The sequence below is a fragment of the Coptis chinensis genome, chromosome 4 (assembly GCF_015680905.1).
Source record: "Coptis chinensis isolate HL-2020 chromosome 4, ASM1568090v1, whole genome shotgun sequence".
Taxonomy (NCBI): Eukaryota; Viridiplantae; Streptophyta; class Magnoliopsida; order Ranunculales; family Ranunculaceae; genus Coptis; species Coptis chinensis.
In genome coordinates this window covers 8,907,053-9,020,547 of record NC_141459.1, presented here as the reverse complement: position 1 = coordinate 9,020,547, position 113,495 = coordinate 8,907,053, and the positions used below count along the sequence as shown (strand labels likewise).

The window sequence follows — 113,495 nt, the reverse complement described above, 5'->3', positions numbered from 1 at the left end:
TGTTCGAGGCGATGCTGGCGTGAAGATGATTGTCTAGGTTTATACAAGCGGTAAAGGACATTAATCTAGTCTACTCGATCGTCCAATTAAATCCGATCGTCTTTCACTAAAGCAAGTTCAAGGCCTCCCATGCTACTTGACGTCGCGGTATCTTTTCATTTGTAAAAGAACGAGAAAACCGATGTTTATGATAGAAGAAGCCAAATTTTTCATTCATGTGAGGATTGTTAGAAAAATGATTTGCTCAAATCCATTTAAATATGAATGAGTAGTTTGTCTCCCAAGTTACCCCAATTAAGATGAAATGAGTTTTTCTTGAAGCGATGCGTAATGTGAGAAAAACCTTTTCAAAATGATGCATTTGTTTGAAACGATTGCATTATGCGAAAAGGTCGCGACCTTTCGAAATGAAAAGCGTGTATCATGCTGCGAAAAGGTGCAACCTTTTCGAAATAGGCACCGGTTCAAACAAATATATATGCTTAAATGGTGTGTCCTTTTTCAAACATGTGACTTTTCAAAGAGTTGCTTACTTTTTCCCAAGAGCCATGTGTTGTTTCGAAAGGCACCACTCACCTATAAATAGTGGATGAATTTGGAGAGAAAGATACACCGGATCACCGAGTTCCGATCTTTCTCTTCTCCCTCCCTTAGTCAAATACTATGTTGTGTTCGGCATCTATAGAATTGAAGTGCTAGCTTTCTATAGAAGGAAATCCGTTCTATCTTGGGAGATAGTTTCCCATCAACCTTCAAAGCACGTGTTAAAATCAAAGGACATAGTGTATCTACACTAGGCTCGGATTTAATTAAAATTATACAAGACACTTACAAAACAAAAGGTTTGTATAGTTTGGTAATTGGTAAAGAGTAAAGTACAATTAAGTTGTATATTCCTAACAAACCTTAGTGGAACTATTTACTCTTATGCTTCAGATGTATGTCTATGACATTTCATCACAGCTTTTTTGCAGGAATTGCAGCTTTCATTTGTGTTTTCAGCTTATGATTAGCTTCGGTGGTGTTGTTCTTTGGTTCTGTTTAGAGCTTTTTAGTCTTACATGGCTTCCTTAGTGCGCTATTTTCTGTATTCAAACTTAACTTAGCATGCCAGTGCATGTAATCTTGATGATGATTGAGAGAAATTATCTGAAATGTATAGAAATGTTAGGTTGCAACTAACATCAAGTCTTGAAGAAATATTTCCGACAAACAAATCTCATGCTAGTCAATATGAGCAGGGCTGCGACTCCATATTTTCCATCACAAATTTGTACTTGTGATAAACAATAGACGCCCAAGGCTGTTTGGCAAGAAAATGCCAATAAAAATCATCAGAAGATGATTCCCCTTGCTTATAAGCTACAGATGTACGTGTTCTTGTACAAAGAGGAACGTTATTCTGTGGGAAACAAACGACTAGGACTTGAGATAATTAACAAATCCTCTCATGTAGTGGTCATAGTTGACCCTGGTCACTGAAAATGGATTTCATGTCTCTAGCTCTAAGCCTCAAATCTTCACCTTCATTGCTCACCATGGCCATTCTCAAAGCCTTCGCAATGTCTTCACCATTAAATTTCCCATCATCAGTTCTCTCTACTTCCACAGCTAATCCCTTTTCCACCAGTAGCCTAGCATTCAGTCCCTGGTCAATCACCAAAGGCAACACCACTAGGGTATGACCATGTTGGAGTGTTTCTATGATGGATCCCCATCCAGAGTGAAACAAAGATCCACCAATTGATGGGTGGGATAATATATCCAGTTGCGGTACCCAACCGAAAGCCACCACTCCAAACCTAGCGGTCCGGCTTCGAAAACCAGATGGCAAGGCATCATCGTCGTCAATAGCCCACATGGGCTTCCGTAACGCCCATAGAAATGGCAAGTCAGCAAGCTCAAGACCATGTGCTATCTGAAAAACCTGATCTCTATCTAATTTTGCTTCACTTCCAAAGGCAACATACACAACAGATCTGTTCTTCTGTAGATCAAGCCAGTTGAATATCTCGCCAGATGAGTGGCCCTCGACGTTATCTCTGTCCTTCTCCACTAGAACTGGAGGAATTAATCCCACAGGAATTACCGCTTGGCGGTAAACTTTCGTAGCCACATCAAAGTATTCCCCTTCATACTCTTTACAAGTCCGCATGGCTACTGCTTGGCATGCGTTGAGCATTTCTGACATCCTCTCTGCATCAGTTTTAGCCGAAGCGTTTGTCTCGAATACTCCGAGAAATATGACTTTAGCCTCGAATGGTCGGAAGGCAACTGTCGACGGAAAAGTGATCCACTTTGGTGGCGATGTGAGGCTCTCCCACGTACGGTCCTTTTGTTCTTCTGCTGTGAGGAAATCTGGGTGCCCAAAAAAAGCATTAATTACCGAAGAAAGAACTGAGAACATGATCAGTGGAATACTCTTTTCTCTTGCTATATCAACTGCCCAATATGGAGCAAAGTCTAGAATGATCCAATCTACTGTTTCCTTAGAGATGAATGCTTTGAATTGTGTATCCATCAAGTCATAGGATACCTTTAGGAACTGCGTTTGGTCCATTGTAAGATCAACAGTCGCTTCAGCGCCAATGGGTAAACCGTCCACAGAAGGCAAATGAAACTGAACAAAATTAAAGAGAGGTTCTAATTCTGCAGGAATTTCGGGAAGTCTTTGAATGTTTCTTGGAGTGGAAATGAATGAAACTCGGATTCCAGCTTTGGCTAAAGAACTGGAGAGATGGAAAAATGGAATCATATGACCAAATGCTAACCATGGAAGTATGACTACATGAAGAGGTTCTCTGGCCATGAAGAGCTGAGGTTTATTTTTATTTTTTTCCCGCTAAATCAATCAAGAGAAGATAATATTGAGATAAGTACGTGTTAAATCAAAGCTGAAAAGTTCGGACTTAGTAACTGTGTGGACTAGAAATATGAATGGTATTATCTGTTGGGTTAGTTAGTGTTCCCTAGATGAGCCAATTAGTGTGTGTGTTGGGTTAGTTAGTGTTCCCTAGATGAGCCAATGGCTAATTAGGTTCTCCTCCAAAATACACACAAAAAAAAACACCATGAACTCCCAAATACACACAAAAAGTATTGCGTATTTTATTTGTGTGTACTTGAGGTGGGGAGAAATCCTAATTGACTCATCTAGTTGGGGTAATACTAGTAAACCCTTAGAGCATTCCCAATGCAGATAGATATATGGTGAGAATGTGACAATATTCACCTCTTTAGAGCATTCCCAATGCAAGTCAATATTTTCCCTCTCTTATCACCTCCACGTAGGCAGTTTTTCCCCCTTTTATCACTGTTTTGGTGAAAAGAAAGGTAAAGCTGCCCAATGCAAAGGTGAATATTAATCTCGGACGAGATGTTAGATTCCGTTTGAACGTAAAAATCGAAAAAACGCTCCGGACGGAATGAAACAACCCGTCTGAAATTTTTTAAAAAAAACAGTAAAAAAATTAAAAAATCATTTTTTAACCTATTTTTAACCCATTTTTGAAACATTCCATCCGGAAAAAAAAAAAACCCCATTTTTAAAAAAAAATTTCGTTCCCAAGGGAAAAATCCAGTGCCCAATCCAACATCCCGTCCAAAGTTCACAAGTCAGCCACTATCTCGGTTGAAAGTTTCACCTTGGTAATAACTTGGGAAAATAGTTACCCTCCTTTTCACCTCTGCATTGGGCACTGGATTTGAACAAAAAGGAGATGAAAATTTTCACATTCCTCTCTTTTTCACCTGCATTGGGAATGTTCTTATGGTTCAAAATATTTGCCCAATGCAAAGGTGAATATCAATGTGACTATTTTCCAAGTCAAAACGAGAGTGAAACCTTCAACCGAGATAGTGGCTGAGTTGTGAACTTCGAACGAGATATTGGATTCCGTCTCGTGTGTTTTTTTTTTTTAAAATCGGTTTTTTTTTCGGACGGAATGTTTCATTTCCATCTCGCGTGTTTTTTCGATTATTTTTCGGTTTTTTTTTTTTAACTTCAGACCAGATGTTTCATTCCGTCCGACGCGTTTTTTCGAATTTTTACATTCAGACGAAATCCAACATCCCGAGATTAATATTCACCTTTGCATTGGGCAGCCTCACCTTATTTTTTACCAAAACGGTGGAAAAGAGGAGAAATTAAGCCTACGTAGAGGTGAAAACGTTGACATGCATTGGAAATGCTCTTATGTTGTTTAAATGACTGTTGGGGACTTGGTACGTAGACTAGAAAATTGCTACATCCAGTAACTGTCAGTTCAGCCCTGCAATTCTGTAATTAGATAAACAAGATGCAAGGATATTTATCTACTTTGGAACCTACAGACGGTAAAATAGAATAAAGATAGATGTATATAGTCAAGAATTATTCAAAGTTTCGCAAAGTCAAATACCTTAAGATTGTACTGAAAGTATGAAATTAATTCTACGTGAGAGTTCTTGAAGAGTTCAAGGTAGTAGTAGTTACCCTTTTGTTCCAGGAAAATTTACCTTCGTGTAATCAAACAGAGGGCAATTATACTAAAAGGGTGTAGCTTGATAGCTCCAACTAGCTGGGATGAATGCTCTGGGAATTTTCTGTTGTCCAACACTCCGACCCCACGTTATGTTAACTGTTAAGTGAATAAAAAGTGCTACGCTCTTTTGAATGCTCAATTCCGGAGCTGCACTATACGTCTATAATGATGAGAGTACTCCCGTTTGGTCTCTTTTGTTCAGACTTGCCAAAAGCTGAGCAAAGCGAAAATTCACCTCTATGCTCTGTTAATTAGGCCCTGCATTCATAGACAAGCTAGTGAAGTTGAGGCCAAAGGAAGATCAGAGACCATACCGTGGCCATTGGGATTTCTATACATTATGGCATTAAAGCAGTCTATTTATTGTTTATTGCGAGTATATGACGTTTTAATACAGCTTTTGCTGTTTTTGTTAACTAATGTAATGTTAGAGCATCTCTAGGTGGTGGTAACATACTCTTCAAATTTGAAAAATGCGACCACAGAATCTGGTAGCAAATTTCGACCAACTCTAGGTGGTTATGAATTAAATGTTAAACCACCTTGTCGCGACATTAATCTTGGCCCCGATATCAACATCAGCGACATTAGGAATGGCGCCCATGTATAATTTGAAAACAACCCACGTGACATTAGGAGTGGCGCGCAAGTGAAAAAAAAACCCCTACGCGACATTAGGAGTGGCGCGCGACAGTGCAACTGGCGCGTGTGGTGCTGGTCAAAGTCAAAAAAGTTGTGGGGCGACATTTGCAATGGCGCATCTGCATCCAAATTGCCAAATTTGCGAACAAGAATGCGAACAAGCAGGTGATGCAACCACGAATGAGTCCACCTAGAGTTGGAATTTCGGGAAATTCCGACGCATTTCTTCAAATTTGAAGAATGCGACCACGAATACGTCCACCTAGAGATGCTCTTAGTGCTAGAGATATGTAAACTTAAGTTGTCATATACATAAATGGTATTGTTTAGCTCTATGACACTGAACAGAAGGTTTTGAGTAGTCTGCAGATGTAAGTTGTAAAAAGTGACATAATATTTAAGTATAACAGTTATAGTGTCATATCTACTGTAAATTGTACCTAATATATAAGGGATTATTGAGAGAGAGAGAGAGAGAGAGAGAGAGAGAGAGAGAGAGAGAGTACTATTAACCCAATATAATTGGTATCAGAGCTAAGATCAAATAAAAGTGAGATAGTGAAGAAAAGAAAGAAGAAAACTGAAATTTCTGAAAATCAGTAAGGAGAAAGTAGATCTGGAAATTTTTAAGGAGAAAGGTGAAAGCTTTGTGAGAAATTCTTAATGGCAAGCTCAAGTAACTCAAGTGTGAACATCCTATAACCTTTTATTCCATTATTTGAAAGTGATAACTATGATTTTTGGTGTATAAATATGAGAACTTTATTTATTTCTCAAGATATTTGAGATTTGGTAGAAAATGGGTATGTAGAACCGGCAACAATGGAAGGGTTAACCAATACTCAAAAAGAGCAATTGAAATATGCAAAGAAAAAGGATGTTAAAGCTCTTCTCTTTATTCAACAAGGTGTATGAGACACCATCTTTCCAAGGATCATGGGAGCAACAAAATCCAAAGATGCATGGAGTATTCTTCAACAAGAGTTTCAAGGAAACACCAAGGTGAAAGCCATCAAACTTCAAATTTTAAGAAGAGAGTTTGAAAATATAAAGATGAAAGAAAATGAATCCTTGCTCTTTTTGAGATGGAGCAAAGTCTAGAATAATCTTATCTACTGTTTCGTTTGAGATGAATTCTTTGAACTGGGTATCCATTAAATCATAAGATTTCTTTAGGAATTGGGGTTGATCCATGTTCATATCAACAGTAGCTTCAGCGCCACTAGGTAAACCTTCCACTGGAGGCAGATAAAACTGAACAAAGTTAAATAGAGGTTCTGAGTTTGCTGGAATTTTGGGAAGTCTGTCGATGTTTTTAAGAGTAGAGATGAATGAAACTCGAATTCTAGCTTTGGCTAAAGAAATGGAAAGATGGAAGAATGGGATCATATGAACAAATGCTAACCATGGAAGCGTGACTACATGAAGAGGTTCTCGCTCTTGCCATGTTATAGAAAAGTTCAAATTATAGACCAAGAGATGCAAAAGTGCTAAATGAAGTAAAGAGTTCAGACTTCACAATATAATCTGGACTAGGAATATGGATAATAGGTTTTGAGGATGTCAATGGCAATGTCAATGAGAGAGGTACAAGGGAAAAGAAGAGTGAGCATTGGCGGTGTTGGAGACGTGTGGACAGAATAATGAAACTTTATAGAAACTTATTAGTGAAGTTTTTTTTTGCTGAGTAGATTGTATTGATATGTTGAAATATACATAAGTACATTACACATCAGGTTGGTTGAAGGGAAGGACTGCATCATTGTAAATAACATATCTTCCGTACTAGGTAGATCTTATGCACAACACCCCTAGTATAGGTTAGTTTACAAATCTATAGATCCATAAAGGGCATTTCCCATTTGGTGACCCAGTTGAATTGGGTCTCCCTTCAAACAAGAAAGCCATATTGCTAGTCATTGTAAATGTGTAATTTGCTACCGTGTCAGCTAATGCATTAGCTTCTCCTCAAGTGTTTGAGATCCTTAGCTCATGTATTGTCTTTTTGCAATACTTCCACCTCTATTGCATCTGCCATGGTAACATATCTGAGTTAAATGCTTATACCGCTGCACCAGAATCATATTCTACCCAGAGTTTCCTCCATCCCCTTACCACTGTCGTTTCTGCACTCTCCAATATATCCATACATTCTACAAAATAATTGGTATTTACACCAATTTTCCTCTATAAAACCAAATGAAAATCTCCATTAGAGTTTATAAAGGTTGCTCCAATAGTTGTCGGACTTGGGTTTCCCCTTGCAGCACTATCACAGTTAATTTTGATGGTGTAATGATTAGGGGATTTCCATAAGCAAGTTTTGATTTGAGGTGATTTGGGAAGCTTGATCGTAACTCCTCAACCCCTCAATATTGCCTGATCAATTGCATTCTTTACCGTGTCTTTGGAGAGATGCACACTCTGTCAAATGCTTTTCCAGATTTCGTTCTTATAGAAATCCAAATTTTATTTCCTTCTTGTCTTCAAAGATCATTTTATTTATGTGCTTCCACAAACCAACTAAGCCTCCAATGATGGATGCATTCCAAATGTGAGAAAGAAGCGTGCTTCTATTTTTCATTTTGGCTTTAGCTTGTGGTAAAGAGTTGAAGTTATGTTGAACATGAAACCTATTAGCTAGAGACCCAGTCCCATAGTTTCTTGGCATGTGAGCATTCCCATAAGAGATGAGTGATTTCTTCAACATTGTTAGTGAAGTTGGTCTATTTGACAAGAAAAATTCTTAGTGAAGTTTATTTTCAGCAAGTATTCGTTCAGTCATGCCATTTGGTGCATTATTGTGGTTTTAAGTTTGTCGTCACTCATCAGTGTTGGAATAAAACTTGCATTGGAATAGAGAAATCTACTGATAAAATTAGAGAACAATGCTTTCGGCTTCAAGGCACGATGTCGCTATCTTTTAGACAATATTTCTCCCCTTTTGATCAATGATCATAATTGCACTAAGGATGTGAGAGATTGCCTTCATGATACAATGAAGCCTCAATTGTGTTGTTATGATGCAAGTGTGCATCACCTAACCGTAACCAAAGAACACTCCAGAACAATACTGGTGATGACAAAGTAAAACTCACTGAATTCTCTTATACAAAGATGTTGAACACACCCATGTATATATAGGCATTCACGCACCTTTTCAGAATACTTCAAAACATCACTGAGTTGTTTCACTTATGTCTTCAAATGTCACTGTTTCAACAGACACATCTCTTAGTGCCTCGCGTCTGTTCAAGGCACCTCTCTGATTGTTTGCACCGTTCGAAACAAGTTGTGAATAGGGGTGGATCCAAGGGGATGCAGGAACTCCCAAAAAAAAGATAGTATTGTAAATTAATGTGAGCAGCCCACCTTGAGGGACAATCCTGGATCCGCCCTTGGTCGTGAAAACATTGTTTGTAATAGTTACAAGGTTTCATTAATTAACATATGTGTGTTTCCACCAATAGATGACACTAAACCAAGCATTCACATTTTTCATTATGTTATATTATGAAAACACTTGTATGAAATTAATTGGAGGCAACACACGTTGATGCAAAATGGTCTCAAGTGTCTCTTCAACATCCTTTATACAAGACCAACAGACATGTTCTTCTATGTTGGGCCTGGCCAAGAAAATCCAGGGACATACATGCTAATGCTATTTTGATATCATATAAACAAACTCATAGTGTCAATTAAGGAGCACAACAGACATGTTCTTCTATGTTGGGCCTGGCTAAGAAAATCCACCAGGGACATATATGCTAAAGCTATTTTGATATATCATATAAACAAACTCATAGTCAAGGAGCAGTGGAAAGAAATGCTTGGAAGCTTAGCAGAAAAAGAAGAGGATAACCCTCAAATTCCTAATTCTAGCCTTGCTTATTTGTCTTTGAATTTGAACAAGCATGACGACTGACTCTTTATGCCTAATGTTGCCTGGGTGAAGATTATATTACTACTAAATTTGATATGATGCATGTTTTGACCTAAAAGGTGGAATAGGAGCAGGAGCAGCTAGAGTGATAGCTTGGGACTTGGATGTAAAGTCATTTAGCAGCTGTGTTCAGAACTTTCAAAGGTAGAAATGCAGAGGAAGCTGAATTTGACTGAAAGTGTTGTCCACCAAGGTGGTTCCCATATTGAAAGAAAGGTTTACTATGATTGGAGTCTGAACAAGATGTCCCAAGTGGCGAGTTACTCGCCAAGGTGGAGATTGTTGATATATGACTCGTAAGTCATAGTTCTGTATGGAATAGGAAAGCTCACGGATTCCTATTTTGGTTTTAGAAATAGAGTCGGTTTTGTATTAGAAGTGTCTTACGTTTCTATGTCTATAAATATAAACCCAAGTCATAGGCATAGAAAGAGATAGAGAGTAGTTTAGAGAGATTGTAATAACTTCTTCTTCACCATATATTGCTAATCAAGATCTATCACTAATGGACTAGGCATATTGCTTAACCACTTAAAATCTTTGTGTTACGTGTGATTATTTTCTTATTGCTTTAGTTTTCTTTGTTATCTTGCGGTCGCGTCGATCTTTGGGAATTCGGTTTCAAGCCAAGATTAAACAACAGTGGTATCGGAGCAAAGGTATTCGTAATGGCTGCAAAGGTGTTTGGAATTAAAGTTGAAATTGAAATATTCGATGGTCGGAACAATTTCTCTTTATGGCAACAAAGGGTTATGGATCTACTCACACAGCAAGGGACAAGGAAGGCTTTGTACGAGGTATCCAAAAGGCCAGCAGGCATGACAGATGAAGTTTGGCAAGATTTGGATGAGAAAGTTTTAAGCACAATTCGTTTGCACATTGCCGATGACGTTATGTACAACGTGATGGATTCAAAAACTGCAGTAGAAATTTGGGAAAGACTTGAAAAGCTCTATATGACGATATATCTTACCAACAAGATATCCATGAAAAAGAGGCTCTATAGCCTCAAACAAGTAGAAGGAACAAACATGCTGGACCATCTCAATACATTTAACATGATGGTAAACGAATTATTGAGATTGGAAGTAAAGTTGGAAGAAGAAGACAAGGCTATTGTGTTCCTCAATTCTTTGCCAGACTCCTATGAACATCTTGTTACATCTTTTATGTGCAACATGGAAACTCTAGAACTTGATGATGTGACTGCATTAGTATTAGCTCAAGAAACAAGAAAAAAAGTCGGCCCGAGGTTTGAGGAGGTTAAAGGGAAGGTCTTACTGACTAGTAAATGTTATAAAAGTAATCGTGGAAGGCCAAAGAAAGGGAATTGGAGCGAAGCAACTCTAGGTCAATTTCAAAAGAGAGAAGAAGGTTGCTACTATTGTGGCAACCCAAGGCACTACAAGAGGGATTGCAGAAAAGCGGCTAAAGATTTAGAAGAAAAACATAAAAGAAAATGGCAACTACAAGGTTCAAAGTGGTGTTGCGTGAGAAACTTCGATACTAGTGATGCGGATCTTCTCTCCGTATCTACAAGTAATAATAATTATCTTTCAGATTATTGGATTATGGACTCTAGTTGTTCGTATCATATGTGTCCAAATAAACAATGGTTCGATTCATATGCACCTTACAATGAAGGTACTGTTCTAATGGGTAATGATGCGGCTTGCAAGTCCATAGGGATTGGAACTATCAGGGTCAAGATGTTTGACGGAGTTATGAGGACTTTGGGAGATGTGAGACACGTCCCAGACTTGAAGAAGAACCTAATTTCGTTGGGGACACTAGATAGCAATGAGTGCATGTTTGCTGCTACAGGAGGTGTTTTGAAGGTTACAAAGGAAGAAATGACTTTGATAAAGGGGCAGAAGGTTGGAAATCTCTACAAACTGATGGGTACTACAGTTGTAGGTGGAGCTGCCACATCCACACTTTTAGAACCACTTGCAGATAACTCTCAACTATGGCATATGAGGCTCGGGCATACGAGTGAAAAGGGCACTGATGGAGCTTCATAAGAGAAAATTATTAAAGGGTATTAAATCATGCAAGTTGGAGTTTTGCAAGTATTGTGTAATGGGTAAACAATGCAGAGTACGGTTCAAGGCCGCGACACACAGTACTAAAGGAATGCTTGATTATGTTCACTCCGACATCTGGGGCCAGCAAAGGTGAGGTCAAAGGGCAGAGCTATCTACTTTGTTAGTTTCATAGATGACTTCTCTAGAAAAGTTTAGGTCTATTTCATGAGGTCTAAGGATGAAACTTTTGAAAAATTTAAGGAATGGAAAGCCGGAATAGAAAACCAAACAGGCAGAAAAATTAAGTATTTGAGGACGGACAATGGAGGTGAATACAAGGACCATGCATTCTTACAATTTTGCAAGGTCGCGGGTATCACTCACCATTTTACAGTTTCGATGACACTATAACAAAATGGTGTCGCAGAACGGATGAATAGAACACTTTTGGAACGAGCTAGAAGCATGAGACTACATACAGAGTTACCATTGGCGTTCTAGGCTGAGGCAGTCGACATGGCTGCGTATGTGGTGAATAGGTCTCCTTCAATGGTTTTGGAGGGGAAAGTTGCAGAAGAGGTGTGGATAGGGAAGGAAGTCGACTATTCAAATCTAAAAAAAATCGGGTGTCCAGGTTATGTGCATGTTCCTACAGAACAAAGGTCCAAGCTAGATTCAAAATCACTGAAGTGCATTTTTCTCGGGTATGAAAAAGGCGTCAAAGGCTTCAAGTTATGGGATCCAGTTGGAAAGAAAAAGATTATCAGCAAGGATGTTATCTTTGATGAACAATCTGTGTTGAAGGAAGACCACGAGTCATATAGCACATCTCCAAACAATGGAAGCAGCGAAAAATAGGAGGTTGAGGTGCATTCAAATGATCAGGAAGTTGAGATGGATTTAGATGATCAAATTGAAGAGAAAGACCATGTACAATATGATACATCTAACACTCAGGAGCAGCAACAACAACCATTACATACTGACAATATTGCACTTTCCAAACTGTTCAGAATGAAAAAGAAAGTTCAAAGATATGGATTTGAAGACAATTTATCTTTTGCCCTCACTATCATGTCCGAAGATCCTACTTCTTTTCAAGGTCCTATTACCGAAAACAATGGGCACAAATGGATGGAGGTAATGGAGGAAGAGATGGAGTCTCTAAACAAAAATGGTACTTGGGATCTGGTTCCATGACCAAATAAAGAAAAGAAAGCAATCAAATGTAAATGGGTTTATAGGAAAAAGGATGCACAATACAAGGAAGGAGAAAGATTCAAGGCAAGGTTGGTAGCAAAAGGGTACTCACAAAAGGAAGGTATTGATTACAATGAGATTTTCTCACCAGTTGTTAGACATGCATCCATTTGGGTCGTGCTAGCTATGGTGGCTGAGTTTGATCTTGAACTACAACAAATAGATGTAAAAACAACATTCCTTCATGGCGATTTAGATGAAATTAACAATTTACATGGAGCAACCGGAGGGGTTTAAGGAGCTTGGGAAAGAAGATTATATGTGCAAATTGAAAAAGTCTTTGTACGGGTTAAAGCAGTCTCCACGAAAATGGTACAAACGATTTGACTCCTTCATGATTGGAATAGGTTACACAAGGTGTGAGTATGATTGTTGTGTATATGTTAGGTTTCTTGATGATGGCTCTTTTGTGCTCTTGATGTTATACGTTGATGATATGCTGATCACTGCTAAGAAGACATCAGATGTCGATGGTTTGAAACTCCTCTTAAGCAAGGAGTTTAACATGAAGGATCTTGGTGCTGCAAAGAAGATCCTATGTATGGAAATTCACAGGGACAGACGGGCAGGAAAATTAATGTTATCGCAGAAAGAATACATGGAGAAGGTGCTACAGAGGTTTAACATGAGTGAGGCAAAACCGGTGTCGACGCCTCTAGCAAATCACTTCAAGTTGTCTGCAAGGCAAAGCCCCACTACCGAGCTCGAGGTGGAGGAGATGTCACATGTTCCGTATGCTAATGCGGTTGGTTGCTTGATGTATGCCATGGTATGCACTAGGCTAGATTTAGCTCATGCAGTAAGCATTGTTAGTAAATACATGGCAAACCCAAGAAAAGAGCATTGGAATGCAGTTAAATGGCTATTGTGGTATCTTAAAAGGACAACTGATATTGGCATCCAGTTTCAAAAGACTGAGCATGCAGGTGGAGTTGTTGGTCGTTATGTAGATTTAGATTATGAAAGAGATCTTGACAACAAGAGGTCTACCACAAGCTTTGTTTACACACTAGCAGGAGGACCGATTTGTTGGAGGTCGATGTTTCAATCATTAGTAGCATTGTCTACTACTGAAGTAGAGTACATGGCTGCGTCAGAAGCTTCAAAGGAGGCATTATGGCTGAAGGGATTAGTGGCGTAACTTGGGTTTATCCGCGGTGTTATTCAATTACATTGTGACAAATCAGTGCAATTTACTTGGCAAAGAATCAGATTTATCATGCGAGGACAAAACACATTGATGTGCGATATCACAAGATATGGCAGTTGATTGCTTCGGGTGAAATTCTTTTTCAAAAAATTCACACAAAAGATAATGCAACTGATATGTTGACAAAGGCGGTTCTCGTGGAGAAGTTCAGGCTTTGCTTGAACTTGTTACATGTTTTGCACATGTAGGCACCTTAGGGTGCAGGGTGGTGATAGATACACTTGATTTGCAAGGAAGGGTGAAGGTTTACTATGATTGGAGTCAGAAAACAAGATGTCCAAGGTGGTGAGTTACTCGCCAAGGTGGCCGGAGATTGTTGATGTATTGCTCGTAAGTCATAGTTTTGTTCAGAATAGGAGTTCTATATAGAATAGGAAAGCTCACGGATTCCTATTTTGGTTTTAGAAACAGAGTCGGTTTTGTATTAGAAGTGTCTTACGTTTCTGTGTCTATATATAAATATGAACCCAAGCCATATGCATAGAAAGAGACAGAGAGTAGTTTAGAGAGATTGTAATAACTTCTTCTTCACCATATATTGCTAATCAAGTTCTATCACCAGTGGACTAGGCATATTGCTTAACCACTTAAAATCTTTGTGTTATGTGTGATTGTTTTCTTATTGCTTTAGTTTTCTTTGTTATCTTGCACGGTGTGATACGGGTCTTTGGGAATTCGGTTTCAAGCCAAGATTAAACAACAATTTTGATATCATATAAACAAACTCATAGTCAATTAAGGAGCACAAAAGACATGTTCTTCTATGTTGGGCCTGGCTAAGAAAATCCACTAGGGACATATATGCTAAAGCTGTTTTGATATATCATATAACCAAACTCATAATCAAGGAGCAGTGGAAAGAAATGCTTGGAAGCTTAGCAGAAAAAGAAGAGGATAACCCTCAAATTCCTAATACTAGCCCGGCCTGCTTATTTGTCTTTGAATTTGAACAAGCAGACTCTTTATGCCTAATGTTGCCTGGGTGAAGATTACATTACTACTAAGTTTGATATGATGCATGTTTTGACCTAAAAGGTGGAAGAAGAGCAGGAGCAGGAGCAGCTAGAGTGATTGCTTGGGACATGGATGTAAAGTCATTTAGCAGCTGTGTTCAGAACTTTCAAAGGCAGAAATGCAGAGGAAGTTGAATTTGACTGAAAGTGTTGTCCACCAAGGTGGTTCCCATATTGCTTTCTTATCGAAGGAGACAATCGCTCAAGTGATTCAACTGACTTACTGGTAGAGGTTTTCAATTAGTAAGCGTAAATCTAGTTTTTTTTTTTTTTTTTTGATAATTCCATTAACTTTCCATTAACTTTCAAAATATAGTGGGTTACAACTCAAAAAACTTGGTTGAGGCTCAATTCCATTAAAACTGGATGCCCATTTGGCTAGTAAGTGAGCCTCTCCATTTACAGTTCTATTTATCCACCTGTAACTTACAGAGAAAGATAAACTATTACATAATTTCCTCTCTAAAATAGAGGAGCTAATCCATTCAGTGGAGTCTGTTCCTTTCTATGGACTGTTTGGTTATCACCTAGCAGGACTGCATCTCCTGGAGATAGTTGCTTGAGCAGCTTACTGGCCATTTCGTAGTACTTTTATTCTTATGTAGTGTATTAGTAAAGTTATCTAGTGGGAACGCCCCATAAGCTAGTTATCTAATGAAGATCTTCCGAAGTGTATTGCTTCTCTCGACTATGAACTTGTTCAAATATGAATTTTAGTACGAACTACGAAGGTATAGTATTTAGACGGGAAGAAGTGCACTGAGACATTATAGACGTTTGTACAATCTGATCTCCTCCCTATACTAATTAAACGTTTAATAAATATATTCGATTCCAAGATTATACATATATACTACTTCAAATTTAGTGAAAAAAACTGATTTATTGTGGACCCGACCAATTTCACAGTTAAACAAAGACTGTATTCTCATATCTTCCATCCATTCTCCAATAGCTAGCTATTTGGCTTGGTTAAAAAATTCGGAATACTCGACATTTTCACCAAAAGAATTTGCAAAATCCAAGATATGATGTGTAAACAAACACAACCACACTATGTTAGCCTGTTTAACAGACCTCAGGATTAATTCAAGCATGGGCGTCGCATTAGATAGCCTAGGTTATTCACTTGAATCATATTTCTAAAATTCTAATACAAATTACAAACCAAAGTAAAATAAATAAAAAAATAAAAAAATGTGATGTGAGTAGTTCCAATGATTTAGAAGGATTGGATTTGGCGCACAACTTGTAGCGGGGCTTGTGCCACCTCTAGATAATTTATTTGCATGTTAAAAATAAAATAAAAAATAGAGGTATATCCGTATATGTATGTAGGTAAAGAAAAATGAGTATGTTGAGAGTAATTATAAATAAGCTGAGAGCCTGAAAGTTCGTTGAGTGATTAACGCTGGGAGCAAAAAATCACTAGAGTTTGTTGACTTTCTCAGAATTTTTACACTGTGTAGTGTGTACACGTACGGTGTAGACCGTAACTAAATAATCAGATGACTACGTACTATGCTATAGCCTATATAGGACACCCTACAAACCTTACGAGAAAAATGTCTAAAAATTCAAACAAAACTTTCAATTTTCTTCATAAATAAGTAGTACACTTATTACTTCCATTAAAATTTACAGATCTTCTGATATATTTGAAAGGCCAGTTTTTCCTCTTTGATGTTAACATCCCATTACTCACATGACTCACATGCGAGCCCTTCCTTACAAGTCCACGTACCTCTGGTGGTTTGTACGTCCGTATTAAAGGCCATTTAATACCCTTGAAAAACGGGTGTACTTTAATATCTGTGGCACCCCTAACACATCCCAGTCTCATCCTCGAATCCTTCACTAATAACTTCGATATCAAGTCTGTAACTTCTGCCATTCCCTCTTCTTCAACCATGTCACATTCTTGAAACTTAAATTTCTTACTGCTTGATACTATATTGCGCAGAGTACACTCTTTACTCTCACCTTTAAATGGTGTACGACCATATAATAACTCATAGATAAAAACACCGAATGCCCACCAATCTACTCCGTTACCGTGACCGTTACCGTTAACTAGTTCTGGTGCTAAATACTCGTGCGTACCTACGCACGACTTCGAACTTGCTGTTACCGGTTCAGCTACAAATTCTGTTATCAAACTTTCCTCTTCTTCTTCTGTTAAACCGGATTTGAAACATGTAAAAAACCGGGGTTTCTTACGACGACGAACCGGTTTTGTTTCAAGTGTAGGGACCACATCAGCTTTCAAACACAAGTCAAAATCAGATAACATGATGTGTCCATTTTCTCGAATCAGAACGTTTTCAGGTTTCAAATCTCGGTAAACAACACCCATGGCATGTAAATATTCCAACGCGACTAAAACTTCAGACGCGAAAAATCTAACGGCGTTAAGTTTGAAACGGTTACCCGGTTGTTTACGAAGCAACGCGTGTAAATCACCATTCGAGCAGTAATCTATTAGCATACATGTGTAATGAGACACCTCGAGATGCGCATAGAGCGTTGGAAGAAAAGGGTGGTCTACCATGGACAAAATTTCTGTTTCCATTTGTACATGAGAGAGTTTCTTGTACGTTAATGCATCACGGTCGACGACCTTAAGCGCGAAGTTTGAGCCCTCAAAGTCTTTGAGACGGCAAAGAAAGACGCGACCCAAGTTTCCACTACCAAGGTGGCGGACAAGTTTGAGGTGAGGTAATTGTAAGGTACCATCTTGTGAAAGATTTGTTGCTGCATGTATGTAAGACCAATGTGGGTCAGATTTACGATGAGGACGGTGTATTAGTGGAGAAGAATGTAATAAGCGAGATTCATTGAAACTAAGAGTTAAAGAACTACGCGCACTTGAAGAAGCAAAAGTGCGTTCAGTTGAGGTATTAGAAGTGCAACTAGTGAAACTAAGATCAAGATCTGAAGAATCAGATGGGAAAAGTGTATCAAGTTCCATGGCTTTCTTTGGAGTTTGGAAGGAAAAAGAGGTGGGTGCAAAAGTGCAAATGAAATGAAATGGTTGTGAGAAAGTGTTGGTTATATAAAAGAAAGAGAAGGTGTGACTAATGAGGTGGATTGGCTCGTGGATAAGCGAAAACTGCTGACATAAGAGTGAAGCCGCGTTATTGGGAGAAGTGAAAAAAATCTGAAAACTTGGAAGAAAAAGCAAGTAAAAGTTGCTTAGAGAAAGAAACAAATGGTAACGCCTACAAGTACTAGTTGGCGGTGATTTTTATAGCTTATTACTTGTGGCAGTGGATTTGGTAATAATTTTAACAGCTACTCCATTGTTTTTTGTTCCTAATAAATATCTACCGTTGACTAAGTTGACTATGACAATTGTTATTATTATTAGATTAAGAGGGTATGTTGCTTAGTTTAGATGCTTTGTCGACTATGTATAGGTGTTGTTTTGACGTGTTAAAATAGCTTAGGCACAACGTTGTCGGTAGTGATGACAAGGTTTATGCATTTGTTGGGGAGGATGAAAGTCAACTCCGCAACTTTGCACAGTGGACTGTCTTCTTGCCTTCTTGGTCGTGCTTAACCTTTTGAGATTATCGCCTTGATTAACCATTATTAAATTAGTACAATATATTGAGACGTTTTATACCACTGGATATTTGGCAGTGACAGCACGATCTTAGAATTATTTGCAGCATTGCGTTGACAACGTACCATGCATTATGGCTTAAAAGTCCTATATATGTGCGTCCCAAAGACTTCGAAGTGGCCGATGTTTGAACATAACAAATGTAAAATATTGTCAATTCACACAAAGATGTAGTTCTTATTAGTAGTCGTACTGGTGATTCCAATCAAATTTCAGTTGAACCTCAAGTAGAATGACCAGAAGAACCAAAAATCACCAAATACAGAAACGGGAAGAGAAAATTTTGAATAAGTTGAAAACTTGAAAGTTGAAACTACCACTTGAATTGTAAAGGTATCACGTGGATGGTGGATCAGTGGATGTTAGAGCTTTCTTTTCATAATCTCCAACAGTCCAACATAACACATGAGTCTCAGAATTGGGCTTCATTCACAACGACGTGCCCATCCAATGACATGTGTACGTGTGAAAAAAAAGTAACATCTAGCTAAAATATAATGGGGTTTCACATCAAGTCTAGTGCATATATTGATTGAAAGGGTAATTATCGATCAATCATTCCATAACTATGAGGACGATCATAGTCATCAAATGATTCAAATCAAGAGTAGACAATTCATTCCAAAAAGTTACATTTGCAAAAGTTGCAACATATCCTACTTTACTAGTTACTACATCGCTAGTAGTCTAGCACAGAAAATTAGCATCATCATAAACCACTAATTATCTGCACGTGTAGTTCACGTGTGCCGATGGACAAGCGACACTTTCTCTTCTGAAGAGACTGGTTAGACAGCCTTTGCACTTTTGCAGTCCACTCACGCTTACACGAGATGATGCAACACGTGTATGCATGTTACAACACACGTGATTTAGCTTTGATGAAATTACAAAATCGTCATGACAATCACTTACTTTGCATTTTGCCCTCAGTACATATAGCTGATAAGGGGATCTCTAATGTGCGGTGTAAAACGTATAGAGTGGAAATTTTACGCTCTAAATATCAACAAATTCTTTCAAATAGAAATATTATACCGTAGATAATAGAGTATTAGTTGATAGAGAGGGTGGAAAATTCCCTTTTTTGCTATCAGCTAATAAAAAGTACGAGCGACACTCGAACAGACGTCGGAATAAAAAACAAATTTGGACGTCACTCCTATCTATTTCTAAAGTCACAATTTTAAAATTTTAAATTTTGATATCACTTGACGTTCCACTTTAATTTAAAGAGGGACGTCACTCGAAATGACGTCTGAGTTTAAAATTGAATTTTTTTACATTTTTCCATTAGAAACAATAGAGAGTAGATATTTATAGACTCTACAATAATTTACAATTTGAGTAGTAAAATCCTAATAGCGCCTATGTGAAAGTGTAATTTTACACCCTCCTATTGAAAATGCCCTTAGATCTTATAATTAGAGATTAGTTGACATAATGTAGTTGTTCGATTGCAGAGCATGGAAAACTGATAAAAGGGTGTTACATAAGATTTTTAGACTTTTTAGCTTGTCAGTTAAATTTGGCATGCCAAAATATGAAAAACCGTCCAATGAGTTTTTTTTAGTATTTTGTAGAATTGGTGGACGGATGGCAGATTTTCTACCGTCACTGGGTAAACAACAACATAATGTTTGTTTTCCATTTGAATAGTAAAAAGTGAACTGTACATACGATAGAAACTCTACCGCCGCTATAATTTAACGCACATATAATAGATCCCGGCCAAAACTTATTTTCAGCAACTGTTAGCTAAGGCTACAAATTTAACTGGATATCACACCAGCCAAATTTAAGACCTTTCTAGCAGTCTCATTGTAAAGGTTATTTGGTTTTTGAAATGGCTATATGGCCTTCCTATATAACACACTATTGTACTTGCTCTTAAGCTGGAACAACTAATAACAACTATCTGTCTGTGTAACAGTCAATTTTTTCAATGACTAAAATGTCTTAGCCGACTGGCGACGCGAACATGTAGCCGACTAGGGCAACTAGTTCTTTTTTGCCAATCTTAAAATTCTTAAAGGACTTATCCTTAATAAAATGGATATAATTATGTAATATTGAATGTGTTGATCTTTGGTAAGGGAGCAAGAACCATGAAGGGGAAATGGAAGGAGGTCCCATGTGATGGGCCAATATGACCACCATAGCGGCTCCATCTTGATTGTTTAACGAAGTTGTCTGCCACGTGGGAAGCAATGGAGCTACGTTGTCCCTCGTCGATTAGGTATTGTATTTTGACAATTTTCAAATAAATCATGTAATAATTACTCAAAGTACTTTCGTCCCGTAGCTCCATCGTGTCATTATACCTTCCACATATTTAAAATGGCGCACTTTTAGGCCCACACCAATCTTATTGTAGGCCCGCAAAAAATGACGCCCATTTTAATTACAAAAGTGACTCATTGCAATCTTAAGTAATTAAGGATAAGAGCATCATCAACCCAATTACCCAACCCACTGGCTAAAAACTGTTTCTAATGTGATAGGTATTAATTTTTTTTAGTAATTTGGAATTTTGGATCACTAACGCGTTGTTAAAAGTCTAAAACCACATTTTTATTTCAGTAATTATTAAATTTACAATTATTTTCTTCACAACTATAGCAGCGGGTTGGATGGTCAAGTTGTCCGTTTCAATGATGTTTTTTTTTTAATAAAAAAATTAAAACGGAAGGGACAACTATTCCCTTTTCAATGTATTTTTTTTTAATGAAATGGACGAGACAACTATTTCCATGGGAAGTCGAAAATAGCCATTTTTGCAATTCGTGTTGAAATATAACCAAATTTTAGCAATTGAAACTGAAAATTTGTACTGATGTGTTACAATTTTTTTAAGCAGCACGTGGATGAAACTCTAAAGAATACAAAGTTTGTAAAATTGATCAATCTTCTCAAAGCGAGACGTATAGAAAAAAGTATAAAGATATATTTATAAATCCATTACCATTTTAGTTGTTGCATATACTCAATTTTATAAAGAGATGATAATTGCTATACACTCCCTATGAATTGCTGCATTATGTTAATTGCTATATCATATGTTAGAGCATAATTCTGTTTCTTTTACACAGGATTATAGTGTTTTTTTGTGGGTAAGTTAAATATATTAAAAATATCAAAAAAGAAAAAAAAAAATACAAAAGAATTGATGAATAATTGGACAACCCAATACTCAAATACAAACTTTCTCTCAATTGTAGACATCCAAACAGGTGATTTCCCTATTAGAAATTTAGAACAACGCTAGGATTATAGGAAGACATTGGGCCAGCTATAATTATGCTCTCTGGCCAGCAACTTGAGTCACATGCCCCTTACACATGCCCTTTATAGCGAGGTCTGTTTCTCGTCCACAAAGTGCTCTTGTCAAGCTTAGTGTGCAATGTCGACTAATCGTACCAGCAATCACAATGTTTGTTGACGCATTTGAAAAGGTGCATCCCACTAGCTTTGTTTCATAAACAAACAATCATAGAATTGCTTTCTTTAGTAGACCAACGTCAATTATATATGGATCCACCAACCTGATTGATCTTAATAAGCAACAAAAGTCCATGCATTTTACAAAATGAGTGCATAAGAGAAAACAGAGATGACTACTGATGTAAAGTGCTTAGAAGTATGGTTACTGAGTCAACCAAGACCAGTTGAGTGTTTTCTCTGCTTTTTTTTTTGGTAACTTTAGTTATTCTGATTTTCATACATTTAATTTTGTTATTGTGTTTGTTTATTTAATTATTTTGTTATGTCACTCATTGTCTGTACGTTTGGTCACTTCAGAATATATAAATTTGGTCACTAAATCTTAAAAAGGGACCAAACTCAAATTAAATGAGGTACGAAACTCAAATTCAAAGAAAAACTTAACGACCAAACACCAATTTTCGAAAAAGATGGTTACAAAGGTAGAAATGTAGAATGAGTATGCATACAAACCTAAGCAGCATATTCCGTGAGGCTCTCACTCACACTTCCCCACTTACATGGAGAGCACCTGTTTTGTAACACACCCATATATATATATATATATATATATATTTTTTAATATTAAAGCTCCTACAAAGAGTATTTTTCGAGCTCTATTAAAATTTCACGCCATCTCCTATTAAAACGGAAATTTCTCTTTTATTTGAAAAACGAGATTTTTTTTTACAACGGAAATTCATCTCCTATTATAACGGGAATTCAACTTATATTAAAACAAATTCTAACACTTCTAATTAAAACGGAAATCATTCTCCTATTCAAATGGAAATTCCTCCCCTATTGAAAAGAGAAAATCTAACATATCTAATTAAAACGGGAATTATTCTCCTATTAAAACAGGATCTCTCTCCCAATTGAAAAAACGGATTTTTAAAATTCAATTAAAACTTCATTTAAAACAATTTATTATAAAATTAAAATGGGTTAGCGACTAAGAGCATCTTTAGGAGAGCTACCAAAAAAACACCAAAATTTTGAACAAAAAAAACATCAAACCAAGAAAACACCAAACAACTTTAGGAGCAACATCAAATTTTCATCAAGCAACTACGCGGTTTTGGCAAAACCGCGCCATATAGCCCACGCGGTTTTCCCAAAACCGCGCTACTAAAGCCCAACTGACAGGCCCAAGCCCACGCGGTTTTTCAGAAACCGCGTGCTATATCTATTTAACCCTCTTGGTCATGTGATGTTCTCTTCATTTTTCATGTTCACTCCCATCTAAACTCATCTCCTTGAACCAAAAAAAAAAAAAACACTACCAAAACTCTTGACGATTTTTCAATGTATCATTCATCTTTTTCTGATTCTTCATCGAGCTCGAGTTCGAACTCTTTAAATGATAACACTACAGTTAAAACTCGTAAATTAGTTGTTATTGCTCTACCTTTGGTTTGACATCGTCTGAGTTTATTGCGTCAGTAAGAAGTGGATTTCGTATGGATCAGTCATTATTTACTCGTATTTTCAATTATCTTAATCATAATGTACCATATTTTCAACAAAAAGTTAATTGTGCGGGTAAGTTTGGGATTAACCCAAAAATAAAAGTAATTTCTGCTATACGAATGCTTGCTTATGGACCGCAGTGATCTAGTAGATGATATGTTACATGTTCTTTGAGCCAACTGTTCATAAATGCATCGCTATTTACGTGATTGAATTATTAGAATTTTGGAGGTGAATACTTGCGCAAAACAAAATGCCGCGGATATTCAACGTTTGCTTAAAGAGTGTGAGGAATGCGGATGACCTGGAATGCTAGGAAGCATTGATTGCATGCACTGGCAATGGAAGAATTGCCCATCCGCGTGGCAAGGGTCTCACACTGGCCATAAGCTAAACTAACAGTGATTTTGAAGGCAGTTGGCGATCGTGACACATGGATTTGGCATGTTTTTTTTGGAATGGCGGGTTCTCACAATGATCTTAATGTGCTTGACCGCTCACCAATATTTGATGATATAATCAATGATGAAGCTATTCCTTGTAACTACACTGTGAATGGTCATCATTATGATATGGGCTATTACTTGGCTGACGGTATTTATCCTAATTATGTCACCTTGATTCAAACGATTGCTAACCCGACTATTGCACAAGATAAACATTTTGCAAAGAAGCAAGAAGCTGCTAGAAAAGACATAGAGCGAGCGTTTGGTATATTACAATCGCGTTGGGCTATTTTAGCAAATCCGTGCAGGTTATGGTATTTGGAGAACATGACTACTATTATGAGGGCTTGCATCATTTTACATAATATGATTGTGGAAGATGAACATGAAATGGATATCCCGCAGTATATTCCTGATTTGGAAATACCAAGTAGAGAAAGTGCTTCTGAAGATCAACGCCACTTTGTTCTATCTCGTTGGGCATCTGGCGTCGAGAGGGTTCGTTCAAAACTTGTTCATGATAGATTGAAGAATGACTTGGTTGAGCATTTGTGGAGTAGGCGTAGGCGGCGTAGTCAGAGTTGATTTCTATTTCTATTTGCACTTCATTTGGACTTTGTGTTTATTTATTGTTTCAATTTCTATGTATTTGTGTTCCAAGTTTATTTCTATGTATTTGTGGTTTTATGAAAGGATTTGTGTATATGAGAATTTTGAAAATACAAAGTAGACTCTGCCGAATTTTTTTTAGAATGATAAAAAGTATCAACTTTAAATTAAAAGAAAATATTCAATTAAAGTACATTCTAATTAAAATCAAAATACAAACTCCAATTAAAGTACGTCATTAATTAAAAGACATAAATTAAAAGACAAATTAAAATACTCAAATTAGAAGACATACAAACTCAAATTAAAAGACATACAAACTCAAATTTAGATTATGCACTACTTTGACTACTACCAGTGATATTGCCAAGTCGATTCTTCATTTTTTGTAAAATTTCTGCCCTTTTGAGTTGCCAAATTTCGCGCTCGTCTTCGGGTAATCCTTCTAATTTCATTCCTAGTATTTTCGCATCATTTTCATCTTCTCGAACTCGGAGCGCATCTTTATTCAATTAAAGTTTTTCCTTTTGGATTTGGAGCTTCCAATCCATCGAACTTTTCTTCAATTGAAGTTTTTCGAATTCCATTTCATCTTTCTTCAACTGTCTTTGAGCTTCCAATTCATAGCCTTCTTTGGTGGTTTTAGAAAGTTCCACCAGAAAATCATCAAGTTTCTTAGCGGATTCCTCCACTTTAGAATCACCTTATTCTTTCTCTTTTTGCCTTCTTTTCTTGTCTTCTTTCTTTCCAAGAGGCCTATCCTCAAACCCATGAACTTGGTGTGAATCATAATCCATTGGTTGAGTTATTGCAGTTGATATTGGAATTGATGAACCTCCTTCCCCACTGTTTGATTTCGACTTTTTGGTGGGATGCAAATCATTTCTCAACTGTAGCCTCTTCCATTTGGGTGAGTCTTTCACCATATTATAGCATTGTATCCACTTCCAAACCCCATTATGCATCACATATGCACTTATTGCTTCCTCAACCTACCAATTAAGTAAAAACTAAATTAGAATTGAAAAATGTATTTGTGAATCAAAATAACAAATAAAAAGTAAATACTTACAATCATATTGTCATTATAGCCACTTGGAGGAGATGCTTGAATCTTAAAAAGAATAGTATGAAACTTGTTGATATTAGCTTGAATGAGAGTCCAACGGTGTTTCATACCCGTCAAGTTGCGTTCGGTCATTCTTCCAAAATTTGCATGAAATGCATTTAGAATTCTAGCCCAAAAATCGTTCGACTTTTGCTCATTTCCTACTACATCATCTTGACTAACTTGTAGCCAACTATTGGTGAGAGCAATATCTTCTTCTTGTATCCATGAAACCCCTCTAGATTTTGATTTTGGTTCTTGACTCATTGTTGTTTTAAGAGTATAGAGTAGAAAAAAAAAATGAGTGTAAAACTATGGGGTGAGTGTTTCAATTTATAGGGTTAGAAAGATATAGCCGTTTTTTACCCGTTGTTGTAATTGGCCTTGCGACGGTTTTAGAAAAACCGCATGCGGTTTTGTCAACACCGCCCCATAAAGCCAAGCCCATGCGGTTTTGCCAAAACGCGCCATAGAAGCCCATTTAGTAGCCCAAGTCCACGCGGTGTTGGGAAAACCGCGTGAGTGATTTGATACAACATCAAACCTGGAACCAAATATTGGCCGATTTGGTGTTTGGTTTGGTGTTTTTTTTGTGTTTTCATCAACATGTAGCTCTCCTGAAGTTGAAAAAACACCAAATTGTTGGTGCTAGGTTGATATCACTCCTAAAGATGCTCTAAAACGATAGTCCCAATTTTCTAAAAAAAATTTAAATATTTTCAAAAGAGCCAGTGCGTATGCACGGGCCTACATGCTAGTCATATATAATATAACTAACTCTTTTTAATGATCGAAAAAAAAAAAAAAAAAAAAAACAACGAGTTAAGGCTCACTATTATAGTACACACACACACACCAAATTTGCCAATTAGACTTCCACCCCCAATTTCACAGCATGACCTAGGGGTGGGAATTTGGCCCTAACGACCCTAACCCGGCCCTGACCGACCCGACCCTAAGCCCTAAAGCCCCCGAGTTTAGGGGCGGGCCGGCCCTACCTAATGCCTTCTAGGTAGGGCTAGGGCTAAGATTCTAAAACATAGGCCCGACCTCTAACTAAGTTCTAACCAAGCCCTAACCGCCCCTTGTTTCATACTTTTACTATAAATACACATATCATAATTGTCCAACTCTTTTGTTAAATATTTTCAATTAAAATAACATTGTCGGCTTGTAATTTATCACTTACACCCAAGTGGTACTTCCAATAACTTGTTTTATATAACAAAAACTTGTCAACTTAGCACCTACGAAGAACAATGAGCACTAAATTTAATAAAAATAAAGACTTTATTCCTTTGATTATCGAGTCAAAGTCCATAACTTATTATTCTCAATTTCTTTTTTTCTCACTTATTTCTTATAAATTATATTTTTATTCACATCCAAGCCAGTCTAAAACTAAAGGTTTCCTTCCACACCATTAAAGCAAAATCTACGAGCGGACATTTGTAACATAGAAACCAAAAACACCCTTTGTCGAGGAAAAATGACATTTGTAATCTCAAACCTTTCTCCATCACTGTTTAAAAGCCAATATTTTCATTTCCATATACAAAGCTTGAATCACTTTTAAATTAGAAGAAAGGTAATATTATATTTGTTTGAATCTATTATAGAAATAATTTATGATATTACAAAATAGTTTAACAACTTCCATGACCTTTTAACCAAAACTATTATGTTTCTTCTTTATATCTATTACTTCTTCCTTTAAAATGATAATATAATTATTTTCGTCTATGTATTTCAACGTTAAATGTAATTTCAAAATGAGGTTTGAAGATGAGGAAGAACAAATTCTCAACTCTCGATGTCTTGATTCATTAGATTGTGGATGTGCATTTTAAATTTTGGACTTATACTGATTATTACTTAGATTGGTTGAACTTTGAGTTTGTAGATTATTATGCATTTTTTAAATATAAATGAGTTTTTAAACCGATGTAGTAAAAAAAAAAAAATATATAGCCAAAGCCCAAAGCCCGACCCTAAAGCCCTTTAAAGAGGCTGGGGTCGTGGTCGAAGCTTGAGGTTTAGACTTGTGACCCCCCTATATGTCGATTTTTAGGGCGGGCCGGCCCGCCCTAATATCCTCGGAGGGCTTTAAATGTTTAGGGCGGGGCTAGCCCGACCCGGCCCATTGCCCACCCCTAGCATGACCAAGTCATCTCTCTTTGACTGGATTTTCTATATTTGGTGCATGTGCAATATCAAATCTACCCCTCACTATATAAAATGACCAAAATACTCATTGACTCTCCTAAGACCAAAATCATGCCAATTGCCATGTGTTACCATCCCTATGCATTTAATCCAACACACACAAATATTTTTCTTAAATGACATCTACTACTCATGCTCAAGTAAAATTACCAAACTGCCCTCACTCTTGGTTACATCTTGTGGCACGTGTCATCATCCTAACAAAACCAAATCAACAGTCAAGAACACTCTTTTAGAGAAATCAGCATGGCAGAGAAAAATGATCCATATCAACAGTTTGTAGAAATGTCCAAGAGAGTACATAGCTTGAAAAGAATGAAACATTGGTTTGGGAAGAGACCCATTTGGCCAATTCAGTTGTAAATGATGTGAGTCCAATTTTTCCACACGATAACTGAGATTGTAAGAGTTGACAACGCTGACATTCGATGGAGGACCGATTAGAGAAAGCAGGTTTTGAGTTTGATGCTGAGATTGTTGAGAAAAGGTGTTTTAAAGTGGGGGATTCAGCATTAAGGTTCTTCAATTGGTTGAAATATGAAAAGGGGTTTCGGCATACTAGTACAACTTTTCAATATTCTTGACCATATTCTAGAGGATTATTTTTGGTGGGAAGAAACCAGTAGTAAGTTATTTAAATATTCGTCTCTGAGTTGGGTGTAAGTGTTTAGTTACTTTGGAATGAAGTTTTTCATAAGATATTTGTACAATTTACAGGCCAAGGTTGTCGCTAAGGAAACAAAGAAGGCTATGGCTGCAGAAACAAGTGATGACCAATCAAGGCACCAGTGGAGAGAATGAAGAAGGGAACGAGAAAGAAGATGTTGCAGCTCCACGTAGGAGATCTAGAAGAAATGTTTGTAGTACTGTATTTGAATTTCAATCCTGGAATTTTTTTAGTTGAGAGATGGATAATGTAGCTTATTCCTTTCCTTTAGAATAGTTAGATTTCCGAGTGTAAATGAGATACTCTAATTGTGTTCAGTCATGTTCCAATTCCAGAGATAAGAATCAATGTGTTCTTCGATTGGTTGAAATATTCAGCACAAAGGTTTCTTCGATTGGTTTCGTCATGCTGAGATTTCACTCCCAATAAGCTCGATTTAATTGTTTAAAACAAAGAAAATACCATCCTCTTCCCCTTGAAAAATAATGTAAGACTCCAATTAAATGACTTTTTCAATGGCCAGGCAACGGTTGTAGCCAATAGGCCATGAGCAAGACACAAATTCATTATGGATCTGTTCGTTCTCCACACCTCATATGAAGAAGATGAAAATGATGCATGATGATATCATCATTAATTAGTTGGGCTTAAACTCTTATATTTTGTTTTTTTTCTAGCTAGCCCATATAATTTCTACAAAATCTTGGCATTTCATCATCTTCAGTACCAACAACTGCAAAATTAGGATGATGACAAGTGGCAAAAAGAGGTAAACATGAGTGAGGATAGTTTGGTAATTGTAGGTGAGCAGGTTAACTTAAGTTATATAAGAAAAAAAATTGTGTGTTGGATTAAATAGATAGAATGATGACACGTGGCAATTGGTATGATATTATATTGGGAGAGTCAATAGGTATTTTGGACATTTTACATGATAAGGAGTAGATTTGACATTGCACAAGCACAAAACAGACGGAATCTACTCAAAGAGAGCTGACTTGGTCCTGTAAAATAGGGGGTAGAAGTCTAATTGGCAAACTTGATGGGGGTGGAAGTCCAAAAAACTGTCACTATTATCAGCAGCAGTGGTGTGTTAATTAGATACAACAAATTCTTTGGTCTTTTTTTCTTGATAATAAGAGCATCTCTAAGTTGTACTGTTGTAGTATCATTTCTCAAATTATTCAAATTTGTTTCCAAAACTCGAAATTTTTCGGAATTCCAACTTTAGGTGGAAGCAAATTCAGTTGCATCACCTATCTGGCCGCATTCTTATTCGCAAATTTGACTTTTCGGATACAGAACGATAATGGTAATCTCGCAAATTTGAAAAAAATGCTACCACCAACTAGAAATACTCTAACCCAACCATTAGCAAATTCTTCAATCACAATCAAGAAAACGTAAGGGAGATGCATCATCCATGTAGCTAGCTAGCCCTTGGGCCAGGAGTACTAGAGGCATTTAATCCTCAACAACTGGCCTATACTCTATATATATATATTATTAAGGCACGTTGAAAACCCTCCGACCTATAAGCTTGCCTGTTTGTTTGAATGAAAACCACATATTTGGTATTGGGAGTTCGGGACCAAGTTAATTAACCATAGTCCTTTTGAGTTTTGAGTTTTGACAATAAAGGGATGAACCTCACACCCAATCGATGGTGATAATGATTTATCAATGGACTTCAATGAACAGTGCAAGACCTATAAAACTATAGCTGGCCTTGGCCCAACCTAATCGCAGCCAGAAATGGTAAGAGAAAAGGCAGCTTCAAACCTCCCAAAAAAACTACCACAACAATGATTCTTCTATGATCAGATACGGAATTAGTGAAGTAAGTTCTTCTAGAAATACTTAAATTAAGAAGGTTTGTTCTTTTGCAAGGAAGTTTAATGATTTAATATAAAGACCATGAAATCATCACCAAGCAAATACATGCACTAAGACAATAGAAGCTTGTTAATAGAGCACATTTCTAACTTCCCTCTTCTCTGTCTAAGTGCATTGCATCAATTCTTTCTAATTGAATTCAAGAATAACTCACTAACAATCATAGAACTCAGAATGTATCATTCTGTTGTTAGTCTTTTCATGCACATATTGTCACATGTACCAAACTTCAATTATTTATCAAACTTAGAAACTCGCAATCACGAACATAGATCCCCCACATATTTAATCTAAAGGTATAGTTCATTAGAATAAGTTTTAATTTGTATTGCATAGCTAACAATTTATATATCATTCTTCGCCAAGAAATAAGATGCCCATTTTATTTCTCAACAACCTTGAGCCAAAAACAATTTTCTACAAAGCAAAAAACAATAAACAAAAACAAAACAAAACAAAACGCAGATTTATATCCAGAGTGTTTCTATTATTGAGCGCTGGCTATGACTTCTGTTTGTCTGGTACCCACCACGGAAAAATTTGATAAGTTTCAGACAAAAAAAAAAGGTCTGATGGTAGGAGAAGATGCTGCGACATGATATGTTGAGCAGATTATAAGTGATAATATATAAGTCCAAAAAATTGTTATAATCTGATTCCATGATTTGATTGTAGTTGTTCTAGTTATACAAAGATTAATAGAAACTTATCTGGGTGTAAGCAATTTTCAATACAATTAAGACTTTGGACTTGTGGGGGTCTAGCTGGTGAACAACTCATGATCTACCTTCTATTTCTATTTTATAAAATAGAGAAGGGAAGCAAACATCGTGTGACAGTCACGTGAAGCATTGCCCTGAAATAAGGGTTGTTTGCCCTACTGAGATTCCTCTGTTAAGACATTTCTTATCATTTAACATGAGCTTTCTGCAACTTGTTAGTTTATTTATGAATGTATAGAAAGTATGAGGAAATAGAGCAAGGGAATATAATAGATTATGTTGTTTTCTAAATATATGTAAAGGTGAAAGAGAGGTAGCTTAGTGAATAGAATATGTTGCTCTCTAACGATTAATTAATGTATAAGCTACTAGGTGACAGGTTGTATCAGAAGAAGATTAACAATGTGATACATGAAATTTGCTTGTTGGTGAAACACCCTACCGATGTAAGACGAATCAAACTTGTCCTAAACCGAATATTACCTGCTGATTATATTCTTAATCTGTCCCTTTATTAACCCACAAATAACTGAAGAAACTGATACTATGCTTTGAACTAGTGTGCCAAACTCTAATTTTTAAGGGTTATTTAGCTTTTAGCCCCACTTTATATATGGATATTAGCATTTGGCTCTCCTAAGTTGGTTTATTCGTTTTTTGCCCCAGTTCCGTTAGTTGATTGGGTCAGCTTTAAGTGTTCCGTAGTATATTTTCAAAATGGCAATTTTACCCTTTACGTGAGTTGCACGCGAATCTTGTAAATACTAGTTTCGTAAAATTTCGATTTTGAAATTCAATACAAATTTTGAAACATAAAGTTAGTCAAGTGGGGCGGCATGATTTTAATCGGAACATCCAACGCCAACCCCCTCAAAGTTTCCCAGAGCAAATTCTTTGGAATTGGATTGGTGAGATCGCGCGCTTACAATGATGCATTTCTCATTCTCTCATTTTACCTCGGTCTAAAGTCTTCTCTCTTCTACATTTTCCCAAAATCTGAAACCCTAGTTACATTCTTACACCCAATCTAGCATCTTTGCTCTTCCAAGAGCTATACCCAATCTAATGTCGGTCGTCCACTACTCCCTAGTTTACAAAATCCCCCAACTATACCTTCGTTATCTTTTGCTACATCAAATTACCCATCTTTCAGATGAAATTCTAGAATTGTGCTTAGTAAGGCTTCTTATGATTACTCTCATGACTGCAAGAAATGGAGATGCTTGACATCCACAGGTAGGTTCGTACGTTTGAGGCGAGAATATCAGACGCCATGGCTGTTCTTCTTTGTTGCTATAAAAGATGGTTACTGTTCTGGACAAATTCATGCATTTGACACATCTCTTGATCAATGGCATAAGATCAACTGTGATATTTTAAAAGGGGTTCAGTTCTCTATTGCTACCATTGGGGAAGATGTTTATGTTGTTGGAGATTGTTCTAGCTTGAAAGCAGTTAAGATGGCAATACAATGGATTTTGCACTATAGCTGAAGTGAACCTTGGTTAACTAGCAGCATGCCGATTCGCGAATAGGATTTGTTCCGTTTGGGAAGCCGCTTTTGAAGGTGAAGGGGACTACTGATGAACTTTGGGAGGGTTGACAAGACCTCTTTTAAAACACACAGATGGGTATTAGTGTTTAATTTAACCCCGTAGCTAGATTATGGCTTAAAGTTGCACCAATGAAGTCAACAAGAACTTCATCTATTCTTGGAGTGCTTGAGATCACTTATTGGGGGTCTCTTTGGCAAGATTTTGAAAAAGATTTGGTGAGATTTGAGAGATAAACAAGATTTGGTTCAAGAGTAGCGAGAGCTGTTGGATGGAATTTAAGTGAGCGAACAAGATTACACCACTCCTATTTCTTTTAGCCTTTAGTAATTTACTTAATCAGTTCAATAAAAAAAAATAAAAGATAAATTAATGAAAAACAAAGTCACGTGTGAGGGGTATTTAGGCCATTTTAAAATTATGATGAGCAAAACACGCTGAGCAGTTAAAGTTGACCCAGTCAACTAACAGAACTGGGGCCAAAAACGAATAAACCAACTTAGGAGAGCCAAACGCTAATATCCATATATAAAGTGGGGCCAAAAACTAAATAACCCAATTTTTAATCGTGAACTACTATATATGTTAGATTTGCATTCTGTATTACTAGCAAAACTGCACGCGCGCTGCGCCTGCAATGGCCGAATTATTTTGTGGTATTGAATACAAAATAATTATTGAAAATTCACGAAAGTAAAAAATTTGTTTGTATAATATAATGGATCTGGCATATAAGATTATAAGCAAAGTATAATTGAAATGTTGTCCATAATAATATGTCTAATGCAAAAAATAAACTTCACAAGTCATTATGTCTTCTACAAAAGTACAAGAAAAAATCATTCTCCAACACAAAAGCAAACATTCCAACATTCCAAGCACTCTGCTATTGTGAATACATCTTCACCCATTTTTTTTCTGCACATAAATAAGCGATGATGTTGTTATTTATGGAACAAACACAATGTGGGATACAAAATAATTGTCCTATTTATGGAGCAAACACAATGTGGGATACAAAATAATTAGGACAATATTAAGTTTGTTACCTTATATGAAGGTTTTTTGTGGCGGTTCGATTTCCGTCCAGATTTGGGGTAACTCTTTGGAGTTGGTGTCGAAGCCTCGAGAGTGGTATCTTCAACAATAAGCTATATCAATGAAAGAGTACTCAGTTAATGTGTTTCTAGTACAATAAAAAATATTGTATAAAAACTGCATATGATTGGCATATAGATATGTATATACAGAACCACAACCTTATGTTTCTTTATTGATGATTCACAAACTTTATCAGCATCATGTGTTTGAAAAATTCTATTAGCTGTCAACGCTGCATTTGGATTATTCAAATTGAATTGACTTATTTTGAGCTCAAATGAAAGTGATAACCCAATCAGTTTTTCATTCAAAATTTCCTTAATCATTTGCGGACCTCCATCCTGGGAAAAAAAAAAAAAAAATGAAATTGTAACATGGTCAAGTGTGAAGTCCGTATGAATGGTATCTTTCACTTGAAAAATATCAGACAAACCTGGTCATTCATAGCAACCAAATCTTCAATTGGGCTGAAATGAGTTTTTCAGCTTCGGACCCAAAAATAACAAGTTCTTTGTGACTTCGATTGTTGGATCCTGAACATCGATCTTGACGTAATACCTTTTGAAATAGACAAGTCAAAATTTAAAGCGTTGAACATGTCCTGAAAAACAATAATCTAGATGCTATGTCAGATGTGTAGACTGCAGACTATGGAGGCAGAGAGAATTTATTCGCAAAATATAGTTCGCATAACTAATATTGAATATCGATCTGTATTTGGCAGCAACAATATGAACATTTTACTATATATATGAAGTTCCTGCTCCAAAATTTTAATCACGAATACACACTGCCTAAAATTTTGATTAAGCTACACAAAACTAATACAAGCCTGAGTAATCTACAACTCGACCAGAATCACCCAAAAATCCATTCTAGCTCTTTTCCATTTGTACTCATGTTTGTTCGACTTTCTAGAGGCCATACTATACATATAAGTAAAAGGCCTATCTCATGACAGAGAATGAAAGCATAGTCTGGATGATTTCACCACGCGACACAAAATCATGTTGAAGTCCTTGATAGATTTCAGCTCGAAGGGTGTCTTGGTTTTTTCTAATCCAACGCAATCTACTACTATCAATTTTTATGTAGTTGTCAACTATGTATTGCTGAAGCAAACGACCACCTCTAAGAAAAAGAGAGGTATCATGCTGCCTAATCTACAAATTATATAGATAAACAATTATAACCATATCAGATACAAAATGATACTTTAAAGGCATCAACAAATTAAGGGAATGCATAAGCGGAGTAAAGCATGGAAAAAATAGCAACTCTACTATCATATAACAAAGCATATTCTATGCAACCGTATACATTAAGATCAAGTATGCTTAACCAATCTAAAAAATAATAATAATAACATAATGGGTTAAAAGTAAACAAATTGTGATTATGAAAAATAAAATTAAGTATGGCAAAGTCAGCAAGAGTTAGTCCCTTAAAATACACTAAAGTGCATGTGATTTCGTATGGACAACGTAAAAAAATTTAGGAGAGGAGTTCCACAGAAGGTTTGTAAAATGTGTACACTTTTTGAGAAGCTGTAAAAAAAGAGTTTCTGACCTGAAGCACATAAGAATAAAATGCACGGCATGTCACACTATTTCCATTATTGCTCCTGCTATTAAGATCCCACCCATAGCTCCCATAAGGTAAAAGTAAAGGGTATTGCAAAGGATCATAGTAGCCAGCTGTTTCTGGCACTGGGATCAACTGTCCATGCATGCCTTGAACAATGATCTCCCTCCCACTATTAGTTTCTTCATCAGCTGCGCCAACTACCACCGCAGCAACTTGGGATGCACTTGGAAGAGAGTACTGCCGTTGATGAGGGGATTGTTCCTTGATAATCAATCTACACTGTGCTATGTCATCGCTATTGTCCAATCTGTCTCAGCACTCCAACGAAACAGTTAGCATCCAATGCAGTCTTGATTTTCTGAACAATTTCCAAATTTAGTCCATCGTTCTCGGACATACGATGCTGTAATTCATGATCAGTATCGTATATATACATCTGCAAGAATCTAGGCTTGGTTCCTTCAGCAGGAGTAAGGCTTCCAATTCTATGGTACACACCACCTTGAGCACGAAATGTATAAACTCCTTGTTCTTCATTAGCCAAATCCCTATCGAATTGTACACCCATCGACGTGAACGAAAAGACATGATTGTAAGAGCGGATTTGACGTCGAAAATCACGACTGATAGGTGTTTGGTCCTCAAAAAGTGCTAAGATTTCTGGTGGGGATGCGATCTGAGTAAGCACAATCTTTCCAGATTTACAACAAAAATCAGATGTCTCTCGACTGAACAAAGCGGCCATGCAAAATCTGCATGTCCTTGTATTTGCCAGATGAAATGCAACAAACGCGAGTATCTGAAATTCCTCGCACAGTTTCGATGTCTACGCATAAAAGTGGTGACTGGAGTCTGTTGAACCCCACTATAAGTATCCCTCGCAACTGCACCGACTGCATTTGTCTGTCTTTGTTCGTCTCTCAGAAGTCTTCTTCTTGCACGCCTTCTAACATTTTGTGTATTTATTCTTTCAGCATCCATAAGTAGCCTCCGAACTCTGTATCTTTCACGGGCTTGTTCTCTCATTTGTTCAATAGAGCAATCCATTCTGTCACATTCAATTTTAATCTAATTAATGCGTAAGTCCAAATAGAAAAAAATGTAATAATGAATTAAAGGAAGATGTAGAAAATGAATCGATGAATTAATCCTAACCATAACAATTTATCTATTGTTTGGAAGATACCTTTTTTAAAGGCTGACAGACGCACCAAATTTCTCTATGAGAAGCACTGATGAAGCGACTTAATAGCATGAGACGAAGCAGTTTCTCTATGAGAAGCACTGATGAAGCGACTTAATAGTATGAGACAAAGCAGTTTTTTTTTTGGTAAGCGATTAATTTCGGGGAAACCGTTTTGTTTTAAGAGGTATTTTTTTTTAAAGCAGATTATCGAAGTGAAAGGGTGCGACGTCGTTTCAGAGAAGAAGTGCGGTTTACCCTTTATTTTTTTTTTGGGTCATATAGATGAGATAAGCGAATTTGGGAGTAAATTTGGAAAATATAACGCGTTTTTTTTTTAGCCAAACTTGTTGAACCAAAAAAACCGTTTTTTTGTGGGGAGTTCGCTTTCTCTATTAGAATAGATAGATGACACCCCCTTGCAAAGGCCTGTGTGCTGGTTCTGGTCTAGTTTGGAGTCAGTAAAACATTGGCAAGAATCTAGTGATTTGCATGCATAGGTTCAGACCTTGCTTGCATTAGGCAACTCGACTTTTTAGCTCGCAACACCAGGGGGAGGCATAAACACCACTACACCAACCGGCCACAGTGATTGCTAGGTACCAATGCCAGTCTGGCCACGACAGCATTCCCCAAGGAGATTCGAACCTTGGTCCTCGCTCCCTAGAGTACTGTGTGATGTAATCCAGACCAGGTGCTCTGTGTGTTTGTTACATATATGAGTTCAAATAGTTGAGGCCCAGAATACACTAACGGTGAATTTGAGAATTCTAAACCATCTGAAATAAAGCCCCAGTACAACACAAGGAAGAACAGGGGATGACAAAACTAATTACAACTAATATAATCAAATGGAGAGTAAAGGAAAGTCAAGAAGAAACAACCAATCAAATCAGAAGCATCCATACAAGTATACAACTAGAAAAATTAACTAAATGGACTTTTCATTGTTGGAATTCAGTTTACCGTATTTTTGTAAGGCGTCCAAACCAATAACATTTAGAATTGTAGTAGTCCTCAAACAATTCAGTATTACCAAAACCTCGTTCTGAACCAGCCTCAAGCATGAATGCGTGATGCACCAATTATCACCATGTTTTCACCTTCAAACTGAACTTAGCCTACTTATCAATCTTTTAATCCTCTAGAAATGGGGCCTTTTGGCTGAACTACTCGCCTCCATCACCATAAGAGTCAGAATACACTTCACAAACCTTATAGGTTTCAGGTCAATGCCAATAAATCTGGAAGCCAACACTGAGATATGATTTTCAATAATGGTTCTTGTGAGTTTTGGTCAAAACATAAATGCACTTCTTCAGCTTGGGAATGAAATGTACTATTTTCTGAACAAAAAACCACTCTATCAGACTTTCAGTACAACTATTTGAGTGTCCATACTTCATTTCCACCCACAGCCCGCTTCCCTGAATTCCCTACTTGGATTCTATATGCATGTTTCTTGCAATTAATAAGTTCACGCCCAAGTGACCCAACCTCTCGTGCCTCTACTCCCCTAGACCATCTTTAGACTGACTTTTTCGGCTTAAAAGGTAATTGATTAAAAGAATAAAGTTACAAGGAAAAAGAATAAGAAGTGTTAAGAACTGTATAGAATGAGCCTTGATATGTACTTCTTCTACCTCCTTGTTCGTCTAAGAAAGATGTTACTTCGTTAATTAAATGAATAGGTAGGTTTCTTCTTGACTTCACCTTACAATGAGCCTTCTGTGGTTTGAGAGATGCTGTGGTTTTGTTATGTATACTGTCCAAAGTAGTCTTCTTTTTGCATGGCAGAACCATATACCTGGAATTATCAATGCATTTCTCAATGGAGCCCTTCGGGTTTGATTGGATTCCCAAAAGAGCAACCCTTGCAACATTTATCTCTGCTGCTCTTTTTGTTCTTGCAGCAGCTCCAGTATATTGGATTCCTCCGATCTCAACAATACAAGTGAAAGGCATTTTTCCTGGTGTAGCACTGTTTTGACAAATGTAAACTGGCAGTGCATATTTCATCTTCTGTGCATATTGCTGTAGTAAATTTTTGCATAAACTCGTTTCCTCCTGAAATGTATCAAACTTCTGTCTAAGGACTCAAAAAGAAGATAGCCAATTTTAATACATGAAAGAAACATGTTTATGGAATTCCTGCACTTATGAGGTACTACAGCAGATGATAATGGCTTTCAACAAATCACGGACATTTTCTCAACTTTATATTTACACCATGATATAACCAATAGGTATATACTAGCTATTGAGCCTGGGTTGAACATCCAGCTTCGTACAGAATAGTGACCGATCATCTTGTAACACCAAGTAAATTTAGTGACGATGACAACAGGGAATGGAAGCTTTTAGAAACAATCATACATGAAACGTTGGATAAATTTATTCAAATTAATCGGTGGACCAATTAGCCAAGTACTTAGGTATACTAACTTTCTTGTCGAGAGGAAACAGCATTTCTCTTTTCATCAGTCCATGAGGAAATTACATGGTAAAGATAAAAGAGAATAACAGAGGGTTGAACTTTGTTCTCCTTTTCTCATTTTAGATGTTCTCCCTTACCATAATGATCTTTATTCTAATAAACGAAATGTCGTCTGGCATATTAACTAAATCATTGATTTTGAGCGGAAGAATACACTCTTTCAGGACATCTAGCCTAATAAGCATTTGCTTTAAAACAAGAGCTATGTGTTTGTTTAAAGATAATTTTGTCCCAAAACATCAAATACAGCATATATCAATCGTGTAAAAATGAACTTACCAGGGGAATAGTAATCCATTCAGTCTTGGAACCCAATTTAGCTAATTCTATGAGAGCAATTTCCACGGCTGACTGTTCTGCATCCTTACAGTTGGAAAATCCAGGTAAAGAATCATATCTTATGTTATCGACAATCACCATTGACTTGAAGCAAGGGTTCACGCAGAGTACCTTCCTTGTAAGTTTCATATTTTGGAATTAGAATGCCTACCTTTTGAGTATATTCCTGTAACCAGCTCCTGAATATATATGTAGCATTTTGAGACCCCTGGTTATCAAAGGTGAGACAAATAAGCACAAACGGGTATCAAGAATCATAATTTGGATGGAAACCTAAAACAACCCGTACAAATACAGACTATTGTCATTAATATAGGTGATTCCATTGGGCACTCATCAAATTGGATTGGGCAACCCCTCAAAAAAAAGAAATTTTACAAATTTGCCATATTACAAATTTGCCATAAAGCCCAAGCCCGAAGAACCAATTCAACCGGTATTGCCAAAACGAACCCTCCCGTTGGTTTTACGTTTCTATTTCAACGACGACCGTTAAAACGATTATGGAAAGGTACACTCAAAACGACTTGGCGAAGTGGTTTTACGTTTAAACGGCAAGCGACATGGTCATGTCGTTTGAGTGTAAACAAAACGACATGACAATGTCGTTTAAGTGAAAACGAACGACTTCGCCAAGTTGTTTGAGTGTACACTTTCGGGCGACATGACCAAGTGTCGTTTGAGTGTTACTCACACTAACACCGAAACTACGCCGGCCATGTAGTTTGAGTGTACACACTAACACTAAACTCGCGGCCATGTCGTTTGAGTGTACACTCAAAACTTCATGTGGCCATGTCGTTTGAGTGTGCACTCAAACTACATGACCAAGTCGTTTGAGTGTACACTCAAACTACATGACCAGCGTAGTTTCAGTTACTCTCACACTAACACTCAAACGCTCAAGCGACGGTCATGTCGTTACTACTAAACGTCATATCGTTTGAGTGTACACTCAAACTACATGACCGTAGTTTCAAACGGTGACACACTCAAACTACCAAATGCGTCAGTTTCAGAAAATGTTAAAAAATGTTAGAAACACTCAAACGACTTGTCCATATCGTTTGAGTATACATATAGTTTCAGTGTAGTTTGAGTATACATATCGTTTGTCTATACGTATTTTTTCAATTGTGAATCATAAACTAGTTTGGGGTTTAGAGTTCAGAGTTCAAGGTTTAGAAATTTCGTACCAACATATTTCACTTAATTATTTGAAATAATAATTTGTTTTATATCTAAACTTGTTATTTTTTATTTTATTTTTAAAATTGTGAATCATAAAACTAGGTTGAGATTTAGGGTTTAGGGTTTAGAGTTATTTACAAATTTCGTGCTAACAAATTTTACTTAATTATTCAAAATAATAATTTGTTTTATTTATAAACTTATTATTTTTATTTTTTTTCAAATTTTGAATCATAATCTAGTTTGGGGGTTTGGGGTTTTGGGTTTAGGGTTTAGGGTTTACAAATTTAAAATGCCACAAAAAAAATTTTAATTTCAAACATATTTCACTAAATTATCCAAATCTAAAATAATAATGCTTTTATATCTAAACTTGTTATTTTCCATTTTTTTTTTTATTCAATTGTAAATAATAAACTAGTTTGGGGTGTTTACAAATATATTTCACTCAATTATTCAAATATATCAAAATTTCAAATATATATAGAATACTCATTCACTTTCGGTTTAGAGTTTAGGGTTTACATATAATACTCAAGTTTTCTCTCTACATACTCAAGTTTCTCTACATACTCAAGTTTCTCTAAATGGAACATGAAGATGAAGAAGAAGTATTTGAGGTAATGTTTGATGTACAACAACAAATTAGAGAAGAACAACAAATTAGAGAAGGAGAAAATAGAAGATATGTTGAAAGTGAAGAAGTGGAACAAAATGTTGAAGGTCAAGGTGAAGAATTTGAAGATCGACAAGTCGAAAGCAAATGAAATTCGAGAAATCGTCGGCGACAAAATGCAAACCTAAATAATGAGGTAACACTTGATTAAAATGAATACAAAACACTTGATTGATTGAATGAATGAATGAATGGATGCAAAATGAATGAATGCAAAACCGAGCCCAAACGACATGGTCGGGTGGTTTGGTAACACTATCAAACCATTACATGGGCCTGTAGTTTGAGAACACTACTCTGAACGACATGGCGGTGTAGTTTGAGAACACTACGGAACGACATGGGTGGGGTCGTTTCATTACACTACTGAACTACATGGCCAGTCGTTTCATTACACTATAGAACTACATGTCCGGGTCGTTTGGACTCTTGATGAAACTACATGGCTGGGTCGTTTGAAACTAAATGCATTGTTTGAGACTCTTGTTTTATTTTCTATATGTAGAATTCTTTCTATCCGGGAACCGATCTTCTGCAAACTCGAATGATGTGGATTGTCAACCGATTTTAAGTGATACAACAGAAATTTTTACTACAGAAGAGGTATGATTGAGTAGGCATTGATTTCATTTTTTTTTAATTTTCTAAATATAATTTTATTAGTGTATTAATAATAGTTGTTGTTTTTTTTGTGTTTTTAGGTCTTTCATACACGTGAGCGAGGCAATCGATTGGGCAACCGCTAGAGGAAGACAAGTTAATGTTGTTGTGGTCATTGAAAAGTCGGAGTGTGCCAAAGGAAACCGAAAGTAGCAAGATTGAATTTGGCTTGTGAGTGCTTTCGGGGTGTGTATCGGTCACACAAGAAGGAAGGCTAAGAGAAGGCTAATAAGAGAAGGTCGGAACCAAGAAATCGGGATGTCCATTTAAGTTAAAAGGTATTTTCCAACGCAATCGCCGATAGTTGGAAAATTGTCGCTCTTAATGGTGTTCACAACCATCCATTGGCGAAGACCTTTGAAGGACATGCATTTGCTACTTTCGACTAACCGCTCCAGAGTTCGAGTATTTGTCGAGATGAGTAAGTGTGGAATAAAACCTAAACAAATATTGATTCCATCAAGAATAGGTATCATGATAACATCTCTAGTATATCCCAAGTCTACACCGCAAAGGCGTAGGTGAGGAAATCGATATGAACGGTCTCTCACAATTCTGAGAGCGCGTGAGTTGTTAGCAAAAGAACATTATTTTGAGGAGTTGAGACAGGATGAGAATACCGAGGAGATAACGGATTGTTATGGGCCCATCCGTATGTGTTAAAGTTGGCTCGGACTTTTCCAACAGCTTTCATGTTAGACCTACAAAACTAATGTGCATCGGTGGCCTTTCGCATGATGCTTTGTTGGGGTGACTTCAACATGGAAATCTTTCACCGTGTGTCAGTCGTGCCGCTCACCAAACAACAAATGACTATGAGTGGGCCCCGCATCATTTTAGTGGCTTGCTTGGTGACATAAGTCCATCCGCGGATCGTGGTCCGACAGGGGACTTAGCCCCGATGAGTGCCGACGACAGAGTTTTTCCTAACGCACAAGCATCTATGTAGATGGCATATCGCCACGCGTCGCCCTTTCAAAATGTTACGATATTTTTCCAACTACGTAACTTGTAGAGAAGGCCCAGCCTCGTGGAACACTCAGAGTCAAATCGAAGACAGAGGTTATTTTCCAACATGTAGATGGGATGCTTTGGAAAAATATTACGGGGTTGAAAGTACTCCAATTTTGTTTGTTATTTCGCGGTAGACTTGGTTTCCTCAGGGATCGATTCGTATGTTGTTGGACCGACCAACACATTCACTTTGGGAGTACAACGACCAATAGAGTTGAAGGGTCTCATGCCTTTCGTGAAGCGTGTACTAGGAAATGCAAACCGCCATGATTTTTTGAGTATGTTTAGCTTAATCCACCCGATTCTAGAGATCCGGATGTCCGAAATTAGAGCTACCTTCGAGAGAAGTATGATTGTAACTCAAAGACCACCACCGATTCCTTTGTTTCGCGGAACTCGAGGCCTTGTCTCACGCAAGTGTTTAGACTTGTTATTTGAAGAAATAGATACCCGCGTAAAAGCGTGTTAAAAGATGGAGAGATAAGGTGTTGGTGCTATTTGGCGCGACGAGCCATGGACTGCCATGTGCTCATGAATTAATTGAGTTTGAAGAGCAAGAGCGGTCCATCCCTTTGACCGCGCTATCGACCCCTTTTGGAAAACATTGTCCGCTTCTCCCAATGTGTCGTGGGTGGGTGTTGGTCCCGATGTTGCACCTTCGATGGACTTGTTCATGAATAGGTTTGCAATGGTTTCTCGAAGAAGAGAGCAGGGTTATGATTAGGAAGCTTATGGAGATTGCCGTATCGAAAGTACATGGCTAGTACCGCCTTGTGAGGAAGCAAAACCAAAGGTCGGGCCGAAGGTAGCTGCAGCAGCGTAAAAGCTTCAAACCGAGATGATAACTCTTCAAAGCGAGATCCATCTCATTTTGAACATTCTCAACGTGACCATGAAGAGTGGGTCTCGTCACAACCAAACATTACGCCCACCCAAAACATCCACACTACACCAAGAAAGAAGTCTTCTCCAAAACTACCAACCCAAAACATCCACACCACACCAACAAATAAGCCTTCTCCAAAAACACCAAAAACAACCACACCAAGAAATAAACCTTCTCCCAAAACACCAAAAACAACCACACCACGAAATAAGCCTTCTCCAAAAACAGTCACACCACGAAATGTGAGAGATGGCTTAGACTTTGGAAAGACGAAGGGTCCTAAGGATTACGGGTTGGATATTCCTGAAGAAATGCATAAATACATTGTTAGAGTCCATGACCCTGTTGGCGATGGCAACTGCGGTTATAGAGCTTTCTGCATTGCATTAGGAAGAAGTCAAGAAGAATGGCCACAGATGAGAAGGGAGTTGTACGAAGAGCTTACTGACAACCTCCCCCTTTATTGTACTTTGTACAATCAAAGTGAGGTTTTATATTCGATGAAGGAAATCCTACATGAAGAAGGTTACGCACCCTTAAATAAGTGGATGAGCATGCCTTTTCTGGATACTTATTTGCTTCAAGATTTAATGTTGTCCTTATGCATTTAGGAGCTCGCCGCTGCTTCCTTCCTTCATGCCACCGAACCCAAGCAAATCCTGAGAGAGTGACCCAAGTGTTGGGTAGCCATTATGTTGGTGGAAATCATTTTGTCAATGTTGAACTTGTTGAAGATTGTCCTGTTCCTCCAAAGAATGCTTGAATGGCTTAGAGCTCGATATGATATTGCTGAAAGTTGGAATTTGGCCTTGACAAGAAGGCAATTGCAATTTATGGCATTGAACATTCCCAATTTAATATGGGAAAATGAGCTCGTTGAAGACCCAACAGCAGACATGTTATCGACTAAGTTGTTTGTATGTTGTCGATATGATATTTTGATGTAATTTGTATTTTGATGTAATTTGGAACAAGTGTAATTTGATTTGATTTTTATGTTATCAATGTTAGGGCTTTTATTTGATTTGATTTGGAAATCGAAAGTCGACTAAAGTTGATTCGACGGCAAATTTTGAAATCGAAATCGACTAAAGTGATATATTGATATAATTTGATATTTTGATGTAATTTGGAACAAATGTAATTTTATTTTATTTTATTGTTATTTGGAAATAATGTTAGGGCTTTTATTTGATTTGATTTGGAAATCAAGTGATCGATTAAGTTGATTCGACGGCAATCGAAAGTGATTTGGAAATAGAGCGATCGACTAAGTTGATTCGGACGTCAATCGAAAGTGATTTTGAAATCGAATGATCGACTAAGTTGATTCGGATGGCAATTGAGTGATCGACTAGTTGATTCGACCGCAATCGAATGATTTGAAATATCGTCAGATGTTGTCAATAATGACCTAAACTACACGGTGAAGTCGTTTGGCTTTAATACAAAACGACCCGGCCGGATCGTTTGGTCTAAAGACCAAACGATGTGGTCATGTCGTTTGGTCTTTAGACCAAACGATGTGGTCATGTCGTTTGGTCTTTAGACCAAACGATGTGCCTGGTCGTTTGAGATTTAAAGTGACCGATCTGCCGCGGGTCGCTTTTGGTATAAAGGGAAAACGATCTGCCGAGGTCGTTTGGCCTTTATGCCAAACGATGTGGTGGGTCGCTTTGGAAGAAAAAATTTCAAAATTCGTTTTGTTTTTACAACACTTTCATATTCATCAAATTCCACTTTTCATCAGATATCAAACATTCAAACATTAAACCATACATCAATACATCAAATTCCATACATCAAATTCCATATTCATCAGATATCAAACATTCATCCATACATAAAATTCCATTCATACATTAAACCCTAAACTGAAACAAATTACATTCAAACATTAAACCCTAAACCCTAAACATTAAATTCCATTCAAACATTCATGCAAACATCATATCCATCAATGTATGAATTACATCCATCAAACTAAACTACAAAGTTACAAACACATTCTACAAACCCTAAACTGAAACAAATCAACTATAGCGCCCACCAATGTACTTGCACCTAGTCAAGTTGTACGCCTGTTCGAAGGAGGACCTTGCTTCCTCTGGCATATCATTCCCAGCCAATTGCAGACCTCTCTCTAGCAAACGATCGTTTCATCGATGACGCCGCTCGAAAAAAGAAAAATCAAGATAAGTTACCAATCGAATGCAAAAATCACGCTTAGAGAAAACTCAATTAAAAATCACAATACTTACAATCGGTGAAACGGTTAGGCGTTGTCTCGGGGAGGGATGAATCGAAGAAGCTTCGGGGTTCACCAAAACTACATGAGAATTCCTCGCATACCAAGTCATGTAGTTTTGATGACACTCCCATGGATAAGGCGAAATAGGTCCTCGGTTGCAGAGTTGAATCACGTGATTCTGCCACGACTCGATAAAGTGGCCCAATATTGGTCCAAATTTCACCTCATACCCGCGTCCCCGCCATTATTCTTGTTCTCCAATTTGGCATTGGAGGATCTTTAGGTACAAGTTGCACGTGACCCAACCGACGCACACCCCTTTGCGACAGCAAAAAAGCTCGACAATGTTGAAAAACATAGCAATCCCTCAAAAATGCAATGTCATCGATCGGGTTTGTATCTCTCGATATTTTTGTAGGGATGCCAAACAACCCAAACAAAATCAAATGTGTCATTAACAACTCTAATGATCAATTACTAAAAAATAAATATAAACAAACTTAAATACCAAATTGTCATTGAATTTAATACTTACATTGAACTCATTCAAATCATCAATTATCGCCGATAAAACTGCAATGCATACGTTTGTATTCGTAATAGTGTGGAGCGGCGATGTGTCTATGAGCACGCCGGCTGAGACGAGATATAGTTGAAATTTGGGACTGTCATGAATACCGAAAATACTCATAGATCCATGCCTAGATATACACAAATAGTTAACATATTGATAGAGTAATAAAATTAACATTAAAAAATAAACTCTAAAATACTCAAATTTTACCCAGTAGAAAGAGTCATATAGCCCCCAGAACCCCTTTCACCTTTCGCATGTGTGTGGCGGCCCCCGACCTCCTCTATATAAAAACGCCAAAATTGCCGCACCCCATGCATACTCTTCTATCTCAATCAATTTCAACAACGGCCTCGGATAACATATAGGCACTCCAAATCCCGGACTTGTCGATAAAAGCGCACATCCAAAGAAAAACGTAATAAAAGCTCTAATCGGTCCGTTGAACATCCCGAAAACTTCGAGGCCTTCTACCACATTCCCGCCAATGACGTCACATATAGGGCTATCATGAATCTTGTTCGCAAAATGCTTCCGGATGAATTCTAGCCTTACTTTTGAAGTGAACCCCGCTACCTTCCATCTCGCCCTAATTCAATCAATTAGGGAGCCCAGACCAAGATGTAAGAGATTTATCGATTGTTGTAAGTTCACTCATCGTCCCCTCTTGCACCGCTTCTTCCTCTAATCGTGACTCCACAGATTTGGACAACATCGTCCAAAGTCACAGTCATCTCCCCAACTGGCATATGGAAGGTGTTGGTCTCCGGATGCCATCTCTCCACAAACGCCGAGATCAATGGTGGATCCATATGCTCGTGATAACCTTCCACGAGATCAAACAACCCGATCCTTCTCAACCGCACGGCAAATCTCTCGACCTTTCACATTCATTTTGAAATTCCATTGGGATAACTTCGCTAAGTGTGAAACACACTTCAACGCCTCACGATCCTCCTCGAAACAACCGAAAGCACGATTAGATATATATGAACGAAACAAAATATTTTGTAAAAGAAAATCAAAGTACACAAGAAAAACAAAATATTACCCTTCTCTCTCCCAAACATCGCGGCGACATGCACCGCATAGTCATACAACAACTCGACTCATACACGGCCTCCCCATACACACCTCTTTGAAACTCCAAATCATCATTGGATTTTCTTACGAAATCCAATACCGGGAGGTGCTTCTTCCACCGGTGGTGACGCCGTCTACCACATATTCTTCAACATCATCATCCTCCTGCTCATCCTCCTCCTCACTCTCCTCCTCACTCTCACTCTCCTCTTCTACTATACTCTTCCCTTTGTCTAAACCTACATCTAAACCTACATCTAAACCTACATTAATATCACTATCTACACTATCTACACTATCTTCACTAAACGAATCAACCTTTCGGGAACCTCAAGAACCTCTTTTTTTCAAATGGTCCCCTCTACTACCGATGCCGTTAAGCCGTTGCCTCACCTCTATGTCTTTTTCTTCCAACTGCATCACCGCTAGAGGAACCGCCACCAAACAATTTCTTAACACCCTTTAATGTAGTTTTAAGCTACATTCTTCACATTCTTTTGATCGAGGACCCATCGCTACAAAGAAAAAAATAAAACAAGTATTAGTAAACCATATTTAAATAAACAATGTACAAAGAAAACCACTAGAAAAAAGAGATCATCTCAGTCATAAAACTAATAGACTTATAAGCTTGCTATGATAACTCCAAGTATATATGAAGAAATAGAATGAGGTGTTACGCTATCCAAATTCTATCGAATTTTGGGCAGAGTTTCCTTTGTTTGGTCAACATTTCGTATACTTAAACCTGTCATAACCTGGAAATCAATAATAACATCCTTCCAACAACCATATGTACATATAACCTAACTTTTACACGACAGTGCAAAATGTATATATATACAAGACTGTTTCTGTATGAACCGTCATTTATGTACATCAAGTATTACAACAAAATAACCGGACTCTCTCTACAACAAAATGAACTTGACTCGTCCCTCCTCGTCAAGCATAGGGAAAACCACCCAAAAAACCACCTTGATAACATACATTCAAGAAGTTTGAAAACCAAAGAAAGCTTCTCACCTATAATGCTTTACCGCCGTTTGTTCCCCAGATCCGGACATCTTAAGCAAGTACTCGTAAAAGCTGCATGTGATCAAGGTCATTACTCATTAGCCAAGACTCAGGAACATAAGCAGTATGAATTTAAACCAAAGTAGACCTACCATCATGTTTAGATCGACCAAATAAGAATTTTATATATTACAATATAAGATACTCATTAAACCGAAGTAGGATACACGTACAATTACTTGTCTAACACGTTGCACAAAGAAAATGTAAAGTGAAGATGCACAACAAACAAGATAAGAAGTTTGCTTATGTAAAAACTGCATTGCTCATGTAAAATACAGCTTTTTCGAGAGGGTCTTCTTTGTAACTTCGGGATAAGCTCCACCACAAATCACATTGCATGAATGAAATCCTTCATCATTCATTGCATGCACTAACTCGTGAAATTCAAGAGGTTTGGCACCACATTCTACTATCTCCCTTCCTACACCTTCTATTTCATTTATAAACTCTTGTCCATCATAGCAGATATACATAGCATTATGATATTATTTTCCATCCGCAATGATTGATTTCTTCCCTATGTGCGGCCAAAGTATTTCAAAAACATTCCACAGTCTTCCAATCAAATAAGAGAGAGAGAGAGACAACAACATCAACTAGGGAGGAGTATAGTTACATAGAAGTAGCTGCATAATTAAACCCAGTTCTTCTAGAAAGAGTTTGAGAAAAATCTGTTAAATTAGTGATGGTTGTAAGTTGCCATGATTCATTGGGACTGAATTCCTTAGGGGATTAAAGGGTAACATTTAATAACAGCGAAAACACATGGGAATGGATTAGAATTCAAATGCCTCCTTCACAAGAGAAATTTTTCACGAGGCATTGGTGAATTAGAGAAATGAAGAGGTACCCCCTTCTCCGGGAATCTTGTTTGGAAAGGATCCTTCCCTCCAAAAAAAATTCGGTGTCTCATACGTGCTCTGTATGACCAATATGATAAATCAATCGATTATTTCTTCAACCAACCATTTTCGTGTTACAAATATATAGTCTTATTCGATGGGTGCTACTTTCTCGATTCTCTCCTCTTTTCTTCCCCTGTCATTTCTTGTCAAGAAAGCGTAGATTCTTTGAAAGCAAATAAGAACAATACTAAGCATAAAACCAACATATATGTAGATTAACAGTCCAACTAAAACCACATACAAGTACAAGCGGGGGCTCCTAATCTAGTTGAATCAAAGGCTCGGCCCGACTTCTTATTACATACACTGGGTTATATATTCATCTAGTCAACTCATAACGTAGGCATTGATAATTTGGTATGCTAACAGGCGATCTTTGAAACAACATGAACATGGACAGGAAATGGCAAAGTTCATAAAGATTAGATGAGATAATATTAGATCTTGTTGGATAAGCATCGATACCACCTTAAAAAGACTTGATTGCTAAAACCATGTGGTACATTGTTCTTCTCGGATAGATCACATATTTGATCGTTTTCATCCGATTTCCTATTGTTTTTATCTTTTTCATCCCGATCTCTTTCTTCCCTTTCCTTTTCGTTTCAACCTAAGTGAGTTTGACACGCGGTACCAGTATCTTTATAACCTTTAATCGAGTCCATGTGTCATATCGACCGCGGAACTTTTCTTTCTTTTACTTCTTAAACCTACCCATGAAGTGTCGATGTTAAATAGGTTTAAGCTTCAAGCACCTACATCTATGAAACAAGCAACAAAAAGAAGAGCACACTAGAGCACTCTGGTTTTCCGAACTGTAATCCAAATAAATAAAGGTTTATCAGATTGCCTTGAGGCTTTTAAAATTCGATCTTTCCGCATATTTTCAGCACGGAATAAGTGTATCCTTCCATCGTGGGGCAGCAACTTAGAGATATCTCAACTCAACACACCACCCACCCTTGCAGGAAAGTGCATTTCTTTGCTGACATGTTAACCTGTACCGATTCCCCTGATGTCAGCTACAAATCTCTGTTCGTTTCCCCTTTGATCCAATGCCTACTACTACACCTATCATAAAGGAATCTAACAGTACATGGCTGGCTGACATATCAAGGTTTAATTGTCAGCGGGAAGAAGAAAAGGAAGGAAACGAGATTAGCGAGTTTCTCCAATTTTAATTTGAGTTTTTCGCCAAGTAGCAACTTGAAGATGTAAAAAATGAAAAAGAAGAAAAAAGAGATATTAGAACACTGGGTGTCTCATAATTGTGGAAGATGACTGTGAATATGGTGGAGCTTGCAGGTGCCAACTAGCAAAGTTGGTAAAACTAAACCAACTTATTGTAACACGTTGAACGTGTTTAACTAAAGTCTAAAAACTGGAGTAAGAGATTAGCTCATACGAGAGATCATGAATCAAACTATCAAAGTACCCAAAAAGAATTGAATTTTAGATGCCACTGTGGAACACTAGGAACAAAATATCAATAATTGTAAAAGTTAGAAAAGGATTCAGACAACACACAGGAAAGGGAAAATATATTTTTTTGGGTAGCTAAAATAGGAAAGTGTTTGTTGCTTCGTCTATGGTGAAGGTCGTCCTTCATTTTAGCAAAGAGACTCCTCGATGTTGCATCATAATACCCTTTAAGGTCTTCCACTATTAATTCCCAAAAAATATTGAGTGATATTCTGATGCCTCTAGTGTCCAACTTCACCATAATGTTAAACCAATCCATACGATAATAGGCAGGGGAAACCGAAGAGTAGTAATGTAGTGCTCTGTTGGGCAGAAACCCAATATCACCCAAGAACTCTAGACCAAAAATTTGAGTTACAAATAAGTTGTAACTTCTTGGGCAGGACTGGACTGCTAACCCAACAGGAATAGGAAGCAAGATACGTCATCTAGTGTTAGACGAGTCTACATGGCCCTGGAACTTGAAGCACCATTGCATCTGATTTATGATTTCATTTAGAAATGTTGCATGACATCCTTGGTCAAATTAAATAAGGTGGAACGACAACTTTTGGTCAGCTCAATCCTACATTTCAATAACCTCAACCTAAATTACCCGTCAGGAGCAGAGACAGTAAAAACCCATCAAGGAGGCGGGTTTGCTAAAACAGAGGAAAACCTTCGTCACCAATGGAGTGCCAACACTATTTCATTCTGTGGGTTATCCATTACACAAACCAAATGATAATATCACATGCAGGTGTTTTCAATAATTTCTTTGAAACAACTCAAACAAGAAAATTTTTCTTCAATGATACAGACATGACTTATAATTGGAGGGGAAATAATAAAAAAAAAAAAGAGAAACTTACAGCTTTCTCACGAGGTCAGGTTCGACATGAAGAACTCGCAGAAATTGTACACATATGCTTCACATATTGTGGCAAATGATTGAAGAACTCGCAGAGATTGAAACAAACCCAGTCGAGTCGCAAATGATCAGCAGCAATCCTCACAAACAAACCCAGTCGAGTTGCAAACTCGAGTTGTTGGAGATTTGTTGTTGTTTTGGCCAAAACAACAACCGTTCTTAATTCGAATTGTTGGAGATTTGTTGGAGAAACTCGAATCGGGATTGTTGGAGATTTGTTTGAGATTTGAAATTCGAATTTGGGGTTAGGGTTCGAAGGGTTTGGGCGAAAGAGACGACCGGTAATGGTAGGTTGTTGCCGGTTTCGATTTGGTGGGGGGGTGTATTGGGCTTTATTGCTTGGGCTTTGTTGTTTGGGCTTGGGCGGAGGCTGCCCGATCTAATATAAGTGGCGCCCAATACAGCACCCCAATTAAAATCCTGTTAACCAATTCTATTTGATTTTTACCGTTGATTCTAGGTATTTTCCAGTCCCCATCGTGGCTTACTCACAGATCTGGTGCTATATAACAACTCTAATTTTTAAAACAATATAAATTATATTATTTAGATTGAAATTAATTATTTTGAAGTCTAGTCTATTACAAATTTGTTCTTCTTTAATGAAACATTAGTATTATTGTTGTTGTTGATTTTATGAAGTAGATTATTTGAATTGGTTGTTAGAACTTTTAAGTGAGCATTTGAGAATTATTTTGCATTTGAGCATTTGAGAATTATTTTGGATACAACAAAAAGAGTTTGAATATAAGTTAGGTGAAATATTTTTGGTGAATTTAAGTTGATGAAATACCTTTGGTACAATGAAAGTTCGAACAGAGCTCCACCCATGTTTTTGCTTCAGTGTTCGGTTGTTGAGTGAAGAGTGTGAGTGTTGTAGCCTTCTTTTATAGTACAACAAAGAGACAACTTCCAACGACTCTCTAATTTTGGCCATTGGATCAATGCTTCATATTTTTTACACGTGTCCATTGTTTGGCCATTTTCAACGACTCTCTAAAGTCACATGCAAAGCACGCTGAAGGGTAGTTTGGCCATTTTGATAAAAAAAAATGAAAAATATATTATTATAAAATGGTTTGACCACGGTCAACTAAGACAACTCAAGGTCAATAGATAAAAATAGGACTAAAACCTAATAATCGATAATTTTATGACTAAAACCTAAATACCCCTAAATAAGTAGGACCAAACCCTAAATAACCCTTAATATATATTCACACCTACGATTTATTATCGTGATTATTAATGTCTTGTGGTTTGACTCCACATTGGTTTCCTGTTGGATAATTTCGTATGTATTAATACACTTACATTGTGCGTGTTGGATTTCTTCTCTTGATTTTTGTTAAGGTTTGGTTACTTATATTAAGTAGGAATGTGTGGACTTGATTTATTACATGAAAAGAAATCATGATATTTGGTGCGACGCATGGACATTTTAGTGAAAATCAAAATCATTAATGAGTTTTGATTACCCAGGCATAGTCTTGAATTGTTGCTCATTTAATAATGACCCTTTAATAATAATTATTATTCAAAGTTAAAGGTTAAGGCCAAATCAGACATTATTAGTGTGTATGAGCCTAACCTGTTAATCAATTTTTAGTCAATTAATATAAGTAGGAACATGTGAATTTGATTACTTATATATATAAGATAAGAAGCCGTGAACTTATAGTACCCATGAATTGTTTCCCATCTTATAGCAATATATACAAGGCTAGAAGTCAGATTTTAGTGTGCATGCTCCAACCTATCTATTAGTTTTGAACCGGCTTCCCTTTTAAAATTTATTGCTGTAAAAAGATCCTACATGAGCATGATATTAAATCATGTATATCTCTACTAGTAGTATCTCCTATAACTAATATGGACTCTTAAATTCATCCAGGTATTTTTCTTACGCATAATACCCCTAATGAATAATTAAATCAAGCACCTAAATACTATTAAGAATGACTATTTGGTTTTTTTACACCAATATAAATTCGTAGTACCCATATTGTCTTTCAATTAAAGTGTTGCTTAACACTGTTTAGTAGGGGTAATCGGTCATTCCATGTAGTGGTTAATTAAAAAACCAAATCCATGCCATTTTGAATTGTACGCTCACACAATAAATGCCTACTTCATATTAATTAGGTGTCTTTAATTACCATAAATACACATAGTCCTTTCTCTTTCCGTCTCCCTCTCAATCTCTTTCCGTCTCTCACTTTCTTTTGCCAAAAATAAAAGATAACAAAATGAAAAAAAAAATCATATTTTCTCCTGCTTCTTGAAGTTTAATTTGTTCAAGGGTTTTGATTTTAATTCAACATCAACGATTATTCTCCTGAGAAAATTAAGGTTAGTTTGATGCTCAATTCTATTCTTGAGAGGTTTTGAGCTTCGTGAGATTTCATTGTTGGGGTTTGTTTTTTACATGTTTTCGTCAGTGGGTTTTGCTGAATTCCTAATTTCTTGAAAATTCAATACTTAATTTTCATCTATTTGTCTCATTGAAATCCCCAAGCTTCCTGAAAATTTTATTTTTGATTTATTGTTTGATTTGTTTCATTCCAGAATTATGTCAGTTCATTCTAGAATATAACTCCCTGATTTGGCTGATCGAAAGGTGAAACTTTTCAATTTATTTGGAGTTCGTCACTTATGATTTATGTATTTTATTATGAAATATTCTGAAACCGAGGTTTGGATTGCTTTGATGAAATAGAAATGGCATGTCAAGAATTCAAGAGAACTGTGGTGTGGTTAGGTTGGCTGAAGTAACCTCATGTCAACACGAGTCAAGTGTTCAAACCTTTCGTTCTCGGTCTCATTTAAGACCTTAAGACCTTGGACACTGTTGGGATTCAATAATTAAAACCTTCGCCCAAAAAGATAAACTCAAAGGTTTATCCCAATTAAGTGAAAAAAAAAGTTTAATTGCCACTTGAACTTTTGATTTTATATGCTCTAATATTTGAGCAATATTTCCAGGTATGTCTCTTTCCATGCTCCAATTTCTTTTTTCCCCAAATTGGTAACATTTGCTCCATGTTCTTGACCCCCATTGCTTCATTTCATATTTTTTAGAAATTTTGATTCTATTCGTTGGCCTCACTCTAAAAATGTTTATCTGTCTAAAGGTGCGAAAGTCCCTAGCTTGATCTTCACCATGACTTTTTATTTATTATTTTGCTTATATATTTATTTCAATAACACACATTGTTGACAACTATTTAGTTCTCCCGTGTTGTGTTTTCGTGTCTTTGTGATTATCTTTTTAGGATCTAAATGTGTTAAGTTTTGATCAAAATACAAATGCAATGAGGCAATTAGAGTGTTGTATTATCTTATGCCTATATGTTAAAATTGAAGTTTGACGTGAAGAACAAATGGCTAATAAGTAATAACCAAGCATTTTGGCCAAACAGGGCTGCTTTTATAGCCAATGGCTAGGATTCAATTTAAGGTGGTATAAATCAAGGGTCAGGAGCCGCTGCAGTGCACTATTAGAAAATTAAAAACAGTTAATTAGCACTATTAGAATTACTAAGAGAGTAAATGACTTTTAACGATTGGTGTCCTCTCTGTTGAACTTCTTCATCGAAAATTCAAAACAAATAAAACTCACAAAAACGCTTCGCTTGGTCTGCCACTCTTAGTTCTCAAATATAGAAGTAAAGCCTTACTTCTCCCCATTAAAACTGTGTGTCATACAACGATGGATTTTGCTAGCCAATTTCTAATTTCTCGAACGTTCAAATTTATTCATTCCTCACTTTTAGTCTTCAGCACCTACGGTAGAGCTTATTTGATTTGATTCATTTGCTAGATGGATAGCTCTTGTATATTCAAGTATTGAACAGTAAGAGGTGTTGGAACAAGCAGCCATTTGGTTGACGGATGAAGCTAAGAAATTTGATATTCCATTTCAATTCAATCATGGAGTAAGCAAATTAAAGAACTTCGACACCGCCATTTCAATAGGGACATCATTTAATTTTTAGTATTTGTTTCGGCAGTAAACTGCTTCAACACAACGAGAGCAATGGTAAAGAACGCACTAAGAAACAGAGAAATTTGATGTTGGGGGAGATGAAACTGAACCAAATAATGGCTACCTACGTACCCAAGATCTATTCTCTAGGGATCAAGTTTCAACGTAGTTCCTTATAAAAAATAATGTGGTATTTATATAGGTAGAGTAGAGAGTCCTTGTAGCTCAAGTAATCTTGTTGCTTGAGTAATTGTGATAGAATATAACTGTCAACTGATAATTATCTCTTTGATAAGAAATGAATATGAACATAAATCAATGTACATTAGTGGCAAGTCATGTGGCTAAGGTTCAGTCTTAGACACATGCGTTAATAGGCCTGTACATTGATCCATAGTATTGCAAATTGGGTTTTAACCCTGTTGATTAAACGAATAAAGTGGAGACCCCTACTAATGGACGTTTGCCACGTAGGTGGGGGTCGAAACACCGCCCCCTCTTTGTCATGCGAACAAAGTTCGCATGACAAAGAAAAGAAGAAAAAGCAAAGAAAAAATAGAATACGAAAAGAGTAAGCGGAATGTATAACAAAGTGTCATGTGAACGTAAACGATAGGAAAATAGACAATCGGAAAAAATTCGTGAATTATCGGGACTATGCCATGTGAACGAAGTTCATATGGCAAAGAAGAGAAAAGAAAATCAACGAGAAAAAATAATGAGAAAAGAATAAAAAAGAAATAACTAAATTGATGTATTTACCATGGTAGCAATGAATTATGAAGGATGAAGTGACAAATAAATAAGTAAAGAGTCCTCATAAGTAAATAAGGGAACAAAATACTTAATAACAAATTGACTTGGAGCCATTATGCGGAGGAGTGTTATATAAGCAAATTGACTTGGAGGCGGGAGCACATGGTAGCAAGAACTTACGGACTATAAGCCAAACGTTGTCTTTGGCTCACAAACATGTTGATGAAGTCAACAAGTCCAATACTAGTCTGCATACATAGTCTAGGCTATCCGGGCTCAAGGCTTTTGAGTTGGGTTCGACATGCAACTTTATTTCTTTTAAATTAAATTTTAGTTTCCTAAGTCGGTTTAGGATTTGCTTAATTACCGAACCTTGTTTATTAGTAGCAGTTTCCTAAAATCTTTACAATCCTTGAAGTTTACCATCGACCATGTTTGTTTATCCTAAAACCTTGGAGGAAGTTAATCTAATGGCAGATGATATGCAAGGCATACCAGAAGAGATCGTCTCAACCATATTACAAAGAGTTCCCCCAAAGGCCATTATCAAACTGAAGTACGTATGCAAACTCTGGTCCAACTTGATATCTTATCCTTACTTTACGCGATGCATATCTCTCTGCGTTGGAATAATTCACAAGAAGAATGTGTTATCCTTCATCTGAACCACGGTCCACGGACGATTCCGCCAAAAATCGGTGTTACCTCTTCATCAATTTACAAGTGGAAGATCCTAAACCGAAGGAATTCAAGTTACCATACTAGCAATAAAAGAAAGTCACGCAAAAATTCTGAGAAGCCGGCGGCTGAGATTTTGTTTGGACTTGGGTTCAATAAGAAGATGCAAGATAAAAAACTTCGGGATTTCTCACGGTGGAAGGCCCGAATGAGAATTGCATTGGCACGTGCCTTGTTCATGAATCCGACCATACTTCTCCTTGATGAACCTACAAATCATCTTGACTTGGAAGATTGTGACTGGTTGGAAGAGATCTTTGAAGAAATTCGATCGCATCCTCGTGCCGCAAGCTAGTATCATTGCTCAAGAAACCGTCATAGGATGACAGGGGTTTCGATCAAAATTGAATTTGTGTTGCCAAGAAGACGGAGAAAAGTCACGGAAAATATGACAAAAGCGGTGTCAAAGATTTTCGACAAAGATGAAACGTATGTTAGTATTTTTTATCGGTTATCTTAAAATTTTGGTTAAGTCGAAAAGACCGATGAAAATATTTGTATATTTGTTGCAGGTTGAAATGGAGGAATTACGAGCAAAAGATATTGACGAAAAATTTCGAAAGCGAAAAGATCACAATGCCGTAGAAAAATAAATAAAAAGCTGAATAAATTTTTTAAGCTTAAAGTTAACGTAATCGAATTTTTGCCGCCGCGGAAAAACGTCGGTTGTAATGAGCCTCGGAAAGTTTAAGCTCATAAAGTTCGGTTTAATGCCTTAGAAAAAATAATGAAAGAATCAAAAAATTTTCACTTGGAAAATTTCTGTGAAAGATCGCACAATGCCTTAGAAAAAATAATTACGTTGACGAAAAATTTTCGCCGGAAATTTTTCAGAAAAAGATTGGTACAATGCCTTAGAAAAAAATAATGAAACTGACCGAAAAATTTTTTTCGGAAATTTTTTTAGTAGAAAAGATCGACACAATGCCTTAGAAAAAATAATGAAGCTGACGAAAATTTTCACTCGGAAATTTTTTCGTAGAAAGATCGGCACAATGCCTTAGAAAAAATAATAAAGCTGACGAAAATTTTCGCTCGGAAATTTTTTCGTAGAAAGATCGGCACAATGCCTTAGAAAAAATAATGAAGCTGAATAAAGTTTTCGCGAAGAAAGTTGACGTAATGCAAATTCTCGTCGCACGGAGAAACGGCGGTATTACGAGCAAATTATATTCATAAAGAGTTGACGGAGAAAAATTTAGCACGAGAAAACGCCAATTAATGTCAAGATGAATTAAAGAAGTCGGCGGGAAGTGTCGTTGAGAAAGAGCTGCACAATGCCTTAGAAAAAGGAATGACTGCGGAAAAATAGTTAACCCGAAGCGATAAGCGGCGAATGCAGATTTCGAAGATGAAAATTAAGATTTAATCGAACAACCGTAAGACAATTGACAGAGACAATTGATTAGGTAATCATGTAAATGTAATACCATAGAGCTAAAACTTCTTTTGATAAAAAATAAAAATAAAGATGGGTTTGTTATTGAATATTGTTGTTGTGTCAGATAACATACTTGCGGAAAACTGACAATGTTGTAGATTTATACAATTGAAATGAAATAGAACGAGACGCCCCCATGTAGAGAAAAATGCCCCCAATGCTAACTTAACTCGGCAAAATTAGACTAAGCGAGTGTAAAAACGTTCGAACTTCGACTGACAAAACGAAACGCGATGACTTAGTCGGATATTGTCGTAGTGATAGTAACGGACTAAGCGAGCATAAAAGTATTCAAACTTAGACTGATAAAGCTAAACGTGGTAACTTTGTCAGATTTTGTTATAGTGATAGTAACGAACTAAGCGAGCGTAAAAGCGTTCAAACTTAGACTGGCGAAGTTAAACGTAGTAACTTTGTCAGATTTTGTTGTAGCGATAGTAATGACTAAGCGAGCGTAAAAGCGTTCAAACTTAGACTGGCGAAGTTAAACGTAGTAACTTTGTCAGATTTTGTTGTAGTGATAGTAATGACTAAGCGAGCGTAAAAAGCGTTCAAACTTAAACTGACAAAGCTAAATGTGGTAACTTCGTCAGATTTTTTCATAATGATAGTAATGAATTAAAGGCGTAAAAAGCGTTCAAACTTAAAGGCAAACCCGAAGGCTAAATGTGGTAACTTCGTGATTTTTTCGCAATGATAGTAATGAACTAACTGCTTGGCGTAAAAGCGTTCAAACTTAGACTGGCGAAGTTAAACGTAGTAACTTCGTCAGATCTTGTCGTAGCGATAGTAATGATTAAGCGAGCGTAAAAAGCGATCAAACTTAGACTGACAAAGCTAAATGTGGTAACTTCGTCAGATTTTTTCGTAATGATAGTAATGAACTAAGCGAGCGTAAAAACGTTCAAACTTAGACTGACGAAAAGATGACTTCAAAAGTGATGTGTCTTGACCCTTCGCTTCTAACGGCGGCGGAGAGATAAGCCAATGAATCTGCATGGCATAAGTCATTTCGGGGTCTTTGAGTGATAGAGATGCTATCAACTTGTCGAGTAAGACTATGTATCAAACTAAGATAAGCTGTCATACGCTCATCTCTTGCTTCAAAAGACCCACCAAACTGATTGGCAACAAGGTGAGAATCCGTGTATAACTGGAGCTTTCGCGCCCCCAGTGTCAAAACTATTCTCAAGGCACAAAATGGCGGCCTCATACTTTCGGCCGTTATTTGAAGCGGCAAAGCCAAGTCGCACTGATTTCCCAATCTTTTCTCCGCCGGGTTTAACAAAAACACATCCAATTTCAGACCCAGATTTACTATGGGAGCCATCTGAGTGAACAATACATAGGTCAATGGGATTAGGAATTGCGTTTTCATGTTGGTCTTCGCCCCCCGGTTAAGCGGCGGAGAATTCCTTCCATAGATTCTTCCCGGCGCAAGAAATCGTAAATAGGAGAATCATCAATCGAAAAATCAGCTATCAAAGAAACCAGAGCATATCCTTTTTCAGTAGTACGACTTTCAAAGACATTGCTATATGCATTAAGATAACTTCCCCATTCGGCTAATCTACTTGATTATGATAAAAAGACGGGTCTACCATCATCAATGAAAAGAACAACACTAACAGCTTGAGTTGTAGCTGCCAGGTATATGCCACTAGGTTGACCCGTTGAAAGACTTGTCAATATAGGAGGACTAACCAAGTATTTCTTCAGTTGTTGCAATGTCATCTCACAATTAATGTTCCAAGCTGCCGCCCTCTTTAAAGTCTCTACGAGTCATGAGGTATCCCAGAAATTTTCCAGAAGAAAGGCCCAAAAGAACATTTGGCGGGATTGAGTCTCATGTTATACTTGTTAAGCCTATCAAAAACAAGTTAAAGATCGGAAAGATGATCACCCGTATCCTTCGATTTAACGACTATATCATCGATATAAGCCTCCATTATTTTTCCCAGCAGATCGGAAAAAATTGTATTGAAGAGTGAAATCCATTTCACCCAGAAGATTTAAAGACATTGCACGCCCGGGCCAAGCCTATGTGGAAGATGACACCTGCCATTACCTCTTACAGGCGTTAGAGATTTTAGGCGGTACACACTTTCGGGTCCGACTGGAGATTGTTTTTTTCTTTGCATATAACCAACCTATCTAGGTCGGTAGTTTGTCTGGGATTGTGGTCTTCCCTCTAGTTGCTTCTGTGACACCTTCCATCCCCTCGCCTCGGGACGGACTGCGGGATGGCGGTTTTTCTCAAATCTGCGAGGTCGGCCTTCCCCGTCGTCGGTCCAAATAGGATGAAGGTTTTCTTTATACTTTCTTCCGTGACGCCTTTTTTCCCTGTCTGGACGGACATGTCTAAGATGGCAATTTTCCGCAAATCTGCGAGGTCGGCCTTCCCTGCCGAGTCGGTCCGGTCACGGGATGAAGTTTTTCTTTATACTTTCTTCCGTGGCGCCTTTTTTTCCGTCCGGGCCGGACCTATTTAGGATGGCAATTTTCCGCAAATCTGCGAGGTCGGCCTTCCCTGTCAGGTCGGTCCAATCTAGGATGAAGTTTTTCCATATACTTTCTTCCGCGACGCCGCCGTTTGCGGTAGCGGCGGCGGCGGTGCTGCTGCTTTCCGGAACCTAGTAACAAAAGTACGTAACTTTTCGTCACGTTGTTGCTTGATGTTCAAAAGTGAGTCGACATCCTTTGGTGTCTTGCAATTGTGGCGGAAACGATTAACAAACTGATTTTCTAGTTCATTGTATTAGTGAATTGATCTTGAAGGCAACTCACTAAACCAAGGTAATGCTTCTCCCTTTAGAGTTGATGGAAAGAGCTTACACATGAACGGATCATCTCCACCACCCCATAACACCAACTTATTTTTGAACGATAGAACATGCAAGCCAGGATCTCCTTCCGACTCATCATAAAGTTCAAAATCGGGTTGTTTGAAGTCGGGATGGTGGTAAGCTTCAATGTCGAAATTAAACTTATCAAATCGCCATCATTGGACCGCCAAGTTTTTCATTCTTACATCCCTTGACTCTCTATCGTTAAGTTCTTTTGCAATCAACTCTTTCAACCGTTGTTCTGTTAGAGTTAAAGTATTGGCTAGAACAACCGACGCCCCCGTGTCGTGCCCATGGAGAAGAATACCTTCCATTATCTCTTATTGGAGTTAGAGATCTTTACGGTACGCGACGATCTCCGACCGTGATTGTCTTTGTTCATCCTCAGAATCCGCCCTGTTTAGGCCGGTAGTCACCCTGGCGGGGTGGTCGGTATAATTATACCACTTCTCCATGTGTTGTTGTTTTGTTCGATGCCCGCCTTCCCAAATGTCGGACATATCTCGGATGGCGGTCTTCCCCGAAATTGCTTCTCGTGAGGTAAATCTTCCATTTGAGATCGGACATGTCTAGGGTAGTAGTTATCCCCGCCAATCCGATTCTCCCCCCATAAGTACGGGTAATAGGTCATTACTCTTAGAGTATGCACTGGTTGATTGTGTTTGAGAAATAACACGTTGTTGAGGACAATGAAGTGGATCTTCAAGACGGTCCCATACACCGGAATGGCCTCAAGGCCCCTTCCGTGGTCGCGATGTTGTTGAATTTGCAGCCTCATCCACCGCCTTTGCCTCTTTGCCGCCTTCCTTCTCAAGTTCCTATTTTAAAATTTTTACTCGTCGTAACTCACGCCAACCCAGATTAGGAGTGGCGATAGCGCAAGTGGTGGTGGTGGCGGTGGCGCTGCTACGGTTGGATGTTGAGAATTGATCTTACCACTAGGAGCAACTTGATTGTTCAACGGTTCTTGCATTGGCCGATTTGAATTTTGAGGGTTGCAATTCCTATTAGCGTGGAGGAATATGTTGACTATTTGGTCCGCTTTGTGCTTATCATCTTGATTGTTTCACGTGATAATGAATTCTAAATTCCCCACGACAATAATAATTATGTTTCTCGCAGTAAACCGCTTCAACACAACGAGCAATGGTAAAGAACGCGACTAAGAAACAGAAAATTTGATGTTGGGAGATGAAACCGAACCAAATAATGGCTGCCTCACGCACTCCAAGATCTATTCTCTAGGGATCAAGTTTCATCGTAATTCCTTATGAAAAATAATGTGGTATTTATATAGGTAGAGTAGAGAGTCCTTGTAGCTCAAGTAATCTTGTTGCTTGAGTAATTGTGATAGAATATAACCGGCCAACCGATAATTATCTCTTTGATAAGAAATGAATATGAACATAAATCAATGTACATTAGTGGCAAGTCATGTGGCTAAGGTTCGCCTTTAGACACATGCGTTAAGTTTTGTACATTGATCCATAGTATTGCAAATTAGACTTTAACCCTGTTGATTAAACGAATAAAGTGGAGACCCCTACTAATGGACGTTTGCCATGTAAGTGGGGGTCGAAACAATATTCTAATTAATACCTCACCGATTTGATTTTTATTCTTTCTCCTATCTTTGTTTTTGGTTAGATTGCAAGTTTTGTAAACCATTTAATCAACTCTGGGTTTGTGGCATTTAGAGGGTGAATACTTTTTTTTTGAAGCGATCAAACCAGTTGGGTAAGTCTCATATTTTCAGTTTAACCCTTAATTAAGGAATACCAAAGTTTTGTAATTCTACAAAGCTTTTGGTAATTGGTATAAGGATTTTGGATATTTACAATCATAGAAGTTGCACTCTTCACTTAGTATTCTCGCTTTCACTTGAATGTTACATAGCCCATTAACTAGCAAACACCTTAAAAGATGGATGTTGATCTGCTTAGAAGAGTAGTGTATTGCTTTTGCAGGTATCAAATATATAAAAGGTTGTTGCATAAGAAGGATGTTGCCATTGATTAGGATATCTTCATTGGTGAATGATGATAAAAGATTCATAAAGTTGAGTTTTAGATACAATGTTCTACTGCTGCCCACTAATCATTTACATATCTTTGCAAAATTATCCTCTCAACTAATAGTGGGAGAAGATTAGCTTTTCTAATAGTGGGATTGTCAATTGCTAGAGGAGTGGTGTTGTTTTTGGGGTTGTTGATGCTGCTTTCTCTTTGCTGCAGGGGTCTCAACTCTCGGCAACAGTACTAGAAATGATGGTGGTGACTGCTGAGGGTCGATTTGGAGGGGTGTTGCGACTAATGCAATAGCAAAACTACATAGCAGTTAGATATATTTATGTTTTACATATTTCAAATTTGTTTAATGAGACAGTTAATTTTCTTAGTTTTTGTTGGCTTGACAAGAACCGAAATCTCTAATTGTTCTTCTTATAATTATGTTGTGGTTTCAATATTTTGGTTTGGTTTGTTTCCTTTTTTGTACCCCCACCACCAAACTCAAGTTGCCAAAGGAAGCCCCATCAGTTCTTGAGTTTTGCAATCTTGACGTAGCAACTAAAAAAACAGATAGCCTTCTTATTGCTCAATCTTAACATGCTAAAGCCAATTGAGGTGCAATTTTTTTTTTCCCATGGGCTGTCAAGACATCCCACCACCACCACACACACACACTCAACAACCACCAACAACAACAAGTTTTACCAGTTCTAACATGCCTGCCAAGTTCTTTGTAAATTAGATATAGCCTCGGAAATATTAGAAAAATGGATTTGCACAAATCCATTGAGATATGAATGAGTAATTTGTCTCCCAAGTTATCCCACATTGAGATGAAATGGGTTTATCTTGAAACAGTACGTAAAGTGAGAAAAACCTTTTCGAAAGGGTGCACTGGTTCAAAACAGTGCATTATGCCGAAAAGGTGCGACCTTTCGAAATGTGCACTGGTTCGAAACAGTGCATCATGTCGAAAAGGTGTGACCTTCGAAATAGGCATTGGTTTGAAACAGTGCTTTATGCCGAAATGGTGTGTCCTTTTGAAACATGTGACTTTTCAAAGAGTTGCTTACTTTTTCCCAAAAGTCACTGTGTTGTTTCAAAGAGGCACCACTCACTTATAAATAGTGGATGAATTTGGAGAGAAAGACACACCAAATCACACAGAATTCTGATCTTTCTCTTCTCCCCCTATTCTTAGTCAAATACTATGTTGTGTTCGTTGATTCTATAGAATTGAAGTGCTAGCTTTCTATAGAAGGAAATCCGTTCTATCTTGGGAGACAGTTTCCCATCAACCTTCAAGCACCGTGAGGGGGAAAATCTATCTTAAGGACATAGTGATCATCACTAGGCTCGGATTTAATCATTGGTAAATTAAGTTCATTCGTTGAACTAAAATGTTTGTTTGTCTGTTGAAATTAAAGGTTTGTTCATGATATATTTGTTATATCAATTTGATTTCTTGTTTACTTAACAATAAGTATATTTTTGGAATAAGTTTCCTACAAACTTAAGACAGATATCTTTTCTGGTTTATATTTATTGTTAAGTTCAAATGCACTAACAATTATAAAGTTGATTTTGTTCACGCTTTATTGGTAGCATTAGTGAAAAAAAAGATTGTAATGGCGCGCAGAAAATTTTCTCACCGTAGATAATCTTGGATTTGTGGCATGTTAAAGTAACACACGGAAAGGTATTGGTCCAAAATTAGGTATGTTTTAATTGGGATCGCGGTGCATATGTTTAAAAGAAACACCCCCTCTTCCATCTTCTACTTGTATACTTAACACCTAAGATGATGGAGGATCTACTTAAGGTCTATAAATTTACCTAAGATTACACGCCAAGAGTGACATCTTAAACTTTGACAACAATGAATCTCATAGTGATTTCAACAGAGATAATCAAAACCATCCCTCTCAACACGGCAACACCTGTTCACCTTAGAAACCTCAAACTCTCATTTTTAGACCAGGAACCGAGTCCATCAGCTTATGCACGCATCCTTCTCTTCTCTTCGGATGGAGACGTTGAGCAATTTTGAAAAAGACAATGATGTCCGAATAGCCTGAAATCCTTATCGGAAACCTTAACCAAATTCTACCCACTAGAGGGGGCGAATTCATTGATAACCAGTCAATTGACTGCAACGACGATGGTCTCTTATATCTCTGGAAACTCTTGTTACAAGGTCACTCAGACAAGTCCTCTGGAAACTCATTTACATGTATCCCTCAGACAAGTCCTCAATTATCCTGAAGCCGACCAGTTGCATCAATTATTGCCATGTAATATTCGAGAAAGCAATTGGCCCTGAAGCGTTGAGGGATATCGGCTGTTCAAGCTAACATTTTGCGACTGCGGTGGTATGGCAATAGCAATCGAGTGAGTTTATCGCATAGCATTGCTGATGCCACCTCTGGGTACTTTTGTAATTAGTTGGGCTGCCATTGCTTGAGGGTGATAATGAAATCGCGACTCCAATTTTTTTGGTTTTGCATCACTCTTCCCTCCTAGAGATGTACCGACAACTATATTGGTCACTAAGGATGGTAGTCCATTTCAAGATTTGTCGGTAAGAGGGTTTGTTTTTATGCATCACAAATAGCCGCTCTCAAGGCCAAGTGTTCCGACAATTCATATCTCGAGTGCCCAACAAGAGTGGAGGCTGTGGTGGCACTCATATGGAGGTGTCTAATGAATATGGTTTTGGTTGAGACCAAAGTCGCCAAAGTATTTAAAACTGGCCATTATTATAGTAAATTTAAGTTGGTAGGATGAGCCCACCAGCGCCTCCACATTCTTTTGGGAATCTGTTACTTGGCTCAATAACACTGCCATATACAACCGGAAGTGAAAAACGGTTGCCTTGTTTGCCGGGGCAGCTCAGGGAAACAATAAGGAAAATTGATGGGGATATTTTTGGAAAACTTCAAGCTAATGAGCGAGAGTTATTGTATGATCATTTAAAGCAGAAAGTGGAAATTTTACTCCGATGTGGATTTGGAGACTCACATACTAACTAGTTGGTGTAGGGTTTTTTTCTATTTTTTATTGGCACCTGTTTTAAATGAGATCGGTAACTCTTTGATCGCCGACGGAGTTCGAGCCCTCAGACTTTTCGGTATCATCCCAAAGGTTTCACGGACTTTCTTAACCGGCACCTGCCTAGTTGGTGTAGGTTCCCTTTCTATAGAGCTGATTTTGGGTGGGGAGACCCCATGTGGGTATCTCCGGTTAATCAGTTTAAGAATGTATTTTGGTACTAATGGATACAAAAAATGGCGAAGGCATCACCATAGAAGCATGGGTGACATTGGATGCGGAGGACATGGCAAGATTTGAAAGCGACCAGAGTTCCTTACTTCTGCTTGTGCAAATCCGGCTGTTTTTTATAAGTGAGAAATCTCAAGTGTGCTTGAACAAAACCACTATCTTAGCATCTAAACAAAACCACTATCTTAGCATCTAATTCATGTAGTACTTCAAAGTCTTATATTTTAGGAAGGGAAAATCTGCAAAGTGAACATCTTCCTAGTCTCATCCGTACTCTGTAGTTATGCGTTGTGAACCTTGTTAGAAAAATGATTTGCTCAAATCCATTTAAATATGAATAGTAGTTTCTCCCCAAGTTCCCCACTTAAGATGAAATGAGTTTTTCAAAGCGACGTAATAATGTGAGAAAACCTTTTCAAAATGATGCATTTGTTTGAAACATTGCATTATGCGAAAAGGTCGCGACCTTCGAAATGCATTTGGTTTGAAAGCGATGTATCATGCTTAGAAAAGGTGCAACCTTTCGGAAATAGGCACTGGTTAAAGCTTGAGTGCTATATGCCGAAATGGTGTGTCCTTTCGAAACATGTGACTTTCAAAGAGTTGCTTACTTTTTCCAAGAGTCACCGTGTTGTTTTGAAAGGCACCACTTTCACCTATAAATAGTGGATGAATTTGGAGAGAAAGATACACCGGATCACCCTTGAGGAGAGTTCTTTCTCTTCTCCTGTTCTTAGTCAAATACTATGTTGTGTTATTTGAGTCTATAGAATTGAAGTGCTAGCTTTCTATAGAAAGAAATCCGTTCTATCTTGGGAGATAGTTTCCCATCAACCTTCAAGCACCGTGAGGAGGAAAATCTGTCTTAAAGGACATAGTGTATCTACATTAGGCTCGGATTTAATTAAAATTACAAGACACTTACAAGACAAAAGGTTTGTATAGTTTGGTAATAATTGTAAAGAGTAAGTACAATTAAGTTGTATATTCCTAACAACAAAAGACAGATTTCTTTTCTTCTTCTAGACCGAAACAGAATTTGTTTCATGTTTTCTTTTCTTTTGGTTTAAAGGAATAACAAAGTGTAGTTGTATTTGAATATGGCAACACCACGGTTAGTCCTGGCATTCTTATATTCCCATTCTGTTCCTCTCATGGGAGAAGCCCGAAAAGTTCAATGGAACCGATTTCGCTGTATGCAACAAAAGATGCTCTTATCCGACCACCCTTTAACTTGGCAAGGTTTTACGTGGGATAAGGCTCTGATGTAAGCTCGATGAAACCGACCGAGAAGGTTTGGCCAAAGGATGCTTGGTTTCATCTGCGATTTCTTGTGTAGAAATTATGTTCTTAGCGGGTTAGGTGACTCATTATACAATGTGTATAGTGTGTTCAAGGCGCTAAGGAACTTTGGGATGGATTGGACAAGAAATACAAGAGTGAAGATCTTTGGCATGAAGAAATTCATAGTTAGGCAGATTTCTTGATTTCAAAATGACGGATAGTAAGACCGTCATAAAGCCAAATCCAAGAACTTCAAGTAATCTTCCCATGATGTCATTCTTTGAAGGAATGACCACAGGAGAATCTTTCAAGTGGCTGCTATGATTGAAATTACCACCATCTTGGAAGGATTTTAAGAACTATCTTAAGCATAAACGCAAATATATGAATCTTGAAGGCTGATTGTCCGTCCTAAGGATAGAAGAAGATAACCGCCTATCCGAGGAAGAAGGCCCAAGGATCCCATGGTGGCAAAAGGCCAATATTGTGGAAGGATCTAGTGCTAAGGGAAAGCAGGGAAGCCAAGACAAAGCTGAGCGAAGAAGAAGACTACTAAGTTCAAGGGCAAGTCTTCTATTTGTGGAAAGAAAAAATTTGGACATAAAGGCAAGTGAATGTCGCGAAGCCAAAAGTACTGAAAACAAAGGATGAAGCAAATGTGACAATGGACGCGCTTTACGATAATGTTAATGACATGAACCTATCTGGCGTGGTTTACGAATGTCTCGTGATTGGAAATGAAAGGGAATGGTGGGTGGATACCGGGTGCTACTAGCCACATATGCTCAACAAGTCGATGTTCACCACTTATCATCTTTGTGGAAAAGGAAGAACAACTCTTTATGGGGAACTCTTCGTCAAGGTTGAAAGGCAAAGGAAAGGTGGTGATGAGGTTGACGGGAAGGAACTAACTCTAAATGAGGTGCTCTATGTGTGCGACATTACGCAAAATTTGGTTTTCTCGAATTGCATTTTTGAAAGCAAGAATGGCTTTAAGTTAGTCTTTGTTTTACGATAAATTTGTACTAACTAAGAATGATGTATTAGGTGGGAAAGGGCTATCTTCGGGATGGACTCTTTAGGATATCTTGTTTTACTATTAGCCAAAGAGCCAATAAAGTTGAATCTTTTGTTTACTTGATTGAGTCTTCACATGTATGGCATGGTAGATTAGGACATGTTAATTATGATACCTTAGTAGATTAATTAATTTGGAATATATACCAAAGATAAAAATAGACCCACACCATAAATGTGAAACTTGTGTAGAATCCAAGTTGACCGGATCATCCTTTTCATTCCATTGAAAGAAGTCTTGAACCTCTAGACTTAATACAATACGGATATATGTGATCTTAAGTATGTACAAACTAGAGGTGGTAAAAAAGTATTTCATTACTTTTATTGGCGATAGCACTAGATATAGTTATGTTTACTTGTTGAGAAGTAAAGATGAGGCAATTGAAGTGTTCAAGCATTATAAAAAATGAAGTTGAAAATCAACTAAGCAAAAGATTAAGGCTATAAAGGAGTGATAGAGGAGGTGAATATGAATCACCTTTTGAAGGTTTCGATGCGAACATGGAATCATTCATCAAACTACGGCTCCTTATTCACCTCAATCAAAGCGGTATCAGCAGAGCAAAAACCGAACTCTAAAAGAGATGATGAACGCTTATGTTGTTAAGTTCTGGTTTGCCTGGGGAATTTGTGGGGGAAGCTTTGCTTTACGCCAATTACATTCTCAACAAGATTCCTAACAAGAAGACGCTTAAAACACCATACCTAATTGTGGAAAGGTCATCGGACTTCCTACTTAATTCTTAAAAGTGTGGGGGTGTCTTGCTAAAGTGGAAGTCCCTAAACCTAAGAAGGTGAAGATAGGACCCAAGACTATTGATTGTGTATTCATTGGATATGCAAACAATAGTAGTGCATATCGTTTTACGGTTCATAAATCGAGGAGATTCAAGATATACATGTTAATACAATTATAGAGTCAAGGAATGCTTCATTCTTTTGAAAAGATGTTTCCGTTATAACATGTGTATAGAGTCAAGTTCAACAAAGAGAACTTTAGATGCTACAACTAGTAACCATCCTACACAAAGCTTAAATTGAGGAGGAACCTAGACGTAGCGAAAAGGTCAAGGGCGTCAACGTCTTTTGGACTGATTTTCTAACATACTTGTTGGAAAATAATCCTCAAACGCTCAAGGAGGCAATGTCATCTCCGGAAGCTACTTATTGGAAAGAAGCAATAAATAGCGAGATTGAATCCATAATGCAAAATCATACATGGGAATTGGTAGATTTACCACCGGGTTCCAAGACTTTGGGATATAAGTGGATATTCACAAAAGAAATTTAAGACCGATGGATCAATCGACAAGTATAAAGCTAGACTTGTGGTCAAAGGCTTTAGACAAAAGGAAGGATTGGATTATTTTGACACTTACTCTCAGTTACAAGAATAACTTCCATAAGAATGCTAATAGCAATAGCATCAATACATGGATTTGAGATACATCAAATGGATGTAAAGACGGCATTCTTGAATGGTGAGTTAGATGAAGAAATATACATGGAACAACCCGGAAGGGTTTATTGCTCCCTCGACAAGAAAGGAAAGTTTGCAAGCTTGTTAAATCTTTATATGGATTAAAGCAAGCACCTAAACAATGGCATGAGAAATTTGACAATGCAATGTTGTCAAAGCGGTTTCAAAATAAACGAGTGTGACAAGTGTGTCTATGTCAAAAGCACTCAAAAGGGATGTGTCATTGTTTGTCTCTATGTAGACGATATGCTAATTTTGGGTAGTAATATGGATGTCATAAAATCTACCAAACAAATGTTGTCTAGTAAGTTTGACATGAAAGATTTAGGTGTCATTGATGTTATCCTAGGAATTAAGATCTCAGGATGGAGGATGGACTTGTTCTATCACAATCTCATTACATTGAGACGATTCTTGACAAGTTCAAGAAATATAACATCACACAAAAAAGGTCACCAGTTGACGTAAATCTTCATTTAGCCAAAAATACTGGAGATAGCATATCTCAACTAGAATACTCTCGTATACTTGGTAGTTTAATGTATGTCATGAACCTGTACAAGGCCCCGACATAGCATACTGCGGAGCAAACTAAGTCGATATACGAGTAATCCGGCAGAGATCATTGGACGCCATATTGAGAGTTTTGGGATACTTAAAGTATACTTTCGGAGAATTTTGGTTTGCACTATACAAGATATATCGGCCGATTTCGTAAGGGTATTGCGATGCTAATTGGATATCGACACTAAAGACTCAAAGTCCACAAGTGGATATGTCTTTACACTTGAAGGTGTAAATTTGTTTCTTGGAAATCCTCAAAACAAACGTGCATAGCGAGGTCCACTATGGAATGGAATTCATAGCATTGGACAATTTTGGAGAAGAAGCAGAGTGGCTTGAAATTTCTTAGAGGATATTCCAAACCGGGCTAAACCTTACCCGGTGTGTATACACCGCTTGGATGATAATCTGCTATTGGTAGAGCCGCAGTAGCATGTATAACGGAAGTCTCGACATATACGTCGTGACATAATACCGTTAGACAATTGCTCTCAAATGGAGTTATCTCTAATCGACTATGTAAGGTCAAAGATAACATTGCGGATCCGCTTTTACAAAGGTTTAACAAGAGAGCAAGTAGAAAGATTATCAAGGGGAATGGGCTTAAAGCTTTTGAGATAATCAACCAAGAGTCATCATAATGGAAAAACCAACCTAGTTATTTGGAGATCCCAAGATCTAGGTTCAATGGGCCAACCTAATTATGTTAGTGACTAATTAGCACCGAGAGTAATATTTTACTCTAACCCATTCCTATATAAGGCGGTGCATATCGGCCGCGAGAACCGGGATAAGTCAAGCTTTTAATGATTTACTATATCTTGGAAAGTTATGTTATCCAAGTGGAGTATTGCGGGATACTCTTTATAGAAATCACCTATGTTAAGGCGAAGTGGGGCGCTTCTATGAGAATTTTAAAAGACAAATGTCTCAAAAGCACTAAAAAAACCAAGAAGTGTTCAAGGCCAAAATGAACACAAAGCGTGAGAACCAACAAGATTCGAGGCGATGCTGGCGTGAAGATGATTGTCTAGGTTTATACAAGCGGCCGACAGTTCAAGGACATTAATTGAAGTCTACCGATCGTCCAATTAAATCCGATCGTCTTTCACTAAAAGGCAAGTTCAAGGCCTCCCATGCTACTTGACGTCGCGGTATCTTTTCATTTGTAAAAGAACGAAATCCGATGTTTATGATAGAAGAAGCCAAATTTTCATTCATGTGAGGGATTGTTAGAAAAATGATTTGCTCAAATCCATTTAAATATGAATGAGTAGTTTGTCTCCCAAGTTACCCCATTTAAGATGAAATGAGTTTTTTTCAAACGAGACGTAATGCGAGAAAAACCTTTTCAAAATGATGCATTTGTTTGAAATAAATTGCATTATGCGAAAAGGTGCGACCTTCGAAATGTGCTTGACCGGTTTGAAACAACAGATCATGCCGAAAAAGGTGCAACCTTTCGAAATAATCGGGTTCAAAATAATGCTTATATCGAAATGGTGTGTCTTTTTTTCAAACATGTGACTTTTCAAAGAGTTGCTTACTTTTTCCCAAGAGCCACCGTGTTGTTTGAAAAGGCACCACTCACCTATAAATAGTGGATGAATTTGGAGAGAAAGATACACCAGATCACACACGAGTTCGATCTTTCTCTTCTCCTCCGTTCTTAGTCAAATCTTATGTTGTGTTACGAGTCTATAGAATTGAAGTCTTGCTTTCTATATAAGGAAATCCGCTCTATCTTGGGAGATAGTTTCCCATCAACCTTCAAGACCGTGAGAGGGGAAAATCTGTCTTAAGGACATAGTGTATCTACACTAAAGCTCGGATTTAATTTAAGTACAAGACACTTTACAAAACAAAAGGTTTGTATAGTTTGGTAATTGGTAAAGAGTAAGTACAATTAAGTTGTATATTCCTAACAAACCTTAGTGGAACTATTTACTCTTATGCTTCAGATGTATGTCTATGACATTTCATCACAGCTTTTTTGCAGGAATTGCAGCTTTCATTTGTGTTTTCAGCTTATGATTAGCTTCGGTGGTGTTGTTCTTTGGTTCTGTTTAGAGCTTTTTTAGTCTTACATGGCTTCCTTAGTGCGCTATTTTCTGTATTCAAACTTAACTTAGCATGCCAGTGCATGTAATCTTGATGATGATTGAGAGAAATTATCTGAAATGTATAGAAATGTTAGGTTGCAACTAACATCAAGTCTTGAAGAAATATTTCCGACAAACAAATCTCATGCTAGTCAATATGAGCAGGGCTGCGACTCCATATTTTCCATCACAAATTTGTACTTGTGATAAACAATAGACGCCCAAGGCTGTTTGGCAAGAAAATGCCAATAAAAATCATCAGAAGATGATTCCCCTTGCTTATAAGCTACAGATGTACGTGTTCTTGTACAAAGAGGAACGTTATTCTGTGGGAAACAAACGACTAGGACTTGAGATAATTAACAAATCCTCTCATGTAGTGGTCATAGTGTAGACCCTGGTCACTGAAAATGGATTTCATGTCTCTAGCTCTAAGCCTCAAATCTTCACCTTCATTGCTCACCATGGCCATTCTCAAAGCCTTCGCAATGTCTTCACCATTAAATTTCCCATCATCAGTTCTCTCTACTTCCACAGCTAATCCCTTTTCCACCAGTAGCCTAGCATTCAGTCCCTGGTCAATCACCAAAGGCAACACCACTAGGGTATGACCATGTTGGAGTGTTTCTATGATGGATCCCCATCCAGAGTGAAACAAAGATCCACCAATTGATGGGTGGGATAATATATCCAGTTGCGGTACCCAACCGAAAGCCACCACTCCAAACCTAGCGGTCCGCCCGAAAACCAGATGGCAAGGCATCATCGTCGTCAATAGCCCACATGGGCTTCCGTAACGCCCATAGAAATGGCAAGTCAGCAAGCTCAAGACCATGTGCTATCTGAAAAACCTGATCTCTATCTAATTTTGCTTCACTTCCAAAGGCAACATACACAACAGATCTGTTCTTCTGTAGATCAAGCCAGTTGAATATCTCGCCAGATGAGTGGCCCTCGACGTTATCTCTGTCCTTCTCCACTAGAACTGGAGGAATTAATCCCACAGGAATTACCGCTTGGCGGTAAACTTTCGTAGCCACATCAAAGTATTCCCCTTCATACTCTTTACAAGTCCGCATGGCTACTGCTTGGCATGCGTTGAGCATTTCTGACATCCTCTCTGCATCAGTTTTAGCCGAAGCGTTTTCTCGAATACTCCGAGAAATATGACTTTAGCCTCGAATGGTCGGAAGGCAACTGTCGACGGAAAAGTGATCCACTTTGGTGGCGATGTGAGGCTCTCCCACGTACGGTCCTTTTGTTCTTCTGCTGTGAGGAAATCTGGGTGCCCAAAAAAAGCATTAATTACCGAAGAAAGAACTGAGAACATGATCAGTGGAATACTCTTTTCTCTTGCTATATCAACTGCCCAATATGGAGCAAAGTCTAGAATGATCCAATCTACTGTTTCCTTAGAGATGAATGCTTTTGAATTGTGTATCCATCAAGTCATAGGATACCTTTAGGAACTGCGTTTGGTCCATTGTAAGATCAACAGTCGCTTCAGCGCCAATGGGTAAACCGTCCACAGAAGGCAAATGAAACTGAACAAAATTAAAGAGAGGTTCTAATTCTGCAGGAATTTCGGGAAGTCTTTGAATGTTTCTTGGAGTGGAAATGAATGAAACTCGGATTCCAGCTTTGGCTAAAGAACTGGAGAGATGGAAAAATGGAATCATATGACCAAATGCTAACCATGGAAGTATGACTACATGAAGAGGTTCTCTGGCCATGAAGAGCTGAGGTTTATTTTTATTTTTTTCCCGCTAAATCAATCAAGAGAAGATAATATTGAGATAAGTACGTGTTAAATCAAAGCTGAAAAGTTCGGACTTAGTAACTGTGTGGACTAGAAATATGAATGGTATTATCTGTTGGGTTAGTTAGTGTTCCCTAGATGAGCCAATTAGTGTGTGTGTTGGGTTAGTTAGTGTTCCCTAGATGAGCCAATGGCTAATTAGGTTCTCCTCCAAAATACACACAAAAAAAAACACCATGAACTCCCAAATACACACAAAAAGTATTGCGTATTTTATTTGTGTGTACTTGAGGTGGGGAGAAATCCTAATTGACTCATCTAGTTGGGGGTAATACTAGTAAACCCTTAGAGCATTCCCAATGCAGATAGATATGGTGAGAATGTGACAATATTCACCTCTTTAGAGCATTCCCAATGCAAGTCAATATTTTCCCTCTCTTATCACCTCCACGTAGGCAGTTTTTCCCCCTTTTATCACTGTTTTGGTGAAAAGAAAGGTAAAGTTGCCCAATGCAAAAGTGAATATTAATCTCGGACGAGATGTTAGATTCCGTTTGAACGTAAAAATCGAAAAAACGCTCCGGACGGAATGAAACAACCCGTCTGAAATTTAAAAAAAACAGTAAAAAAATTAAAAAATCATTTTTTAACCTATTTTTAACCCATTTTTGAAACATTTCATCCGGAAAAAAAAAACCCCCCCATTTTTTTTAAAAAAAATACACGAGACGGAATCCAACATCCCGTCCAAAGTTCACAAGTCAGCCACTATCTCGGTTGAAAGTTTCACCTTGGTAATAACTTGGGAAAATAGTTACCCTCCTTTTCACCTCTGCATTGGGCACTGGATTTGAACAAAAGGAGATGAAAATTTTCACATTCCTCTCTTTTCACCGCATTGGGAATGTTCTTATGGTTCAAAATATTTGCCCAATGCAAAGGTGAATATCAATGTGACTATTTTTCCAAGTCAAAACGAGTGAAACCTTCAACCGAGATAGTACCGAAGTTGAAACCGAGCGAGATATTAGATTCCGTCTCGTGTGTTTTTTTTTTTAAAATCGGTTTTTTTTTCGGACGGAATGTTTCATTTCCATCTCGCATGTTTTTTCGATTATTTTTCGGTTTTTTTTTTTAATTTCAGACGAGATGTTTCATTCCGTCCGGCGCGTTTTTTCGAATTTTTACATTCAGACGAAATCCAACATCCCGAGATTAATATTCACCTTTGCATTGGGCAGTCTCACCTTATTTTTTACCAAAACGGTGGAAAAGAAGAGAAATTAAGCCTACGTAGAGGTGAAAACGTTGACATGCATTGGAAATGCTCTTATGTTGTTTAAATGACTGTTGGGGACTTGGTACGTAGACTAGAAAATTGCTACATCCAGTAACTGTCAGTTCAGCCCTGCAATTCTGTAATTAGATAAACAAGATGCAAGGATATTTATCTACTTTGGAACCTACAGACGGTAAAATAGAATAAAGATAGATGTATATAGTCAAGAATTATTCAAAGTTTCGCAAAGTCAAATACCTTAAGATTGTACTGAAAGTATGAAATTAATTCTACGTGAGAGTTCTTGAAGAGTTCAAGGTAGTAGTAGTTACCCTTTTGTTCCAGGAAAATTTACCTTCGTGTAATCAAACAGAGGGCAATTATACTAAAAGGGTGTAGCTTGATAGCTCCAACTAGCTGGGATGAATGCTCTGGGAATTTTCTGTTGTCCAACACTCCGACCCCACGTTATGTTAACTGTTAAGTGAATAAAAAGTGCTACGCTCTTTTGAATGCTCAATTCCGGAGCTGCACTATACGTCTATAATGATGAGAGTACTCCCGTTTGGTCTCTTTTGTTCAGACTTGCGAAAAGCTGAGCAAAGCGAAAAATCACCTCTATGCTCTGTTAATTAGGCCCTGCATTCATAGACAAGCTAGTGAAGTTGAGGCCAAAGGAAGATCAGAGACCATACCGTGGCCATTGGGATTTCTATACATTATGGCATTAAAGCAGTCTATTTATTGTTTATTGCGAGTATATGACGTTTTAATACAGCTTTTGCTGTTTTTGTTAACTAATGTAATGTTAGAGCATCTCTAGGTGGTGGTAACATACTCTTCAAATTTGAAAAAAAATCACGACCCGCGAATCGGTAGCAAATTTCGACCAATTCTAGGTGGTCGCAAATCGCAATGTCGCCAAAATTCATTGTAGACCACCCCGATGCGACATTAATCTTGGTAGCGCCCGATATCACATCGCCACGCGACATTAGGAATGGCCCATGTATAATTTGAAAACAACCCGCGTGACATTAGATTGGTGGCGCAAGTGAAAAAAAAACCCCTACGCGACATTAGGAGTGGCGCACGACAGTGCAACTGGCGCGTGTGGTGCTGGTCAAAGTCAAAAAAGTTGTGGGGCGACATTTGCAATGGCGCGCGACATTGGTAATGTCGCGCCGCATCTGCATCCAAATTGCCAAATTTACGAACAAGAATGCGAACAAGCAGGTGATGCGACCACGAATGCGTCCACCTAGAGTTGGAATTTCGGGAAATTCCGACGCATTTCTTCAAATTTGAAGAATGCGACCACGAATACGTCCACCTAGAGATGCTCTTAGTGCTAGAGATATGTAAACTTAAGTTGTCATATACAGAAATGGTATTGTTCAGCTCTATGACACTGAACAGAAGGTTTTGAGTAGTCTGTAGATGTAAGTTGTAAAAAGTGACATAATATTTAAGTATAACAGTTATAGTGTCATATCTACTGTAAATTGTACCTAATATATAAGGGATTATTGAGAGTGAATAGAAGTAAAATATATATATAGAGAGAGAGAGAGAGAGAGAGAGAGAGAGAGAGAGAGAGAGAGAGAGAGAGAGAGAGAGAGAGAGAGAGAGAGAGAGAGAGAGAGAGAGAGAGAGAGAGAGAGAGAGAGAGAGAGAGATATTAACCCAATATAATTGGTATCAGAGCTAAGATCAAATAAAAGTGAGATAGTGAAGAAAAGAAAGAAGAAAACTGAAATTTCTGAAAATCAGTAAGGAGAAAGTAGATCTTGAAATATTTAAGAAGAAAGGTGAAAGCTTTGTGAGAAATTCTTAATGGCAAGCTCAAGTAACTCAAGTGTGAACATCCTATAACCTTTTATTCCATTATTTGAAAGTGATAACTATGATTTTTGGTGTATAAATATGAGAACTTTATTTATTTCTCAAGATATTTGAGATTTGGTAGAAAATGGGTATGTAGAACCGGCAACAATGGAAGGGTTAACCAATACTCAAAAAGAGCAATTGAAATATGCAAAGAAAAAGGATGTTAAAGCTCTTCTCTTTATTCAACAAGGTGTATGAGACACCATCTTTCCAAGGATCATGGGAGCAACACAATCTAAAGATGCATGGAGTATTCTTCAACAAGAGTTTCAAGGAAACACCAAGGTGAAAGCCATCAAACTTCAAATTTTAAGAAGAGAGTTTGAAAATATAAAGATGAAAGAAAATGAATCCTTGCTCTTTTTGAGATGGAGCAAAGTCTAGAATAATCTTATCTACTGTTTCGTTTGAGATGAATTCTTTGAACTGGGTATCCATTAAATCATAAGATTTCTTTAGGAATTGGGGTTGATCCATGTTCATATCAACAGTAGCTTCAGCGCCACTAGGTAAACCTTCCACTGGAGGCAGATAAAACTGAACAAAGTTAAATAGAGGTTCTGAGTTTGCTGGAATTTTGGGAAGTCTGTCGATGTTTTTAAGAGTAGAGATGAATGAAACTCGAATTCTAGCTTTGGCTAAAGAAATGGAAAGATGGAAGAATGGGATCATATGAACAAATGCTAACCATGGAAGCGTGACTACATGAAGAGGTTCTCGCTCTTGCCATGTTATAGAAAAGTTCAAATTATAGACCAAGAGATGCAAAAGTGCTAAATGAAGTAAAGAGTTCAGACTTCACAATATAATCTGGACTAGGAATATGGATAATAGGTTTTGAGGATGTCAATGACAATGTCAATGAGAGAGGTACAAGGGAAAAGAAGAGTGAGCATTGGCGGTGTTGGAGACGTGTGGACAGAATAATGAAACTTTATAGAAACTTATCAGTGAAGTTTTTTTTTGCTGAGTAGATTGTATTGATATGTTGAAATATACATAAGTACATTACACATCAGGTTGGTTGAAGGGAAGGACTGCATCATTGTAAATAACATATCTTCCGTACTAGGTAGATCTTATGCACAACACCCCTAGTATAGGTTAGTTTACAAATCTATAGATCCATAAAGGGCATTTCCCATTTGGTGACCCAGTTGAATTGGGTCTCCCTTCAAACAAGAAAGCCATATTGCTAGTCATTGTAAATGTGTAATTTGCTACCGTGTCAGCTAATGCATTAGCTTCTCCTCAAGTGTTGGAGATCCTTAGCTCATGTATTGTCTTTTTGCAATACTTCCACCTCTATTGCATCTGCCATGGTAACATATCTGAGTTAAATGCTTATACCGCTGCACCAGAATCATATTCTACCCAGAGTTTCCTCCATCCCCTTACCACTGTCGTTTCTGCACTCTCCAATATAGCCATACATTCTACAAAATAATTGGTATTTACACCAATTTTCCTCTATAAAACCAAATGAAAATCTCCATTAGAGTTTATAAAGGTTGCTCCAATAGTTGTCGGACTTGGGTTTCCCCTTGCAGCACTATCACAGTTAATTTTGATGGTGTAATGATTAGGGGATTTCCATAAGCAAGTTTTGATTTGAGGTGATTTGGGAAGCTTGATCGTAACTCCTCAACCCCTCAATATTGCCTGATCAACTGCATTCTTTACCGTGTCTTTGGAGAGATGCACACTCTGTCAAATGCTTTTCCAGATTTCGTTCTTATAGAAATCCAAATTTTATTTCCTTCTTGTCTTCAAAGATCATTTTATTTATGTGCTTCCACAAACTAACTAAGCCTCCAATGATGGATGCATTCCAAATGTGAGAAAGAAGCGTGCTTCTATTTTTCATTTTGGCTTTAGCTTGTGGTAAAGAGTTGAAGTTATGTTGAACATGAAACCTATTAGCTAGAGACCCAGTCCCATAGTTTCTTGGCATGTGAGCATTCCCATAAGAGACGAGTGATTTCTTCAACATTGTTAGTGAAGTTGGTCTATTTGACAAGAAAAATTCTTAGTGAAGTTTATTTTCAGCAAGTATTCGTTCAGTCATGCCATTTGGTGCATTATTGTGGTTTTAAGTTTGTCGTCACTCATCAGTGCTGGAATAAAACTTGCATTGGAATAGAGAAATCTACTGATAAAATTAGAGAACAATGCTTTCGGCTTCAAGGCACGATGTCGCTATCTTTTAGACAATATTTCTCCCCTTTTGATCAATGATCATAATTGCACTAGGGATGTGAGAGATTGCCTCCATGATACAATGAAGCCTCAATTGTGTTGTTATGATGCAAGTGTGCATCACCTAACCATAACCAAAGAACACTCCAGAACAATACTAGTGATGACAAAGTAAAACTCACTGAATTCTCTTATACAAAGATGTTGAACACACCCATGTATATATAGGCATTCACGCACCTTTTCAGAATACTTCAAAACATCACTGAGTTGTTTCACTTATGTCTTCAAATGTCACTGTTTCAACAGACACATCTCTTAGTGACTCGCGTCTGTTCAAGGCACCTCTCTGATTGTTTGCACCGTTCGAAACAAGTTGTGAATAGGGGTGGATCCAAGGGGATGCAGGAACTCCCAAAAAAAAAAAGATAGGATTGTAAATTACTGTGAGCAGCCCACCTTGAGGGACAATCCTGGATCCGCCCTTGGTCGTGAAAACATTGTTTGTAATAGTTACAAGGTTTCATTAATTAACATATGTGTGTTTCCACCAATAGATGACACTAAACCAAGCACATTTTTCATTATGTTATATTATGAAAACACTTGTATGAAATTAATTGGAGGCAACACACGTTGATGCAAAATGGTCTCAAGTGTCTCTTCAACATCCTTTATACAAGACCAACAGACATGTTCTTCTGTGTTGGGCCTGGCCAAGAAAATCCAGGGACATACATGCTAATGCTATTTTGATATCATATAAACAAACTCATAGTGTCAATTAAGGAGCACAACAGACATGTTCTTCTATGTTGGGCCTGGCTAAGAAAATCCACCAGGGACATATATGCTAAAGCTATTTTGATATATCATATAAACAAACTCATAGTCAAGGAGCAGTGGAAAGAAATGCTTGGAAGCTTAGCAGAAAAAGAAGAGGATAACCCTCAAATTCCTAATTCTAGCCTTGCTTATTTGTCTTTGAATTTGAACAAGCATGACGACTGACTCTTTATGCCTAATGTTGCCTGGGTGAAGATTATATTACTACTAAATTTGATATGATGCATGTTTTGACCTAAAAGGTGGAATAGGAGCAGGAGCAGCTAGAGTGATAGCTTGGGACTTGGATGTAAAAGTCATTTAGCAGCTGTGTTCAGAACTTTCAAAGGTAGAAATGCAGAGGAAGCTGAATTTGACTGAAAGTGTTGTCCACCAAGGTGGTTCCCATATTGAAAGAAAGGTTTACTATGATTGGAGTCTGAACAAGATGTCCCAAGTGGCGAGTTACTCGCCAAGGTGGAGATTGTTGATGTATGACTCGTAAGTCATAGTTCTGTATGGAATAGGAAAGCTCACGGATTCCTATTTTGGTTTTAGAAATAGAGTCGGTTTTGTATTAGAAGTGTCTTACGTTTCTGTGTCTATAAATATAAACCCAAGTCATAGGCATAGAAAGAGATAGAGAGTAGTTTAGAGAGATTGTAATAACTTCTTCTTCACCATATATTGCTAATCAAGATCTATCACTAATGGACTAGGCATATTGCTTAACCACTTAAAATCTTTGTGTTCTGTGTGATTATTTTCTTATTGCTTTAGTTTTCTTTGTTATCTTGCACGGTGCGATACGATCTTTGGGAATTCGGTTTCAAGCCAAGATTAAACAACAGTGGTATCGGAGCAAAGGTATTCGTAATGGCTGCAAAGGTGTTTGGAATTAAAGTTGAAATTGAAATATTCGATGGTCGGAACAATTTCTCTTTATGGCAACAAAGGGTTATGGATCTACTCACACAGCAAGGGACAAGGAAGGCTTTGTGCAAGGGTATCCAAAAGGCCGTGAGGCATGATGAGATGAAGTTTGGCAAGATTTGGATGAGAAAGTTTTAAGCACAATTCGTTTGCACATTGCCGATGGCGTTATGTACAAGCGTGATGGATTCAAAAACTCTTTGTAGAAATTTGAGAAAGACTTGAAAAGCTCTATATGACGATATATCTTACCAACAAGATATCCATGAAAAAGAGGCTCTATAGCCTCAAACAAGTAGAAGGAACAAACATGCTGGACCATCTCAATACATTTAACAGGATGGTAAACGAATTATTGAGATTGGAAGTAAAGTTGGAAGAAGAAGACAAGGCTATTGTGTTCCTCAATTCTTTGCCAGACTCCTATGAACATCTTGTTACATCTTTTATGTGCAACATGGAAACTCTAGAACTTGATGATGTGACTGCATTAGTATTAGCTCAAGAAACAAGAAAAAAGTCAGCAGGTTTCGAGGAGGTTAAAGGGGAAGGTCTTACAGCTAGTAACAGTTATAAAAGTAATCGTGGAAGGCCAAAAGAGAAAGGGAATTCGAGCCGAAGCAACTCTAGGTCGAATTTCAGGGGCAGAGAAGAAGGTTGCTACTATTGTGGCAACCCAAGGCACTACAAGAGGGATTGCAGAAAGCGGCTAAAGATTTAGAAGAAAAACATAAAAGAAAATGGCAACTACAAGGTTCAGCAGGTGTTGCAGCAGAAACTTCTGATACTAGTGATGCGGATCTTCTCTCCGTATCTACAAGTAATAATAATTATCTTTCAGATTATTGGATTATGGACTCTAGTTGTTCGTATCATATGTGTCCAAATAAATAATGGTTCGATTCATATGCACCTTACAATGGAGGTACTGTTCTAATGGGTAATGATGCGGCTTGCAAGTCCATAGGGATTGGAACTATCAGGGTCAAGATGTTTGACGGAGTTGTGAGGACTTTGGGAGATGTGAGACACGTCCCAGACTTGAAGAAGAACCTAATTTCGTTGGGGACACTAGATAGCAATAAGTGCATGTTTGCTGCTACAGGAGGTGTTTTGAAGGTTACAAAGGGAGAAATGACTTTGATAAAGGGGCAGAAGGTTGGAAATCTCTACAAACTAATGGGTACTACAGTTGTAGGTGGAGCTGCCACATCCACACTTTTAGAACCACTTGCAGATAACTCTCAACTATGGCATATGAGGCTCGGGCATACGAGTGAAAAGGGCATTGATGGAGCTTCACAAGAGAAAATTATTAAAGGGTATTAAATCATGCAAGTTGGAGTTTTGCAAGTATTGTGTAATGGGTAAACAATGCAGAGTACGGTTCAAGGCCGCGACACACAGTACTAAAGGAATGCTTGATTATGTTCACTCCGACATCTGGGGCCAGCAAAGGTGAGGTCAAAGGGCAGAGCTATCTACTTTGTTAGTTTCATAGATGACTTCTCTAGAAAAGTTTAGGTCTATTTCATGAGGTCTAAGGATGAAACTTTTGAAAAATTTAAGGAATGGAAAGCCGGAATAGAAAACCAAACAGGCAGAAAAATTAAGTATTTGAGGACGGACAATGGAGGTGAATACAAGGACCATGCATTCTTACAATTTTGCAAGGTCGCGGGTATTACTCACCATTTTATAGTTTCGATGACACTATAACAAAATGGTGTCGCAGAACGGATGAATAGAACACTTTTGGAACGAGCTAGAAGCATGAGACTACATACAGAGTTACCATTGGCGTTCTAGGTTGAGGCAGTCGACATGGCTGCGTATGTGGTGAATAGGTCTCCTTCAATGGTTTTGGAGGGGAAAGTTGCAGAAGAGGTGTGGATAGGGAAGGAAGTCGACTATTCAAATCTAAAAAAAATCGGGTGTCCAGGTTATGTGCATGTTCCTACAGAACAAAAGTCCAAGCTAGATTCAAAATCACTGAAGTGCATTTTTCTCGGGTATGAAAAAGGCGTCAAAGGCTTCAAGTTATGGGATCCAGTTGGAAAGAAAAGGATTATCAGCAAGGATGCTATCTTTGATGAACAATCTGTGTTGAAGGAAGACCACGAGTCATATAGCACATCTCCAAACAATGGAAGCAGCGAAAAATAGGAGGTTGAGGTGCATTCAAATGATCAGGAAGTTGAGATGGATTTAGATGATCAAATTGAAGAGAAAGACCATGTACAATATGATACATCTAACACTCAGGAGCAGCAACGACAACCATTACATACTGACAATATTGCACTTTCCAAACTGTTCAGAATGAAAAAGAAAGTTCAAAGATATGGATTTGAAGACAATTTATCTTTTGCCCTCACTATCATGTCCGAAGATCCTACTTCTTTTCAAGGTCCTATTACCGAAAACAATGGGCACAAATGGATGGAGGTAATGGAGGAAGAGATGGAGTCTCTAAACAAAAACGGTACTTGGGATCTGGTTCCATGACCAAATAAAGAAAAGAAAGCAATCAAATGTAAATGGGTTTATAGGAAAAAGGATGCACAATACAAGGAAGGAGAAAGATTCAAGGCAAGGTTGGTAGCAAAAGGGTACTCACAAAAGGAAGGTATTGATTACAATGAGATTTTCTCACCAGTTGTTAGACATGCATCCATTTGGGTCGTGCTAGCTATGGTGGCTGAGTTTGATCTTGAACTACAACAAATGGATGTAAAAACAACCTTCCTTCATGGCGATTTAGATGAAATTAACAATTTACATGGAGCAACCGGAGGGGTTTAAGGAGCTTGGGAAAGAAGATTATATGTGCAAATTGAAAAAGTCTTTGTACGGGTTAAAGCAGTCTCCACGAAAATGGTACAAACGATTTGACTCCTTCATGATTGGAATAGGTTACACAAGGTGTGAGTATGATTGTTGTGTATATGTTAGGTTTCTTGATGATGGCTCTTTTGTGTTCTTGATGTTATACGTTGATGATATGCTGATCACTGCTAAGAAGACATCAGATGTCGATGGTTTGAAACTCCTCTTAAGCAAGGAGTTTAACATGAAGGATCTTGGTGCTGCAAAGAAGATCCTATGTATGGAAATTCACAGGGACAGACGGGCAGGAAAATTAATGTTATCGCAGAAAGAATACATGGAGAAGGTGCTACAGAGGTTTAACATGAGTGAGGCAAAACCGGTGTCGACGCCTCTAGCAAATCACTTCAAGTTGTCTGCAAGGCAAAGCCCCACTACCGAGCTCGAGGTGGAGGAGATGTCACATGTTCCGTATGCTAATGCGGTTGGTTGCTTGATGTATGCCATGGTATGCACTAGGCTAGATTTAGCTCATGCAGTAAGCATTGTTAGTAAATACATGGCAAACCCAAGAAAAGAGCATTGGAATGCAGTTAAATGGGTATTGTGGTATCTTAAAAGGACAACTGATATTGGCATCCAGTTTCAAAAGACTGAGCATGCAGGTGGAGTTGTTGGTCGTTATGTAGATTTAGATTATGAAAGAGATCTTGACAACAAGAGGTCTACCACAGGCTTTGTTTACACACTAGCAGGAGGACCGATTTGTTGGAGGTCGATGTTACAATCATTAGTAGCATTGTCCACTACTGAAGTAGAGTACATGGCTGCGTCAGAAGCTTCAAAGGAGGCATTATGGCTGAAGGGATTAGTGGCAGAACTTGGGTTATCACAGGGTGTTATTCAATTACATTGTGACAGTCAGAGTGCAATTTACTTGGCAAAGAATCAGATTTATCATGCGAGGACAAAACACATTGATATGCGATATCACAAGATATGGCAGTTGATTGCTTCGGGTGAAATTCTTTTTCAGAAAATTCACACAAAAGATAATGCAACTGATATGTTGACAAAGGCGGTTCTCGTGGAGAAGTTCAGGCTTTGCTTGAACTTGTTACATGTTTTGCACATGTAGGCACCTTAGGGTGCAGGGTGGTGATAGATACACTTGATTTGCAAGGAAGGGTGAAGGTTTACTATGATTGGAGTCAGAAAACAAGATGTCCAAGGTGGTGAGTTACTCGCCAAGGTGGCCGGAGATTGTTGATGTATTGCTCGTAAGTCATAGTTTTGTTCAGAATAGGAGTTCTGTATAGAATAGGAAAGCTCACGGATTCCTATTTTGGTTTTAGAAACAGAGTCGGTTTTGTATTAGAAGTGTCTTATGTTTCTGTGTCTATATATAAATATGAACCCAAGCCATATGCATAGAAAGAGACAGAGAGTAGTTTAGAGAGATTGTAATAACTTCTTCTTCACCATATATTGCTAATCAAATTCTATCACCAGTGGACTAGGCATATTGCTTAACCACTTAAAATCTTTGTGTTCTGTGTGATTGTTTTCTTATTGCTTTAGTTTTCTTTGTTATCTTGCACGGTGTGATACGGGTCTTTGGGAATTCGGTTTCAAGCCAAGATTAAACAACAATTTTGATATCATATAAACAAACTCATAGTCAATTAAGGAGCACAAAAGACATGTTCTTCTATGTTGGGCCTGGCTAAGAAAATCCACTAGGGACATATATGCTAAAGCTGTTTTGATATATCATATAACCAAACTCATAATCAAGGAGCAGTGGAAAGAAATGCTTGGAAGCTTAGCAGAAAAAAGAAGAGGATAACCCTCAAATTCCTAATACTAGCCCGGCCTGCTTATTTGTCTTTGAATTTGAACAAGCAGACTCTTTATGCCTAATGTTGCCTGGGTGAAGATTATATTACTACTAAGTTTGATATGATGCATGTTTTGACCTAAAAGGTGGAAGAAGAGCAGGAGCAGGAGCAGCTAGAGTGATTGCTTGGGACATGGATGTAAAGTCATTTAGCAGCTGTGTTCAGAACTTTCAAAGGCAGAAATGCAGAGGAAGTTGAATTTGACTGAAAGTGTTGTCCACCAAGGTGGTTCCCATATTGCTTTCTTATCGAAGGAGACAATCGCTCAAGTGATTCAACTGACTTACTGGTAGAGGTTTTCAATTAGTAAGCGTAAATCTAGTTTTTTTTTTTTTTTTTTGATAATTCCATTAACTTTCAAAATATAGTGGGTTACAACTCAAAAAACTTGGTTGAGGCTCAATTCCATTAAAACTGGATGCCCATTTGGCTAGTAAGTGAGCCTCTCCATTTACAGTTCTATTTATCCACCTGTAACTTACAGAGAAAGATAAACTATTACATAATTTCCTCTCTAAAATAGAGGAGCTAATCCATTCAGTGGAGTCTGTTCCTTTCTATGGACTGTTTGGTTATCACCTAGCAGGACTGCATCTCCTGGAGATAGTTGCTTGAGCAGCTTACTGGCCATTTCGTAGTACTTTTATTCTTATGTAGTGTATTAGTAAAGTTATCTAGTGGGAACGCCCCATAAGCTAGTTATCTAATGAAGATCTTCCGAAGTGTATTGCTTCTCTCGACTATGAACTTGTTCAAATATGAATTTTAGTACGAACTACGAAGGTATAGTATTTAGACGGGAAGAAGTGCACTGAGACATTATAGACGTTTGTACAATCTGATCTCCTCCCTATACTAATTAAACGTTTAATAAATATATTCGATTCCAAGATTATACATATATACTACTTCAAATTTAGTGAAAAAAACTGATTTATTGTGGACCCGACCAATTTCACAGTTAAACAAAGACTGTATTCTCATATCTTCCATCCATTCTCCAATAGCTAGCTATTTGGCTTGGTTAAAAAATTCGGAATACTCGACATTTTCACCAAAAGAATTTGCAAAATCCAAGATATGATGTGTAAACAAACACAACCACACTATGTTAGCCTGTTTAACAGACCTCAGGATTAATTCAAGCATGGGCGTCGCATTAGATAGCCTAGGTTATTCACTTGAATCATATTTCTAAAATTCTAATACAAATTACAAACCAAAGTAAAATAAATAAAAAAAAAAAAAATGTGATGTGAGTAGTTCCAATGATTTAGAAGGATTGGATTTGGCGCACAACTTGTAGCGGGGCTTGTGCCACCTCTAGATAATTTATTTGCATGTTAAAAATCAAAGACCATTAATACTGAGTAGTTGAGAATGCTCCCAGTGACCCACGTCAGCCCCCCTTTTTTCTCACAGACTGACACATCAGATTTTATCTAAAAAATGAATTCTACGCCCTTTTTTTAGCAATTTCAATTGTTCGTAGCCCAAAATACATAAAAACCCAAAATAGATAAGTAGATAAAAACCTCTTTCTTAAATCTTATCTCCATTCTTAAATCTTATCTCCTCTCTTCAAACTTCTCTCTTATTCTTCTCCCGGCAGTAATTAGATGTGTATAGAGTTTAGATTCTTACGAACCCGATCCGGTTCCACCAAACCCTTCGAATCAGACCCAGCAGGTGAGATTATTTTTTTATATGCATGTTGACCGTTTGATTGTTTTTTTTCGGTTTCATTAATTTATGATAATGTAGTTTCTTTCAGGTGTTGAAGATATTGAAGGGAGTGAATTCTTTTATTCCTCATGTAGTTCTTGCAAGCACAGTGTTGGCTCTTATTTTCCCACCTTCTTTCACTTGGTTTACAACAAGGTTAATAAATTTGTTTTTATTGGAAGTGGTTGCGTTTATGATTCAATTTGTTTACTTAGTTTTCAATTTTAGAGATAAGCTGAAAATTATGCACTTGACCTTTGTGCTCTCATGCGGTCACCAACTCCTGTTTTGTCCTGTCTTATTGATGGAATACAATTTTCGTATTATTATGCACTTTGGGATTTTTATGTTTGCAGTTGGTGTTAATTCAAGTGAAAAAGATTTCATTGAAGCATTCAACCGACCAGGAATTATTCTTGCTGGATATGTTGGGCAGGATTGCTGTCCTAAAATTTTAAGAACAGATCGATAATGCGTAGCCGTGATCTCAACCAATAACACATACAACAAGCTAAGAAGATGAAGATGACAAAGACGCCAAGGAATAAAATGCAATGTGTAGTACATGTTTGCATTTTCAGAGCAGATTTGTAATAGTTTCTATATAAGTATATTGTGTATTTGTATCGATGCTCCACAAAGACACACCATTGCATCACCTTGTTTTTGTGAATATTGCCTCGAAATCTGTTACAAGGATCAATTATAATTTTCATATCTAACTGAATGTTTCCCGGTTGTGTTCCGGAGCACGGAGAAATAGAAGCTCGGTTCTCTCATGCGGGTACATCAAATGTCTTTGCATAAATTTCTTACGCACCACAGTTCAGGTCCAATCTTTATACCTAGAGACAAAGGGTTCACAACCGATGGACCATACACCTTGCCCTCTTGGCTATCGAGGAGGATGTCAACTATTATGCAAACAAATACAATCAAACAGGATTCACTGGTGCATTAAATTACTACTGAGCTTTAAACTGTATGTTAGTGAACACCGAACCATAATATGTTAAAAGTACCATGAAGTAGCATATACCGCAAAATCTAATTTATTTTCTATATCATTGTGCCGCCGTTTGTAAGAACCAGTTGGTTCACCGACCACACTGATGTTTGTCATTTTTCTCTCTTATTATTCGGCAGAAACTGGGAGCTCACTGCACCATGGAGGTGGGTTCCCAGGAACAAAGGATTTTATACATGGAGGTGGGTTCAAAAGTTACGTTCCCTTCCTTGAGGAAATAGTCGTGATGGAAGGAGTTGGACACTTCATCAACAAGGAAAGGGCAGAAGAAATCAGTACACACATTTACAAGTTCATCAAAAACTTCTAAATTGCTTTATTATGCTTTCTTGAGGTAGTTGTAAGATGAAATTATGACACTTCATCGAGCAAGAAGGCTAGATAGTTTTCTTTTAGGACTTCATCAGAAATTATTTACAAATTTTTCCTCCCGAATTATACTTCATCGTGACTTATTTTGCAAAATGAAGCTTCTCGTGTAACTCTTATTGTGCTTAATACAAGTTGGTGTTCATGCAACTGTTTCGAAGTTGTTTCAAGGGACAAATCAGTCCTTCAGTCAATATCAGATAGCATCTTATGAAGGTATAGGCATTGTAATGAGAGCCAAAATAACCTAACTCCATAAAATGCCATGAGGATTCTTTATAAAGCTTTCAAAATTTTGTTGAATTACAATGGCAAATGTCATCCTGGAAAGTGTCTCATAACACTATGGGTCAAAAACAGATAGCATGCAAATATGCAATGTGATTCAGATCAAATGATTTAAGCAAACATATTCTATCACCTCGACCAATCCATATTGAGAACGTAGGAATAATTGAATTAGCTCCAGAGGTAATAGAGATGGTTGAAGAATACATTTATTATTAAAATACATGTTTACTAAAAGGGAAAAGCAAAAAATGACAACTTCGAAAGTGGAAAACCTTAGAATCTACTCGGGGTTTTGGAAACCCATCATCTGAAAACCCATCCTTACATTCGTATTCTATATATATGGATATTGTATGTAAGTCGGGGAAACTGTGGAAGACGCTGTAAGTTGTATAAGGAGATGAAGAAGAAGGGAATTGTATTGGATGTGGTGGCTTATAATACGGTTCTTCATGCTATTGGTATATCTGAGGGTGTTGATGTTTCAATTACGCTGTATAAAGAAATGATAGAGTTGGGATGTAAACCGAATATTGTTACTTATAATATCATTGTAAAGCTTTTGTGTAATGATGATTAAACTGTTAAGCATGACTGTGGTAAGAGGATTGCTCAGTTCTAATTTTTTTATGGCGGTCAGATATAGTAGTCAATGATATGTTGAATTGCAATGGGATGTTTGGCTAATCTTATGGAGATTGGTGTAGAGAATATACAAATTAAGGTTTATTTCTGATAGATGCAATTAAATTCATTGGTGATGTGGCAGCAGCTAACATCAACCAAAGCGATCCTGCGGATTGTGGTTTCTGCTCACGTACAAATTAAGGTGGGACTTTTCTTTCTGGACTACTGCATATGAATCTATATTCTCAATCACATAATTTGTGTTAGATTCTGTGAAGTGTAATCTGAAATGAATCTATTAGTTTCTTCTGTTTCTGTAAATTCAGTCTTTGTGAAGATAAACAGAGATGGTCATTTTGAGAAAAGTATAAGTAGCTCAAACGGGGGTAGGAAAGGTTCAATTTCTTTCTCAAGAATCGGTTCAAAATTATCCTAAAGAGCGTTACAAAAATGAAGGTAAATCCACATCTATGACTTTAAAAAGCTCTGTCAAAAGGCTTTGTGTCATTGTAACAAATATCCCAAACAGATTCCATAGCATCTTTCGCGGTGCTTGAGCAAGCAATTTGGATTAAATTTGGTGGCTGCGGAGAACTCTTCTTTTGATACATTCCTTTACACATCAATAAACAGAAAAACAAAAGTTAGTAAATCTGTAACAACTCCTTTTACAGAGTGAAATTCTTATTACCAAAAATCTTGAATTAGTCCACGCTCATGGTTCTGAACCCACTGTTCAAACTTGAACACAACTGATTGGTCAGACAAGCTCGCCTATGATGCGTTCGGCTAACGGTAATTCACTTCTTTTCATTTCAGCAAGATAAGCCTCACTTTTCTATAAATATTTAGTCCAATTCACTATTAAAACTGACTAGCAATGGATGACACAAATATAGCTTCAATATTTGTGGTAAATGGTGGTTAATGCATTAGATTGTAATGGCTACTACTAGACTGGATACAACGTGGTTATGTTGATCCACCCACTTGAGGTAGCCATATATTGGACTCAGATCTTTTTGGTTTATCTCTACACTCACGATGAACCCTTGCTTTTGGGCGTTGCTGGTGAATTTGAGAGTGTTAGGTTCAATGTTGATTCTCATTCCACTATTAGACTCTGAAATTGCTTGATAAATGGAATGAATGAGTAATGAAAACAGGGAATGGCTAGCAGCCTTCAAATAGTTAGTTGTTTTGATGAGCTCATTGAATTCTCCGCTCCGTTCAGAACTCTGTTCAAGTTTGTCAAGTCAAGTACGTGTAATCAGGTTGGAAGTGTCAAGTGAGCTAACTCTCTTCGAGTTTGTTACTTACTTTTGCAATTATTGTTATCTCAGATTAACGATCACATCCTACAATCACTGCACTATCTGTTCTCTGCTTTAGTCAGGCTATAAACATAATCTCAACCGCTTGCTGTGTCTCGCAAGATATGTGCCATTTGTTTGCAGAAGCAACTGAAGGAGATGAAGAGGTTGTTCTTGCTGCAGATTGCTCAAGTCATTGACACGATATGGCTTTAAATCCTTCCAAGCTCATCTTCCATCCAATTCTCAAATTTGCTTCGTTGAATGTTGTGATACGCCTGGGCCGGCCTTGGTTGTGATATCATAAGCGGTTTGAGCTGGTGAAAGATTAAACAGAACCATCTTCATGTTAGCGTTATCCCTCACATGAGGAGAGAAAAAGAGCTGATTTCTGCGTGGCGAATTGAAAAACCATTCATTATTATGCCGTGTTTTAAAACTTTTATCTGACGGTCATTTGTTGTTTGTTAACTAGGTCTCTTGCCAAGATCATTCTCTATGTATGCGGTTACCTTATCATCGAGTTGTTTCTTCTTGCGAAGCACGCTATGGCTACTGCCGATTGGCATTGCAGGTGTGTCATCCTTGGTCGGCCATTTTCAGTTTGGTCGTTTTTCCGATTACATTCTATTGTTTGAAGAAGTTTCAACAAAGTGTTCTGTTAGGCTCTTTGCTACTTACGCCGACTCAAAGAGATAAGGCGAAGGGAGCCTAACTTACGGCTTCAAGCCCGGGCGCCGGAAGGGATTTCACAATGATGGATCGATTGGGCAACCATAGTCTACTTTTTCGCGGTGTTGTTGACATTGTTGAAAGCTAATTTTTAAGTAGGCCTAGCTTTTGGAGCTGCTCTCAGCTCACACTATGTTGGAGGAGGTGCGTGAAGATCTAGGAGTGTGAGTGAGCAATCTGGTGAAAAGGCACGAGTAGACTCCTAAAACTCAACTTGAACTCACACTTTTCTCAATCTTTAAAAGACAAGAAACATCAAAAGTTTGTGTTAAGGAGCAATAATGTTAAAAAAACCCATAACCCATGAAGATGAATACACTTCCTTTGGGTGATCTTAAGATTGAGATAGATAGAGAGCGGTCCTTCATTTTCATGTGTTTTTAGTCGTATATAGTGAACTCTGCAACCCTCCTACTACAGTCATTAGACATGTTTGTTTTTTCTCTTTTTTTAGGTCTCTATGTATATGCATTTTTGTGTTAAAAGAATTAATTTTTATCACATTTTTGTTTTTTTTTAATCATTTTGGTGACCAAATGAAGAGGAGTGATAATAATTCATGATTATTTTTGGAAGAATAATAAGCTACACCATTTTATTGTGTTTGATGGTTTTGTAGTTTGTAGTATTCATTTATAACTTGAATGTTAAAATGAAATGGAAGTTTAGGCTAACCCATAGTACCCTATAAACACAATCGAGTTGGGAAGAAGTTGTTCACTGCGAAAGAGAAACATTTTATTTTTTGTTTTTACTTTTAATTTCTTTCATGTACAATGTGTGTGTTAGTATAGTAGTAATAACATATCATTTTGGAATTTGGAAGTTAGGTAATGAACCCAAAGGATATAAATATTAAATAGGCTCAAAAGTCCAGTGAGGAAATCAGAGGAACCGTTGGGATGGAAATACTTATTTTGTAAAGTGGAGGTTAGATGTAAAGGTATTGTTATTTAAGTTTATTTTTAGGCGTACTATTTAAGAATATATGCTTATAAGATTGTGATTTGCATATATTTGAATTATTATTTTTTGTTAGTGGAGTTAGCACAAGCCACAAGGTGAAGAATTTGGTTGGACTTGGAAGCCACCAAAAATTCGATAAATAGTTTACAGAAAGCGTTGATAAATAGTTATGATATTTGTGGGCCGGGTTTTCTCAATGACTGAAATTTGTATTTACTAATTCACTAGAATGCAATTATAGAATAACCAATAGTGTTAAAGATCAAATGCATTCATGGGATTGATGCTACAACATAATCGCCAAGTTAGCTGTCCAAATGCTTCGTCAAGCAGCTGAGAAAGCTAAGGTAGGACTCTCATTTAGATTTGGAATTGACATCGATTTGAGAGCTTGCAATCCCCTTCAAAAAATATTAGAAAAACATAAACCCTTCAAACAAAGTATGCAATGAATCATTAGCTATCAATATACATATATTATTTATTCAAGTGGACTTTAGGTTTTTGAGTAATTAGCTATCTATGTAGCAAGTCCGGCCATAGGCCGGGCCAAATGGCTAGTAAAATAAAAAATAGAGGTATATCCGTATATGTATGTAGGTAAAGAAAAATGAGTATGTTGAGAGTAATTATAAATAAGCTGAGAGCCTGAAAGTTCGTTGAGTGATTAACGCTGGGAGCAAAAAATCACTAGAGTTTGTTGACTTTCTCAGAATTTTTACACTGTGTAGTGTGTACACGTACGGTGTAGACCGTAACTAAATAATCAGATGACTACGTACTATGCTATAGCCTATATAGGACACCCTACAAACCTTACGAGAAAAATGTCTAAAAATTCAAACAAAACTTTCAATTTTCTTCATAAATAAGTAGTACACTTATTACTTCCATTAAAATTTACAGATCTTCTGATATATTTGAAAGGCCAGTTTTTCCTCTTTGATGTTAACATCCCATTACTCACATGCGAGCCCTTCCTTACAAGTCCACGTACCTCTGGTGGTTTGTACGTCCGTATTAAAGGCCATTTAATACCCTTGAAAAACGGGTGTACTTTAATATCTGTGGCACCCCTAACACATCCCAGTCTCATCCTCGAATCCTTCACTAATAACTTCGATATCAAGTCTGTAACTTCTGCCATTCCCTCTTCTTCAACCATGTCACATTCTTGAAACTTAAATTTCTTACTGCTTGATACTATATTGCGCAGAGTACACTCTTTACTCTCACCTTTAAATGGTGTACGACCATATAATAACTCATAGATAAAAACACCGAATGCCCACCAATCTACTCCGTTACCGTGACCGTTACCGTTAACTAGTTCTGGTGCTAAGTACTCGTGCGTACCTACGCACGACTTCGAACTTGCTGTTACCGGTTCAGCTACAAATTCTGTTATCAAACTTTCCTCTTCTTCTTCTGTTAAACCGGATTTGAAACATGTAAAAAACCGGGGTTTCTTACGACGACGAACCGGTTTTGTTTCAAGTGTAGGGACCACATCAGCTTTTCAAACACAAGTCAAAATCAGATAACATGATGTGTCCATTTTCTCGAATCAGAACGTTTTCAGGTTTCAAATCTCGGTAAACAACACCCATGGCATGTAAATATTCCAACGCGACTAAAACTTCAGACGCGAAAAATCTAACGGCGTTAAGTTTGAAACGGTTACCCGGTTGTTTACGAAGCAACGCGTGTAAATCACCATTCGAGCAGTAATCTATTAGCATACATGTGTAATGAGACACCTCGAGATGCGCATAGAGCGTTGGAAGAAAAGGGTGGTCTACCATGGACAAAATTTCTGTTTCCATTTGTACATGAGAGAGTTTCTTGTATGTTAATGCATCACGGTCGACGACCTTAAGCGCGAAGTTTGAGCCCTCAAAGTCTTTGAGACGGCAAAGAAAGACGCGACCCAAGTTTCCACTACCAAGGTGGCGGACAAGTTTGAGGTGAGGTAATTGTAAGGTACCATCTTGTGAAAGATTTGTTGCTGCATGTATGTAAGACCAATGTGGGTCAGATTTACGATGAGGACGGTGTATTAGTGGAGAAGAATGTAATAAGCGAGATTCATTGAAACTAAGAGTTAAAGAACTACGCGCACTTGAAGAAGCAAAAGTGCGTTCAGTTGAGGTATTAGAAGTGCAACTAGTGAAACTAAGATCAAGATCTGAAGAATCAGATGGGAAAAGTGTATCAAGTTCCATGGCTTTCTTTGGAGTTTGGAAGGAAAAAGAGGTGGGTGCAAAAGTGCAAATGAAATGAAATGGTTGTGAGAAAGTGTTGGTTATATAAAAGAAAGAGAAGGTGTGACTAATGAGGTGGATTGGCTCGTGGATAAGCGAAAACTGCTGACATAAGAGTGAAGCCGCGTTATTGGGAGAAGTGAAAAAAATCTGAAAACTTGGAAGAAAAAGCAAGTAAAAGTTGCTTAGAGAAAGAAACAAATGGTAACGCCTACAAGTACTAGTTGGCGGTGATTTTTATAGCTTATTACTTGTGGCAGTGGATTTGGTAATAATTTTAACAGCTACTCCATTGTTTTTTGTTCCTAATAAATATCTACCGTTGACTAAGTTGACTATGACAATTGTTATTATTATTAGATTAAGAGGGTATGTTGCTTAGTTTAGATGCTTTGTCGACTTTGTATAGGTGTTGTTTTGACGTGTTAAAATAGCTTAGGCACAACGTTGTCGGTAGTGATGACAAGGTTTATGCATTTGTTGGGAGGATGAAAGTCAACTCCGCAACTTTGCACAGTGGACTGTCTTCTTGCCTTCTTGGTCGTGCTTAACCTTTTGAGATTATCGCCTTGATTAACCATTATTAAATTAGTACAATATATTGAGACGTTTTATACCACTGGATATTTGGCAGTGACAGCACGATCTTAGAATTATTTGCAGCATTGCGTTGACAACGTACCATGCATTATGGCTTAAAAGTCCTATATATGTGCGTCCCAAAGACTTCGAAGTGGCCGATGTTTGAACATAACAAATGTAAAATATTGTCAATTCACACAAAGATGTAGTTCTTATTAGTAGTCGTACTGGTGATTCCAATCAAATTTCAGTTGAACCTCAAGTATAATGACCAGAAGAACCAAAAATCACCAAATACAGAAACGGGAAGAGAAAATTTTGAATAAGTTGAAAACTTGAAAGTTGAAACTACCACTTGAATTGTAAAGGTATCACGTGGATGGTGGATCAGTGGATGTTAGAGCTTTCTTTTCATAATCTCCAACAGTCCAACATAACACATGAGTCTCAGAATTGGGCTTCATTCACAACGACGTGCCCATCCAATGACATGTGTACGTGTGAAAAAAGTAACATCTAGCTAAAATATAATGGGGTTTCACATCAAGTCTAGTGCATATATTGATTGAAAGGGTAATTATCGATCAATCATTCCATAACTATGAGGACGATCATAGTCATCAAATGATTCAAATCAAGAGTAGACAATTCATTCCAAAAAGTTACATTTGCAAAAGTTGCAACATATCCTACTTTACTAGTTACTACATCGCTAGTAGTCTAGCACAGAAAATTAGCATCATCATAAACCACTAATTATCTGCACGTGTAGTTCACGTGTGCCGATGGACAAGCGACACTTTCTCTTCTGAAGAGACTGGTTAGACAGCCTTTGCACTTTTGCAGTCCACTCACGCTTACACGAGATGATGCAACACGTGTATGCATGTTACAACACACGTGATTTAGCTTTGATGAAATTACAAAATCGTCATGACAATCACTTACTTTGCATTTTGCCCTCAGTACATATAGCTGATTAGGGCATCTCTAATGTGCGGTGTAAAACGTATAGAGTGGAAATTTTACACTCCAAATATCAAAAAATTCTTTCCAATAGAAATGTTATACCGTAGATAATAGAGTATTAGTTGATAGAGAGGGTGGAAAATTCCCTTTTTCGCTATCAGCTAATAAAAAGTACGAGCGACACTCGAACAGACGTCGGAATAAAAAACAAATTTGGACGTCACTCCTATATATTTCTAAAGTCACAATTTTAAAATTTTAAATTTTGACATCACTTGACGTCCCACTTTAATTTAAAGAGGGACGTCACTCGAAATGACGTCTGAGTTTAAAATTGAATTTTTTTACATTTTTCCATTGGAAACAATAGAGAGTAGATATTTATAGCGCCTATGTGAAAGTGTAATTTTTACATTGGAAACAATAGAGGGCATTTTTTTACATTTTCAATAATTTACAATTTGAGTAGTAAAATCCTAATAGCGCCTATGTGAAAGTATAATTTTACACCCCCCCTATTGAAAATGCCCTTAGATCTTATAATTAGAGATTAGTTGACATAATGTAGTTGTTCGATTGCAGAGCATGGAAAACTGCTAAAAGGGTGTTACATAAGATTTTTAGACTTTTTAGCTTGTCAGTTAAATTTGGCATGCCAAAATATGAAAAACCGTCCAATGAGTTTTTTTTAGTATTTTGTGGAATTGGTGGACGGATGGCAGATTTTCTACCGTCACTGGGTAAACAACAACATAATGTTTGTTTTCTATTTGAATAGTAAAAAGTGAACTGTACATACGACAGAAACTCTACCGCCGCTATAATTTAACACACATATAATAGATCCCGGCCAAAACTTATTTTCAGCAACTGTTAGCTAAGGCTACAAATTTAACTGGATATCACACCAGCCAAATTTAAGAACTTTCTAGCAGTCTCATTGGAACGGTTATTTGGTTTTTGAAATGGCTATATGGCCTTCCTATATAACACACTATTGTACTTGCTCTTAAGCTGGAACAACTAATAACAACTATCTGTCTGTGTAACAGTCAATTTTTTCAATGACTAAAATGTCTTAGCCGACTGGCGACGCGAACATGTAGCCGACTAGGGCAACTAGTTCTTTTTTGCCAATCTTAAAATTCTTAAAGGACTTATCCTTAATAAAATGGATATAATTATGTAATATTGAATGTGTTGATCTTTGGTAAGGGAGCAAGAACCATGAAGGGGAAATGGAAGGAGGTCCCATGTGATGGGCCAATATGACCACCATAGCGGCTCCATCTTGATTGTTTAACGAAGTTGTCTGCCACGTGGGAAGCAATGGAGCTACGTTGTCCCTCGTCGATTAGGTATTGTATTTTGACAATTTTCAAATAAATCATGTAATAATTACTCAAAGTACTTTCGTCCCGTAGCTCCATCGTGTCATTATACCTTCCACATATTTAAAATGGCGCACTTTTAGGCCCACACCAATCTTATTGTAGGCCCGCAAAAAATGACGCCCATTTTAATTACAAAAGTGACTCATTGCAATCTTAAGTAATTAAGGATAAGAGCATCATCAACCCAATTACCCAACCCACTGGCTAAAAACTGTTTCTAATGTGATAGGTATTAATTTTTTTTAGTAATTTGGAATTTTGGATCACTAACGCGTTGTTAAAAGTCTAAAACCACATTTTTATTTCAGTAATTATTAAATTTACAATTATTTTCTTCACAACTATAGCAGCGGGTTGGATGGTCAAGTTGTCCGTTTCAATGATGTTTTTTTTTAATAAAAAAATTAAAACGGAAGGGACAACTATTCCCTTTTCAATGTATTTTTTTTTAATGAAATGGACGAGACAACTATTTCCATGGGAAGTCGAAAATAGCCATTTTTGCAATTCGTGTTGAAATATAACCAAATTTTAGCAATTGAAACTGAAAATTTGTACTGATGTGTTACAATTTTTTTAAGCAGCACTTGGATGAAACTCTAAAGAATACAAAGTTTGTAAAATTGATCAATCTTCTCAAAGCGAGACGTATAGAAAAAAGTATAAAGATATATTTATAAATCCATTACCATTTTAGTTGTTGCATATACTCAATTTTATAAATAGATGATAATTGCTACACACTCCCTATGAATTGCTGCATTATGTTAATTGCTATATCATATGTTAGAGCATAATTCTGTTTCTTTTACACAGGATTATAGTTTTTTTTTGTGGGTAAGTTAAATATATTAAAAAGATCAAAAAAGAAAAAAAAAAATGCAAAAGAATTGATGAATAATTGGACAACCCAATACTCAAATACAAACTTTCTCTCAATTGTGGACATCCAAACAGGTGATTTCCCTATTAGAAATTTAGAACAACGCTAGGATTATAGGAAGACATTGGGCCAGCTATAATTATGCTCTCTGGCCAGCAACTTGAGTCACATGCCCCTTACACATGCCCTTTATAGCGAGGTCTGTTTCTCGTCCACAAAGTGCTCTTGTCAAGCTTAGTGTGCAATGTCGACTAATCGTACCAGCAATCACAATGTTTGTTGACGCATTTGAAAAGGTGCATCCCACTAGCTTTGTTTCATAAACAAACAATCATAGAATTGCTTTCTTTAGTAGACCAACGTCAATTATATATGGATCCACCAACCTGATTGATCTTAATAAGCAACAAAAGTCCATGCATTTTACAAAATGAGTGCATAAGAGAAAACAGAGATGACTACTGATGTAAAGTGCTTAGAAGTATGGTTACTGAGTCAACCAAGGCCAGTTGAGTGTTTTCTCTGCTTTTTTTTTTGGTAACTTTATTTATTCTGATTTTCATACATTTAATTTTGTTATTGTGTTTGTTTATTTAATTATTTTGTTATGTCACTCATTGTCTGTACGTTTGGTCACTTCAGAATATATAAATTTGGTCACTAAATCTTAAAAAGGCACCAAACTCAAATTAAATGAGGTACGAAACTCAAATTCAAAGAAAAACTTAGCGACCAAACACCAATTTTCGAAAAAGATGGTTACAAAGGTAGAAATGTAGAATGAGTATGCATACAAACCTAAGCAGCATATTCCGTGAGGCTCTCACTCACACTTCCCCCACTTACATGGAGAGCACCTGTTTTGTAACACAGCCATCCATCCATATATATATATATATATTATATATATATATATATATATATATTAAAGCTCCTACAAAGAGTATTTTTCGAGTTCTATTAAAATTTCACGCCATCTCCTATTAAAACGGAAATTTCTCTTTTATTTGAAAAACAAGATTTTTTTTTACAACGGAAATTCATCTCTTATCATAACGGGAATTCAACTTATATTAAAACAAATTCTAACACTTCTAATTAAAACGGAAATCATTCTCCTATTCAAATGGAAATTCCTCCCCTATTGAAAAGAGAAAATCTAGCATATCTAATTAAAACGGAAATTATTCTCCTATTAAAACATGATCTCTCTCCCAATTGAAAAAACGAATTTTTAAAATTTAATTAAAACTTCATTTAAAACAATTTATTATAAAATTAAAATGGGTTAGCGACTAAGAGCATTTTTAGGAGAGCTACCAAAAAAACACCAAAATTTTGAACAAAAAAAACATCAAACCAAGAAAACACCAAGCAACTTTAGGAGCAACATCAAATTTTCATCAAGCAACTACGCGGTTTTGGCAAAACCGCGCCATATAGCCCACGCGGTTTTCCCAAAACCGCGCCACTAAAGCCCAACTGACAGGCCCAAGCCCACGCGGTTTTTCAGAAACCGCGTGCTATATCTATTTAACCCTCTTGGTCATGTGATGTTCTCTTCATTTTTCATGTTCACTCCCATCTAAACTCATCTCCTTGAACAAAAAAAAAAACACTACCAAAACTCTTGACGATTTTTCAATGTATCATTCATCTTCTTCTGATTCTTCATCGAGCTCGAGTTCGAACTCTTTAAATGATAACACTGCAGTTAAAACTCGTAAATTAGTTGTTATTGCTCTACCTTTGGTTTGACATCGTCCCCGAAGTTTATTCGTCGAAGAAGTGGATTTCAGTATGGGTCGGTCATTATTTACTCGTATTTTCAATTATCTTAATCATAATGTACCATATTTTCAACAAAAAGTTAATTGTGCGGGTAAGTTTGGGATTAACCCAAAAATAAAAGTAATTTCTGCTATACGAATGCTTGCTTATGGATGCGGTGATCTAGTAGATGATATGTTACATGTTGCTGAGCCAACTGTTCATAAATGCATGCGCTATTTCTGTGATTGAATTATTAGAATTTTTGGAGGTGAATACTTGCGCAAACAAAATGCTGCAGATATTCAACGTTTGCTTAAAGAGTGTGAGGAATGCGGATGGCCTGGAATGCTAGGAAGCATTGATTGCATGCACTGGCAATGGAAGAATTGCCCATCCGCGTGGCAAGGGTCTCACACTGGCCATAAGCTAAACCAACAGTGATTTTGAAGGCAGCTGCCGATCGTGACACATGGATTTGGCATGTTTTTTTTGGAATGGCGGGTTCTCACAATGATCTTAATGTGCTTGACCGCTCACCAATATTTGATGATATAATCAATGATGAAGCTATTCCTTGTAACTACACTGTGAATGGTCATCATTATGATATGGGCTATTACTTGGCTGACGGTATTTATCCTAATTATGTCACCTTGATTCAAACGATTGCTAACCCGACTATTGCACAAGATAAACATTTTGCAAAGAAGCGAAAGAAGTGTTAGAAAAAAGACATAGAGAGCGGCGTTTGGTATATTACAATCGTGTTGGGCTATTTTAGCAAATCCGTGCAGGTTATGGTATTTGGAGAACATGGCTACTGTTATGAGGGCTTGCATCATTTTACATAATATGATTGTGGAAGATGAACGTGAAATGGATATCCCGCAGTATATTCCTGATTTGGAAATACCAAGTAGAGAAAGTGCTTTTGAAGATCAACGCCACTTTGTTCTATCTCGTTGGGCATCTGGCGTCGAGAGGGTTCGTTCAAAACTTGTTCATGATAGATTGAAGAATGACTTGGTTGAGCATTTGTGGAGTAGGCGTAGGCGGCGTAGTCAGAGTTGATTTCTATTTCTATTTGCACTTCATTTGGACTTTGTGTTTATTTATTGTTTCAATTTCTATATATTTGTGTTCCAAGTTTATTTCTATGTATTTGTGGTTTTATGAAATGATTTGTGTATATGAGAATTTTGAAAATACAAAGTAGACTCTGCCGAATTTTTTTTAGAATGATAAAAAGTATCAACTTTAAATTAAAAGAAAATATTCAATTAAAGTACATTCTAATTAAAATCAAAATACAAACTCCAATTAAAGTACGTCATTAATTAAAAGACATAAATTAAAAGACAAATTAAAATACTCAAATTAAAAGACATACAAACTCAAATTAAAAGACATACAAACTCAAATTTAGATTATGCACTACTTTGACTACTACCAGTGATATTGCCAAGTCGATTCTTCATTTTTTGTAAAATTTCTGCCCTTTTGAGTTGCCAAAAATTTATTTCGCGCTCGTCTTGGGTAATCCTTCTAATTTCATTCCTAATATTTTCGCATCATTTTCATCTTCTCGAACTCGGAGCGCATCTTTATTCAATTAAAGTTTTTCCTTTTGGATTTGGAGCTTCCAATCCATCGAACTTTTCTTCAATTGAAGTTTTTCAAATTCCATTTCATCTTTCTTCAACTGTCTTTGAGCTTCCAATTCATAGCCTTCTTTGGTGGTTTTAGAAAGTTCCACCAGAAAATCATCAAGTTTCTTAGCGGATTCCTCCACTTTAGAATCACCTTATTCTTTCTCTTTTTGCCTTCTTTTCTTGTCTTATTTCTTTCCAAGAGGCATATCCTCAAACCCATGAACTTGGTGTGAATCATAATCCATTGGTTGAGTTATTGCAGTTGATATTGGAATTGATGAACCTCCTTCCCCACTGTTTGATTTCAACTTTTTGGTGGGATGCAAATCATTTCTCAACTGTAGCCTCTTCCATTTGGGTGAGTCTTTCACCATATTATAGCATTGTATCCACTTCCAAACCCCATTATGCATCACATATGCACTTATTGCTTCCTCAACCTACCAATTAAGTAAAAACTAAATTAGAATTGAAAAATGTATTTGTGAATCAAAATAACAAATAAAAAGTAAATACTTACAATCATATTGTCATTATAGCCACTTGGAGGAGATGCTTGAATCTTAAAAGAATAGTATGAAACTTGTTGATATTAGCTTGAATGAGAGTCCAACGGTGTTTCATACGAATCAAGTTGGCGTTAGGTCATTCTTCCAAAATTTGCATGAAATGCATTTAGAATTCTAGCCCAAAAATCGTTCGACTTTTGCTCATTTCCTACTACATCATCTTGACTAACTTGTAGCCAACTATTGGTGAGAGCAATATCTTCTTCTTGTATCCATGAAACCCCTCTAGATTTTGATTTTGGTTCTTGACTCATTGTTGTTTTAAGAGTATAGAGTAGAAAAAAAGTGAGTGTAAAACTATGGGGTGAGTGTTTCAATTTATAGGGTTAGAAAGATATAGCCGTTTTTTGCCCGTTGTTGTAATTGAGCGCACGCGGTTTTAGAAAAACCGCACGGTTTTGTCAACACCGCGCCCATAGAAGCCCAAGCCCATGTGGTTTTGCCAAAACCGCGCCATAGAAGCCCATTTAGTAGCCCAAGTCCACGCGGTGTTGGGAAAACCGCGTGAGTGATTTGATACAACATCAAACCTGGAACCAAATATTGGCCGATTTGGTGTTTGGTTTGGTGTTTTTTTTGTGTTTTCATCAACATGTAGCTCTCCTGAAGTTGAAAAAACACCAAATTGTTGGTCTTGGAGGTTGATATCACTCCACAAAGATCTTTCTAAAAGCGATAGTCCCAATTTTAAAAAAAAATTTAAATATTTTCAAAAGAGTCGTATCACGAGGGGGCCTACATGCTAGTCATATATAATATAACTAACTCTTTTTAATGATCGAAAAAAAAAAAAAAAAAAAACAACAACAACGAGTTAAGGCTCACTATTATAGTACACACACACACACCAAATTTGCCAATTAGACTTCCACCCCCAATTTCACAGCATGACCAAGTCATCTCTCTTTGACTGGATTTTCTATATTTGGTGCATGTGCAATATCAAGTCTACCCCTCACTATATAAAATGACCAAAATACTCATTGACTCTACTAAGACCAAAATCATGCCAATTGCCATGTGTTACCATCCCTATGCATTTAATCCAACACACACAAATGTTTTTCTTAAATGACATCTACTACTCATGCTCAAGTAAAATTACCAAACTGTCCTCACTCTTGGTTACATCTTGTGGCACGTGTCATCATCCTAACAAAACCAAATCAACAGTCAAGAACACTCTTTTAGAGAAATCAGCATGGCAGAGAAAAATGATCCATATCCAAATTGTAGCTCAACAGTTTGTAGAAATGTCAAAGAGAGTACATAGCTTGAAAAGAATGAAACATTGGTTGGGGAAGAGACCCATTTGGCCAATTCAGTTGTAAATGATGTGAGTCCAATTTTTCCACACGATAACTGAGATTGTAAGAGTTGACAACGCTGACATTCGATGGAGGACCGATTAGAGAAAGCAGGTTTTGAGTTTGATGCTGAGATTGTTGAGAAAAGGTGTTTTAAAGTGGGGGATTCAGCATTAAGGTTCTTCAATTGGTTGAAATATGAAAAGGGGTTTCGGCATACTAGTATAACTTTTCAATATTCTTGACCATATTCTAGAGGATTATTTTTGGTGGGAAGAAACCAGTAGTAAGTTATTTAAATATTCGTCTCTGAGTTGGGTGTAAGTGTTTAGTTACTTTGGAATGAAGTTTTTCATAAGATATTTGTACAATTTACAGGCCAAGGTCGTCGCTAAGGAAACAAAGAAGGCTATGGCTGCAGAAACAAGTGATGACCAATCAAGGCACCAGTGGAGAGAATGAAGAAGGGAACGAGAAAGAAGATGTTGCAGCTCCACGTAGGAGATCTAGAAGAAATGTTTGTAGTACTGTATTTGAATTTCAATCCTGGAATTTTTTTAGTTGAGAGATGGATAATGTAGCTTATTCCTTTCCTTTAGAATAGTTAGATTTCCGAGTGTAAATGAGATACTCTAATTGTGTTCAGTCATGTTCCAATTCCAGAGATAAGAATCAATGTGTTCTTCAATTGGTTGAAATATTCAGCACAAAGGTTTCTTCGATTGGTTTCGTCATGCTGAGATTTCACTCCCAATAAGCTCGATTTAATTGTTTAAAACAAAGAAAATACCATCCTCTTCCCCTTGAAAAATAATGTAAGACTCCAATTAAATGACTTTTTCAATGGCCAGGCAACGGTTGTAGCCAATTGGCCATGAGCAAGACACAAATTCATTATGGATCTGTTCGTTCTCCACACCTCATATGAAGAAGATGAAAATGATGCATGATGATATCATCATTAATTAGTTGGGCTTAAACTCTTATATTTTGTTTTTTTTCTAGCTAGCCCATATAATTTCTACAAAATCTTGGCATTTCATCATCTTCAGTACCAACAACTGCAAAATTAGGATGATGACAAGTGGCAAAAAGAGGTAAACATGAGTGAGGATAGTTTGGTAATTGTAGGTGAGCAGGTTAACTTAAGTTATATAAGAAAAAAAATTGTGTGTTGGATTAAATAGATAGAATGATGACACGTGGCAATTGGTATGATATTATATTGGGAGAGTCAATAGGTATTTTGGACATTTTACATGATAAAGAGTAGATTTGACATTGCACAAGCACAAAACAGACGGAATCTACTCAAAGAGAGCTGACTTGGTCCTGTAAAATAGGGGGTAGAAGTCTAATTGGCAAACTTGATGGGGGTGGAAGTCCAAAAAACTGTCACTATTATCAGCAACAGTGGTGTGTTAATTAGATACAACAAATTCTTTGGTCTTTTTTTCTTGATAATAAGAGCATCTCTAAGTTGTACTGTTGTAGTATCATTTCTCAAATTATTCAAATTTGTTTCCAAAACTCGAAATTTTTCAGAATTCCAATTTTAGGTGGAAACAAATTCAGTCGCATCACCTGTCTGACCGCATTTTTATTCGCAAATTTGATATTTCGGATACAAAACGACAATAGTAATCTCACAAATTTGAAAAAAATGCTACCACCAACTAGAAATACTCTAACCCAACCATTAGCAAATTCTTCAATCACAATCAAGAAAACGTAAGGGAGATGCATCATCCATGTAGCTAGCTAGCCCTTGGGCCAGGAGTACTAGAGGCATTTAATCCTCAACAACTGGCCTATACTCTATATATATATATATATTATTAAGGCACGTTGAAAACCCTCCGACCTATAAGCTTGCCTGTTTGTTTGAATGAAAACCACATATTTGGTATTGGGAGTTCGGGACCAAGTTAATTAACCATAGTCCTTTTGAGTTTTGAGTTTTGACAATAAAGGGATGAACCTCACACCCAATCGATGGTGATAATGATTTATCAATGGACTTCAATGAACAGTGCAAGACCTATAAAACTATAGCTGGCCTTGGCCCAACCTAATCGCAGCCAGAAATGGTAAGAGAAAAGGCAGCTTCAAACCTCAAAAAAAAAACTACCACAACAATGATTCTTCTATGATCAGATACGGAATTAGTGAAGTAAGTTCTTCTAGAAATACTTAAATTAAGAAGGTTTGTTCTTTTGCAAGGAAGTTTAATGATTTAATATAAAGACCATGAAATCATCACCAAGCAAATACATGCACTAAGACAATAGAAGCTTGTTAATAGAGCACATTTCTAACTTCCCTCTTCTCTGTCTAAGTGCATTGCATCAATTCTTTCTAATTGAATTCAAGAATAACTCACTAACAATCATAGAACTCAGAATGTATCATTCTGTTGTTAGTCTTTTCATGCACATATTGTCACATGTAGCAAACTTCAATTATTTATCAAACTTAGAAACTCGCAATCACGAACATAGATCCCCCACATATTTAATCTAAAGGTATAGTTCATTAGAATAAGTTTTAATTTGTATTGCATAGCTAACAATTTATATATCATTCTTCGCCAAGAAATAAGATGCCCATTTTATTTCTCAACAACCTTGAGCCAAAAACAATACAAAGCAAAAAACAATAAACAAAAACAAAACAAAACAAAACGCAGATTTATATCCAGAGTGTTTCTATTATTGAGCGCTGGCTATGACTTCTGTTTGTCTGGTACCCACCACGGAAAAATTTGATAAGTTTCAGACAAAAAAAAAAGGTCTGATGGTAGGAGAAGATGCTGCGACATGATATGTTGAGCAGATTATAAGTGATAATATATAAGTCCAAAAAATTGTTATAATCTGATTCCATGATTTGATTGTAGTTGTTCTAGTTATACAAAGATTAATAGAAACTTATCTGGGTGTAAGCAATTTTCAATACAATTAAGACTTTGGACTTGTGGGGGTCTAGCTGGTGAACAACTCATGATCTACCTTCTATTTCTATTTTATAAAATAGAGAAGGGAAGCAAACATCGTGTGACAGTCACGTGAAGCATTGCCCTGAAATAAGGGTTGTTTGCCCTACTGAGATTCCTCTGTTAAGACATTTCTTATCATTTAACATGAGCTTTCTGCAACTTGTTAGTTTATTTATGAATGTATAGAAAGTATGAGGAAATAGAGCAAGGGAATATAATAGATTATGTTGTTTTCTAAATATATGTAAAGGTGAAAGAGAGGTAGCTTAGTGAATAAAATATGTTGCTCTCTAACGATTAATTAATGTATAAGCTACTAGGTGACAGGTTGTATCAGAAGAAGATTAACAATGTGATACATGAAATTTGCTTGTTGGTGAAACACCCTACCGATGTAAGACGAATCAAACTTGTCCTAAACCGAATATTACCTGCTGATTATATTCTTAAGCTGTCCCTTTATTAACCCACAAATAACTGAAGAAACTGATACTATGCTTTGAACTAGTGTGCCAAACTCTAATTTTTAAGGGTTATTTAGCTTTTGGCCCCACTTTATATATGGATATTAGCATTTGGCTCTCCTAAGTTGGTTTATTCGTTTTTGGCCCCAGTTCCGTTAGTTGATTGGGTCAGCTTTAAGTGTTCCGTAGTATATTTTCAAAATGGCAATTTTACCCTTTACGTGAGTTGCACACGAATCTTGTAAATACTAGTTTCGTAAAATTTCGATTTTGAAATTCAATACAAATTTCGAAACATAAAGTTAGTCAAGTGGGGCGGCATGATTTTAATCGGAACATCCAACGCCAACCCCCTCAAAGTTTCCCAGAGCAAATTCTTTGGAATTGGATTGGTGAGATCGCGCGCTTACAATGATGCATTTCTCATTCTCTCATTTTACCTCGGTCTAAAGTCTTCTCTCTTCTACATTTTCCCCAAATCTGAAACCCTAGTTACATTCTTACACCCAATCTAATGTCGGTCGTCCACTACTCCCTAGTTTACAAAATCCCCCAACTATACCTTCGTTATCTTTTGCTACATCAAATTACCCATCTTTCAGATGAAATTCTAGAATTGTGCTTAGTAAGGCTTCTTATGATTACTCTCATGACTGCAAGAAATGGAGATGCTTGACATCCGCAGGTAGGTTAAATGCGTTTGGCGAGAATATCGGACGCCATGGTCGTTCTTCTTTGTTGCTATAAAAGATGGTTACTGTTCTAGACAAATTCATGCATTTGACACATCTCTTGATCAATGGCATAAGATCAACTGTGATATTTTAAAGGCGTTCAGTTCTCTATTGCTACCATTGGGGACGATGTTTATGTTGTTGGAGATTGTTCTAGCTTGAAAGTAGTTAAGATGGCAATACAATGGATTTTGCACTATAGCTGAAGTGAACCTTGGTTAACTAGCAGCATGCCGATTCGCGAATAGGATTTGTTCCGTGTTTCGGGAAGCCGCTTTTGAAGGTGAAGGGGACTACTGATGAACTTTGGGAGGGTTGACAAGACCTCTTTTAAAACACACAGATGGGTATTAATGTTTAATTTAACCCCGTAGCTAGATTATGGCTTAAAGTTGCACCAATTGTCACAGCCCGAATTTCTAAACAATAACAAAGTGAATATTTGAAATAGAAATATCTCAAACATCACTAGGTTCACTTGTTTAAAAACCCAGACTATGATGGAGGATACTACACATACAAACCCTAATAGCCATGTCATAAAAGAAACAACTTACATAAAAATTCCAACAATTATCCGCAATTTCTTTATTAAGATAACATCCTTCCAAATAAAACATCAAACAAACTCTCCAAATAAATTCCTCACTACCATGTTCTCATTCCATGAAAAAGATAAACTACGTTATTACATTCTTCCAATAAAGAATCAGACCTAAAAACTAATGGACTGCTCCAGGCACGAATCCCAATCACACGCCGCGGTTCCACTGCCTTCCACCTATGTTCCCAAGAACACACCCACGTTGCCAAAACAAAGCAAACATGGGTCGACAAATTGAATTTCTTTGGTATGAGTAGACTAAATACATATAAACATTTCAAACTTTACTTATCCAACTAACACTTTATATCTATCATAACCTAATCATTCTCAACTTTGGAAGGCGGTGGTTAGTCATATCAAGCGGCATAGTTTCTTCCCAAGCAAAACTTCCATATTATTAACCTCCATTTTATTAACTCATTCTAATAACTCCTTTTTAATATCTAAATAATTGAATTACACTTACCGATATCCGCCGCTGTATAAGGGTAGGACCGCGTCCCTGCACAAAATATTATTAAGTCCTACCCTCCTGCAAAAGAAAGTTAGAACTTGTATATAACATATGTACATATCCTATATGTATTCAAAAGTAAGCCCAAACACATTTGCATCATCAAATAAATTTCTCTTATCACTTAATCAATTACTTTTCTTATACACCCACCCTTTAGTACCTACTCCACGATTTGCACTCCACACATTTGCCAAATCACACATTCCGTGTGCCTCTCTCCCAATGAAATACCACAATATCATAGCCATCTCTGCGGGCTTTCATACACATATTTCCACACCTCTTTGGGCACAAAACTCGAGGTCATTCATGGCACATTCAATGAATACCTTAGGTCATTCCCGCCACATTCAAGGAATACCTATCATATCACTAACGGGCCATTCATGGCACATTCAATGAATGCCCTGGGTCATTCCTGCCACACTCAAGGAATACCCAATCCTACATTCCCGTACATTCAAGGAATACAACTAACCCGCAAGGCGAATACCTTAGTTCCTCTTTAGGGCAGTCCACTACAATCTGGTCATTCATGGCACATTCAATGAATACCCTTATATAACACTAACGGGCCATTTATGGCACATTCAATAAATGCCCACCTACATATGACATCATCAGTCATAAAACTCAATTCCAAAACTTGAGGCGTGGAGAGTTCTAAAAGGGTGCGGTAAGTTTTGTTTACGCATTATTGTATTTTATTGCATAGATTATTTTAGAGAACGTAGGAAAATCTTGATTCAATTATTTTTGGTTTACGCGTTATTAATTTCATGAATGTATAAGTGTCATAACGTTGTGTATCGCAAAAGACTGAAAAATCACAAAGCAGTAAATACACGTACACATGTATATTTATAAAGGTCCTAGACTTATCCTATTAAACCGAATCATAATTTTAGGAAAAAGTCAAATTTTTGGGTCAACTAGTCAAAGTCAACAGTCAACTCTGGTCAAAGTCAACAGTCAACTCTGGTCAACCCGGCCTAAACTCCAAAAACCCAAAAGCCCAAATCCTAAGGCCCATAGTCTAATCTAAAAGTCAAAATTTTAAAATCCAAAATAAAAAGATATTAGCCCACGATTTTGGCCCAAGCCCAAAATCGTTTTTGGCCATCTTGTTCATCTCCTTCCTCTCCAATTTCAACCAACCACCACCGACCACCACACAGCCACCACCGGCCACCTATAATTAAAACCAACCCAGCGGTTTGGTTCAGGGAGAAAAACCCTAACTACCCATATCAACAATTCACCATTCTGTTATACTGAAGAAATTCGACCGACGCCATTAAAGGTTTTTTTCAAGCTTCAATTGTCAAATTTCCAACACCCAATCCACCACCAACAATCCCCCTCAACCCAACAACATAACCTCACAACAAAATCTAAACAAAACGAATCCAAACAAAACCAACCCAAACAATCAAAAACGCAGGACGGTTTGGTCACCATTGAAGCTCTTCCAGAGCTTCAACAGACACCCAATCCTCATCCCAACAGCACCCTATCCAACACAAATCGACCAAAACTCAATCCTATCACAGTTTAACAGTTTCAAATCTCCAATTCAAACAACAATCCCTAGCAACTTGATCTACATCAACACCTCAACCCAAAACCCAATAAAAACGGCTTACCCAAACTCCAGAAGAACAAGCTTATATCCAACGTATATCAATAACTAAATATGATTCAAAATCATCTTTTTATTTCTTAAGTTTGTTTACACCGTACCCCGACTAAGTCGATCACAGCAGCAAACTAACGAACAGTATGTAAAAAAATAGTATGTAGAATAACATGTTTATCAATTCGACAGAAAAACAACAATCGAAGAATATGCGAACAAAAAAATGAGGGGAAACCTAGGTTTTTCCTCATTACTCCATAAAACTGTAAATCTCAAGGTGAGGTGAAATAGAAAAAAAAAGACTACTCACTGTTAAAATCGAACAGCCCGAACAGCTCCCCGAAATCGAAACCCCGTCGTCTACTGTCACGCGAAACGATAATCTTCCTCGTTCAAAACCCCTTTTTTTCTCTCAGTAAAACTCTCACTTTTTTCTAAAACTCTCGTTTTGTTTTTCTCCAAAAAAAAACTCTACGTGAGAAACCCCTATTTTCTAGTTTTTCAAACCTCTCCGAAAAACAAGGGTTTTAAACCTATCTACTTACTGACGGGCTTTTATCCTAACAACTGGATATCTTATTTCTGTTTTCTATTTACATTATTATTATTATTATTACTATTAATATTATAATAGGAAATGCAATAAAAAGACGGGGTGTTATAATATACACACCTTAAAAGGATCTCGTCCCGAGATTCAAGGTAGAGTGTCAGAGAAGAGCTTTCGTGGTGCATCGCCTTTATCTTATCTTCAAGTTCCAGTCACGTCATTTTCCCTTTCACTCCCTTTGCACTTTTACCAAGTTTACAATCCTCCTCCTAAGGTGTTTCACATCCCTATCTACTATCATGATAGGCCTCACTGTAAAAGTTACATCATCGTTCAACTCTAGCTCTGCTGGCTGGACAACCTCAGTAGGATCTTTCACACATTTCCGTAGCATAGACACGTGGAAGACATCATGAATCATCGCTAAGTTAGGCGGCAAAGCAAGACGATACGCCAAACTACCAATGGAGGCTACTATCTCATATGGTCCAATATATCGTGGACTCA

The 113,495-nt window shown here is 37.3% G+C and overlaps 3 protein-coding genes, 2 long non-coding RNA genes and 4 pseudogenes across 7 annotated transcripts; 3 read left to right on the top strand and 6 right to left on the bottom strand.

Moving 5' to 3' along the window:
• Positions 1 to 1,459: 1,459 nt before the first annotated feature.
• LOC147501706 (putative UDP-rhamnose:rhamnosyltransferase 1 pseudogene) lies at positions 1,460 to 2,809 on the bottom strand (annotated as a pseudogene).
• Positions 2,810 to 16,191: 13,382 nt separating this feature from the next.
• Positions 16,192 to 18,012, bottom strand: LOC147501705 (serine/threonine-protein kinase WAG1-like). The gene has a single exon (XM_086606730.1). The coding sequence runs from the start codon at positions 17,590 to 17,592 to the stop codon at positions 16,222 to 16,224; it is 1,371 nt and encodes a 456-aa protein (XP_086462856.1). The 5' UTR covers positions 17,593 to 18,012; the 3' UTR covers positions 16,192 to 16,221.
• Positions 18,013 to 33,183: 15,171 nt separating this feature from the next.
• LOC147501704 (uncharacterized) lies at positions 33,184 to 36,448 on the bottom strand. 3 transcript variants are annotated; one of them, XR_015221436.1, is made up of 5 exons: positions 36,307 to 36,448; positions 35,103 to 36,188; positions 33,692 to 33,874; positions 33,482 to 33,583; positions 33,184 to 33,350 (listed from the first exon to the last, which is right to left on the bottom strand). XR_015221436.1 is itself a non-coding variant. In XM_086606728.1 (5 exons), the coding sequence occupies exons 2-5, from the start codon at positions 35,262 to 35,264 to the stop codon at positions 33,336 to 33,338; spliced, it is 462 nt and encodes a 153-aa protein (XP_086462854.1). In that variant the 5' UTR covers positions 35,265 to 36,168; positions 36,307 to 36,448; the 3' UTR covers positions 33,184 to 33,335. The 3 variants fall into 3 exon arrangements, 2 of the variants coding, with proteins under 2 accessions (XP_086462854.1, XP_086462855.1); XM_086606728.1 differs by having other exon boundaries at positions 35,103 to 36,168; XM_086606729.1 differs by lacking the exons at positions 35,103 to 36,188; positions 36,307 to 36,448 and adding an exon at positions 33,967 to 34,022.
• Positions 36,449 to 37,447: 999 nt separating this feature from the next.
• LOC147501703 (double-stranded RNA-binding protein 1-like) lies at positions 37,448 to 39,220 on the bottom strand. Its single transcript, XM_086604375.1, has 3 exons — positions 39,080 to 39,220; positions 38,111 to 38,370; positions 37,448 to 37,547 (listed from the first exon to the last, which is right to left on the bottom strand). The coding sequence occupies exons 1-3, from the start codon at positions 39,218 to 39,220 to the stop codon at positions 37,448 to 37,450; spliced, it is 501 nt and encodes a 166-aa protein (XP_086460501.1).
• Positions 39,221 to 55,065: 15,845 nt separating this feature from the next.
• LOC147501702 (uncharacterized) lies at positions 55,066 to 64,134 on the top strand. Its single transcript, XR_015219854.1, has 3 exons — positions 55,066 to 55,789; positions 63,268 to 63,357; positions 63,588 to 64,134. It is a non-coding gene; the product is annotated as an uncharacterized LOC147501702 (long non-coding RNA).
• Positions 64,135 to 66,003: 1,869 nt separating this feature from the next.
• On the top strand, positions 66,004 to 67,150 carry LOC147501701 (salutaridinol 7-O-acetyltransferase-like; annotated as a pseudogene).
• A 6,475-nt stretch (positions 67,151 to 73,625) lies between these two features.
• On the bottom strand, positions 73,626 to 75,250 carry LOC147501700 (putative UDP-rhamnose:rhamnosyltransferase 1 pseudogene; annotated as a pseudogene).
• Positions 75,251 to 94,542: 19,292 nt separating this feature from the next.
• Positions 94,543 to 96,508, bottom strand: LOC147501699 (serine/threonine-protein kinase WAG1 pseudogene; annotated as a pseudogene).
• Positions 96,509 to 105,373: 8,865 nt separating this feature from the next.
• Positions 105,374 to 106,199, top strand: LOC147501698 (uncharacterized). Its single transcript, XR_015219853.1, has 2 exons — positions 105,374 to 105,765; positions 105,858 to 106,199. It is a non-coding gene; the product is annotated as an uncharacterized LOC147501698 (long non-coding RNA).
• Positions 106,200 to 113,495: the final 7,296 nt, after the last annotated feature.

Bases quoted from the DNA above. Each gene is read 5' to 3' on its own strand.
- LOC147501705 (XM_086606730.1), bottom strand. From the start codon at position 17,592: ATGGAACTTGATACACTTTTCCCATCTGATTCTTCAGATCTTGATCTT.
- LOC147501704 (XM_086606728.1), bottom strand. From the start codon at position 35,264: ATGCATGGACAGTTGATCCCAGTGCCAGAAACAGCTGGCTACTATGAT. The intron at 33,875-35,102 runs GTCAGAAACTCT...TTTTTTTCCCAG, and splicing joins TTTATTCTTATGTGCTTCAG to GATGGAGGTCCGCAAATGAT. The intron at 33,584-33,691 runs GTTGTGGTTCTG...TCATTGATATAG, and splicing joins CATCAATAAAGAAACATAAG to CTTATTGTTGAAGATACCAC.
- LOC147501703 (XM_086604375.1), bottom strand. From the start codon at position 39,220: ATGGTGATTGTCGATAACATAAGATATGATTCTTTACCTGGATTTTCC. The intron at 38,371-39,079 runs GTAAGTTCATTT...GATACATTTCAG, and splicing joins AATGGATTACTATTCCCCTG to GAGGAAACGAGTTTATGCAA. The intron at 37,548-38,110 runs GTATATGGTTCT...GTTGGCTTCCAG, and splicing joins AAATGCATTGATAATTCCAG to ATTTATTGGCATTGACCTGA.